The sequence below is a fragment of the Garra rufa genome, chromosome 8 (genome assembly GCF_049309525.1).
Source record: "Garra rufa chromosome 8, GarRuf1.0, whole genome shotgun sequence".
In the NCBI taxonomy this organism is placed as follows: domain Eukaryota; kingdom Metazoa; phylum Chordata; class Actinopteri; order Cypriniformes; family Cyprinidae; genus Garra; species Garra rufa.
In genome coordinates, this window is record NC_133368.1 from 14546797 (window position 1) to 14690975 (window position 144179).

Sequence of the window (144179 nt, forward strand, 5' to 3'; positions counted from 1 at the left end):
TTTATGAAGCTACGAGAATAATTTGTGTGCACAAAAAAAACCCGAAAAGAATGACTTTACTCAACAGTTGCCAGGGTGGCACTGAGAAGAGTTAATAAAGTCTTGAATAAAGTCTTTTTTTTATTATTATTATGGTTGAACCACTGATGTCACATGAACTATTTTGTCGATGTTCTTGGTACAGTACCTTTCTGGACCTTGAATGTGGTACCCTTGCTGTCTATGGAGGGCCAGAAAGCTCTCGGATTTTATCAAAAATATCTTAATTTGTGTTCTGAAGACGAACAAAGGTCTTAAGGGTTTGGAACGACATAAGTAACTAATGACAGAATTTTCATTTTTGGGTAAACTAACCCTTTAAGTGTTCAACATTTCTACTTGCATGCAACTTTGGACTTCTAAAGTCATTTTTGTAATGTCTTTTCAATATGTACTTATCTGCCACAGTATTGTAATGTCTTTTGGCAGCACATATTGGTAGAAAAATGTTTAGCAAAATGTTTTTTTTTAAATAGTCAACCAATCCAACTACCCATTTCTCTTGTTGTTTGTGTTCTTTAATATGAAATGACTTAACAGCACCATTATCTAAACCTGCTCACTGTTCAGCACAACTCAAGAACTGGTGAATAATTAGTTTCTGTCACTGTGGTGGTTTGTGTCCTTAGCAGTACCAGTGTAATGACTCTGAGATGAACGAGGTAATCTCAACATTAGTTCTACTTGTGTGTTGTCCTTTTAAGTGTCAAAGTCTTCATAATCCCTATTTAATAATTAGGATTTATCATCAGGACTCTACAGTATTTATACATCCCTGTATTTCCAGATTACTCTTGAAAATAGTTGTGTCCTGTGACTAACTAGCAAGTAGCTTGAGTAGTTTCAGGAGCAGGTTTTAGAAGTCGAGTTTCAGTGTATTCTTCTGATTGATTCAGATTTGCTTGTTGTTGTAGGGGTTCTTCGAGGATGAAGATGGTAAAGAATATGTATACAAGGAGCCCAAATTCACCCCGCTGTCTGAGATCTCACAAAGACTCCTTAAACTGTATTCAGACAAGTTTGGAGCTGAGAATGTCAAAATGATCCAGGATTCTGGCAAGGTGAGAAATGTACTGTTTTGTATAGCCAGAATTTTGACTGTCAGAACAATCTGATTTAGTCTGATTCACATTGCAACTTATTCAGGCCGATATACGCCCACTTACCCTTACAAAAATAAGTTTATTCAAGTGTGCTATTAAACTTAAAATATAATGCATATAAATTCATTACTTTCAAAAGCTAAGGGTTGGTATCCATTACCAAAAAGTCAAATCAAAACATGCTCAACACCCCAAAGCTTGACAGTCATTATTACCTGTTCATAACTTGTATAGTTTTATATATCTATGATTTTGATGGTGTTTTATGTCTGACAATTGTGTTAGATTACATGCGGAAGCACCTGTTGTTTCGGCTTCTTCTTCACTTGTGTTTTGGAAATACTGTATAGAAGATTTGTAATAGTGCCCCTAGCGCATAACAATGAAAACACAGATTATCAGAGCACATGTATAGCTCAAATATATTTAGACTAGTATGTCAAGTATACTTAAATGTAAACATTTTTTTTTTAAGTATATTTCTGAGAAGTATGTAAAGCAGACAAAGTATACGACAAAGTACACCTTCCTATTATTATACTATTATTATACTATTATACTTCCACACGTGAATAAACTTCTATTTCCTAAGGGTATAGTTGCAGTGTGTGTTATTCTAAAAGATTTTACAATTTGAGAGATATTAAGATATTAAGATTTCAAAATTTGCCATAACATCTAGATGTCCAGACATATTTAACAGTGTAGCTTAACTAGCACCACAACTATAACTGCATTTATTAAAGCTTCATTATTGTTTGGTGCAGATTAATCCAAAGGACCTGGACTCTAAGTATGCCTACATTCAAGTGACTCATGTCACCCCATTCCTGGAGGAGAAGGAGCTGCTAGAGAGAAAAACAGACTTTGAGAGGAGCCACAACATCCGTCGATTTGTCTTTGAGATGCCGTTCACCATTTCAGGCAAAAAACAAGGCGGCATAGAAGAACAGTGCAAACGCAGGACTATACTAACCAGTAAGTACACACACTTACACATTGCATACTGGCCATAGAGACAAGAGATAGAGATAAGTGACAGACACTTCCAGAGAGGTCCATGATAAAAATCTGATTATCAGCTGAATCTGATTGATTTTTGACAGTTGTCATAGAGCAGATTCACACTGTCTCTGTGTCTCTAATTTAAGGCTCAGCATACATGTCAACTTTTAGTAGACCACAGCTACTAAAAGAGCTTATAAATGGCAGAGACAAGAAACTCTAGATGCCATTCTGGCAGGATGTAAACATGCCAACGCTTGTTATGACGCCACAGCCACCAAAGGAGTTTCACTGCGCGGATTTCACTCAATATCCTGGGGGTTTTAAACTCCTTGTTGGGAAGAATCAGTGGTACGATATTTGGTTTAAGCCTATGCTTATATCCATCACCACCTATAGGCTCTTTCAGTAGTTCTGCTCATCGTATTAGCATTTTCTTTTCAGAATTGTGTTTGTGATAAAATAGCAACAGGTAGTTCCAGTATGAGACATCATTTACATTGTATACAGACATAGAAGTCTTAATACCCAGGGTTCCCTTTAAAAGCATCTCATAAAGTTGGTTGAGTAAATCTCCAAATTCGATCAGAGCTAGAGTCTAGACAGAAAATCAGCTTAAATATAATGTGATGTAATGTGTTAACTTCGACTCCCCTAAATAATAAGAACATTAAAAACTTTCTTCTTGATTAGAATTAATTTTCCTTTCATTCTCTTCCTCTCCCAGCCACGCACTGTTTCCCGTATGTGAAGAAACGAATTGCGGTGATGTATCAGCACCATGTGGACTTGAACCCCATTGAGGTGGCCATTGATGAGATGAGTAAGAAGGTGCTAGAGATCAGACAGCTGTGTTCCTGCAGTGATGTGGACATGATCCAACTACAACTCAAACTACAAGGCAGCATCAGTGTACAGGTACAAAAACACACATACACACACACACACACACAGAACAAACACATGACCTCATGCTCAGTAGTTTTATAATGTCATCTGTCACCTGTCTCTATAGGTAAATGCCGGCCCTCTTGCTTACGCCAGAGCTTTCCTTGATGACGCCAGCACTAAGAAATACCCAGACAACAAAGTCAAACAGCTAAAAGAAGTCTTCCGGTAAAACACACACTTCAGTCTCTGAGCAGTCCTTCATCTAAAACTATTTTAATATTTTAACATATATACAATACAATATAATATATAATATGTATAGTTAAGGTCAAAAGTTTACATACACCTTGCAGAATCTGCAAAATGTTAATTATCTTACCAAAATAAGAGGAATCATGCAAAATGAATGTTATTTTTTATTTAGTACTGACCTGAATAAGAGATTTCACATAAAAGACATTTACATATAGACCACAAGAGAAAATAATAGTTGAATTTATAAAAATGACCCCGATCAAAAGTTTACATACGCTTGATTTTTCAGTAGTGTTGTTACCTAAATTATCCTTTTTTATTTAGTAGTAGTTGTTCATGGGTCTTCTGTTTCAAACACTCAGTCACTTCTGTTTCCTTCTGATGCTTCAGAAGGAAAATGCATTAAGAGCTAGGGGTGAAAAACAGAATTTTTTTTTTACATTTTTATTATTTTACCTAAATATCATATTTTTTCATTTAGTACTGCCATTCAGAAGCTACAGAAGATACTTAAAGGATAACTATTGCCAAAATGCAACCTGGGCTGTTTTTTTTTTTTTTTTACTGTAAACGAGACAAACTTATACCTAAAAGCATAATTACGACAAACGAGCCGTTTTTGAGATTGACCGTGATTTAGTTTTGTGGTCAATGGCCGGTGAAAGGGAGTACTAGGGGCATAAATTTGAGCGCATCAAAATCGATATTTTTACAACACTAAGAAGGCTCGACACACCATGAAACTTTGCTCGAAGTATCGTCTGGGTCTCTACACATGAACTCCAGCATTGAGAACATTGTTTGTGTACACAGAGTTTACTAAAAAGAACGGTTTTTGAACAACTCACTTTCACTGTTTGGGTTTCCGCTCGCGGCCGTCTTGCCAGTCAAGAAGTGTCGATCTCCGAAAGCGAATGAATGGACTCCATAGGACGAAATATTAGGCTTATATGAGGCTCTTTTTACAACTAGAAGGCTAATATTGTTTTTCACTTGAGACAAAACAACGAATTAGCCGTGCATTTAAATGGAAATATGCTTTAGCAGCTATCCATCCTCGCATTCGGAGATCGACACCTCTTGACTGGCAAGACGGCCGCGAGCGGAAACCCAAACAGTGTAAGTGAGTTGTTCAAAACCTTTCTTTTTAGTAAACTCTGTGTACACAAACAATGTTCTCAATGCTGAAGTTCATGTGTAGAGACCCAGGCGATACTTTGAGCAAAGTTTCATGGTGTGTCGAGCCTTCTTAGTGTTGTAAAAATATCAATTTTGATGCGCTCAAAGTTATGCCCCTAGTACTCCCGTTCACCAGCCATTGACCACGAAACGAAATCACGGTCAATCTCAAAAACGGCTCGTTTGTCATAATTATGCTTTTAGATATAAGTTTGTCTCGTTAACAGTAAAAAAAAAACAGCCCAGGTTGCATTTTGGCAACAGTTATCCTTTAAATGTTTCCCAAAAGACAAAACAAGTTAAATTTGCCTTGATCTTCAAATTCAAAAAGTTTTTACTACATGGCTCTTAATGTATTGTGTTTCCTTCTGGAGCATAAATGAGCATTTGAACATTTTGTAATAGTTGCATGTGAGTCCCTCAGTTGTCCTCAGTGTGAAAAGATGAATCTTAAAATCATACAGTCATTGTTGGAAGGAGTTCAAATACACAAAAATGCTGAAAAACCACTGAATTTGTGGTACCTGAAGGATTTTTCTGTTCAGGACTCATGAACAACTCTGACTAAAAAAAAAAACAGCTGTGGATCATTCAGGTAACAACACAGCATTAAGAATCAAGTGTATGTAAACTTTTGAACAGATTCATTTTTATAAATTCAACTGTTATTTTCTCTTGCGGACTATATGTAAACATATTTTATGTGAAATATCTTATGCAGGTCAGTACTAAATAAACATAACATTCATTTTGTATAATCCCTATTATTTTGTTTAAAAAAATTAACATTTTGCAGATGCTGCAAGGTGTATGTAAACTTTTGACTTAAACCATATATGTAATATATAATGTTGAGCTCACGTCGAAGTGCTCAACAGTTCAGCGATTTAAAAATGGTGAAGGGTCCTATGATCCTATTTGTATTTATATCTAATATAGTGGAACAAAGTATGTGTCCTTACATTGACTGGTATTTAAATTGAAATCTGAAACTGTGTATTTGTGTGGTGTTTTGCAGGCAGTTTGTGGAGGCGTGTGGTCTTGGTTTAGGGGTTAATGAGCGTCTGATTAAAGAAGATCAGCAGGAGTATCATGACGAGATGAAGGCCAACTACAGAGATCTCACTAAAGAGCTGTCCGCCATTATGCATGAGCCTGTAAGACACACAAACACACTGACCTAAACAAGAATGTTCAGCCAAAATGAAAATCTTGTCATCATTCCCTCATCCTTATGTTGTTCCAAACCCCAATTTGCTCAGGTATTTTCTTCTGTTGAACACAAAAGAAGACAATTTGAAAAATGCTGGTAACCAAACAGTTGGCAAAAGCCATTGACTTCCATAGTATTTTTTTTTTTTTCAATTGTATGAAAGTCAATGGTTAACGTCAACTGTTTAGTTACCAACATGCTTCAAAATATCATCTTTTGTGTTCAACAGATGAAAAAACTCTGTTTGGAGCAACTTGATTGTTAGTAAATTTTGACCATTTTTGATTTTTGGATGAACTATCCCATTTAGTAACTTTCTGATACTTGCGTATAATGTATTTAAATGCTTTTTTAATCTCTCCATTGTCTTTTCCTCTTTTGCTTTCATGGTCAGGCTGAATGGTAAATTATTTAATATAAAGGAAACATTCTTAAAATCTGGAATCTACAGCCACAGAATCCCATGTCACTGCATGCTATATAAAGAATTTTAAATAATGCTTTCTGCTACCTACGAAACTCTCAGCTTCATTTAAAAGTTTTTTTTCTTATTAGCATAGATACATAAAGTTTCAAGCTTTGACTTGTATGAAAGCTACCTTTTAATGTTGTGAAATCATGAAGGAGGTCTCTTTGATGTCATTATACCATAGCTATTGTTACCTGATGCACTTTTGGTATTTAAAACATTTTATATATTATATATTTAAATAATTTCAAATAACATACAGTATTTATATTGTTAATAACAAACCATACATGGATCCTTAGAAAAAAATACATAACATTATATTGTCTGATAATATGGCTGATAACAGTTACTATGCAGGATTGGTCAGTTCTTTTTTTTTTTGTTTTGTCTTTTTAAATTCTGGCAGATTCCATGTGGATATTATACACACTGCAGTGTTGCATGTGATGATGATTTCTGATCATTCTTGCTCTTTTTTTTCCTCTCTGTTTCCATAGATCAGTCCAGTGGATGATGGGATGCGCAGTCCTCTTCCCGATTCGCTGCACATCTTCAATGCCATCAGCGGGACGCCCACAGCCGCCACTATCCAGGGCCTGCCAAACTCCTCGTCAGTGGTGTAAACCTGACCCCTGCGTTGACTTTATGACCTTATGACCTTTCACCTTTCATTTTGCACCTCCTCCTGCCCTACACCTCTCCCTGATGTCATGAAGAGGAAGTGGAGATCTGAGGAAAATTTGTCAAGAGGGTATCTGTATGTTTCTGCCTCATCCAGGGGATTTCACCTACTGTTTCCTGTGGAGACTTAATCAAAAACTGTATTTTATTTTTGGCCATTTTGCCAATTTTATTAATAGCCGTAGTAAAGAGAAAGCAGAGGGGAGAGGGAGAATAGGTCAGAAAATGATGCGAGCCAAATTCAATCATGTGCACCCCCCATGTACTGTATTCAACATGTGCTAACAGCTTATCTATGACTCTGACTGCAACGGCTTTGCATATTATAAATATCTGCATCCTCTCCTAATATATTTTGTATTTTTCACTTTGTCTTACTCAAATTTTCAGTTTTTGAATGACGGACTTAAGTCTATTTGCTCTGCTGGCTCGCTGTCTGAGAGACACATGACATCGAGTTTAAACCGCCATCAGCATCAGACTGATTTGAAGTTGTCATATGTGAGCCTGTGTCTATGAGTGTGTTTGTGCAGCATTCGTGTGAAGAGGTCAGCGCTTGCACTGCATGTGATACACTGGATGTGTAACGGAGCTTGTGCAGATTCAAATGCTAATGTTCAACATTATGCAATATATCATTTATCAAATATTTTTATACTGTGGGACGGCTGAATGTGATGTTGTTGTTTTTATCTGTATTTAACAGTCTCTGCTCTGCTGTATTTAAAATTATATTGTCCCTAATGCTTTGAATAAAATCTCACACAATTCTCAAGCACTCTATTTATTTTTTAACCATAGATTTTTAGCCTGCATCAATTATCATTTTGAATTATCAGGTCAAAAGTTTACATACCCCATGCAGAATCTACAAAATGTTAGTTATTTTACCAAAATACAGTAAGAGGGATCATACAAAATTCATGTTTTTTTTTTTCATTTAGCACTGCCCTGAATAAGATATTTCTCATGAAAGATGTTTACATATAGTCCACAAGAGAAAATAATAGTTGAATTTATAAAAATCAACCTGTTCAAAAGTTTACACCCCCCTGTGTTACTTGAATGATCCACAGCTGTTTTTTTTGTTTTGTTTTGGTTTTTTTTAGTGATAGATGTTCTTGTTTGTCCTGAACAGTTAAACTGCCTGCTGTTCTTCAGAAAATTCCTTGAGGTCCCACAAATTCTTTGGTTTTTCAGAATTTTTGTGTATTTGAACCCTTTCCAACAATGACTTTATGATTTTGAGATCCATCTTTTCACACTGAGGACAACTGAGGGACTCATATGCAACTATTTAAGATGGTACAATTGATCACTGATGCTCCAGAAGAAAAGACAATGCATTAAGAGTCAGGGGTGTACAGAATGAACAGAATGAAAACGTAAATTTTTCTTTTTTGTCTAAATGTGACCCTGGACCACAAAACCAGTCATAAGGTTAAATTTTACAAAACTGAGATGTATATATAATATGAAAGCTCAGTAAATAAGCTTTCTATTGATGTATGGTTTATTAGGATAGGACAATATTTGGCCGAGATACATCTATTTGAAAATCTGGAATCTGACGGTGCAAAAAAATCAAAATCCTGAGAAAATCACCTTTAAAGTTGTCCAAATTAGGATCTTAACAATGCATATTACTAATCAAAAATTACATTTTGATACATTTATAGTATGAATTTTACAAAAAATCTTCATGGAACATGATCTTTACTTAATTTCCTAATGATTTTTGACATAAAAGAAAAATCAATAATTTTGACTCATGCAATGTATTTTTGGCTATTGCTACAAACATTCCCCAGCAACTTAAGACTGGTTTTGTGGTCCAGGGTCACAAATATCATATGTATATATATATATATATATATATACAGTCAAGCCTGAAATTATTCATACCCCTGGCAAATTCTGACTTAAAGTTACTTTTATTCAGCCAGTGCTTTTTTTTTTTTTTTTTGACCAGAAATGACACAGGCTTCTCCCAAAAGATAATAAGATGATGTACAAAAGGCATCATTGTGGAAAAAATATTTCTCAGCTTTTATTTACATTTGAACAAAAAGCGGCATGTCAAAATTATTCATACCCTTTGCAAAGTTCTATACCATTCCAAATAGTCCAAGCTGTTCTAAAGCATCCTAATTACCCTGATTCATTGGGAACAGCTGTTTTAATCAACTCAGCAGGTGAAAAACAGAAGCTCTCTGCTGTTGGTTTGTGGACAGTCATGGCTAAGACAAAGGAGTTCACTGAGGACCTGCGGCTGCGCATTGTGGCTGCTCACAAGTCAGAAAAGGTCTATAAGACCATATCTAAATGTTTTGAAGTAGAGACCTGCGCGGGACGGATTTTTCCTTTCATGTTTTGTCCCGCTCCCGCCCACAAAAGCCCGCCGCATAAAAGTAACCTATATAGATTTTTTCAGTACATCGATTCAATTTACATGAAATAGTTCTGTAACATCTTGTAAGTTCCACTAGACCCCAGCATAAATGCTCTGGAAAAAATGTATTTAGGCTAAGCATCAACATTCACAAACCACTGTTATTCTTAACAAAAGAACAAACATGAGCTACTGCGTGCATCCACGGCAGAATGCAAACAAACAAAGCTCCTTTAAAGCTGACATCTCAGTGCATACGCGATCTCATAAAGCTCTTATAACACAATTGATATTATGCACAATTAACCTTTCATAAATGTCTACACTTTGTGTGTTGTAATTCATAAACACGCAATATTCAGCATTGTGCAAAACTTTTGAGCAGTGAGTGGATTTTAACTTGAACACCACTGATTGGCGATGAAATCAGCAGGTGGCTACATTGCTCATGCTGCAAACAAGTTTTAAATCGAAACTGCTTGTTCTCGCAATTACTTATCATGTTTATGTTGTTCTTGCTGCTTTTGTGCAATAGGTGAATACATTTTTTTTTGTTTTTAGATATTTTATGTTTAGATACCTCTATTTTGGGAGTCCCACAAATCATTTTATTTTCCTGTATCCCGCACACACACGAGTCCCTACCCGCGCCCGCACCCACACTTGCCCATCAAGTTTCGTCCGGCGCTGCACTCTGTTGCGTTGGGTCCTGCGTACTCCCCCAGGATTGCAGGTCTCTGTTTTGAAGTTCCAGTGGCTACAGTGCATTAAGTATTTTTTTTTAAAACATAATACATTCCACATTGTGAAAAATCTCAGAGGACGTGGTCGGAAGCCAAAAGTGACACCTGTGCTGGCCAGGAGGTTAGTGAGAGAGGTAAAAAAGAATCCAAGTGTAACAGAGTTATATTAATAGTGTGTCTCCACTTGCTGATAATAATAATAATATGCAAAATAATCACACAGAAAAATGACTGGATAAGAAAAGGTCTAACAGAGTTTCCAATTGGCTGGCTGGTTGTTTACGCTGTGTGCGTTCCCTGTTGCAACAGTCAGTTCATGTGTATAAGGCCAGCGGTAAGTTGTGTGCTTGGAAGCTCCGTAATACTGTCTTTCATTGTCAATAAAATCTGTGATGTATCATGAGCATATATGCAATATTAAGATAAGTAGAGTGAAAAAGACGTGTGTTTTATTTTAGTGTGCCAGCACGAGGAATGTTGAATATGCTGTAAGTTGTCAACGGACATTCTGTTACGCTGTTTTCTCAGGTACATGTTACATTGTGATTTTGGTGATAATGCATTAAGTCAACTATGTTTTATATTTTTGAATTTGTTTGATTTGACATCAGTCAGTTCATGTGTGTAAGGTCAGCGTGTGCCAGCACGAGGAATGTCGAATATGCTGGAAGTTGTCAACTCACTTTCTGTTACACTGTTTTCTCAGTAAATAAACGGCTGGGAGAAGAATTCCTGAATCAAGAGTTTTGTTGATGCATAACACAACGCAAGGGAGATACCAGTTACATTGGTGGGATGATCGGTCTTCTAAGCACCCGTGTCAGACGCGTGATGGCAAGTGAAACTCAGCGTTGGCGTAAGGTGGAAACTCGAACATCAGTGCTCAACGGACTTCGGAGGATCGTGCGAGGAGGACTTCGGTGGATCAGTGCGAGGTGGACTTCGGTGGATCGGCGCAAGGCGGACTTTGGAGGATCGGCGCGAGGCGGACATCGAAAGATCGACGCGGGCGGATAGGGTACATGCAGAGCACAGTTCAGAGTATCGACACGAGGCAGAGCTTGGAAGTGAAGAAGAGGTGGTTGCCTACACTACTACACGAGAATTTATGTAGTGAACTGAGTATATTCAATAGACTGACGCATTAAAACTGTAATTGTTAAAACCTATTATCTGAAATATTACTGGGTTTGGATACTTTTAGTGAGATCTGCAATTGAGAGGACATGGAGAAGTTTAAAACGCCAGGCCTGGGCAGAGGGAGAGGGGTGTATCAGACTGATGTAACATTTTCAGTCAGTAGGGGGCTTACTGGTTACCCTCTGACTTCCACACCGTGGGTAGCTTATCAAAATTGTGGAGAAAGCCGCACAATTGATCAGCCTGGGGTTAATGTGACTGACATAACTGCATTAGGGACTACCACTTTAGAGGGAGGTATTCCTGTAGATATGTTGGCCACTGTAGTGAAACAAATAGGACAATCCATCAGTGAGAATATTGTATCTTGTATCTGGAATCAAGAGTGTTGGGATGTGGGGAAGGATTTAGAGCCGAACACACTGGCAGTAGTGTGCCCTCTGAAATGCAAAACCTGAAGCTGGTGTTACAGTCTGATGTTAAAGAGCCAGTATACTATTGCGGGGACGGTTCTGATAAATGCATAATATATGAATGGGTGGAATTGATGTGAGTATACTTACATAAGAGTGAGTATAGCCAGGAATGTCAGGCTGAGGAGGTTTTAAGCCGATTGATGGGGAGGGCATGGGATGTTGTTAAAATAGCCCTACGCAACTATGCAAAAACTGACCTAAGTAATGGCCCTGGGCCTATTTTTGACCTAAAGTAACATTTTGGTGACACAATGTACTCTGCTATGCCCTTAGCTGATTTTTATGCTACCTTGCCCCTAAAAGGGGAGAGTCCATTTGACTATTGGATAAGGTTAAATAGGGCAATTGATATACCAGAGGACTGTTTAAAAAGACATGGGAAGAAACTTGATAATCCATCCAACATGTATTGGAAAGGGTTCCAAGTGGGACTACAAAACCCACTGAAAAACCTGTCTGACCGAGGCCCAAAAATAGAGGTGATGGACGGGGGTCATGTAAGGTATGTGGAGACTTTAACCATTCCACCTCTTACCACTGTCGAGCAAATGGGCTCTGTTTTGTCTGTTTTTCCCCGAATCACACACGTTTTGAGTGCCCAAATGTTGCTGCAGATGGGTGTGTCGGGGCCTCGCTGACAGCAGGCGCCCCTGGCCAGCAGGGAAAACTAAATGGCCCGCATGCAGTGGAGGGAGATGCAGGGCCCAATGAAACCTCCCGAGTATTTGATGTTGACTTAGAGTCACTGGGGGGCAGCCGTGGCCTAATGGTTAGAGAGTCGGACTTGTAACTTAAAGGTTGCAGGTTCGAGTCTCAGGTCCGGCACGGATTGTAGGTGGGGGGAGTGAATAACCAGCACTCTCTCCACCCTCAATACCCCGACTGAGGTGAGTCCCTTGAGCAAGGCACCGTACCCCCAACTGCTCCCCGGGCGCCGCAGCAATGGCTGCCCACTGCTCCGGGTGTGTGTTCACAGTGTGTGTGTGTGTGTGTTCACTACTGTGTGTGTGTGCACTTGGATGGGTTAAATGCAGAGCACAAATTCCTAGTATGGGTCACCATACTTGGCCTCACTTCACCTCCTTTCCTTCCTTTCCTGTACTCTACTGTGTGTGAGGAAATTGACCAAAATATGACTGTGATAGTTCAAAATACACAAAAACTATCAATGCATTATAGATTGTTTTACACTGATGTTTTGTTGGAAAACAGACTGACTGTTAAAGGTATGATTGATTGTGGCTCTATGGCTTGCACTGTAAGCCCTGTGGTTGTGTCTAAGTTACAGGATGCAGGTGTAGCCGTGACTGATTCGGTGACTCCTAATGTAGTCCTGTTTGGCTGTGGAGGGTCAAAAACAAAACCTGTCGGTATGTGTGACATAAACATAACTGTTTATGGGTGTACTGTTCAGGTTCCAACCTTAGTTGTTGATGACCAAGCTGATGACATCATTGTGGGCAGCAATATGATAAAACATCTAATTAAAGAGTTGAAAAATCGGAGAGAATTGATGGAAAAATGATGTCTAATGTGAATAAGAATTCTGAGAATGGCGAATTTATTCAGTTGCTGGATAATGTGGAGAGGTGGAAAGGAACAGTTGTTCCTGAAAAGGTTGGGACAGTTAAACTGAAGAATTCAGTAACACTTGAACCATTAAAGGAGCATTTGGTCTAGGCGAAACTCTCTAAGTAGTGCCATCGTTGCAGAGCCTTGTGGAGCTTGTTCTAGAGTAACAGTGGCAAGGTTGTGGGCCAATGGATGGGTGCCTGTTAAGGTAATTAATCCTTCATCTGTGCCCATTACTCTCAGATGTAATGCAAAATTGGCTGACATTTATCCATGTTTAGCATTGGAAGACTTTGATGATGCATGTGAGTGTGTCACAAATGGAGGGTTACTGTCAATCAGACAACATACCAACAATGTAGAGTTTCTTGACAATTCAAGTGCAGGCAGTTTGTCTGATATTAGTGTGTCTAGGGGAGACTGTGAGTTCCATGATAGGTTAGTGAACCTGGGACTTGCAGACATTGATTTGAGTTCCTGTCAGTTGTCTTCAGAATGGAAGGAAAAACTTGTTGATCTTCTTGAAAGCATGAATGTATTTTTTCTAAACACAAACTTGACTGCGGCAAAGCTGAGGGCTATGTGCATCGGATAAGACTGAGTGATGAGCATCCATTTAGGCTTCCATACAGACGGCTTCCACCTAATCAGTACGATAAGCTCAGGCAAGCTTTTGACGAAATGGAAGAAAGAGAACTTATCAGGAGATCCAGTAGTGAGTATGCTTCACCTCTTGTTATTGTTTGGAAGAGAAATGGAGATTTAAGACTTTGTACTGATTTTAGGTGGCTCAATGCTCAAACTATAAAGGATGCACATCCTCTGCCACATCAAGCCAATGCTTTAGCTGCGCTGGGTGGAAATGTTTTTTTTTTTTTTCTACTATGGATCTGACATTTGGCTATTACAATGTTGAAGTACATGAGGAAGACCGTAAATACACTGCTTTCACATCGCCTTTTGGGTTATATGAATATAACCGTCTTTCTCAGGGACTTTGTAATAGTCCAGTGACTTTTATGAGAATGATGCTCAGAAGCTTGGGAGATCAGAATTTCCTGAGCCTTCTCTGTTCTTTGATGATGTGCTTGTATTTGCTCCGGATGAGCAGTTGGGTTTAAAGAGATTGGAGATGGTTGTTGAGCGCCTAAAATCTCATAACTTAAAATTAGCTCCAAGGAAATGTCATTTTATGCAAAGGTCAGTTAATTTCCTTGGTCATGTCGTCAGTGAGGCTGGTGTGGCCTCAGACCCTGATAAAATCAAGGTGATTACTGAAATCACAGAGTCAGATCTTATGGATGACAAGACTGGTGCCCCATCCCAACAGAAGATACGTTCTTTTCTTGGGATGGTGGGATATTATCAGCAATTCATAGAACAGTGTTCAGTAATTGCAAAGCCTTTGTTTCAGTTAATTGTGGGCTCTAAGGGACAGAGAGGAAAAAAGAGTAAGAAGACTGTGTTGAAACGAACACTTACTGCAGGGGATTGGACTGATGATTGTAGGCAGTCATTTCGTCATCTTAAGCACGCTTTTATTGATTGTGTTTTATTGGCCCACCCAGATTTTAACAGGCAATTCTTAGTTTTGGTGGATGCTTCCAGTAGCGGTCTAGGTGCTGTACTTTCACAAGTACCAGAAAATGGGGAAACAGCATGGCCAGTTTGTTTTGCCAGTAAGTCACTTTCATTTGCCCAGTCAAAATATCCAGCCCATCGGCTAGAATTTTTTGCGTTAAAGTGTGCTGTATGTGACAAATTTAGTCACTGGCTGAGAGGTCACCCCTTCACAGTATGGACCGATAACAACCCACTGACATATATTCTGACAAAACCAAAACTGGATGCTTGTGAGCACAAGTGGGTTGCCAAGTTGGCGCCATATCAGTTTGATATTAGGTACATACCTGGTTCAAGGAACATTGTGGCAGATGCTCTTAGTAGAGAGCCATTTGTGAAACAGAGTGCTTTGCATCGCCTTACAAAGGGTACCTTATAACTCACTGTTGAAGGAGGCATCAGCAGTCCAAGGGGAACAAGTGCAGGAAGTTTTCAGATAGTCTGCACACCCCTTTGAGCCTGACACTGAGCCTAGTACTGAGTTAAAATGTGGCATGTTGGCAGTACATTTTCAAACACCTGTAAGAAGGACATCCGGTTCTTGGTCTGCAATGGAAGTGTCTGCGGTCATGGAGGCAAAAAGGTCTAATTTGGTTACCCCACATTGTGACCCTTTGTTACCTCAGTTGATTCATCTAGTTGTGCCTACAGATCAACCAAAACTGAAGAGCTTGTCCCACGAAGAGTTGGCAGAGAAGCAGCAGACCGACAGTATATTAGCTAGGGTGATTTCTTATGTTTCTTGTTGTCACTGATCATTTTACGAAGCTAGCACATGCTTTTCATTGCCCAAATCAGTCAGCCAAAGCTGTTGCTAAGCAGTTATGGAATAACTTCTTTTGTATATATGGCTTTCCCAAATACATTCACTCCGATCAGGGTGCAATTTTTGAAAGCGCATTAATTTATGAGCTGTTGTCTGTTGCAGGGGTGGAAAAGTCTCACATCACTCCTTATCACCCAATGGGTAATGGAGGTGTGGAGAGATTTAATAGGGCACTTGGAAACATGATTCGAGCGCTGCCCCCTGCAGCAAAGCAGAGGAGGCATTGAATGCTCAAATCACACTCAAAATTCAAGAGGTTCCAAAAAGGGGTCTGAAGTAGCGGAAGATGCCGTTGATGGGCAAGAAAGGATGGGGAATTTTGATGGTTCAAGTAACCATGTGATATTGGCTGAGTTGGAAGACTCTGTTAAACTTGCACATTCAACTGACAATGAATCTGATTTGGATGCGAGTTCAAATTTGACTGCATTTGACAGATTATCATCAGATGTTGACTGATGAAGTGATGTAGCAACTGTGGTGACAGTTCAATCTGACATTAATTTTGGAGGTTTGATAACTTCAGTTAGATCCAGAGCTGGAAGACTTATCAGACTGGTGGTAAGGCTTATAGAAACTATGCAAGTACAAAAGATAGACAATCGGGTTAATGCGCCTAATGTGGATCTAAGTGTGTAAGAAAAAAAGTATTAGTTTTGTTATTATGATTGTTTTTTTCCCTTTGCCTCCTTCTCTTTCTGTTTTTTTTTTTTTTGTTGTTTGTTTTTTGGTTGTTGTTTTTTTTTTTTTTTTTTTTTTTTTTTTTGGTTGTGAAGGTAGCTGGTCATTATACCAAGAGGTAATTTGGTGGAGTGCTTAAATGTTGATTGAGTGTACTAAACATGTAACAGGCATGTTGACCTATGAGTTTGGAGGGGCGTTGCTAACCTTTCCTTCCTCTAATTCTTCGTAAGGAGAGTCTATGAACTGGAATATTCATCAACATCCCTTCTATGGAGATGTGTATAGCATTCTATGCTTTTGATGTCTGTTTTTTTGTTTGTTTGTTTGTCTGTTTGTTTATTTATTCATATCTATTTCTGTTATGTATTCTAATTTTCTTTCTTGTACCTGAGTGTTATAGGTAGTGAGTGTAGTATGACATGATATTTTGGAGTTGTTTGTTAGCAAGTGGCGTTCAGAAGGGGAGAATGTAACAGAGTTATATTAATCGTGTGTCTCCACTTGCAGATAATAATAACAATATGCAAAATAATCACACAGAAAAATAACTGGATAAGAAAAGGTCTAACAGAGTTTCCTATTGGCTGGCTGGTTGTTTACGCTGTGTGCGTTCCCTGTTGCATCAGTCAGTTCGTGTGTGTAAGGCCAGCGGTAAGTTGTGTGCTTGGAAGCTCCGTAATACTGTCTTTCATTGTCTATAAAATGTGTGATGTATCATGAGCATATTTGCAATATTAAGAAAAGTAGAGTATAAAAGACGTGTGTTTTATTTTAGTGTGCCAGCACAAGGAATGTCGAATATGCTGGAAGTTGTCAACTCACTTTCTGTTACGCTGTTTTCTCAGTAAATAAACGGCTGGGAGAAGAATTCCTGAATCAAGAGCTTTATTTATGCATAACACAATGCAAGGGAGATAAAAGACCAGTTACACAAGGATCATTACCAAGGCCATTCTGATAACCCTGGCCTCTGCTGGTGGCAACATCTCAAGGCAGACAGTCCAACGGACACTGCACACCGCTGGGTTCCACGGACGCAGACCAAGGAGGACACCACTTCTCCAGATAAGGCACACGAAAGCCAACTTGGCCTTTGCAAATGCTTATCTGGACAAAGAAGAAGACTTCTGGTCTTCTGTTTTATGGTCAGATGAAAAATTGAATTGTTTGGCCACAATGATGAAGCCTTTAACCCTAAGAACACCATCCCCACTGTTAAACATGTTGGTGGTAACCTAATGTTTGGGGGAAGGGGGGGGGGGGGGGTGTTTTTCAGCCGGTGGACCAGGGAACCTAATCACAGTAAACAGCACCATGAAAAAGGAGCAATACATCAAAATTCTCAACAACATCAGACAGTCTGCATTGAAACTTGGCCTTGGGGACCAGTGGACATTTCAGCATGACAATGACCCAAAACACACAGCAAAAGTGGTGAAGAAATGGTTAGCAGACAAAAGCATTAACGTTTTGCAGTGGCCCAGCCAGAGTCCTGCCTTAAATCCAATTGAGAATCTGTGGAGGGAGCTAAAGATCAGGGTGATGGCAAGGAGACCCTCCAACCTGAAAGATTTGGAGCTCATCGGTAAAGATGAATGAGCAAAAATACCAGTGAAGACATGCAAAAAGATGGTCAGCAGTTATAGAAGTGTTTGATTGCTGTAATAGCCAATAAAGGCTTTTCTATTGTTAATTTAGAAGGGTATGAAGAATTTTGGACATGCCACTTTTTGTTCAAATGTAAATAAAAGATGAGTAATAATTTTTTTCCACAATGATGCCTCTTGTACGTCGTCTTATTATCTTTTGAGGGACGTCTGTGTCATTTTGAATATAAAAAATGCTGGTTGAATAAAAGTAACTTTAAGTCAGAATTTGCCAGGGGTATGAATAAATTCAGGCTTGACTGTATATATATGGATGTGACAAAAGACAAATTAGGTCCCTCAGTTGTCCCTCAGTAAATGTGAAAAGTTGTATCTCAAAAACATACAGTCATTGTTTGAAAGGGTTCAAATACACAAAAATGCTGGAAAAACCAAAGAATTTGTGGGACCTAAAGGATTTTTCTGAAGAACAGCAGGCAGTTGAACTGTTCAGAAGATCAAGGGACTCATGAACACCTATTTCTAAACAAAAAGTAGAATCAAGTGTATGTAAACTTTTGAACAGGGTCATTTTGCAGATTCTGCAAGGTGTATGTAAACTTTTGATCTCAACTGTATATTGTTTTATCTTGTCTTTTGTATGTTGTTTTGTCTTTTGTTTGTTTTGTGTGTTGTGTTTTGTCTTTTTGTTTCTGTTGGTGGTTTTACCTTTATCTTTAGTTTTGGACCCCTGAGTATTATTTATCAGTCTTGCTCTTGTTCATGTCATAAAGCAGACAGGACACAGTCCATGCTAATAAGACACACACCTTGGCTGCTCCTACTCAGACGTCCTGTCCTCTCCTGTCCTGGTCAGGTCTTTTCTCTCACAAGTATCCAGTCACGCATAAACACACTCCTGCTGCCAATATGCCTGGTGAGGACTTGTGTATGTTCATGCATTCTTTCAAAATTATTATTACTATTTGTGTATGTGAACTAATAATTGATAAATCTCACAGACGAAAAGATGGACGAGACTAGGAAAAAGAAGAAAAGGGTAAGATTCATGAAATTATTTTAGCTACATGTGTGTTATCCTGCAATGATTGAGGCATTTTAAATAACTTTTTATTTTGTCATGTCAGAATGTGACTGTGTGCATTAATATACTTTAGGAACAAAAGCTGTGTCAATCTGGCATGAATGTTTTTTGGAAAATTTTCTTAGGGTTAGTTTTCATTAGGGTTAGTCTGTAGTAATTTGAATTACCTTTTAGGTAATATTAATAAATGTATATAGTATTCCTCATTTAGACAGCTATTGTAAGTAAATGTTTGTCTGTGCTTATCGACTTATCAAAGTGATAATCTCAATAATTCTTGTAATGAATCGTTTTTATTATATTGTCTTTTTTATTTCTGGCTTTACATATTGTAGAGAGAAAGTGCAAAGAAATTTCAATATTGCATATAATATATGCTATTTTGGTATATACTCTGTAGTAGTTGTTCTATATACTACAGAACTGTTTATTTCATATTTTGTATACAGAACTATATATGTAAACACATACATATACTGTACACACACGTGTGTATGTGTGTTTTAGCATTGAGTAAATGTCTGTCATTGTCAGTGTTGGGGAAAGTTACTTTTAAAAGTAATGCATTACATTGAGTTACTTCTTTAAAAAGTAACTAATTGCATTACATTACTTTTGCGTTACTTTTTTAAAATCTGGTTGGGGCTTAATTGCTTGTTTGTTTTTAATATAAAAAGGTTTTTTTGGCAAATGTAAAAGCCTTTTCACACCAAAAGCCTCAGGCTTATAGAAAAGTAAATTTGTCTGTACAGTAGACCGTAAAAGAAAAGATGTCAACTCTTCAGCAATTAAAAAAAAAAAAAATGTTAGATTATCTTGAGTCATTTTTGCTTATTAGTATGGATGTATTGGATCATCAAAGGTCGGCAGTAAAGACATTGGTTAATAGAATGGGATTAAATACATAAAGGATATTTGTATTATTTAACATATTTAATTGCAGGTTTGAGTGAGATGAATTAATGCATGTTCACATTTATTCTAGAACTAAAATAACATCATATTCACAATTTCTCTCAACATGGGGACAGGAGAGCTTCTAATTAAAAATGAGGGGGGAAAGTAACTGGCGTTACTTATTCGAAAAAGTAACTCAGATATTTTCTTGTCTATTCAAAAATAATGCGTTACTTTACTAGTTACTTGGAAAAAGTAATAATTTTACTTAACTTGCGTTACTTGTAATGCATTATCCCCAACACTGGTCATTGTGTTAACAATTACTATGGAATATAATATGGGTTCTTCCTAGTGTTTGCAGCTTATAATGCATGCTTGTGTGTGTTGGTACAGACGGCTGAGTGTTGTGGATATCCAATCAGCATTTTCTTTATTGTGATCAATGAGTTCTGTGAGAGATTTTCCTACTATGGCATGCGAGGTAAGTGTCTGTGTGCGCGCATTTGTAAAACACTGCATTGACATAACTAGCACATGTGTGATGAAATACTGTAGCAACAAGTGTCAGTCATCAGAATCATAGTGGATTTGACAATATAATCTTACAATACGAAAGAGCAGATCAGTGTTTTCGATCACACAGTTGTGCAGTGACTGGGTACCAGGTTTTGTGGACCTTTGGATTTCGTACTCTGAAGATATGGGGTCATTTAGTAATTGCAGACTATGTGGAGAAATACACATCTGTGCATTCATCTCACAACAAGTTTAATGTGAATTAGAAAGAGTTCACACATACATGCCAAAATGTCTTCATGGAATCAGATTTATTTATAGCGGTAGTAGTATTTTAGTAGGAGAACATCTACAAGACAAACATGAAAATTCATGTGGGCATGTTTGAGAATTTTTTTTTTGTTCATATCTTTCTCTTGAATGTGATCATTTAATTATCTGATGGTTTGTGAAGCATTCAATTTTTAGTTTTTGCCCATATGGTTCATATTGTTTTGTGTGCATGTGTGTACATATAAATCAGCAATGTAATAACTGTATTACAGTGCCACCTAGGGCTTGCCACATGTTAGTTAATTTACCTGTGAAGGGCGTGTGAGACCATACTTCCATACTTATTTAAAACTACAAAAAAAAAAAAAAAGCATTCAGAAATCCTCTCTCTGTGTCTAGCTGTGTTGGTGCTGTATTTCCGATATTTTCTGCATTGGGATAATGACCTTGCGACCTCCATCTATCATGCCTTTGTGGCTCTTTGCTACTTGACCCCCATCTTGGGTGCCATCATTGCTGATTCCTGGCTCGGGAAGTTCAAGTAAGTTTTTTGTAGAGCTTTAAAGGGACAATGCCCCTGCTGATGAATCACATGCTGGCCAACACTTTGAGAGTGAAAGCAGTTTCTACGGACTGTTTCTGACCTGTGGCTGTGATGCTGATCATGTGCTTTCAGAACAATCATATACCTGTCCATAGTGTACGCCATTGGCCAGGTCATCATGGCAGTCAGCACTATTAATGATATTACAGATGCAAACAGAGACGGCAAACCGGATAACATGACCTTCCACATGTGAGTCAATCAACACACATGCACCACGGTTCCTCACCCACACAGAATAGAAATCAATTACAGAAGAAACTTATTTTGAAGTGTCCTTTTTAAAAGTATGTGTTAAGAAACATAGTCATGAAGGTTTACTCTCTTTAAGTGCACTTCAAAAGTTTACACACACGTTGTGGAATCTGCAAAATGTTAATTATTTTATTAAAATAAGAGGGGTCATACAAAATGCATGCAGTTTTTTTATTTAATACTAACCTGAATAAGATATTTCACATAAAATATGTTTACATATAGTCCACAAGAGAAAATAATAGTTGAATTTATAAAAATTACCCCGTTCAAAAGTTTACATACACTTGATTCCTAATAATGTGTTGTTACTTGAATGATCCACAGCTGCTTTTTTTTTTACTGATACAGAAGATTCAAACACTTCAGAAGTAAACACAATGCATTAAGAGTCAGGGGCTGAAAACTTTTTGAATTTGAAGATCAGGGAAAATTTTACTTATTTTGTCTTCTGGGGAACATGTAAGTATCATCTGTAGCTTCTGAAGTGCAGTACTAAATTAAAAGAAAAACGATATTTAGCAAAATAAGAAAAATGCACACATCTTCGTTGTTTTCAAAAGTTTTCACCCCTGGCTCTTAATCGTATCGTTTTTCCTTTTAAAGCATCAGTGAGCGGTTGAACCTTCTGTAATAGTCGCATATGAGTCCCTCAGTTGTCCTCAGTGGGAAAAGATTGATCTCAAAATCTTACAGTCATTGTTGGAAAGGGTTGAAATACACAGAAACTGTTCTGAACAAAGAAGCTGTGGATCATTCAGGTAACATCACAGTATTAATTATCAAGTGTATGGAAACTTTTGAACGGGGTAATTTTTATAAATCCAAGTATTATTTTCTCTTGTGGACTATAACATCTTTTATATGAAATATCTTATTCAGGTCAGTACTAAATAAAAAATAACATGCATTTTGTATGATCCCTCTTATTTTGGTAAAATAATTAACATTTTGCAGATTCTGCTAGGTGTATGTAAACTTATGACCTCTGTAAAACTATAAAGTGTCCCTCTTTCAGCGCTCTGTCCATGCTGGGCTTGGTCCTCATTGCTCTAGGCACTGGAGGTATTAAACCATGTGTGGCTGCATTTGGTGGTGATCAGTTTCAGGAGCATCAGGTATGATACATCCTAATCTCTCCTAAGCTTACGGCATCTATTTAGCCTTTCCGTCTAATGGTTTGCTGTGGTGTGTTGATCGTTACAGAGTCGCCAACTCAACACTTTCTTCTCAGTGTTTTATTTGTGCATCAATGCTGGAAGTCTTCTTTCCACACTCATTACACCTGTTCTTAGAGGTACACGCATAAACACACACATTTCTGCTGCCCGATTGTTTCTCCTTTTCCCTCCCTGACTAATGCCTCTCCTCCATGTGTGCAGCTCAGGAGTGTGGCATCCACACTAAGCAGCAGTGTTATCCTCTGGCTTTTGGTGTCCCGGCCGCTCTCATGGTCCTATCTCTAGGTAAGACTGAGTTCTCTTGACCTGTACAAACTGCAAACGCAAACTGATCTCTGTATGTGATTCAGATGTTTGTTGTGTGTTACAGTGGTGTTCATCGCTGGCAGTGGCATGTATGTCAAAACAGATCCAGAAGGAAACATTATGTGGTCCGTGTGTAAATGCATAGGGGTAAGTTGTACTTAGTGACCATAGATCCCGTTTAAAGGAATATTTTAAACAACAAATTTTTATTCTTTATGCTGATTATTAAAGCAATCTATATGATTTGTGCTGTATATTACAAGAAATATGATACCTTTGTGTGAGGAACACACCACAATTTAAGTCACTTTTCGCTGAAACTCATCCACTATTGCTGTAAAATCTCATTCACACTTGTGCTCAAATCCTGTGTTATTTTAGTAACATGCTATTGTATTTTTGTCAATATTTTGAATTCGATTTCTGTTTTAATGGTAATATTTTAAGGTAGTATTTTATTTTACCTTTATACAATACCAGTTTTTTTTTTACTTTACTTTTCTATTTTTTTTTTAAAGAAGTCTCTTCTGCTCACCAAGCCTGCATTTATTTGATCCAAATTACAGCAAAAGCCGTAATATTGTGATTGTGATCCATATAATCCCTATATAATCCTATAACTATTGCATTAAATCTAATAAAGTCTTTTCTTTCTGTAGTTTGCCATCAAAAACCGTTTCAGGCACAGAAGCAGCAACTATCCAAAGAGGGAGCACTGGATGGACTGGGCAGATGAGAGATATGATGTATGCCACAATCCTACCATCTCTGTATACACACATTTTCTTAACTTAGTTTATCTAAATAAGAATGTTACATATTTTTTATATATACTTAGTTATAAATATTATTACCCACATTTAGAAAACAATACATTTCTGCATTTCACAAAAAAGTACTTTATCTTTACTTTTGGGAACAAATTTGTTTATAAAACATGGTTAAGTAGGTACACACACACACACACACACACACACACACACACACACACACACACACACACACACACATTACACACACATCACATTTCTTTATTTCCTCGCTTTTCTGTAGAAACTTCTTATCGCTCAGATAAAAATGGTGTTGAAGGTGTTGTTCCTCTACATCCCTCTGCCCATGTTCTGGAGCCTGTTTGATCAAAAGGTAAGTATCTGCCATTTGTCCCCTGGTAACTCTCGTAGGGACTGTGATCTGTTGGGTGGGCTAGTGTTCTGTAACAGTTTGTGTCTGTTGACTCTGTTCAGGGCTCCCGCTGGACTCTGCAAGCCACCACTATGACTGGAGACTTTGTAAGTGCCTTGATTTCAGCTAATTGCTCTAAATGAAAGAGTTAATCAGCAGTGACTTGCTATATGTTTGTGTTATCAATCTGTCTATAGTCACTTTAAGATGTAAAATCTAGCAAAACTAGGACCAGTACACAGAGATTTATAAAATATCATTTGCGTCGTTATAATTTAAAATGTATGTTTGTTTTCTTTTAATTCTATGTAATTTTCTCTTTTCTGTAGGGAGCGATTATCCTGCAGCCAGACCAGATGCAGGTGTGTTTATTCTTGTTATGTTACCCTTTCCTATTATTATCAATGTTGAAAATGGTTGTGCTGCTTAATAGGATTGTGGGAACGATGATCCATTTTTTTCAAGATAGAAATTTAATGAAAATTTTAATTTAAGGCCTGGAAGTCCTGAAAGACAATCTATCTATAAAATAAGTGTTATAATTTCTTGTCAGAAAATTTACACAATTCAAAAAAGTGTAATTTTTTTTCTCGCTTACTTCAGTTAATGTCATAAAAGCTAGCGAGCTGGTCAGTAGTAGTACTGACAATGTCAATTACTCTTTTTCGAGTAGGATGTCTAAGCACAAGAAAGAATCTCTCCCCTATCCCATGACATGTGGGTATGCACTATCCAAAAACAATACTCACGAGCATTGACCGGTGTGTCTGGCGATTGTCCATGCCAGGATGGCTCTCTCCATTTTGGGGAGGCCGCAGGGAGGCAGAGGAAATCAGAAGTATCCCTCTGATGGCTACTGAGTTTGGTCGGGAGTTCGGCGGACGGGATGATGACTCGTTGGATGTGGGCAAAGAGTTCTCTGTCAACGCTTTTCAGGCAGGACCAATCCCAGCTTCCCCCTCGCTACTTGAGGCGGCGAGGGGTAGCGAGGCAGGTGGGGATCCCTTTGGGATCCCCCGAAGAGTGGCTGAGAAATTGTCTGGCCACAAATCCTGGCTCCAATGCAGTATAGTGGCATCACGGGTAACCCCACTCTTCCGACGGGCCCTTGCAGGTTCTTGCTTAAGCAGCTGGGCAGGATCTACTCTATGTCTTTACTGATGTATCAAGCCATCTACCTGGGAGAGCCGAGCGAGGCCGTGCTAGCAGGGAGGCTATGCAATGCGCTTATGGGGGAAGTGAGTTGCACAGCCGATTAAATTTTGTGTGCAACCTGTAGTGTGCTGGTGTTGTTGGGCCATGCCATAGCTAGGCTGCAGAAGAGGGAGGAATGTCGGAGGCAGCCGTGTTCTTCTTTCGTCACAGAAATGACCCAGCAAGAGAGCGGGTCTAGCTTTAAGTTTGTTTTCAATAAATCGATTTTGTGTTCAGCATACAATGCCTCATGTGTTGACTGGTCAGGAAAATCTAAATGATTTAGAAACATTAACCATGCAATCGGGCCATGTGCCGGCAGAGAGAGAAAGATGTGGTTATATGTCAAATCCGTTGTGAGTTTTGCCAACTCAGTTCAGGGGAGACCCTTGTCTAGGCAGTGGCTTTCACAATGGATTGCGGAGGCGATTTCTATTGCATACAAAAGCAGAGGTTCGCCCCTACCTATGGGGGTGCACGCACTCAACAAGAGGCGTCTATAGGTCGTGGGCATTATTTGAAGGAGTGCCTGTAGAGGACATTTGTGAGGCAGCTAATTGGGCATCACCGCACACATTTGTTCAGTTCTACCAACTGCATGTCACTGCGGCGACGGTGGCCCGGTCGGTGCTTACTGCAGGGGTTGCAAGCCAGGGCCCGTCACTCCTGTGAAACGCATGGGGTATGTGGCAGTGCTGGTCCCTTATGTTTGGTTCGGCAACTTTATGGGCCTTGATTATATGTTGCGTAGTCATGTGTTGTACCGAATGGGTCGACTGAATGTGAACGTTGAATTATGCATCTAACTATTGTTCCCAGAAGGAGGTATCGCACCTCTGTGCCTCCTCCAACGTTGTCATGTGTCATTGGCCTTTCAAGCTTGATTATAGATGTCTTCAGCAGATGGCACAATGAGCGCGATATCCCTTAGTCATGTGTTGTATCTCGTGTTTCCATCTTTCTGGGAACAGTAGGTATATGCATAACTCAACATTTCGAAGCGTATGCAAATCATTTGTGTCAAATCAGGACTTTGGTGTGCGTTCGACAATCATTTCAGTCAATTCGAGACTTCGGAGCGCATTTGGCGCATTTCAGAGAAGATTTGTTAATCTTTTTTTTCCAGATTTTTTTCTTAAAGAGTAGAAAACATCAAACAAGTAAAGCAGTGCAATTATGAAAACAAAACAAAGAAATAAAAAAAGTATACATATACAAATAAAGTAAATTAACTATAGTAAAAGTGTAGTATACTTTGTATTTCTTTAGTAGTAATTTTTTGCATGTGCGTCACTTTTTGTTTATTAGTATATTTTTATTTATCTGTTTTTTTAGAATTTGAAATATAACTTTTATAAGTAACATCTCTGTTTGAAGTCGTTGAAAAAAATAAACTGTGCTTGAAAAGTCCTGGAATTGTATTTTACAGTATCTGTGTGAAACCTGTATAAATGCCTTTACTGTCACTTTTGATCAATGATTAATTTTTTTCTTTTTAAAAAATAAAATCTTACTGAACTTACTGTACTGTAGTGTGAAACAAACCTGTATCTGACATAGTCAGAAATCCAACCCAACTTTGTTTCTTTTCCGTCAGACTGTGAACCCCATCCTGATCCTGACTATGGTGCCTATTATGGACCGGTTAATTTTCCCTCTCATCAAAAAGTGTGGCTTTGATTTCAGGTATGACTTACTGAATAATAGGAAGTGACTGATCTCTTGGCATAACTGCAGTCAGAGTAATGCTGATGTGTAAATGTGTTGTGTTGTGTGAATCTGCTTTCTGCTCCAGCCCTTTGAAGAGAATGACGGTTGGCATGCTGTTTGCTTCCATGGCATTTATTTCTGCTGCCCTGGTCCAGATTGAGATTGATGTGAGTGTAAAATTAATTATATTCATGTCACTAAAAAGAACAGATCTTCATCAACACATATTTTTTTTTACTCAGAAAACATTGCCAAATTTCCCGTCATCCTCAGAGAGCCAGCTTAAGGTGGTAAACATGTACAGCAGAACATTGAATGTGACCTTCTCACCTTCTCAAGAACAACTAATGATAAACTCATCTGGGGTAGAAAAAATATTCATACATCTAAACACACATGTTCAGCTATTTCAGCTATTATCAGAATATCACTGAGATGTTTTACCTTTGTTTCTGGTGTTTCTTTTTAGAGCAGTGGAGATTACTTGACGTTTGACCATGAGGACATCACAGTGTCTTTGGACACAAATCCTGTGACCACTCAAGCTTTCAGTTTAATCAAGGGGGGGCGCCAGACCCTGATCATCCCCTCTGACCCAACCTTTATGTATCTGGTAAGTGTCCACCAAGAAAACGTACTCAAAAACTAATTTATTAACTTTAATTAAGAAAAATGGAGGTTGCTGATGCAAAATACTGCACAGGAGACTAGAAATGCAAGCTCATGTTTCACATTTCACTGTGTTCCAATGTTCAAGTTTGGTGCGTGCTCAAAGTCTAGTGTTAGCACCCATTAACAACAAACATGCAACAACAAAAAAAGACAGTGGTGAAAAAAGACAAATTAAGAAAGCGTCTGATCATAAAGATGTGGAGATGTTTGCACCAGCCCTGCAATTTGACTTTCTATTGTGTTCTCGTCATTTCTTACACCTGACCTTGAAGGACTGAGTGAATAAATTAAATTTGCATTTAATAGCCGGCGCAAAATGTTACAAAACCCTTTGACCAGAATTTGTTCTAAATGACGTTCCATGTGTTCAAGCTCTGATTTATCTTGAAGTATATTGGTGTTTTTATTGATCAAAAGATCAAAGAGTCAAAGAGCCCACCCTAAAATCTCAGGTCTTCAATATATAAGAACACTTTTAATAAACAAGTTCTTGTGGCCTGTTAAAACATTACTGTAAAACACTGGAAAATATAACAGTGAAACTGACCTTTCTTTTTTTTCTTCAGCAAGAAGACATCAATTCCAAACCAGATGATGGAAAGAATGCTGTTAGGTAGGACTTTAAAACTGGTTAAACTGTTCCTAAAACCAAACTTTTCCTAAAGATTTCATGTCACACAGGTTTGTGAATGGCTGGACAGCAGATCTGAACATCACTGACTTGGATTCCATCGAACCATCAGCTACTACAAACTACACACTGGTTGCTCAGGGGAAGTGAGTCAGTTCTTCTTTTTCATTAATGTTTATTAAAATATTAAATAATAAAATAATAATTGCACATAATTAACATGTTATGTTTACAAAGATGTTACAGTTTTTCTCAATTGCTAAAACACTATAACCAGTCTTTTGAACTAAAATTTCAAAACTATAACGCCATTTCTCAAAAAGCACACCCATTTCCCTAAACATTAAACACTATTCCCTGCTTTGACACATGAGTTATATTTGGTGAACTGTTACTGCAAAACTCTACACACAAATCCCTACATTTCTCAGTGCTTACACCATGTGGTCATTTAGAAAGCACAAGCATTCAATATTGTTCACTCAAGTCTGCGAAGTTTGAGCTCAATTAGCACACAATTACCCAACTGGAAACACTAGGAGTCAAAATTTAGCACACACTAATCAGAATCTTCAATGGAGATAAAAGAGCCAAAGTCAGCTTACAGTGTTTCTCAGTCACTTTGGTGCATTTCTCAGATCAGAAATGAAATTGCCAAAACTACTTGTTCAACATCCACATCATCTAGTCTCTTGTGCACATCATAAAAAGCGCCTCTTTCTTCTGATCAAGTTGTGATTGCTTTGGCACATTCATACAACTGATTATATACATTTGTCTGCGGTTTCCTACATTATCAGTTGCTATTGTCATGTTGCTCAAAATGTATTATATATTTCTCTGTGCAAAAGTCTTACCCCTCAAAACATCAAGTCATTAGCTCATCGTATAAGTCATTACCTACTGTAAATGCAAAATTTTTGATCTAGTTGTCCTAAACTGTCAATCATATATTCTACACATTTCTATTAGACTTTTTGTAAATTTGCCATGAATTATTCAAGTGAATCTTGACTTTCACTAATGAAGAATAATATAGATCAACCAATGATAAAGCAGTTCTCTGAAAAAGCTCAAAGGTACATTTCATGAACCTTCAATTGGAAAGCATATATAGACAGAGGACAACGCAGGAGTTACAAATTCTGACAGTGGGCTTTCTCATTTTTATTTTCACCTTTGTGCCCATATTTCCTTTTCTTTTCTGTTTCACAATGACGTTGTAATGCATTTTTTTTTTTTGTCAGACCACTAGTACAAGTGTAACTTTGAATCCTATTCAGTCTTTTTCAATCAATATCCCACCTATAGTAATGTGTAATTTTGAAGAGGAAGAGTAGGAGGTGAAAGAGGAAGAGGAGGAGAAGAAGGAGAAGGATGATAACGACAACGACAACATGGAAGAGACAGGAAGGGCAAGGGAAAGAAGACAAGCAGTCTCATATATTTTAGTTGATGGGTGCCAGGGTTGGATTAGGCATGCAAGAGGATTTGACCCCTGCTGCCTGGCCAGGGCTAATTTAGCCTGTGATGCTGAAGAGGTTCTTTGGCCTGTTCCAGACCAAACACAGGATGTTGGGCAGAATAATTATTTTGTTGTTGTTTGCTGTTTTGTTCTGTTTTCTACAGTACATTACTGTAAAGTAAGAAATAAAACACTTGCAAATACATACATTTGTTGTGTTCATCATGTGAAAAGTTTTTTTTTATTGTTTTAGTAGTATTGTTTTGAATTTATCTCATCAGTGTGTAAAACTGTGTTGTAGTGTGAGTTTTTTTGAGGATTTGTGTGTCATGTCTGAGAGCAAAGTTTGGTTTTTCAGCAAGATTGAGTTGTTTTGAGTGGAGAGCTTCATTTTGACCTCAATATAGGAAGTTTGGGGAATTGAGTTAGGAGTTGTGGATTTGTGTTTAGAGTTTCGCAAATAAGAGGCATAATTTCAAGAAATGTGTTTAAGCAATTGAGAAAAACTGTAATTGCTTTTATCAAAGTTCAATTAGTGCTTTTTAAAGTCAACATGAAAACATTGACTCTTCTTACTAATGTCGTTTTTTTAACTCTTAGCCAGTGATGGGCAAGCTACTAGGAAAATGTAGTGAGCTAAGCTAGCAGTTACTCCTCATTAAATGAAGCTTAACTACACTAAAGCTACAGCCTTGGGTAATGTAGCAAGCTAAGCTACAGCATCATGGCAAATGTAGTTCACTACATTAAGCTATTTTTTAAATTTCATTTTTCTATTGAACCATCATCATACCAAGTAAATGCTCTCTCAGTGATCAATTTAAATTGTCAGTCATACAGGCATACAAGTTCAGTTTAATTGTTTATTCAACCACTCTTCCAAACCAACTTGGCAACAAAAATCAGTATTATGTACAGGGCTGGATTTATCTCATATTTTGGGGGGTTGAATTCTTTCTTGAAAAAAAATAAAATAAAATAAAAAATGGCACCAGTTTCAGAATATTAAACGAATAAAACAGGAAAAACATGAAATTCCACAACAAATCCTTTACCTTTAACCTTATTCAGAACAGAACAATGATGAAATAAATAAATTAATTAATTTGCCTAAACAATCCAAAACAAATTAAATGCGAAACTGAAAGTAAAGTTGGGCTTATGTAGACTACCTCTCTTGCCACAAATACAAATGATCCATTTCTGCAATGTATTTGAAGCAAAATTATTATGCATTGGGTAAGCTTTGTACTTCATGCACGTCGCCGGAAAATGTCATGATGAGCAAAAATGTGCAACAGGACCGGTGGTCACGCTGAACTGCATGTAATACACACTATTTACTAGTGTAACTTTTGGGTGACTGTGTTTTATCTTTCAAATGAACAGGCTGCAGTGATAGTGTGCGCATCAAACAGCTAAATAGCATATTCTGTCATTTTGTTCATAGTAAAGGCATAATTCGATACTGCAAAGTCCAAAGCAGTTTGAAGTATCACAAATATTAGCAAAGATTATTATAATTTGTTTGTTTTTGCTAAGAAAAAACTGAAACATTTTGCCTTTCGCCATGAATTTGACACCCGCTCCCACAGACCCACTCCCCATCTCGTACTTCTGAGGTTTGAGATCTTCCCAGAGAACTAGCCTGCTTCAAAGACTAAAATCAAGGCGCCCATCACTAGTTCTAATACTACGTTTTGCACTGCAGATTATACAGTTTTCTGTTGCTATGTGGGCGCTCAGTTTTTTTCTGACATTTAGCTAAAATATAAAGATTCAGCGCTTCACATAAGCAATTTAGTTGTGTCGACAACAAATGCTAGACTAAGACACTTTTCTCATCTCCTCGAATGCAAAAAAAACCATTAGCCTTTATAAATACAGTGCTGTATTATAAATACAGAACACATGTGTTTTTCAATCAACACTTCTTTATTTACCTCAAGTCTGCAAACACGCTGAGATGCTTCAGCAGCACTTCATTCACGAGAGAGGCGGGAGGAAGAATGAGGTTTGACTGACAGTTTAACGAGCCAGTGGAGTCACGAGGTTTAGTGGCGGTGACGCCGCTTACTGACCCAGGATCAGTGATCCGTAGCAGTTATATTTCCGATTTGAGCTTAAAGTATAGAAAAATATATAGCTTGTAGCTTTTGTTGACGCTACCATGCTACTTGATCAAAATAATAGTTTAGCTACTGAAAAGCTATTTGATTCAGAAAACACTACTTGTAGCGACGCTACTGCCCAACACTGCTCTTAGCATTCCTATTCATCTTAATAGCAATTGTTCGGCTGGAGCATGCAGCCCTGAAAATACACAATCTAAATGCTGCCATCTTTTCCAATTCCAGTTCTCCACCAGATTTACTTTGCTGCATGCAAGTTCAGGCTAACGCAAAAACTTGCGTACACGAGCTGAGACTTAACATGAGATTTGATCGTAGCCACCACTCACGTCCATATTGCAAAATTTTTGTTGTTCATTTCATAAATGAGGCCTGATGTGCCCAGCTTCAAACATCTCATTTCTGTGCTGCTAACACAACCCTGCTTGATGCTCAAACAATGCTACTGTTCCTAGTGTGAATGCACTAATTTGTTAACATGCATGCTGAAAAAAATGTGCACTGCTCATGTGCCACTCATGCTTGTGGTGTGAAAACAGCTTATAGTCATGGTGTCTGATGCTGTTGTGTTGGTTTCTCTTCTAAGGCGGAATTTCGTACTCACACATGGTGAGCAGTCGTGTGAGTTTTCCCGGACGTTCGGATTCGGTTCCTCATACACCTTCCTCATCCCCAGCACAGTGTTCTCCACTAATGTGTGTAGATTTTCAGAAATCTCTATATAGCCCTGATATTGTGTCTTCTGTTTTACATGTGCATGTGTGTTTCTGTGTGTGTGCAGTGTGAGTCTATAATAGAAATTGAGGACATCAAGGCCAACTCGGTCCACATGGCTCTGCAGATTCCTCAGTACTTCCTCATTACAACAGGAGAGGTCATGTTCTCAGTCACTGGCCTGCAGTTCTCATACTCACAGGTACAACAAAAGTACACTTCGCCAGTCATGTCACCAGCACTGAGGACATTACTCCAAAGAAAAAAACAGCTCCATTTATAAACTGTAATTATATTAATTTACTAATTACAGTGTTTGGACAGTCATTGCTCATTATTTTCTAAAACTGTTAACTAATGGACAGTAAAAGGATATATATCAAATGCTCTGTCAGTTCTTTAACATCAGTAGTAAAAAGGATAGACTTGGTCCTGGAGGACAACTGATTATAATGTTCTTGCTGTGCAAAAATAAATTGTCTAGTTGCTGCATAATGTTTCCAGTAACGTCCATAACTAGAATTATTGAACAAAATTATTGAACAGGAAAAAATGTAGGACAAGGACTTGGTTTAGTCCACAGTCCACGTTGTGTCTAGGTAGCTTGTGTGGTCCATGGATTACCCCTTTGGATCCACAGCCATCTAGATGCCATTTCAGCAGCACCTATCATGTTACTGATGGCTTTTTTCTTGTGCAGTCCCTTTATTCCAGAGAGCCAACAAACTCTTGGCAGCCAACCTTGATGGGGAGGCAACAGGTCTTCTATCTCCTGCTATGGCATTCACCTGCCAACTCATCATACTTGTCCCTCTTCCGTTCAAACAGCTCTTCTATTCAGTCTTCCCAGGGCACATTCAGTTCCAGTAGAACCAGCTCTGCCTTGATGATTCTGAAAAGATGACCATGTCAGGCCTAAGTGAGGTTGTGGCAAAGGTTTCTTGATTTGAGCTGCCTTCCCATATCAACCTGTAGCTACCAATCCCAAACTGTTGCCAAAAGTCCCCCAGCTGAGTTCCTGCTAAATGGTGGTTTTTCTTCCGCTTTTGAACACTGTACTGGCTGCTGATGCTTGCTGAGAGAGATCACAGGTGCTGATGGTTCCTGCGATGACCCTTAGCACCTGGTTGTGGCGCCACCGATTACATTCCTCTCTTAGGACTTTAGGGCAGCAGCTTAATATGTGCTCCAGGGATCCTCTTTTTTGTCATAGGAGGCATGCAGGGGTGTCTTTCAGGCCCCAGGAAAAGTGGTTGGTTGGACTGGGGAGGACATAGTAGACATCGTAGATTGGATAAGGAACTGGATCTGGTGTGGCTCCACTTTCCACAACTCAGTCCACTAGATCTTTTTGTCCATTATCTGTTCCCATCAAATCCACGCCCCTTGTTGTTGCATCCCCACCATCCTGCTGATGTGTCTTTCTTTCACCCCTGCTTAGATTTTCTTCTTGGATCTGTTGACACGTGTCCTTTCCCCGGGCCTTGTCATATCCATTCGGTATTCCCAGGGCACGGTCAATTCCAGTTGAACCACTTACCTTGTTAATTTTGAAAAAATGACCATGTCAAACCTAAGTGTGGTTGTGGCAGTGATTTCTAGAATTGAGCTGCCTTCCCAGTTCAACCTTTAGCTTCCAGAAGTCCCCCCACTGAGTTCCTGCTCTGTGGTGGCTCTCCAGCCTTGACCAAGGCAATTGGGTGCTATGCTGACTGCTGATGCATGCTGAGAGTGATCCCTGTGCTGATGGTTCCTGCGATGCCCCTTATCACCTAGTTGTGCATCTCCGATAACATCCCTCTCTCAGGACTTTAGAGCAGCAGCTTAAAATGTGCTCCAGGGATCCTCTTTTTGGCATGGCATGCAGGGGTGTCTTTCAAGCCCCATGCAGGAGAAGAGTTTGATTGGACTGGGGAGGACATCGTAGACTGATTGGAAAAGATGTGGCTCCACATTCCACAACTCTCTTTTTGATCTTTTTGTCCATTACCTGTTCCCATCGAGTCCACAGCCCTTGTTGTTGCATCCCTACCATCCCGCTGATGGGTCTTTTCTCCATCCCTGCTCCGATTTCTTTTTAGATCAGCTGACGCCTGTCCTATTCATTTCCCTGGGCCTTGTCATATTGAGGTTTATGGTTGCAGCCAAGCCCAAACACAGTGCTGCTGTTGTGCCTCCTGGGCCCTCCACTTCCTAACTGTCCTCACCTCTATGGTTTAAAGTCCATTCGGGCCCAACTAATGAGGTTTTGTATGTTCCATCTGCGGCTTGGTGTGGTCACTGTCAAATCATTAAGCCACAACACTGAAATGACCCTAAACTGCTTTATGTTACTTGAGATCTTCTCCTTAGGAATCCAAACACCCTCTGCATGTCTCCACTGCTGTGCCATTTTCACACTTCTCCTGATTACTTTGATCATTTTCAATAGTCACTGAAAGAGTTTGGGGCACCTCTTGTAGACCACATAGGGCAATCCACTTGGACCTGGTGCTGAGTTAGTCTGAGCTGCTTTGACAACCTTCTGATCCTAAGATTCTTGAGGTTAAATGCCACACTGGGTTCTGGTGGGGTTATCAAAGTTTTAAAATGGCTTTCCTGCAGGGCCAGTCATCAAAAGCCATACATTTTAACTTCAAAATCATAGATTTAACTTCAAAATCATAGAACACATTTTTTATTTTAATATTGTTAAAAAAAGTCAAAAATCAAGTCTTAATATTATTTGGTATTAATAGTATATTCTTCACTGGAATATTTAGTCATATGAAGTTAACAGAAGGGTTAATTTGACGTTTGATAGACTCATAAGATAATTCTCTGAACAATATCTGTAAATGCTTCGCTCTCAACAGCTGTATTTCCATGTCTTTAGGCTCCAAAGAATATGAAGTCAGTGCTGCAGGCTGGCTGGTTGTGCACTAACGCTGTTGGAAACATTATTGTACTGATTGTGGCAGAGCTGGGAAAGTTACCGAAACAGGTGCTCCATATGATCACATAACCTAATACACACTGGCTGTAGAAATATTCCCATACACACTGGGGACAACGTACATGACAGAACTTTCATTTTTACGTGAAACATTCCTTTCGTGACTTTCGTGTGTTTTCTCACACAGTGGGCAGAATATGTGCTGTTTGCATCACTGCTAGTGGCTGTAAGCATCATCTTCTCCTTCATGGCTTATTTCTACACATACATTGACCCAGCGGAGATTGAGGCCAAGATCAGGAAAGAGCAAGGGCTTGAGCCAGAGGAGAAGGGGAAAGAAAAACTAGAAATGGAAGAAAAAGATGAAGACAAGGAAAATTACGAGGTCAAGCAAACCAAGATATAAGATTTGTAAAGAATGGATAGTGTTTAATGCCAATAAGCTAATATGTCTCAATTAGTTCTGTATTTATTAAAAAAGGTATGAAAGACTGTGAACAGAAATGCTGATGATGTTATTTGCATCCATGGTTTAATTCAGTGTGTGGTTTGGCTGTACTGATAAGACTCCAGTGAGGAAACTATGACATGGATAATGAAAAATAAGATGTGTAAAAACCTTCTGTTATGATATCTGGTTTGATATAGTTCATGATGTAGGTGGACTCTGGTCATCAGTTGCATCTTGTGTGATTTTTTTAAAGCCAATAAACAATATTAGCTAAAAAAATATATGAAACACTGTATAGGGGCATTTCTAGCATTTCATGACTACAGATTCTCTTCAAACAAGTATCCCAATATGTTGATATCTTCTTTTTTTGGTATACTGTTATGGACATATTTGTAGAAAATGGAGTCTAGCTGCATTCAGTTCCTACAATTTTAGGTAAATATCTGTTTGTATTTTGGTGTGAGAAATTGTTTGGTGTGTGAATTGTGAGGAATAGAAAAACTGAATTGTTTTCAAAAATCTGTGATTTATTCACGTAATCTGACATTATTAGGTCTGATTCTAAACAGTAGATAGAAAACACACGACTTGACTGCTGAACATTTTTCAGCAAAATAGTTTCTCAGATTGGTACAGTATACAGCAGGGGTGTCCAAACATGTTCCTGAACATCCACTGTCCTGCTGAATTCAGCTGCAACCATAAACTCACTAGAATCTTCCAGCCAAGTCATCTTCAGTGTCAGACAAGAATTTATTATAAAAATTTTACTAGGGTGTAAGCTCAAGTCCCAACAAAAAGGGACTAGTAACATTATGTCAGGCATTCACCACAGCCACCTTCTCAAGCTACATCCCCGGAAGCACCGCCCACTGGTTCATGCTCTCCGAGTTCTGATTGCGCACACCTGAATCTAATCACCACTCCCCTATAAATACCTGGTTCCCTCAGTTCACTCTTGTTTGGTCGACCGATCATATCCCCTGTGTCATCCAGACCCAAAGACTTTCTCCACGGACTCCTGGTTTCCTGCTGTACTATAAGGGCTTTGTTACATGCTGATTCAAAGGATTGTTCAGATAAGATTACCTACTATCATTGCTCCTTGCATTCTGTTTACCATTCTGTGCTCAATAAACATACCATCAATACTTCTACGCACCTCTGTCTCTGGTTCCATCTGTGTGTGACACAGAATTCACCATGATGAGTAAATGTAAACCACTTTTGACTTCATTTTAAAACTTAGCTGTCTATAGGCAGCATTTTAAAGCATTCAGAATCAGAAAGTGCATTATGGATAAATTTACGAGAAAACAAACTTCTTTTTGCTAAATTCTAAAGCTAAATCACTTGAATCATTTATGAAGAAAGCAGTCTCACAATGCATTGCGGCAATCCAAAATGTATAATAAACTGGTACATAAAGGACAAAAATGGGAATCAAATTAAACCCATCCTGAATGAGCTTCGTGGGCTGACCTACAAATTGATATTATGACTAATAGAGAACTTTGGGAAAGCTAAGGTTCTTACAAGGGTTAAGATATTTTGAAAACCAACAAGATAACATTGCAGTCCCACTAGATCCAAGGGGTGTAAGGAATGAAAAATGGTCAAAAGTGCAACTACATTATAAATGTAATTACAGATATAATTGCATGCAGGTAAATATTAGTACAATGTAAAACACATGTATGCTTAAGGTCATTAAGGTTTCAAGGCTGATGTTCGGCAACTCGAACCTTCAGCTTCCTCCACAGATTTCCTATGGGATTAAGGTCTGGCGACTGGCTAGGCCACTCCAGGACCTTAATGTGCTTCTTCTTGAGCCACTCCTTTGTTGCATTGGCCATGTGTTTTGGGTCATTGACATACTTGAATACCCATCCATGACCCATTTCTAATGCCCTGGCTGAGGGTTCTCACCCAAAATTTTACTGTACATGGCCCCGTCCATCGTCCCTTTCCTCCTGTGTAGTTCTGGGATGATACCTTATCATTCCTATGATCATTGAAACTCTACGAGGTGAGATCTTGCATGAGCTACAGACCGAGGGAGATTGACAGTTATTTTGTGTTAATTCCATTTGCGAATAATCACAACAACTGTTGTCACCTTTTCACCAAGCTGCTTGGCGATGGTCTTGTATCCCATTCCAGCCTTGTGTAGGTCTACAATCTTGTCCCTGACATCCTTGTACAGCTCTTTGGTCTTGGCCATGGTGGAGAGTTTGGAATCTGACTGATTGATTGCTTCTGTGGACAGATGTCTCTTATACATGTAACAAACTGAGATTAGGAGCACTCCCTTTCAGAGAGTGCTCCTAATTTCAGCTCATTACCTGTATTAAAGACACCTGGAAGACAAAAATCGTGTTAATTGATAGGGGATCAAATATTTATTTCTCTTATCAAATTGCAAATCAATTTATAACTTAAATATGTTGCGTTTTTCTGGATTTTTTGTCATTCTTTCTCTCACTGTTTAAATAAACCTACCATTAAACTGATTAACTAACAATTTCTTTGTCAGTGGGCAAACGTACAAAATCAGAAGGGAATCAAATAATGCTTTCCTCACTGTACACCATAATCAGAATAATGAGAACTACCATTCTGTATTAGAGTTTAGCTTCAATCCCAATCAAACACATCTGAACCAGCTAGTCAAGGTGTTCAGGGCTTCTTAAAAAAATACAGTCAGTTGTGTTTGATTGTTGAAACTAAAGTCTTCAGGAAGGATCTCCAGGAGCAGGGTTGGAGACCCCTGGTATACAGTATGCTTTTGTAGAAGTCAATACAATAAATGTGATTTCAGCTTAAGGTTACAGCTGAATTCCCGATCAACGACTATGCCGAAAAAAACAGCATATGCTGGTTAGGTATATTTTGGTGCTGGGATGCTGGTTTTAGCTTGTTTATGCTGGTCGTTTGCTGGTTTATGCTGGTACTTTGCTGGTTTATGCTGGCTCTTTGCTGGTTTATTCTGGTCCTTTGCTGGTTTATGCTGGTCCTTGACCAGCAACATGACCAGCATTAACCAGCAAAGGACCAGCATTAACCAGCAAAAGACCAGCATTAACCAGCAAAGGACCAGCATAAACCAGCTAAAACCAGCATCCCAGCACCAAAACATACCTAACCAGCATATGATGTTTTTTTCAGCAGGGACCTACCAATTAACCTCAAGAGAAATCCAGCAGTAAATCTACCATACGCTTAAAATCTACATATATATTTGTATATATTGTTTTAGTAATACACTGTTTATACTCATTAGTTTTATAAATATATTTTATTCAAATATTCAGAAGTTTGGAATAAGGCTTTAAAAGTTTGTAGCTGACTTTGTGATTTATCTTAGAACTTGGTTTGGTTTATGGCTTAGAACAAGAGGTCTTCAACCTTGTTGACCTACTATCCTGAAGTGTTTAGCTACAACCCGGTAACACTTTACAATAAGTGTGCACACGTGCATTAATTCATGTTTAATTAATGCACAGATAATCATGAGTTAATGTATAATTAATGAAGATCTAAACAATTTATTAATGATTACTACATCAGCAACTAATGAACATTCTATATGATTCATAGATTAAGTAATCAATAAATTGTTATTAGTTAAATGTCTCATAATGTATTAATTCCCTAATAACCCATTTTATTAACTAATAGTGTAAATTAATGTATTAATTACCAAAATGGTTTCAAGTCATGTATTTCAACTTTTAATTAATCATTATCTATAACTATATTACTTAACAATTAGTTAATAGTTATGTGCCTCAATAAGTAAAGTCATAACATAATGATAGATTTGCAAATCATTAGCTAATGAGTAATTAAAGCAGACAACTGGAAGTTGAAGTACATAGCTTTGACCACTGTGGTAACTAACACATGAATTTACACTATTAGTTAATAAAATAAGTTATTAGGGAATTAATACATTATGGCACAATGAACTAATAACAATTTATTGATTACTTAATCTATGAATCATATAGAATGTTCATTAGTTGCTGATGTAGTAATCACTAATAAATTGTTTAGTTATTCATTAATTATACATTAACTTGTGATTATTTGTGCATTAATTAAGCATGAATTAATGCTTATTTGTGCACACGTATTGTAAAGTGTTACCTACAACCCTAATCAAACACACCTTAGATGGCCAGTCAGGCTCCTCAAGACTGCTTAGAAATTGCAGACAGGTGTTCTGAAGCTGGCTGGAAATAAACTTTCCAGGAGAGTGGGTGCCCATGCAGGAACAGGGTTGAAGACCTCTGGCTTTGGACATTAAATGAGCAAAAGACTTATATCTGTAAGGAGAAAATAAATGGGAAAATACATCTGAAATTCCAGCTGTTGAGGAAGTGGGCTAGCAGCCATACATTTTTCTGGGAACTGACTGAAAGTAAGTAGGGCTGAACATGGTTGTGTCACCGCCCCATTGCGCTGACATGATAAAGGGCCCCAATGGACTGATTAACACATGAGTGTGAACGGCATATTCAGTACGCAGCAGCCATAGTCATGGATACTAAAGGATCTTTAAAGGTACTGTGTATTTGTGTGTGAATGAGAGCTTTCTGGTAATTGATATTTGTAAACAACATGATCCAGAGGTATAGCAAACAGGGAATTTTTGAAAAGCAGATATCTGAGAAAAAAAAAAGAATTGTCTGAGGTTAATTTGTGATACAATTGCTTTGAAATTTTGTTTTACTAGCAGAAACTTTCTATAAGTAAATTAATGTAGTCAAATTTTGCCACTGTAAAAGTTTGTTATATCAGTAATTTCAGTAATAATAGTTTCAAGTGTTCCAACAGGGTCATATAACTTCTCATGGCCAAAGTGATATACTGTTACTGGAAAGCCTGCCAATTTGGTTATTGTAAATGATGTGTAAGAGATTAGATTAGCTGTATATCTCTTTTGATTCATCATATAGTGCCACTGTTAGTGTAAAGGATTTGAATGTGGTTACTGTAAATGCCATGTAAGAGATTAGATTAGCTGTATATCTCTTCTGATTCAGCAAAAACCTTAACATTTATAGAATGCTTGTCATTGCTAAATGACCTGTGCACATTTGCTAAATTGCAAAATGTGCTTGTCATTGCCTTGTTCTAAATGTTCTTTTTTGACAAAATAATAACTTAGCAGCTGACAAGGATATGTAAGTATATGTAAGACTAAATTAGGTTAGGTGCTAGTAGATTTTTGAAAAGATGCTTCAAAAATGCTTGAAACTCCAGTCAAGGTATTCCAGAATACAATAATGCCTTTGGGACTGCAGAACGCACCTGCCATGTACCAGCACCTCATGATAATTACAAGCCTTACATGGATAACTTTGTGATTTATTCTGATTATATGATGAACATTTATTTACTGTAGCAGTGCTTTCCTCTCTCACATTAAACTTTGTATAACTCGCTTAGTGCATTTCTTAATATCTAATATACATCAGGGAATTATTTTTCCATTAAAACATAGACAAAAATACCAAAGATTCCAAAAGATTCTTCTTCATCTGTATTGCCAAAGATGGGCATAAGGTGTGATGTAGATGAGAACTTCTGCTCAACATGTTGAGTTGACTAGCATTGCTATGTTTGCATAGCCAAGCCAACTTTATGTGAATAAAACATACTCATACTGTAATGTTTGTTTTACACTATTCGAGTTCTTAAGTTTTTTTTTTCTTTGGTTAGACATACAATTTACTATTTTCCTGTCCCTTGAAAAAGCTCAGCATTCCCATTCCATCATTAGTTTGCACATTTTCAAGCTAACAGCAATACTTCTAACTTGTTTTGCTTTTTTTATAGAATTTAATAAGTGACCCAGAGAAGCTGTTCACCAAGCTTGAGAGGATTGGGAGGGGATCGTTTGGACAGGTCTTTAAAGGCATCGACAATCGCACACAACAGGTGGTTGCTATAAAGATCATTGACCTGGACGAGGCTGAAGATGAGGTGGAAGACATCCAACATGAGATCACAGTCCTCAGCCAGTGCAACAGCCCCTTTATTACAAAATACTATGGCTCTTATCAGAAGGTGAGGCCATTGGACCACTTCCCTAAAGCAGTTTAGCATGCATCAGACAGCTTGAGGTATATTTTTAAGCTGAATTTAAGCTATATGACATTTAGCAGGCCCCCCTAAACAAGGGTACTCTTAATAGGCTGATCTTTAAAACCAAATGACTGGAGAGCAACTCACAGAGTGTTGGATAGGGTTAGGAAAGTGCCCCATATATCAGTGGTCCCACTGCCTGTAAATGCCTTTTTGTGATCTGGTAACAACCCAGTTCCTGAAGGACTACTGGTGCATTCAAATCATGCTGGATAGATTGTATTTACGAGTTGAACACACAAGAATGCCACCACAAAGTAATTTTTTACGAGTGGGAAACTCAAAATGTTTGTCCTGGGATTCAGAGTTTTAGAATTTCAGGCATATCAGTGTGAAAACGTGTCAGATGCAATGGACACAGCCTAAGATTATATAGATATGAAGTATCTGTATTAATGGTAAATTTAGTAAATTCTGACCAAAATGACTTGCACCTGACATCGTAATGACAACTTGTAAATAAGAATGTCTCAGGATGACTTGAACGCAGCATACCATCTTGCAGAGTTCAAACACCTGAAGCAGCTAATCAAGGTATTTAGAATAGTGAAGTCTAAAGGATGGTAGTTCTCCAGGAACACGGTGCACTACGCCTGCTTTACAGATAACTGAACAGATGTATGACATTTCAATAAAATTTTAAAATTTAGTTCTTGCAATTTAAATCACAACTTTGCTATTTGGTTTTAGAGATTTTAAGAAATTACTGCTCTTCGTTAGACAAAAAGACAATAGTGACCTGTTATAAGTCAGTCCAAACTTGAATTACTGTATATGACTCAACATCTTTTGCAGGACACAAAACTGTGGATTGTCATGGAATATTTAGGAGGGGGCTCGGCTCTAGATTTGGTAAGAATTTTAATTTCCTTAACTTTAATGACCAATACAGTCAATATTTATGACAAAAATAGAAAAACTAATGACAAGTTAAACGTGTGTAATTTAAATCATATTTCTGTTAAATGTTTTGCTATAACCCAAATAAAATACTCATAAAACAGCTAACTAAGATCTTCAGGAATACTTAACTACAAACAGGTGTGTTTGAGCAAAGTTGGAAGAAAAGTCTGCAGAAACAGGAATGAGCAACCTTGCTCTAGGTAAAATCATTTAGGCCAGTGCTTCTCAAACATGTCGTGGAGCCTCATAAATTGAAGTAGTGACCTTGTTACAATCTAAAACGAGGAATTAGTGTAGCTAGTCAAATGTTATGTGATTGTAGATGTGGTGCCCGCCAGGGGACACCTTCGGTTCACTTATGTTTGTAGTGGCCACGACATATAAACTCGTGGGAACATGATATTATGTTGTGGCCACGAGATATTAATTCGTGGGAACGTCATATTAACTCGTGGGAACGTGATATTATGTCGTGGCCACGACAAACATAAGTGAACCGAAGGTGTCCCCTGGCGGGCACCGTAGTTTTCCATACGTTTTGAGTTCCACACATCTAACAATTCTGTTCTTTGATCTACAGCTGGATTCTCAAGCTCTTGATGAATCCCATATTGCCACCATTCTCCGAGAGATCCTGAAGGGTCTGGACTATCTGCACTCTGAAAAGAAAATTCACAGAGATATTAAAGGTGCCTGTGTTACCTATACACAGTTTTCTGCTATTAAAGTCAACTAATGATCTCCAGCATTTCAAAATGGCACTTCTTTTCAGAAAGGTCAAATGAACATGGCTGATGTGTGTTTGTATGTTTCTCTAGCTGCTAATGTCCTGTTGTCAGAGCAAGGTGATGTGAAGCTAGCTGATTTTGGTGTGGCTGGACAGCTCACAGACACACAGATCAAGAGGAAGACGTTTGTGGGCACTCCATTTTGGATGGCACCAGAAGTTATTAAACAGTCAGAGTATGACTCAAAGGTCAGATCCATTTACCATGTACTTATTGCATGTACAAAATTTTTAATCACAGGCTGGCATGGGTGAGTGATTTTCAATCTTAAACCTCATTTGTAGCTTATTCTTGCCTAGAATCATCCCCTTATGTAAAAAGAGAGAAAAAAATAACTGTCTATTTACACTAAGTGCAAATAGGCTGCCTTGTTTTACACTATCTCCACCCACCAAGTCTCGTGTTTCACTTTTTTTGACACGGCCGATGCGAGTTCGAATCCCCCTTCTGGCTAACTTTTTTCTCTCTTTTTAAATCTCATATCATACCGGAAAGGCATTTATTTTCAATAAAAATGAAGGACATAATTGAAAAGTTAAAAATAAAGTATCGGTTAGGCTGATGATACACTGGGCAACTTTTTGAGCAATGTTGCCGGGCAACTTTGGCAAATGTTGCCGTCAATGGGCAACCAGGTGAGATACAGGGCCCACGATTGATCTAAATTATCCAGATAGAAATCTGTTACCCATTTTCAATGGGAAAGTGCCCAAACAATATTGCAAAAAAAAGTTGCCCGATAAAATTGCTCAAAAAGTTGCCCCATGTATCATCAGCATAAGGGTTAAGGTAGGTGTCCCAATAAGGCAGTACCATTTAATAAATTCTCTATAACTCAGTACTCAGTATGTAAGTACTGCTTACTGTAGAATTGGTCTCTTAGGTGTGTGTGTGTGTGTGTGTGTGTGTGTGTGTGTGTGTGTGTGTGTGTGTGTGTGTGTGTGTGTGTGTGTGTGTGTGTCTGTATCTGTGTTTTGCAGGTAGATATTTGGTCATTGGGCATAACTGCAATCGAGCTAGCAAAAGGAGAGCCACCCCACTCTAATCTTCACCCCATGAAGGTGTTATTTCTCATCCCTAAGGAAAAGTCACCCACACTGGAGGGAAGCTACAGCAAGGCTTTCAAAGAGTTTGTAAATGCCTGTCTCAATAAAGACCCCAACCTTGTAAGTTCTGCCTGAAGGATTAGCTGATTTGTTTATGATGTTTAATTCAATTCTGCTTGAAGGTCTGCCTCCGTGAGCTGGACTGATAATCCAGCCCTGGAGGTCAAACCTTAAACAAACTCACCTACCTATAATGTTATAGTATTTTTTTGTGTGTTATCCCTGCCAGAGGCTAACAGCTGAAGAGCTTTTAAAACACAAATTTATCATTCAGTATGCCAAGAACACATCATATTTGATGGATCTTACTAGCAAGCACATGATATGGAAATTGGCCCATGATTGGACCAGCTCAGATTCAGAATCGTAAGCAAAAAACAATCATTGGCACATTTAGTTATATTAATATTCTAAATATTTATTCACTGAGAAAATATTTTGTGTACATGTCTTCAGAGATGACGGTGAAGCGTCTGGAGAGTCTGTTGATGATGGCTGGATCTTCGGCACTGTAAAAGAAATTAAGCCCACAGTAAATCAGAATAGAGTCACAAAAAATAAGGAACTACACAAGGAGGTGAGGAATCAGATATTCCAGTGTCAAAATATCAAAACAGGTAAAAGACAGTATTAAGTACACTTATAAGAAAAAGATGTTTTTCTAACCCTAACCCTAAATGATGTTTCATTAACAAAGTTCGGGAGAATCGCGTCAGATACTTAGCGTAAACATCACAAGAGGAGCCCACTCAAGTCAATCAGCGCCATAGGTTTAAATACAGCTGACTCACCTCCATTCACTTGATGGTTTATCAGTAACCCTCCACCACCCCATCTCCTCACTCCGAGTTCTCACTACTCCTATTGGGGGGGGTACTCTGGGTTCGGGCCATCCCCGAGCTCGGAGCCCTTCACCGGACAGCACGCCAAACATGCATTTCCATTCTCCGGCTAATTGTATGTAAGCGCGAACTCGTGAATGATACGATGTTAGTGAATCATCCTTCCATCCATCCATTATTTTGCTGTTTATCCAGGAACAGGTTGCAGTAGCAGCAGGCTAAATATGGCTGCCAGTATGTACTTTTCCCTTCGCAGATCCTCGTGGAGGTCCCAAGATGTTTCCATGACCTCCACCATGGAGGTCTCTCCGGTCACTATTCCCAATTAGACATTTCTGGAACACCTACCCTGGGAGACATCTAGGAGGCATTCTGATCATATCAGCTAGCTTTCGGAGGAAATGCATTATGAATTAGTCCTTGACAGCACCTTGAGATCCTGTCCATGAATATCACAAAGAGGATTGGTGTTGATATTTTTCTACACCTGTAGTTTCTCTGCTAGGACACCTGTGTGAATTTGAGTGAAACTGACTTCATACATTTATTCAAAATCAACAAAACACCAGGGGCCAGTTGCACCAGCTGTGTGCTAGTTAAAACTTAGCCTAGTTGTGACGTAAAGGGACACTAAGTTACAACTTATGCACTACTAAATATTTTTGCGTTGCACCATTAACTTAGTTTAAAAATAACTCTATGTATAAACTAAATATTTATGGAAGCTTCTGGTCAGGAGTAACTGTTGGAATAAAATAGCAGACTGAGTGAACTGCATCAATATACTCTTCTTTTAACTAACAACCTTCAATCCTTCAGGCATATATAATGCTTCTGATATTTACACTCACATTCATATTAAGAGAGAGAACAATATGTGAATAAACGTACGTTTCTTTTTTAGCGCATCTTCAACACCCCATCTACATCGCAAATCTATGCACTTCGTGTTGCACAAGTCAGATGAAATAATAAATAAATTGCATTTCTTTTTCCAGTATTTATTGATCCTTATTTATTTCAGTTAGTCCCTGAATGTCATTTACATACGTGAACCTGGACAAAAAAGCTTACATATAGACTAATTTTTTAATGGAAACTTGTTTTTACCGTTAGCATATGTGAGGCAAAAGAAATTAGAATGAAGGATAACTTACAATTCATAGCATTTTAACAAGTTCTGCTCGCATATTTGAAGGTCACTATTGGATGATTTAGTGTAAATGTCATATTATGTGACTATGCATTACTTTACAGAGAACTTACAAACTACTTGCTAAGTCCTGCCTTACGAACAACTGGTGCAACCAAATAATGCATAGATTTAGTTACAAACTAGCTAGTAGTTACTAAGCCTCTAGTGTGGACTTAAATTTCCAATTTAAGTAAGAACTTATGAATGGCTGGTGCAACCCTGCTCAGTTGATAAAAACATATTAAGCAAAAACTATTAAGATAAAAAAATGAGTTAATAAAAATGAGATAATTTTATACAGCATTTGGTTTATATTGCATTTGCATGCAAATGTGGGAGAGTGGAAAAGCAAGCTCACACAAAGAAGTCTCACATTTTACTGGCCTCCAGAGTACAAGTTTGGTGAACTCTGACCTGCAAATTTATACCATGTATCACAAAACAGTTTGACCAAATAGATTATTAATATGTCATGGCATGACCTCGTAGCTATGACATGTATGCTTTGTGGTTTTGGTTTTGTCATGTGTGCCATCTTCTGACCTAGTTTTCCCTTGCATGTCTTATTCAGCTAAATTAATTAGCCCATTAGCCCTCATTTTGTTTAGTATTTATAGTCATATGTTTCCTGAGTTCATTTGCCATGATTGTGAAGTTTTGTGAAATGCATTTCCCTGTTTCCCTGAGAAAATATGTTTATGTGCTATTCATACAACACGTGGCAGTAGTTGAATTAAAACAACTAATTTTCTAGAGTAGATTGTATGGTTTTACAGGTTGAATTTATTATTACATGCTATGTATTGAATTTAAGTTTTTAAAGAGATGCTGCGTCATATCACAACCATTGTGATGTCTGAAGATATTTTGTATGTCTATTTTGTACATCAAAGTCTAGTGTGACTGCTGCTTAATGCAGTGATATTGAGGCATTTACTGTATATGTTAGACACATCTGTCTATCTCTCATTGTTCAGGTTCCAGACAGAACAAAGAAGCCTCCGTCTAATAGCAAAGAGTCCAAGTCCTCTGTTATGTCCCCACATTTTGCAGAGGTAAGAATTTAATTAATGAACTGATTAACTTTTTAACTTGTGTGAGTACCATATACAGTGCATTCAGAAAGTATTCAAACCCCCTTCACTTTTTTTCAGTTTTGTTATGTTGCAACTTAATACTATTTTTTTTAATTAGTTTTTCTCATTAATCTACACTCTGTACCTCATAATGACAAAATGAAACTAAATTTTAGAAATGTCTGTAAATTTATTAAAAAGAAAAAATGAAATATGAAATTTACATCAGAATCTTTGTAACAACATTTTAAATTTAGCTCAGGTGCCTTTCATTTTCCATGATTGTTGCTGAGCTTTTTTCTGTACCTGTATTGGAGTCCACCTGAGGTAAATTAAATTGAGTGGACATGATTTAGAAAGGCACACGCCTCTAAAGCCTCACAGCTGACAATGCATATCAGAGCAAGAACCAAGCCATGAGATCAAAGGAACTGCTTGTAGAGCTCAGAGACCGGATTGTATCGAAGCACAAATCTGGGAAGCACTGAATGTTCCCAAGAGCAGGCTTCTATAATTCTCAAATGGAAGAAGTTTGGCCCAAGCTGGGTTAATGGTGAAGGGCCTTGTCTAGACTAGTGACCAAGAACTTGATGGTCACTTTAGTTGAGCTCCATGATCATGTTTTTCAGCGGTAGGGACTGAGGGACTCATCAGAGTAGAAGAAAACTCAGTGTACCAAAAAAATTTGATAGCCTTAATAAAAACCTAGAACATCAGACTGGGCCAAAGGTTCACCTTCTAACATGACAATGACCCTAAGCACACAGCCAAGGCAACACAGGAGTGGCTTTGAGACAATGGTCTAGAGTGGCCCAGCAGAGCCCTGACTTGAATCCTATCAAACATCTATGGAGAGACCTGAAAATGGCTGTATACCAATGGTCCTCATCCAACCTGGCAGAGCATGAGAGGATTTGCAAAGAAGAATGGCAGAATATCCCACAATCCAGGTATGAAAAGCTTGTTGCATCATACCTAAAAAGACTTGAGGCTGTAATTGCAGCCAAAGGTGCTTCAACTAAGTACTGAGTATAAGGGTATGAACATATACCTTTACCTATACTTAGGTAAATGTGATATTTCAGTTTTTTCTTTTTAATAAATTTACAGACATGCCTAAATTTCTGTTTTCACTTGGTAATTATGAGGTATCAGCATTGTAGCATCAGGCTGCAACATAACAAAATTGAGGGGATCTGAATACTTTCTGAATGCACTGTCTGTGCTGATATTTACCTGTTTGCCTGAGTTGAACTTCACAGTTCAAATGATCAGGCAAATGAATATCAGTGCCTACTGAACTACAATGCTATATGTATTCAAAGTCTCAATGGAAGGGGCACACGCTTCTTGGCATTCAGCCTCAACCCCATCTCTTTCATATGTGCGAGGATGACTTCTCAATCCTGAAACACCTGCTGGTGAGATTGCGCTAATATCAGCCAGTATGTGATCTGTTTAATATGCAGATGCCCTGGAGTCTGAGAAGAGCCAAGGTGGCATCAACGCACTTGGTGAAAGTGTGGGGTGAGAGTGATATAACGAAAGGGAAGAACCTGATATTGCTATCCTTCACCCACAAAAGCAACCTCAGGAACTTCCTGTGTTGAGGAAGGATGGACACATGGAAGTATGCATTCTTCAGATCTATCATGATAAACTAGTCCTCAGACTTGATCTGAGGCAAGATCCATTTGATAGTGAGCTTCTTGAACTGATAGAGTGGTTAAAGAGATACAGAGCTATGATCAGACGCAACCTAAAGGTCTACTAAGGAAACCAGACTCTCAAGGCTGGCAGTGGTTTGCTTGGTGGCACGGACTACGATTGGGGAAAAATAGAAGGTTCCTGGAGAAAGGACATTCATGTCGCAACAGAATACACTTGTGCAGTTTTCAGTTTCTCACGCCTCTAGACCAGTTGCAATGTCTCACTAGTATGAGCCAAAAACATCTCCCGGTATGTGAGGCTGGCGGGCTCAGTACGCACACTTTCCTCATCATTACCAACTACATCCATGTCCTCGTTCTGACTGGATGACGCCAGCAACTTTTATTCTCTGAACCCAAAGGCTCCAAAGAGAGCTAGTCTGGATTCTACTGCTTGCGACAGAAGCAGAAAGAATCAGACCTTTTTCCAGCTTCTCTACAAGTTCCATCTGCGATCCCTGTGACTGGAAATTCTGCTATACCTCAGCAGCACCGAGACCTGAGCCATGAGGTGCAGTTGTCTGTCCTACTTCCATTGAGAATAATGACAGATGCGATCTGTTTTTTTCTATTGAAAATTGCTCACAATTAACGTGCTCCTCTCCCAAACACATACGCATAGGTCTTACAGGTCTTTGGGTGTCAAAAATCTTGAACAGGGAGACATGCACGTCCTAAAATGCTCAGTTGAACTCTTATCCATGTCCTCAATTGGTTTAGTATTTACAGTCCTATGTTTCCTGAGTTTATTTGTCCTGTCTAATGTCAAATGTGAAGTTCCCTTTGTTTTCATAAAATGTTTGAAAACTGTTAACAACTGTTCTCCTAGTTTATTCATAAATTAAAAGAACATGAATTGCATTTTCAGTATTAAAGAAAAATGGAGTAGGTTGTATTTTTTCACAGTTTAACAAAAAATCTTGTTTGTATGTCAAAGTCTAGTGTGACCGCTGCTTGATGAAGTGATATTCAGACATGTATACATCAGACTTACACATCTGTCTGTCAATCAATGTTTAGGTTACAGAGAGTGCAAAGAAGACTCAAGTGTGTAAAGGGTCCAAGTCTCAAGTCTCTATTATGGCTGCATGGTTTACAGAGGTAAGAATTTGATACTGATTCTTTTCAACTTGTGTGTGTACTATGTTCTGATGTTTATCTAGAGTTGAAATTTGCAGTTTAAATGATCAGGCAAATGAATATCAGTGCCTACTGAACTACAATGCTGTTTGAATTTAAAGTCTCAATCACAGGAGCACACTCTTCTTGGTGTTCAGTCTAAACCCCAGCTCTTTCATACAGTGCTGACACCATCTCGATACTGAATTGCCTACTGCTGAGACTGCATTAATATCAGCCAGTCTTCAAAGTAATTTTGTATGCGGATACCCTGTAGTCTGAGAAAAGTTAAGATAGCATCATCACACTTGGTGAAAGTGTGGGCTGAGAGTGATAGACTGAAGGGAAAAACCCAATATTGATATTTTGGTAACACTTTCTATGAAGCCCATATTTATAATACATTATAAGGATATTCTTAAGGCATTATAATTAATTTATAATGCATTATAAAAAACCTTATAATATGTTATATCATCTCATGAGTATTCATAAGAACAGTTTTAATGTATTATAATTTTTACTTATTTGTGGTTATAGCTTTTAAGAGTATGATTACCTCCTCCATAGTTATAATGTATTATAAGTCTCATATCTTGCCATGTTTCTCATGTCACTTTACTTAAAGCATACAAAGACCACTTATAAGTAATTATAATAATATTTCTCAAAGAGCCATATGATCAGGTTGAAAGGACCGATTCACTGGCCCGAAAACGAAGTTCCAGTGATCTTGCTGAAGGTTTACTGCATGTTCGGTCTTTTACAGCGCTTCAAGAGTTGCGTTTCAATTTTAGTCTAGCTCTGTTCTAATCTGACTCCAATTTTAAGTGATCATTAAATTTAGACTGTATTTCCAATCAAAAGGTTATCACAAATATCGATTATGAATTAAACTACTTGATTATTCTAGACATTCCATATTTTCAATTATTCGTTCGTTGGAGGACCTAATGTCTATAACAAAAGTCTCCTCACAATTTACTACTCATTGATTTCAGGACATATCATGATAACCAAATATAACATTTTATTTGTCAGGTAAAATCTATCATGCCAATTACACAATTAAACAATAAGAACCCAATTCAGTTTCAATTTAGATAAATACATAACCTCAATTACTCAAAGATGTATCTAAGAGTGGGAAAGGCATACCTGACTATCAGAGAGACACACTGCAGCATGAGAGAGACCTGGAGGTTTAGCTCCAGAGACCCTCGCATACATACAGTGTGGGGGTTTTGGCTACAAAAGATCCCAAAGTTGTGTTTCATCACTTGCCTTATATACCAGACCAGAACAAACAAATATTCCAATCAGTTGTAAACACAAAGACCTTTTGATGTGTCAGGAAGTCTCGCAACCCAGGGTCACACCTTCCCATCTGCCCCTAAAGGTAAAACACACCCAATAGCAGCAAACCCAATTCTATGGAAGTTTTCAATCTTTCTTACAGTATATGTGACTTCTATAAAACTGAGGCCATTTTACCAATCGCACAGAGACCATTAGAATGATTCCAAACATGAAGGGGAAAGACAATATATTCACAAAGATATACTATGTGGAACTTATAGTGACTTTCACCAAGAGCTTTTAGGGTGAGAGGTGTGAGAGTGAGGGGTGAAGAGAGGGGGGTTGTTTGGTCTTCTTTGAAGATCCCTTAGTTTTGTTGTTTTGTTGCATGCCATCTGTTCGTACTGTATTTTAAATCCATGAGGAGACAATTTCACTCCTTACAAGGTATTAGATGAGATATGACACATTTGTATTATCAGTTTGATTATTTTGATAGTACCCTTTAGACAGCTTTTGATAAGTAACTCTGCAACTGCATGTCAGCTAGCAGTAATTATTATTAGTAGTATGCTAAATATATGCTAACACTGTATTTTGATGGTTCCCCAAAGACAAACTGATTATAAGTAACTTTGCAAGTATGTGAACCTTCTACCTAGCCTAACCTTAACCTAAGTCTACTAATACTCTAAGGAGTTGGAAAGTGTAAGCTTGTAGTCAATAGACTAAGGCGACCATCAAAATAAAAGATAATGTAAAAAATAAATGTAATATGATATAGTCCATCATAAATTAGGTAGATTAAATATGCGTCCATTGTGTGTTAATAATAAATAATCATAATTTTAAAACTTATAACCTCAAATACACAAGTATTATAATGTATTATAATTGTTGTTATGAATATTCATGAAATGATATAACATATTATAAGGTTTATTATAATGCATTATGCATTCATTATAATGCCTTAGAAATACCCTCATAATGTATTATAAATAGGGGCTTCATAGAAAGTGTTACCGATATTTTTTTCAATGAAAGCAAATCTCAGGATTTTCCTGTGTTGAGAAAGGATGCACCCTTCAAATCTATCATGACAAACCAGCCCTTGGATCTGATCTGAGGTACAATCTGTTTGATAGTGAGCATCTTGAACCGAAAGACTTTGATAGCTTGGATCAACAGATGCAGATCTATGATCGGACACATCCCACCCATCCTTCTTTGGAGAGATGAAGTATCAGCTGTAGAACCCAGACACTTGCAGGAGAGAAGGAACGTCTTTCTCAAGACACTGTCTACTTCTTTTTTCCATTACCAGAAGCTCAGGATTCTGTAGCTTCTTTCTACAGTCCAAACTAATTTTGTATCTCTAGTTTGTATGTCAAAGTCTAGTTTGACAGCTGCTTAATAAAGTGATATTTAGACATGTATACATCAGACTTACACATCTGCCTGTCAATCAATGTTTAGGTTGGAGACAGTGCAAAGAAGCCTCCATTCAATGGCAAAGAGTCCAAGTCTAAAGTCTCTACTATGCCCACACTGTTTGTAGAGGTAAGAATTGGATTATAATTACCTTTTCAGCTTGTACCAATAATAGAGTTAAGAAATCTCACAATACAAAGGGGGATCTTATCAAAGGAAACCCGACCTGACCAGTACATTTTTGACAAAAACTGCCAAAAAGATAGCCTGAAAGAGACTTACACATCTGCCTGTCTCTCATTGTTTAGGTTGGAGACAGTGAAAAGAAGCCTCCAATCAATAGCAAAGAGTCCAAGTCTCAAGTCCCTATTATGCCCACACAGTTTTCAGAGGTAAGAATTTGATTCTGTTGAAATTTTCAACATGTGTGCTGATAAGCACTTGGTGTTCTGATCTGTACCTGATCTGAGGTACAATCTGTTTGATAGTGAGCATCTTGAACTGAAAGACTTTCATAGAGGTGACAGCATCTCAATGCCAAATCACCTGCTAATAATATCAGCCAGTCTTCAAAGTAATGCACTATGCAGATTCCTTGGAGTATGAGAAGAGCCAAGGGCAGGGTGAGAGTGATGGACTGAAGGGAAGAACATGATTTTGGTATGCTTCGCCCACGAAAGCAACCCTCAGGATCTTTCTGTGTTGAAGAAGAATGGACATGTGGAAGAGAAGGAGACCATAGAACTCCCAGAGGTGAGGGGAGACCAGAGGACTCATAGGCTACTGAGTTGGCATCCACGATCCACCGGCTTATGGAAGGCTTAGCAGCAGGGCGGCCTCTCCTCAGAGGGCCGTAACAGACCAAAAGTTGGTCAGCCTTCCTCCACAGGGCAGTTCTGTGGATACAATTAAGCTTCTGCTGGTCAGGCTCCCGAAAAGGGAGGAGGATGGAAAGCCTGCAGTACAACAGGATGAGGTGCAACCTTGGGGACCTTAGGAAGGTATCCCGCCTTGGGATACAGAAACGTTTTGGCCATTCCAGGCGCAAATTTGATAAAGGAAGGAGCCACTGAGAGGGCTTGAAGGTCCTCAACCCTCTGAAGAGACGTGATGGTCAAGAGAAAGGCAGTCTTAATAGTGAGAAGGCAATCAGAGATCTCTTCTAAGGGTTCAATGGGAGGATTACACAAACTTACACCCCCTCAGGGGCCACACCCATAGTTTCCACAGCTCCTGGCGGGGGTGAACGATGTCACCTCCTGCCTGTGAGAGGAGATCCGTCCTGCCCGGAATCTCCCAGGGGCAGCCGTCTAGGAGGGAAATCAGGTCCGAGAACCATCCTCGACCCGGCCAGTACGGGGCAACTAACACAAGTTGGACCCCGTCCTGGCGCACTCTCGCCAGAATTCCCGGAAGCAGAGCGATCGGGGGGAAAGCGTACAGACGTAGCCTCGGCCACATCTGTACCATGGCATCCAGCCCCAGGGGAGCTGGATGACTCAGAGAGAACCAGAGGGGACATTGCTCATTCTCCTGAGTTGCGAAGAGGTCAACCTGTGCCTGGCCAAAAACTCTCCAGATCTGCTTCACTACTGCAGGGTGAAGCATCCATTCCCCCGGGCCTCGGCCCCTGCCTCAACAGGAAGTCTGCTCCCAAGTTGAGATGCCCAGGGATGTGAACTGCTCTGTTTCCCTTGGGACCACATATGTATCTGGTGCGCCAGCTTGTACAAGGGGCGCGAATGCAGACCTCCTTGGTGGTTGATGTAAGAGACCACCGCTGTGTTGTCGGTGCGCACCAACACATGGCAATCTCTTAGGTCCGGAAGAAAGTTTCTCAAAGCCTGAGACACGGCCAACATCTCCAGGCAATTGATGTGCCAACTGAGATAATGGCCCCTCCACAGACCACGGGCCGAGCAGCCACTCATGACCGCTCCCCAGCCGGTGAGGGATGCATCTGTCGCAAGCTTGACACAGCGACAAGGAGCTCCCAGCACGGGGCCATGAGTTAGAAACCAAGGTTTCCTCCACATGTCTAAGGCACGAAAGCATCGCCGTGTGACCTTGATCATGCGAAGTGGGTTTCCCCTCAGGGAGAACCCCTTGGTTTTGAGCCACCACTGAAAGGGTCTCATGTACAGCAGGCCAAAAGGAATTATGTTGGACGCAGCTGCCATCAGACCCAGCAGTTTCTGGAACCGCTTGACAGTGAGTGACCGGCCTTCTCTTACTCTCATGACTTCGGTGAGGATTGATTTGACACGAGAGGGAGACAAATGTGCCCACATCGTGGAGGAATCCCACACCACGCCAAGATAAGTGGTCCTCTGTAATGGAGAAAGCACACTTTTCTTGGCGTTTAGTCTTAACCCCAGCACTTTCATGTGTGACAGAACAACATCTCGATGTTGAACCGCGATCTGATTGGACTGGGCCAAAATCAGCCAGTCGTCGATATAGTTGAGTATGCGGATGCCCTGGAGTCTCAGAGGAGCCAGTGCTGCATCCACACACTTCGTAAAAGTGCGGGGTGAGAGTGCAAGGCCGAAAGGAAGAACCCGATATTGGTATGCTTTGCCCCTGAATGCAAACCTCAGGAACTTCCTGTGTTCGGGAAGTATGGAGACATGAAAATAGGCGTCCTTTAGATCTATTGTCACAAACCAGTCCTCGGACCTGATTTGAGACACGACCTGCTTGACAGTCAGCATTCTGAATCTTAGCCGCATGACTGTACGGTTCAGCAAGCGTAGATCTAAAATGGGCCTCAGGCCCCCATCCTTCTTGGGAACAATGAAGAACTAGCTGTAGAACCCAGACTCTCGCTCGTGAGGAGGGACCACCTCGATGGCCTCCTTCCTCAGGATAGTATTCACTTCTTGTTCCATAACCAGAGCCTGCTCGGGACCCACAAGAGTGGGAAAAACTCAGCTGAAGCGAGGAAGAGGGGCACCGAATTGAATATGGTAGCCCTTTTCTACAGTCTGCAGGACCCATTGAGACACATTTGGCAGAAGTTTCCACGCTCCCAGAAAGTCTACTAAGGGAATCAGCCTCTCGAGGCTGACCTCTGGCGTTACAGGAACAGTTAACTCGGGGTCCTAAAGCGGCGGACCGGCAGGAAAACACCAAGTTAGCTGTTCAAGGGACCTTCGTGAAGGTCGCGAGCTCCTTGGCACCGCTACGATGTCGGGTGGTAGCTGAGTGATATGCTGGTTGGGGACCGCTGCGCCCTGAAACACCAGGTGTAGCAGGGTTGGCAAAGCGATCCCCTGAGGACACTGAGGAGAGACGGGCACCGTATGATGAGGTGTTAACCGCTCTTCCCCAGAGGGGACTGTCCTCATTCACCCTGGGTCGCAACCGTCAGGGCTTTTTGGCCGAACTCTTCTTAGACTGCAAGACCACCCTCAGGTCAGTCTTGGGCTTAGAAGAGCCCGGCCTAGAGCATCAATGTGGCCCGCGGTCCCTACCACTGGGGGGAGCACGCAAGGTGACGCTCTGCTTCTGGGCCTCCCTGTATGAGGAGCTAGCATGCCGCGAACCCCTGAGCTGGAGCACGGCAAGGGAGGAAAGCCTGACCTGCTTGCCCAACAGAGCCAAAGTTGTCTTAAGCGGCCTGGAGGGCAAGGTCGGAGCCTTCAGAGACGATGCCGCATCAGGGGACAGATAGCTCGCAAGCGTCTGTTCCACCTGGGGCATCGCCTTGTACGGATGCTCTGACAGCCCCGCTATGTTAGTGTAATGGGCGGCAGACGGGCTGTAGAGACACGAGGAGAAAGGTTTTCCCCACAACCTCGACACCATCTGCCAGTCCAGTTTTGAAGCGGCAACGGCATGAGTGACCACCTCCAGCAGCCCCTCATACTGGGGAGAATGCACATGCTTTTGAGCTTCCTGGTCGGTGACGTCATCAAGCTGGTGACGTCTCGCGATTCCATTGGGCTGATTGCACACATGATTCAGAGTGTGCTGCCCTCCAGAGTACAAGTTTGGTGAACTCTGAAAGAGATCTGCAAATTTATACCATGTATCACAAAACAGTTTGACCAATAGATTATTAATATGTCATGGCATGACCTCGTAGCTATGACATGTATGCTTTGTGGTTTTGGTTTTGTTGTGTGCCATCTTCTGACCTAGTTTTCCCTTGCATGTCTTATTCAGCTAAATTAATTAGCCCATTAGCCCTCATTTTGTTTAGTATTTATAGTCATATGTTTCCTGAGTTCATTTGTCATGATTGTGAAGTTTTGTGAAATGCATTTCCCTGTTTCCCTGGAAAAAATGATTTATGTGCTATTCATACAACACGTGGCAGTAGTTGAATTAAAAGAGCTAATTTTCTAGAGCAGATTGTATGGTTTTACAGGTTGAATTTATTATTACATGCTATGTATTGATGCTCTCATGTGAACTGCCAAAATACAGACAGCATGTTACATGTCCCACAAGAGACAGTAATATATTGGACCACTGTTACACTACAATAAGGAATGCATATCCCTCGGGCAGCTTTGGGACTCTCTGATCACTTCCTGGTTCATCTTATACCAACCTACAGGCAAAAACTTAAATCTGCTAAACCTGTTGCAAAGTCTGTAAAGAGATGGACCAACGAAACAGAGCAGGTTTTACAGGCATGTTTTGAATGTACTGATTGGAGTGTTTTTGAAGCTGCTGCCACTGATCTGGATGAGCACACTGAGACTGTAACTTCATATATCAGGTTTTGTGAAGATATGTGCATTCCTACCAGGACTTGTTTAACTTACAACAATGACAAACCGTGGTTCACTACAAAACTGAGACAGCTACATCATTCCAAAGATGATGCTTATAGGAAAGGGGACAACGTCTTGTATAAGGCCAAAAACACACTGGAAAAGATCAAAGTGGCAAAGAGAAATTATCCAGAAAAAATAAGGAACCAATTTCATTCCAGTGACTCTTCATCAGTGTGGAAAAGTCTAAAAGACATCATCAATTACCTGACACCATCCCCCAGCACTGTGGAGAATCAACAACTGGCAGACGATCTGAATGAGTTCTATAGTAGGTTTGAAGAAACACCATTTACACCTCCAACAACACCTCTCTTCCCCACTCCTGCAACTCACATTCAAATCAGTGAAGATGAGGTGCGCCAGGTCTTCAAAAAGAACAAAAGAAGAAAGTCACCAGGCCCTGACGGTGTGACAGCAGCCTGTCTGAAATCCTGTGCTGATCAGCTGGCCCAATACAGATAGTCTTCAATACAGATCTGGCCATTAAAATGCATCTATTTTCACGTGGCAGCCTGCAATTCGGCACGCGTGATCACGGATCTACCTGCAGGCGCTTTTTCAGATTTTTTTTAAACGTTGTTGTGCTTCATATAATATCCACCAGGTGGCGCAAGGAACAACATTCTGTAGCCAAACACCATGGCCAGCTCTAGGGGGCGTTGGTCACAAATACAATTGTTAACAATAGTTCAATGATTCCATCTTGACTGAAGGTATGGTTCAAACAAACAGCAAAAAGCTATTCATAAGCAGGTGCAGTTGTATTGTTCTTTTCTTTTTATTTTCCTGATGAACTTTTATTAGACTGCATTGGAAATAAAAATGTTAATTACGGTTATTTTATTTTTCCCAACCGTCAATCGACGTCGTTAAGTTATTATTAACCGACAAGATTACATTAAATTACAATTCAATTTGAACTGATACTTGGCTGTGACACATTAAAAACAGCTAAATTTGTTTTCAGGGATTAATTATATACAAGCAAGAAGCAGCATAAACATCAGAATGTCAAGCACATCACGCGCAGAGCTTGTGCACAGAGAAAAACCTAATAAAACTATATATAATGATAAATAAAATAGGCCCATATGCGAAATATATTTTTCTGAATGAATAATAAATTAACAAAACGAAAGAAAATAAAATTAACAAGTAGCAGCCTATATGCAGAATGTCAGGCAATTTTAGTGACGTGCTCTTAAACAAGCATCTTGTTTCCATTTTTTTTTCCCCAAATAGGCCTACACATCTGTTTTTTTTTATTGTGATTGTACACACATAAAAGAAATATGTAAAATAGCAGTGTTTTGAACAATGCCTAATTCTTGAACGAGTATTCACAGCTGTATCCACTATAATAAAGGGGGAAAAATCAAGTGATAATGCCGGCGGCGCAGGCAGTTAAATAACTCGACAACTTTCATCTTCAGAACAAAATACATCATTCATTTCAACATTTTAAAGCAACATCAAATTAAGATATGCATGTCTGAGAGGTAGTTCGTCTTTTTCTTTTTCTAATATATACAATTTTAGATACACTGACAATTGATTTGAGTAGAGAGGAGAAATTTAAACTATAGTTTTTATAGAGTTATTTTTATTTTATTTTATTATTATTATTATTATTATTATTTTGTATTATTTTGATTTGTTTTTGAGATTTTGGTGCTGTACATCATGATGGCACACTGCCCATGCCCTTTTTTTTTCTAAAAAAAAATAATTGAAGGAAAAGTGACTGTTTACAGTTAAACCGAAGTTCTTCTGGCTGTAGTGGAGCATCAGGGTGGACACACTGGAATGTAACAATGTCAAAAGTTGTTTAAAAATGTCTAATCATTGGTTAAAGTGTAAAATGAATGTAAAATTCTGGTTACTTGAATAAATAAGCTTTTTTGGCATTGTTGTTGTTGAGAATCTGCTGTTATCAAAAACATAAAATAATGATGAAAATAATAAAAAGTTGTTTCGTTGTAAAGTCGTTGCCGTATTGATGTGTACAAAGATGTAGCAATATGAGATCCTAATAGTCTATTTTGAGAATAAAGGCATAACAAATTTAATTAAATTAACAACTGCAGAGCATTGTATTTTAATTGTATGTGATTCATAAAATACTGAGCAACAAATGAGTAACACAGCGCAGATATTCCTTGCATTTTGGACTTTGAACCCTGGCAATACTTTAGGGCTTTCACAACCCTTCAGATTACAACATCTAACCTCACAATTGTTTGTGAGAGGGGGTCGTTCGTGTCACTTTTAAACTTGCCATTTCACCTTTCACCTTCCCCCATGAATATGAATGAAGGTGAGAAGAGCGGGCTTGGCTCCAGGGGGAGTTTAAAACCAGATGCATTTCAAAAATAGGTTGTGATGATTTGAGAAGGCAAACAGATCAAACAGACTATGATCACTCTTACTGTTCATTAAAAAAATAAAAATAAAAAAACTTATATTTAACAATCAAAAATGCTCCAAACGTTTATCTAAATAAAAAAAATTAAAAAACTCTGTCATGGTCATACAGACAGAAGCTGAACATAATTCAAAACTGTAAAGTATTTGCAGAATAAAGAAAACATGAAGGATGCCGCTTAATATTTGCCTTCCTTTCCGTGAACTTTGGAGCTTATCCTTCATTCCATTTGTTTTCTTTGTTTTGTAATCTTTATATTATTTTCGTGAAATATATTTTTTCTCTTTTATACCATTTTATTGATTGATTCGTTGTAAAATAATGCTTACATTGTCCTTGTCCTTGAAATATGCTATAGGAAAGCGGATCAGAGCTCTGGAATATACTAGCCTATATTAAATAAGGATTTTGCCTTATTCTATGATGTGAAACCACATCTGATCACAAAAGAAAGTTATTTCAAACACTCGACTGATGTTATTAAAATGTTCTCTTTAGACAGCAGGTTTGTAAACAGACTTAAACCCATGCAAAAATCCATGCACGCGTTCTATTGAGGTAAATTTGAACGATTTTATGACTGATTTTTCCATGCGTTCGACACAAATGCCGCACTGTACAGCTCAGGTGCGTCACCGCAGTTATGTAGACAGAAGGTGCTGCGGCTTGAAGTTGCGTTGCGCACACTGATCGGTGTATGGTCGCAAGAACGATTTGAAAGCTTGCAGAACCGTCTGCGTTCTATAGCTCTGGTTTTAAACACAGATCTTTCTACGCAGCGCCGCTTCAATTCGAACGCACCTAAAAACCCAAATGACAGCCTTGCGACCGCGGGGCCCTCCCCTTAAGACGGGGCCCTAGGAGACCGCCTGTATCGCCTGTTAGACGGGCCGGCACTGTTTGTCGTGGCCAAGAGATATAAACTTGTGGGAACGTCATATTATGTCGTGGCCACGAGATCATTTTGTCGAGGTAACGACATCCTTATGTCGTGGCCAAGTCTTCTTATGTTGAGGAAACAACATGCATTTCTCGTGGCCACGAGTTTAATGCATAAACAAACTTGCATGATCATAGTAACCCAGGATTATCAGAGATAGTTTTATTAATATTTTATTTTGAGTTAAGAAATTATTATATTAATTGTTATAGAAATTAATACAATATTAAATTATATAGGCGATGCTGTATATGCAAATGCTGTCTGTGCGCGATGTAGACAGCATTCACAAGTTTATCATGAATAAATATTACATAAAGTACTTCAAATTAAATAGCCCTACAAGAAACATTTTATGCATCCCACAGTCTTGTCCATTAACTGACCTTTTTTTCCGTAATATTTGTATTATTCGTTTATATTCGTTATTTTTTTATATATTATTGAATGTAAATGATACTGTAAAGCAGGGGTGCCCAATACGTCGATCGCGATCTACCGGTCGATCGTAAAGGTGGTGTTGGTAGATCGCACGGCATTAACAATTAGACGTCAAATTAAGTAGACGATCAGCCAATGTATTCTTCATGGCCGATTCTGATTGCCAATGTTTTACAAGCAAACGGGCTGATTCTGAAAGCCTTTTTTATATATTTATTTTATGCCTTAAGCAAGGGACACAAATAAATGAAAATATGAGTACGTGAACAAGATTTTTATTTTCTCTATTATAGATACAGCCATTTATATTAGAGGCAACCACTGCATTTTTAAAGAATCAGTAGTATAAATAACAAAAAATAACCGACACAGTTCTTTCTTAATCGTGTAGACAATAAATGCAGCCATAACCGGGGTATTAAAATTTATTTTGAATGCGCGTGCGCGTTTTACTTTTAGTTTCTTTTTACGGTCGCGCGAAACGAAGGAAAAACGTCTGGTTCCTAATTCAGCGCAGCGCAGTGTTTGTGTCAGGGAGTGATTGACGGCTAAAATCTTAAATATGCATTAAAGGAAATAATGTAAAGCTGAAGTTTAAATGTTATGTAATGTTGGAGAGAACGGCGAACCTGTCGCTGTATCAGCTTACAGCAGTCTGTGCAGTAGTTAGACTAAGGAACGTTTTGTAAAGAAATGAAACCAAGTCGCACCACAACAATTTCTTGCACTCGCACAAATGCTCCCAAATATAATTTGAGGTCGCGCAGATTAAATTTTGTAGCATATGCGACCAAAACGGTCGCAATTTCGAGCCCTGAATATGGGTTCATGTAGTTATGCAAGCTACACATTCATATAAAGAATTCTCAATATATTCATAAATAAATATATGTTTTGCATTTTTATAGTAGGTAGATCATTTTGACTTCGTCATTTTATAAGTAGCTCACAAGCCAAAAAAGTGTGGGCACCCCTGCTGTAAAGGTTCTATGACTGGGGTTTTTACTGGAATGCAGTTTAAAGGTTAAATTTAACATATATTGTATTTTATTTAGTCTAATTAATAGACAAATCATTGAAGAATGAATTATTCACGTAGTTTCATAAGGAAATAATTTATCGTCACACAGTAAAATAGGCCTACATTCCTTCTATTAACTGATAGTTTTTTTCGTATTTGTATTAATATTATTGTCATTATCATTATTATTACTAGTACTATTATTATTATTATTATTAGCCTATTATTATTGTATATATTTTTATTTTCGTTTATATTCATTTTCCCTCCTTAATTTTGCTCTCTTTACTTAACGTTCATGTAAATGATACTGTAAATGCTTGACATATGCTATATGACTGATTTTTACTGGAATGTAGTTTAAAGGTTGAATTGAACATATATTTTATTTTGTTTCATCTAATTCTAATTAATGGACTAGACTATAAATACTAAACGGTTTTACTGAGGAATGAATCATTCACGTAGTTTCATTTGAAAATTAAAACATGCTCATTTATCGTCACACACGGGTGTAAATACAATCAAAAAGTCAAAACTTTATTGGCATAATTGTCAGGCGTTAAAAAATATATATAGCCCTAACCAGTTATTAAAATAATAATAGCCTATAATAAAAACAATAAATTATAAGTGATTTAGAGCCATCTATTTTTTATTTATTGTGAATCGCTTAACCTAAATAACTTTCTGTATCTGCTATTTGCCATATATTTTGCAAATATTGTAAACGACAATTATGCCAATAAAGTTTTGACTTTATGATTGTATTTATGCCCGTGTGTGACCATAAACGATTTACAAATGGAACTACGAATATAAACGAATAATACAATTATTTGTATAATACAATTATTATGGAAAAAAGAGGATCAGTTAATGGATAAGACTGTGGGATGCGTAAAATGTTTCTGGCAGGGCTATTTAATTTGAAGTACATTATGTAATATTTATTCATGATAAACTTTTGAATGCTGTCTACATCGCACACAGACAGCATTCGCATATACAGCATTGCCTATTGTTAATATAATAACTTAATATTGTATTAATTTCTATAACAATTAATATAATCATTTCTTAACTCAAAATAAAATATTAATAAACCTATCTCTGATAATCCTGGGTTACTATGGTCATGCAGGTTTGTTCATGCATTAAACTCGTGGCCACGAGAAATGCATGTTGTTTCCTCAATATAAGAAGTCGTGGACAGGAGAAATGGATCTCGTTCCCTCATCAATACATCTCGTGGCCACGAGAAAGTGAACATAAGTGAACCGAAGGTGTCCCCTCCAGGTCACCGTGCAAAGGAGTCTTTTAGCCAGCAGCGATGTTTGCTGCCGCTTCAGTTCAGTGCATTACATGACTGCCCCCTACTGATCATGTCTTTCCTGTGTCAAAGTATTTTCTGTGATCCCTCAGAATACACCGGCGTCACGCGAGACCACTTTACTTCCCGCGCGCTTAAATGGCCAGATCTGTAGGTCTTTGGAGTTGTGTGAAGTCCCCGCCACATTCAAACGATCAACAACTATCCCCATACCGAAGAAACCCAAAATAAAAGGACTTAACGACTACAGACCTGTGGCGCATCACTGGACCCCTACTGGACCCCCTGCAGTTTGCTTATCGAGCAAACAAGTCTGTAGATGATGCAGTGAACATGGGTCTACATTTCATCCTGCAACATCTGGATAAATCAGGGATTTATGTGAGGATCCTGTTTGTGGATTCCAGTTCAGCCTTCAACACTATCATCCCAATCCTGCTCCTGCCCAAACTAACTCAGCTCTCTGTGCCCACCTTGGTCTGTCAGTGGATCACCAGCTTCCTGACAGACAGGCAGCAGCTAGTGAGGCTTGGAACATTCTCATCTAGCACCCGTACTATCAGTACTGGCGCCCCTCAGGGTTGTGTCCTCTCCCCACTGCTCTTCTCCCTGTACACTAGTGACTGTACCTCTAAAGACCCCTCTGTCAAGCTCCTGAAGTTTGCAGATGACACCACACTTATCGGCCTCATTCGGGACAGTAACGAGTCTGCTTTCAGACAGGAGGTAAAAGAGCAGGCTGTCTGGTGCAATCATAGCAACCTGGAGCTGAACACGCCCAAAACTGTGGAGATGATCATGGACTTTAGGAGGAACCCCTTGCTCTCCCCCCACTCACCATCATGAACAGCACTGTAAACACAGTGGAGTCATTCAGGTTCATTGGCAACATCATCTCTCAGGACCTGAAGTGGGACATTCACAGACTCCTTTGCAAAAAAGGCCCAGCAGAGGCTGTACCTTCTCCGCCAGCTGAGGAAGCTCAGCCTGCCACAGGAACTGCTAAAACAGTTTTACTCTGCCATCATTGAATCCATCCTATGCACTTCAATTACCATCTGGTTCAGCTCAGCTACCAATTCTGATCTCAGAAGACTACGTCGGATTATCCAGAGTACGCAAAATGGCTGGCAAAATAACTCTGGACCCCTCACATCCAGCATACTTGCTTTTTGAACTTTTACCATCTGTACGGTGCTACAGAGCACTGAGCACCAGAACTACCAGACACAGAAACAGTTTGTTTCCTCAGGCAATCCATCTCATGAACACTTGATCATGGAACATACAACACTATTATACACTCATCATATTTATATACTCAGATTAGATTAGATTAGATTTAACTTTATTGTCATTACACATGTACAAGTACAAGGCAACGAAATGCAGTTTAGGTCTAACCAGGAGTGCAATAAGCAGCAAGTGCAGGATAAAGGTATAAGTTATAAGTGCACTTATAGGGAATATGTACAGGGAGAAACTATGGATAATATTTACAGATGAAGTACTGTGAGCATAATTTACAGATGATAATTAACTACAATTAGAATGTACAAATAGATGAACACAATATACAGGTTGCTATTAACTATAATATAAATTGCAGGTAGATACGAACATAATATGCAGGTTACTGTTTACTGAAGCAGGAATTTACAAATTGACATGTATAGATATAGATTTATCACAAATTTACAGTATGTATATGTGCAATGGAAATGTGCATTTACAAATGGGTATGTACAGCGTAGTGCAATGAATATTAAGTAGTGCAATGGTAGTGGGGAGTGTGTGGGGGTGGGGGCCAAGGGTCAGTGGGGGTCAGAGTTCAATAAGGAGACAGCTCTGGGAAAGAAGCTGTTCCTCAGTCTGCTAGTTCTTGTCCTGTGGCATCTGAAACGCCTGCCAGAAGGCAGGAGAGAAAACAGTTTGTGTGCGGGATGAGAGGAATCCTTAAGAATACTGCGTGCTCGACGCAGACAGTGCTTCTTCTGAATGTCCTCAATGGATGGAAGTGGAGTCCCTATGATGCGTTGGGCAGTTTTCACCACCCGCTGCAGTGCCTTACACTCCGCAACAGAGCAGCTTCCGTACCAGACTGTGACACAGTTCGTAAGGATGCTTTCTATTGTGCAGCGATAGAAGTTCACCAGGATAGCTGAGGACAGCTGGTTCTTCTTAAGTGTTCTCAAGAAGAACAGGCGCTGGTGAGCCTTCTTGACCAGGCTGGAGGTGTTGGTGGTCCAGGATAGATCCTCCGAAATGTGGATCCCCAGGAACTTAAAGGATGAAATAGGCTCAACAGCCATCCCGTTGATGTGGATGGGTTCGTGTGAACCTCTTCTTCCCTTCCTGAAGTCCACAATGAGCTCCTTGGTCTTGGTGGTGTTAAGGAGCAGATTATTGTCTGTGCACCACGTGGCCAGGTGCTGCATCTCCTCCCTGTAGGCAGTATCATCGTTGTTGCTGATGAGACCGATCACTGTAGTGTCGTCTGCGAACTTGATGATGGTGTTAGATCCATACACAGGCCTGCAGTCGTGGGTGAAAAGGGAGTAGAGGAAGGGGCTCAGCACACAGCCTTGTGGTACACCAGTGTTGAGCGTGACAGTAGTGGAGCAGATGTGGCCTGACCTAACATGCTGAGGTCTGTTGGTTAGAAAGTCCATAATCCAGTTACAGAGTGAAGTGTTAATGTCCAGGTCTCTAAGTTTGGTAATTAACTTAGATGGTCTGACAGTGTTGAATGCTGAGCTGAAATCAACAAACAGCATTCGTGCATAAGTGTTTGTATTGTCCAGGTGTGTGAGTACAGAGTGCAGCGCTATGGAGACTGCATCATCTGTGCTCCTATTGCCACGGTAGGCAAACTGGTGTGGGTCCAGTGTGGATTGGAGAGAGTTCTTGAGGTGTGAGAGGACCAGCCGCTCAAAGCACTTCATAATGATGGGTGTGAGTGCTACAGGGCGGTAGTCATTCAGGCATGTTGGGTTGGAGTGTTTCGGCACTGGCACAATGGAGGTGGATTTAAGACATGTGGGTACAGTTGCTTGGGCAAGGGACATGTTAAAAATGTCTGTGAATACCCCAGCGAGCTGCTCCGCACATGCCCTCAGTACGCGGCCAGGAATACCGTCTGGTCCAGCAGCCTTGCGCGCGTTGATCCGGCTCAGTGCAGTGTGTACGTCAGAGGAGTTTAGTGTGATGGGTGAGTGGTCGGTTGACAAAGTGAACTTGGTGGCAGTCTCTTTATTGTCTTTCTCAAAGCGAGCATAAAAGTCATTAAGCTCATCCAGGAAGAAGACATTAGTGGCTGTGGGGGTGGAGCCTGAATGCCCTGCCACATGCGTCGAGGGTCAGAGTTAGAAAAGTGCTCCTCTAGCTTAAGTTTGTAGCAGTGCTTGGCCTTTTTGATGCCCCTCTTCAGATTAGCCCTGGAAGTGCTGTAGGCCTGTGCATCACCTGATCTGAAGGCAGTGTTGCGTGCTTTCAACAGGAGACGCACCTCCTTGTTCATCCATGGCTTCTGATTTGGGTATGTGGTGATCTGTTTCTGGGTTGTAACACTGTCTATGGTGGTGTTGATGTAATCCAGAACAGAGGAAGTGTATCTGTCAATGTCCATGTGAGAGCCACAGGTGGCCTGAGAAGCAAACATACTCCAGTCAGTGTGTAGAAACCTGTCCTGGAGTGTGAAGTCTACCCCCGCTGGCCACACTTTGATGGTCTTCACTGATGGCTTCACACGGTTGATGAGGGGTGAGTATTTGAGGGTGAGGAACAAAGAAAGGTGGTCAGATTGTCCCAAGTGGGGGAGGGGGGTCACAGTATAAGCTTCAGCCATGTTTGTGTATACATGGTCTAAAGTTTTATTTCCTCTGGTGTGACAGAAAATGTTTTGGTGAAATTTGGGGAGTACTGTCTTTAAGTTTGAGTGATTAAAATCCCCCGCAACAATAAATGCAGCCTCCGGGTGAGCAGTTTGTTGTTTACTGATGGCCGCATGAAGTTCGTTCATAGCAAGCTTGGCATCAGCATCAGGAGGAATGTAAGCAGCAGTTATTATGGTGGAGGTGAATTACCGCGGCAGATAAAACGGTCTACACTTAACCATGAGAAACTCTAGGTTAGCTGAGCAGTGTCTCCCAATAACAACAGAGTTTGTGCACCAAGCTTTGTTAACATAAATGCACAATCCTCCGCCTCTGGTCTTACCGGAGTCATCTGCCGTTCTGTCTGCCCGGAATGTTTGGTGCTCAGTTAGAGCAATAGCACTGTCCGATATATCGCTGTTTAGCCATGTTTCAGTGAAGATCATGACATTGCAGTTCCAAAGTCTCTTGCTGTGTTTGATGCGGAGTCGAATCTCGTCCATTTTGTTCACCAGCGACCATACATTAGCGAGGAAAATGCTGGGTAAAGAGAGCCGGTGTGGTGTTAGCTTTAGCTTAGCTCTTAGTCCTCCGCGCTTCCCCCGTCTTTGTTTACGGTCGCGTCGCCGCCTACGAGCACTTCCACCCGGCCGGGTAGAGTGCGCAGCTTCGGGTGTCCTAGCGATCTCAGGGACGAGTCGAATATTACTGATAAAACTATAACAAATTCCTAGTATGTGTAAACATATCTGGCAATAAAGCTTATTCTGATTAAGTTTTTAAAGAGATGCTGCGTCATATCACAACCATTGTGATGTCTGAAGATATTTTGTATGTCTATTTTGTATGTCAAAGTCTAGTGTGACTGCTGCTTAATGCAGTGATATTGAGGCATTTACTGTATACTGTATGTTAGACACATCTGTCTATCTCTCACTGTTCAGGTTCCAGACAGAGCAAAGAAGCCTCCGTCTAATAGCAAAGAGTCCTCTGTTATGTCCCCACATTTTGCAGAGGTAAGAATTTGATTAATGAACTGATTACCTTTTTACTTGTGTGACTACCATATACAGTGCATTCAGAAAGTATTCAAACCCCCTTCACTTTTTTCCAGTTTTGTTATGTTGCTACTTAATACTACAATTTTTTTTATTATTTTTTCTCATTAATCTACACTCTGTACCTCATTATGACAAAATAAAACTGAATTTTAGAAATGTCTGTAAATTTATTAAAAAGAAAAAAAAAGAAATATCACATTTACATTATAATCTTTGCAATAAAATTTTTAATTTAGCTCAGGTGCCTTTTTTCTGTACCTTTATTGGAGTCCATCTGAGGTAAATTAAATTGATTGGACTTTATTTGGAAAGGCACACACCTCTAAGACCTCACAGCTGACTATGCATATCAGAGCAAAAAAACAAGCCATGAGATCAAAGAAACTGCTTGCAGACCTCAGAGCCCAGATTGTATCGAAGCACAAATATGGAAAGCACTGAATGTTCCCATGAGCAGAGTGGCTTCTATAATTCTCAAATGGAAGAAGTTTGGCACAACCAGGACTGATGGTGAAGGGCCTTGTCTAGACTAGTGACCTAGAACTTGATGGTCACTCTAGTTGAGCTCCATGATCATGCATGCAGATGGGAGAAACCTACAGAAGGACAAACATCACTGCAACACTCCACCGATCTGGGGTTTATGACGGTGTGCCCAAACTCAATCCTTTCCTCATTGAAGACACATAAAAACACAATTGGAATTTGCAAAACAGTAACTAAAGGACCCTCAGACTCTGAGAAACAAGATTCTCTGGTCTTATGAACCTCAATTCTAAGCATCATGTTTGAAGGAAACCAGCTCTGCTCATCCCCTGCAGAGCAAAATCACAAAAGTAAATGCTGTGGGGCTGTTTTTCAGTGGTAGGGACTGAGGGACTCATCAGAGTAGAAGAAAACTCAGTGTACCAAAAAATTTTGATAGCCTTAATGAAAACCTAGAACATTAGACTGGGCCAAAGGTTTACCTTCCAACACGACAATGACCCTAAGCACACAGCCAAGGCAACACAGGAAGTGGCTTTGAGACAATGGTCTAGAGTGGTCCAGCAGAGCCCTGACTTGAACCCTATCAAACATCTATGGAGAGACGTGAAAAGATGTGAGGCTGTAATTGCTGCTAAAGGTGCTTCAACTAAGTACTGATTAAAGGGTATGAATGCTTAGGTAAATGTGATATTTCAGTTTTTTTTTTCTTTTTAATAAATTTACAAACATGCCTAAATTTCTGTTTTCACTTGGTCATTACTAGGTATCAGCATTTTAGCATCAGGCTGCAACATAACAAAATTGAGGGGATCTGAATACTTTCTGAATGCACTGTATGTGCTGATGTTTACCTTTTTACCTGAGTCGAACACAGTTCAAATGAATATCAGTGCCTACTGAACTACAATGCTATATGTATTCAAAGTCTCAATCAAAGGGGCACATGCTTCTTGGCATTCAGCTTCAACCCCAGCTCTTTCATATGGGCAAGGATGACTTCTCAATCCTGAAACACCTGCTGGTGAGATTGCGCTAATATCAGCCAGTATGTGATCTGTTTAATATGCAGATGCCCTGGAGTCTGAGAAGAGCCAAGGTGGCATCAACACACTTGCTGAAAGTGTGGGGTGAGAGTGATATAACGAAAGGAAAGAACCTGATATATCATTTTCCCACAAAAGCAACCTCAGGAACATCCTGTGTTGAGGAAGGATGGACACATGGAAGTATGCATTCTTCAGATCTATCATGATAAACCAGTCCTCAGACCTGATCTGAGGCAAGATCCATTTGATAGTGAGCTTCTTGAACTGAAAGCATTTGATAGTGTGGTTAAACAGATACAAAGCTATGGAAGCGGTTTGCTTAGTGGCACGGACTACGATTGGGGAAAAATAGAAGGCTCCTGGAGAAAGGACGCAACAGAATACACTTGCGCAGTCTTCAGTTTCTCACACCTCTAGACCAGTTGCAATATCTTAGTAGCATGAGCCATAACCTCCAACATCTCCCCGTATGTGAGGCTGGCGGGCTCAGTACGCACACTTTCCTCATCATTACCAACTATATCCATGTCCTCGTTCTGACTGGATGACGCCAGCAACTTTTATTCTCTGAACCTAACGGCTCCAAAGAGAGCTCGTCGGGATTCCGCTGTTTGCGCAAGCTTGTGACAGAAGCAGAAAGAATCAAACCTTTTTCCTTTTTCAAACCTTCTCTACAAACTCCATCTGCGATCCCAATGACTGGAAATTCTGCTATACCTCAGCAGCAATGAGACCTGAGCCTTGAGGTGCAGTTGTCTGTCCTACTTCCATTGAGAAATAGGACAGATGCAATCTGTGTTTTTCTATTGAAAATTGCTAACAATGAATATGCTCCTCTCCCAAACACATACACAGGTCTTACATGTCTTTGGGTGTCAAAAATCTTGAACAGGGAGACATGCACTTCCTAAAATGCTCAGTTGAACTGTTATCCATGACCTCATTTGGTTTAGTATTTACAGTCCTATGTTTCCTGAGTTCATTTGTCCTGTCTAATGTGAAGTTTTGTGAAGTGCGTTTCCCTGTGTTTTCATAAAATGTTTGGATTAAAAACTTAATTTTTGTTTGTATGCAAAAGTCTAGTGTAATTCAGACATGTATACATCAGACTTACACATCTGTCTGTCTCTCTTTGTTTAGGTTACAGACAGTGCAAAGAAGACTCAAGTGTGCAAAGGGTCCAAGTCTCAAGTCTCTATTATGGCTGCATGGTTTACAGAGGTAAGAATTTGATACTGATTCTTTTCAACTTGTGTGTGTACTGTGCTGATGTTTATCTAGAGTTGAAGTTTGCAGTTTAAATGATCAGGCAAATGAATATCAAAACTACAATGCTACTGAACTACAATGCTGTTTGAATTTAAAGTTTTAATCACAGGAACACACTCTTCTTGGTGTTCAGTCTAAACCCCAGCTCTTTCATACAGCGCTGATGCCATCTCAATACTGAATTGCCTACTGCTGAGACTGCATCAATATCAGCCAATCTTCAAAGTGATTTTGTATGCAGATGCCCTGTAGTCTGAGAAGAGTTAAGATAGCATCAACACACTTGGTGAAAGTGTGGGCTCAGAGTGATAGACTGAAGGGAAAAAAACAATATTGATATTTTTTTCAATGAAAGCAAACCTTAGGATTTTCCTGTGTTGACAAAGGATGCATCCTTCAGATCTATCATGACAAACCAGCCCTCAGACCTGATCTGAGGTGCAATCTGTTTGATAGTGAGCATCTTGAACCGAAAGACTTTGATAGCTTGGATCAACAGATGCAGATCTATGATCGGACACAACCCTCCCATTCTTCTTTGGAGAGATGAAGTATCAGCTGTAGAACCCAGACACTTGCAGGAGAGGAGGAACGCATTCTTTGGGCTTTTTTCTCAAGACACTGTATACTTCTTGTTCCATTACCAGAAGCTCAGGGCCCACTAGTATGGGTACAACCCCATTGAAACAAGGCTGGCAAGATCTAAACAGGATTCTGTAGCTTCGTTCTACAGTCCAAACTAATTTAGTATCTCTAGTTTGTATGTCAAAGTCTAGTGACAGCTGCTTAATAAAGTGGTTTTAGACATGTATACATCAGGATTACACATCTGCCTGTCAATCAATGTTTAGGTTGGAGACAGTGAAAAGAAGCCTCCATTCAATGGCAAAGAGTCTAAAGTCTCTACTATGCCCACACAGTTTGTAGAGGTAAGAATTGGATTATGATTAACTTTTCAACTTGTACAAATAATAGAGTTAAGAAATCTCACAATACAAAGGGGGATCGTATCAAAGGGAACCCGACCTGACCAGTACATTTTTGACAAAAACTGCCAAAAAAGATAGCCTTAAAGAGACTTACACATCTGCCTGTCTCTCATTGTTTAGGTTGGAGATGGTGAAAAGAAGCCTCCAATCAATAGCAAAGAGTCCAAGTCTCAAGTCTCTATTATGCCCACACAGTTTTCAGAGGTAAGAATTTGATTCTGTTGAAATTTTCAACTTGTGTGCTGATAAGCACTTAGTGTTCTGATCTGTACCTGATCTGAGGTACAATCCGTTTGATAGTGAGCATCTTGAACTGAAAGACTTTCATAGAGTTGACAATGCCAAATCACCTGCTAATAATATCAGCCAGTCTTTAAAATAATTCACTATGCAGATTCCTTGGAGTCTGAGAAGAGCCAAGGGCAGGGTGAGAGTGATGGACTAAAGGGAAGAACATGATTTTGGTATCCTTCGTCCCCGAAAACAAACCTCAGGATCTTTCTGTGTTGAGGAAAATGGACATGTGGAAGAGAAGGAGACCAGAAAGCAATAACTATTAAGATTAAGAAAAATTAGTTAGTGCAGAGATAATTTTATACGGCATTTGGTTTATTTGCATGCAAATGTGGGAGAGTGGAAATGCAAGCTCACACAAAGAAGTCTCACATTTTGCTGCCCTCCAGAGTACAAGTTTGGTGAACTCTGACCTGCAAATTTATACCATGTATCACAAAACAGTTTGACCAATAGATTATTAATATGTCATGGCATGACCTCGTAGCTACAGTATGACATGTATGCTTTGTGGTTTTGGTTTTGTCGTGTGCATCGTGTCGTGTATCTTCTGACCTAGTTTTCCCTTGCATGTCTTATTCAGCTAAATTAATTAGCCCATTAGCCCTCATTTTGTTAAGTATTTAGTCATATGTTTCCTGAGTTCATTTGCCATGATTTTGAAGTTTTGTGAAATGCATTTCCCTGTTTCCCTCAGAAAAATGTTTTATGTGCGATTCATACAACACGTGGCAGTAGTTGAATTAAAAGAGCAAATTTTCTAGAGTAGATTTTATGGTTTTACAGGTTGAATTTATTATTACATGCTATGTATTGATGCTCTCACATGAACTGCCAAAATACAGACAGCATGTTACATGTCCCACAAGAGACAGTAATATATTGGACCACTGTTACACTACAATAAGGAATGCATATCCCTCGGGCAGCTTTGGGACTCTCTGATCACTTCCTGGTTCATCTTATACCAACCTACAGGCAAAAACTTAAATCTGCTAAACCTGTAGCAAAGTCTGTAAAGAGATGGACCAACGAAACAGAGCAGGTTTTACAGGCATGTTTTGAATGTACTGATTGGAGTGTTTTTGAAGCTGCTGCCACTGATCTGGATGAGCACACTGAGACTGTAACTTCATATATCAGGTTTTGTGAAGATATGTGCATTCCTACCAGGACTCGTTTAACTTACAACAATGACAAACCGTGGTTCACTACAAAACTGAGACAGCTACATCATTCCAAAGATGATGCTTATAGGAAAGGGGACAAAGTCTTGTATAAACAGGCCAAATACACACTGGAAAAGGATATCAAAGTGGCAAAGAGAAATTATCCATCACCAATTATCAGACACCATCCCCCAGCACTGTGGAGAATCAACAACTGGCATACAATCTGAATGAGTTCTATTGTAGGTTTGAAGAAACACCATTTACACCTCCAACAACACCTCTCTTCCCCACTCCTGCAACTCACATTCAAATCAGTGAAGATGAGGTGCGCCATGTCTTCAACAAGAACAAAAGAAGAAAGTCACCAGGCCCTGACAGTGTGACAGCAGCCTGTCTGAAATCCTGTGCTGATCAGCTGGCCCCCATCTTCTCACATATCTTCAATAGGTCTTTGGAGTTGTGTGAAGTCCGCGGCACATTCAAACGATCAATAACTATCCCCATACCGAAGAAACCCAAAATAAAAGGACTTAACGACTACAGACCTGTGGCGCATCACTGGACCCCCTGTAGTTTGCTTATTGAGCAAACAAGTCTGTAGATGATGCAGTGAACATGGGTCTACATTTCATCCTGCAACATCTGGATAAATCAGGGACTTATGTGAGGATCCTGTTTGTGGATTTCAGTTCAGCCTTCAACACTATCATCCCAATCCTCCTCCTGCCCAAACTAACTCAGCTCACCAGTCTTCCTGACAGACAGGCAGCAGCTAGTGAGGCTTGGAACATTCTCATCCAGCACCCGTACTATCAGTACTGGCGCCCCTCAGGGTTGTGTCCTCTCCCCACTGCTCATCTCCCTGTATACTATTAACTGTACCTCTAAAGACCCCTCTGTCAAGCTCCTGAAGTTTGCAGATGACACCACACTTATCGGCCTCATTCAGGACGGTGACGAATCTGCTTACAGACAGGAGGTAAAAGAGCTGGCTGTCTGGTGCAATCATAGCAACCTGGAGCTGAACACGCCCAAAATTGTGGAGATGATCATGGACTTTAGAAGGAACCCCCTGCTCTCCCCCCACTCACCATTGTAGTGTCTGCCTAATATCAGTGATAACAGTTAGGCCGTATGCCTTAGAGACCCTCTTGGCCTTTTGACATTTGCATATAAATTAAAGAGATAGCTTGTCCCTCTACATTTATATGGGTGTTAAAGGAACACTCCACTTTTTTCTGAAATAGGCTCATTTTCCAACTCCCCCCGAGTGAATAAGTTGTTTTTTACCGTTTTGAAATCCATTCAGCCGTTCTCCTGTTCTGGCGATATCACTTTTAGCATAGCTTAGCATAGATCATTGAATCCTATTAGACCAATAGCATCGCGTTCAAAAATGACCAACGAGTTTCCATATTTGTCCTATTTAAAACTTGACTCTTCTGTAGTTATATCGTGTACTAAGACCGGTGGAAATGCAAAGCTTCAATTTTCTAGGCTGATAATATTAGGAACTACACTCCCATTCCGGCGTAATAGTCAAGGAAGTTTGCTGCTGTAATAAGGCTGAAGCAGGAGCAGTAATACCACGCAGCACATGTGCAAATGCTAAACTAGCTGGGAACTCATTTCTGATAATACTCCGCCTACTGTATTCTGTCTTGTATACTTGTATATTGTTCTTTTTATAATCTCTGTTGTCATGTCACTGTCATTCTGTAGCACTGTGGAGCTTACTACAACAAATTCCTAGTATGTGTAAACATCTGGCAATAAAGCTCATTCTGATTCTGATTACAGTTTTTTTTCAATCGCTAACAAGCGCTTACCCATACTTCAAATACTTTTTCTAAACTTTTAACACTCGCACCTACAAAACACAATTGGCCAAATGGATAATTTTCTTCTCAAAAATACATTTTGTTAAATATATACTAAATCTTCATTTCAAAGCAGAACACATCTTTCTCTGCACACACTAACTTTACCAAAACACTGGAAATCTGACTCAAAATGAAATTATTCTGTCAAAGAATATCACTTGTTTTCACTTCACAAGGTACATGCAGTCAATCAAAGTACACCAGGTTTCAAAATACTGGCTATTGAGGACATTACAAAAACTGCATAGACTTTTATGTTTCAGTTTTACAGGTATTTGCATGCAAAATATGCAATACACCGCTTTGACACTAAATTTCTTGGTTGGGAAATGTAAGTCCACATGTACAGTAATGTGCACATTCAAAAGCATTCCAGTAAAAAGCAAATACGTTTCTTTTTCTGTTTATTATAGGAGGTACAGTAGAAACACGGTATGATAGAACAGAAAAAGTTTTACAGTATAAAAATAACAACAGCAAAAAGCCCAGATAAAAAAAAAAGGGGGGGGGGGGGTCTAAAAAAAAAGCACAAAATTACTGTATCTAATCTCTGCGATCTTCAGGGTTAGGCCACATGTTTCCAAACAGGGTTGGGGCCATTCATGAATTGAATTGAGAATGAATGGTAAATTCCAATTCACTTCCTGGAATGGAATTGGATTTGGAATTGGAATGTCAGGAAACTGAATTGAAATCAAATAAATTGCATTAAATTCCACTTGAGTTGCTAGTTTATAGTACATTAAATATTGTAAATCACATAAACAACAAACATATAAAAGAAATAGTACTGTACAAAGTACTGTATGTTTAGTATGTTAAGCGTGATCATTTCACATGCCAAATTTCAGGAAATGATGATAATTCGATGCAATAAAAAGTGAATGAAATACATGAACATGACTAATTTTTTTGTGAGTTGAGACATATATGTGACCATGGACCACAAAACCAGTCATAAGTGTATTTTTTTCAAAATCTAGTAAATAAGCTTTTCATTGATGTATGGTTTGTTACAGGACAATGTTTGTCTGTGATACAACTATTTGAAAACCTGGAAGCTGAGGGTGCAAAACAATCTAAATATTGAGAAAATCGCCTTTAAAGTTGTCCAAATGAAGTTTTCAGCAATGCATATTACTAGTTTATGGTATATTTATGGTAGGAAATTTTAAAAAAAATATCTTCATGGAACATGATCTTTACTTAATATCCTAATGATTTTTGGCATAAAAGAAAAATATATAATTTTGACCCATGCAATGTATTTTTGGCTATTGCTACAAATATTCCTGTGCTACTTAAGACTGGTTTTGTGGACCAGGGTCACATTTATTATTACAGTGGCCTCTAGCAGCCAATGCTGTGAAGCAGTTTTGAGAAAGAAACGGAACATAAAAGACCATTTTAATGTTCAGAAGATAAAAAATATTTTCCTTGGACCTATTCATTTTGATTAGAAATTGTTGTGTATTAAATTGTCAAACCTAAAAATTTTCTTCTTTCTGTTAAACACAATAATAAAGAACAGCTGTTATATTAAACTCTGAGTGGTCACTATTGAAACTATATGTGGCCTCTGATGTATTGTATTGTTAGATTGTAGACAACAGGCTTTACTGCAGAGTATAGTGTTTTGCGGTGCTCAATTTCCTACACCTTCTACCTTATTTTGTTTATTCTCAGGTTAGGTAAAGATAGTCGAATCTGCCCTATCGTATAAGTAATTTTCATACTCACACCATAGGCTTCAGAAGACTCCTCCGTGGTCTGTTCAGTTCAAGTCTATCAATCAGAGTCTTTTGGCAGGCAGGCTTCTTGGTTATAATAAAGTATAATTTTATTGTCTATAGGTTATATATTTTACATACAAATACTACTATATAAAATAAAGAAATAAAAAAGAAAATAAATTGCTATCTTAGTCGTTCGAAGGCTTCAATGGCAGGTCGTCATGTCAGGTCGTCTGGCACCGGAGAAGCTGTTGCAGAACCAGCATCTGATGCCCTCTTCGTACTTCAGTCTTTTATACCCAGCAGGTGCATTCCAATGTCCTTTTTGGAAATCCCCTAAGAAAGTACCTATATAACCTCTCTGCATCTTCGCATTCTTTCTTCTCCGGATTCTTCTCCTCTGCTTCACTCTACGCCTGTCTACTACAGAACACTCGACGGTAACATTTGAATTCCTCTTGGTCATTCTTTTTAGCAAAGCTCTTTCTAATACATGTTTGTTTCCTATCTATGTTCTTGCTAGTACATGTTATAAACCTTTTCTTAATAAATGCTTTAAAACAACAAGTATGGTGTTTTACTTAATAAACTACTTTCAATAAAACGTATACAATACAAATGTGTGGTGTCTTTCTTAATAAACAACTTTCAATAAAACGTATACAATACAAATGTGTGGTGTCTTTCTTAATAAACAACTTTCAATAAAACGTATACAATACAAATGTTGTATAGAAGAAAAGGACATACTTGCAACAGGAAAATTGCATATTTCATTAACACCCCAGTCTTGCAAGTTTGTCCTGCATCTTGAAACCCATGTATGGCCTGTAACATTTTTTATTCTTGACACATTTGCTTAGTCTAGTATACACTTGTCTTGACTCCGTAACAACGTTCATTTGGAATATGTTCATATATTGATCCACCCAGGGTCATTTGTTCTTAGGCCATATAATTTTACTTTCTATAATTTTTCCACTCACAATATCACCAGTTGGCCAAATTTTGATGTTTTGTTTTATTATTGCCCAAATTTTTGTCTCATCAATTTCCCATCAGTAATTTCATGATAACATGTTCCAATCAATTGTCCCTTAGAGTCTTCACAAATAAACGTGCGGCTCCTTCCATTAATCAGACATGTTTTACAAATGTCAACCAATGGAATTCTGGATCTAGGTATAAATACCGTCCCAGTGGCCGTCTACGTCATTTTGAAGCTCTGTCGAGACGTTTGTGTCTAGGGTGGCTGTTCTTTCATCTCCAGCAACTCCCTCAATGTTTTCATTTATGAAATAAAACACTTCATCAAATTTCACTACTCTGTTAACATCATTAGTGTACTTGCCATGCAACTCATACGCTAAAAGCAAGTCATCATTTAGCCAACTTTTGTGAGCACTTAAGTCATTGTACCAGTATCTGGCCCCTGGGTGGAGCAACTTCAGTTTACTCTTGCATTGTTTAAATACATCTGTACTCAGGCATGTGATCAACTCGTGTGATCTTACACAGTATTCCATTGTTACACCATCATCATTAAACCAGGCTATCACTTTACATCTTTTAAAGCAATTTTTACACAGATCTCCCATAAAAAAATCTAGTTTTCTGAATAAATAACATCTGATGATAACACATGCATTCATCTTCTCTAACAGCAATACAGTAGTTCGGATTTCGTGACAACAGTTGACCTTGCAGTTCTTTTAAACTCCTATAAAATATATTACAATTCAAAGTATCGCTATGCATACTTTACTTATTTCTTTTATTCTTAGTTACAATGTTCAGTTGTTGCTAATGAACAGCATTATTCTTTCTTAGACAGAATAAATATATAATTACCATTTGGTCGAAATGATCAAGTCGTTCAAAGACAGACTCTGCAGTCATCATTCTGCTATGTGCCATATATTCTCTTCGTGTTGGCAAATTAAGTCTTGGTGTGTCCTTAAGTCTTGAAGTGTTCTGTCTTTATGTTACTAGACGTATGAGGTCTTTTAGGATCTAGGTTTGACAACACCCACTTTATCAGGTGCATGAATAGTTGAATGTAAATTAGTGTCGGGGTTATTTTACACCCTTTTTACACTTTTTCATTATCCTTCAGATTCTGAAACAAATCATTCTTATCAGTTTTCTCCAAAATGATTAAAACCAACAGTCCAATTATTGTGATTAATATCACATGAAAATTACTCATGATCCACTTCAAATTTCTAAAGGTACTTTTTGACATTCCTCAGAAATAAAAAAGTTCCTTTTTCTTCGTATTTGTATTTTTTATTTTTAGAGACCTTACTCTCTTCAATTCCCCTTCTGTACCTTTAGTTTTCTCTGGGTTACTACTTTCTTTAAAATAATGTTTTTTAGCCACTATGAAATATATGAAATGTGGGCTAGCATCTGCATATATCGCCTTATCAGTGTTAATGGTCTTGGATAGCAACCTACTAATTCCCTGATTCATATTATTTCTGTTACTATCTTTTGTTTGCCCATCACACAATTCCAGTTTCTTTTATATCATAACAATATCTCACCATCCAAAAGAGTTTCAGATGAACTAATCCTTTGTTATGTCCAAATCACCTCTGAAACTTCTTATCAATTTAGAAGCCATATTTGGCTCATCTTCTTTCCTATAGGATTCTGGAATCTCTTCAGGAATTACCCATGTATTTATTTGTTTATCGTTCTCAACTCTTATTCAAACTATAGGTATTGGATATTCCTTCCCTAACTTCTTGTTATCATACTGTACTCTAGCTCGATAATTTCCTACTGTGGATCATTTTATTGGATCCTTAATTTTAATTGGAATTATCTTTCCATACTCACTCATTGCTACTTCTTGCAGCAAATCAAACAGCCTAAACTGTATTATCATCTGATCAGTCATCGTGTTATTCTTCGTTATCAGATTTCTCCACAACAGTGGTTGCTTTAACATTGTTTAAATTTTTACTCCTTGACTTTTAACTCCATCTCCATCTGAGAATATTATCCAATAACTGCCTTTGACTTTTGCCCTTATTCCTGCTCTGTGACTATAACTCTCCATACCTCTGCACTGCCCTGCCCATATACAGCTGATCTAATATATCTCTCTGACCGTGCAAGCTTGGTTTTTAAATTTCTTATTTAATATTTCTAGTACTTTAAAATGCTACATCCCATGTAATTTCCAATCAATATCTAGTCTTGGTTCCTTTATTAAAACTATTGTCAGGGCACTCTTACCAGTATTTATCTATTATAATACTGATTTGATAAAAGGTTCTTTTCTCTTTTAAAATGCTTAATTTGTCCTAGAGCTATTTCAACTTCCCTAATAGATTGGCCATACCCTCCTAGACCGGGAAATGGATTTCTTAACCTTTGCTCTCAAACTTTCATATAATGTATATATTTTCGTTTGCAAACAGCTCTTTACACTCTAATGTTTTTCATTTATCTTTTCTTGTTGTTATTCATCTAAGGGTAACATTTTATGATGTTCTATGTTAAATCCTTCTTTTTCTGACTTTCAAGTGAAATCTTTGTTTATCACTAAGGTTGTCAATTTCATAGTCTGGATAAGTGGTACCTTATCCCTGTATCTCTTGATCTATTACAGTCACATTCCTATCGCTTTTTCTCAAACTACAAATTACTACTATAAGTATAGCTAGTTATCATTGTTACCACAAAGTTTAGTTTGCTTAAGCAGACCTTTTTCCCTTTTCACACTATTCTGCTATATTTCCCTCTGCTCGTCCATTTTGTTTCAGTTCCCGTTATTTTGTATCATACAACAGAAAATGGAGTGCTCTGGAATCTCCCTTAGTCGTTAATCATTCGTTTCCTCACATTCCAGCACTTGCTTCTGGATCTAAAGCTTCAACTCTGAAGTTGTTTTGTGTGTTAGAAGACTTTTCTCTATTGACTGGGCTTTCTTCCCCTTCTAAAAGTCTGATCAACACTCAAAACATTCTATTATTTGTTCCCCTTCTTTGGGGGTTATTTCCAATTCATTATTTAATTGATGAATTGTATACTTACGGTGCCAGACGACCAGACCACTGCCGGTAAATATTCGTTGTTCACTCATTGCCTCTTTTTCTTGCTCTGCCATTTACTCAGACTCTAGTTTAGTGTTGAATTCTATTCTTCATTTTTCACTAAACATAGTTTCTCTTAACTTTGGTCCATCCAGAGACATACTATTATTGCTTCCTTAACTTACTAATTTCTGTCTTTCACATTTGTACACTAGAGTAAAGCTGCTCTGTTTCTTTTTATGCATTTCACTGCATTTACATTGCACTCTAGAAACAGGGTTATTTTTCTTTCTCTTGGATTTCTTTTCCAAGAATTTACTTAGTTAAAATTAATTTTTTTTTTTTTTTTTCAAAATCCATTTTCAGATGGCTCTATTGTTTGATTGCTATCCTACTCTTCTCACTATCTTATCCATTTTTATTGTTAAACTTCTAAAAAGGATAAACTGACTTCTTATTGTCTAACTTTATTATTATTATTAGACATTATCTCTAACTTGACACTTTATTGTTTTTCTTTCTTTGATTTTCTAAGTCACTGTAATACAAGGCTTCGTCCATATATTCATTCCATCTCACATAATTTTGATTTGATCTATAATAAGTATAATTATATACTTCACTTGCATACTGCGATTTCATTTAATTCAGGAGTACAGCATAAAGCTTTATATACAACTATATGTTTCTCTGAAAGTCAATCTTCTTACTCCCTTTGAATGAACTAAGTAGCGTAATTACATTTACACGGTTGAGGTCTAAACCAACTAGTTGTCTATTCTTCTAATGCTCTTATAATCACATTTGCAGATGCCTCTTTTAAGGATTTTGCCCAAATCCGACTTGAAAATTCATCTACTGCTATCAGCATGAATTTATTTCCTGACCTTGATTTAGGATTTAAAGGTCCAGCTATATCTAATGACCATTCTTGACTAACTCTTTCTGGTGTAATTTTACCATAGTCATTTCTTATAGCTTCATTGTATCTTTTTTGCATACAATTTTTACATTTTAGTCCTATTTGTCTATATTTTTCTTCTAATTGGCAATAGTTATATAATTGTCAGATAAAACTTTGCCTATTTAGGTTTATACTGGGATTTTTCATGTATTTTTCATGTATATGTATTTTCTAAACAGTATTATTCTTGTTTTCTCTGACTACAATTATTCTTCTTAATTTTGCTAACATGTCTACTTCGCAGTTTCCTTGAGCTACTTCTGTGTCATCTAAGGAATGTATAGTTTGATGAATAACTATCGGATCTAACTCTCTTATTAGATCATAAATTTCCTTCTAGTTCACTATGTTCAACAGGTTTTCCACTAAATTTTCTCTATATGTCTACGTTCTCATTTATTCTTGTTTTAACATATTTGCTATCTTTTATAAGAATAACCTAAGCTTTTATTAGCTTATTTTAATCTTACACAAGCTTTTAATAAAGCTATTATCTCTGCAATTTGAGTTATTCCGAGGACACAGCTCTCGTCTCTTAACTCTTCTCCTTTCTTTACTTGTATGATAAATGTCCAATGAGCTATATTAGCGTCCACGAGATTTTTTTGACCTATCTGTGTACACTGTTATTCCTTTAAACACGTTTACTTTCATTTTCTGACATTTTTCTCTACCTCTATTTTATTTTATAGTTTGAACCTAACCAATCACTGTCATCTCAAATTCTGGGCTTTCGGATCTTTTATTTTTCATTAAATGTCCCGTTATTGCTTCATCTATGTTAATTAATATCTTCTGTCCTTGTGCTAGATCTTAACATTCTGCATATCTCTTACTAATTGCTGCTAGTTTCTTCTTGATAGGTAAAAATTTTTCTCTGGATTTTTCCAGCTTTCACATCTTTTACAAATTAGTATTTGTAATTACTTCTTTCATTTTTTGTTATTAAATAATAACCAGTTAAATCGCAATCTAAATTTACCTTTTAAGCCTTCTTATAATTTTATCCTTTCTTCTTTGACCTAAACTTAGAATTGTGTCTTTTAAGTCTTGTAGCATTTTCTCTGCTTTTTCAGCCCAACCTAATTTACTACCTTTCATTGTAGCATATTGGTTAAGCTTTTTACTAAGCTTAAGAACTATATCCCTTACATAATTCATAAGTCCCATCATTTGTTGTACTTTTTTAACCCTTTCTAAAGTTTTTAGATTTGTACTTCACTTTTTTATTCTTTGTGTAATTTCTCTATTCTCTGCTGATATCCAAAATCCTAAAAATTCACCCTTATCTGTCATTACTTTCTTAATGTTCGGTTTCAATCCTGCCTCCGCTTGGCGATTCACCACTTTCTTTACAGTTTTTACAAGTTTTTCCATTGTTATCAATGATTAATATATCACCACCATAAATCTCTAATTGCTTTAGTATTTCCTTATGAATAGTTTAGTAACTTCATTACGGTTTACATATTACTAAGTTTTTTGCAATTGTTTAAAAACATAATGTGTATTACTTAAAGTAAAAACAGTTTTTTTTTTTTTTTTTCTGTTAATGGAATAGACCAAAAGCCATTCGCTAAATCTAGCTTTAGTTAGAAATCTTCCATTTATAACCTTTTAACTGTGTCTCTAGCATTACTTACATAACGTCTATCTGGTTTCATTACTTTGTTTAATGCTTTACAATTTGTAACTAGTACGTTTTGTCTAGTTTTGGTACTAATTGTATTGGACTGTTTGTTATCACAGACTTAACTTCTTGAAGAACTCCCTGTTCTACTAGCTCTTCTATTGTTCGATTTAATTCTTCTTTGGCCATTTTAATTTATTGGATATTGCCGTTGAGGCTTATGTATTACACCTATTATTTCATGTGCATATTTATCACTTACTTTTCCACACTCATTTTTATATTTTCTATACGGAGCTTTTCTCATGAATTGTATTAGTTCATTTTTCGCTTCTTCTGATCCTATCATTTTGTTTCATATTCTATTTACTGTGTTCGATATCTACATTTTTTAATCTCAGGACCTTTTTTAGATTTCTAGCAGCTAATAAGTTTTCTATACCTTTTAACATCTTAATGCCGAATTTATCTCCTATTTGTTTCTTTTCTATATTTCTATTATAAGCTTGAATTAAAATACTATCTGTAAATTGTATTGGCTCTGTTATAGTGGTCACATCTGCTCCTGTATCCAAAAATACTCTCCTCCTAAATCAACAAATAAATGTTCTTTATATTCTATTACTCTCTGGTCACAAATGTTCCGCTTTAACAGGCCAAGTGTCCTTCGTTGTGGTACTAAATTATTTTTTTTTCTATTACTCCTGTTTCGTACCCTACATTTGACTGCTTATCTTTCTAGACTACTGTTGTTGTTCTGTCTAAGATGAGAAATCTACTACCTGAACACACATTAAATTTGATTTTTCTTCTAGAGTAATTTTTCTCTATCTATTTTCTGGAATATAACTTGATTTTTCCAAGATTACTTCCTATATAATTTTTTCCTATTCTTGTATTTTTTTTCTCCCTGATTTTCATACTCTGTTTTTTTTTTTTTATCTCTAGTACCTCTGTTTGTTTGTTTTTTTTCTCTCTCTGTCTAATTTGAAAATGAGTATTACAGTAATGTGTATATGTTTTCCCTTCACTCACTTTTGTATTCTGCTTTTTCAACAGATTAACTTTTTGTTGTTTTTGCCTAAGCATATTTTGGGATTCATCTTTTCACTATTCTTACATGGTGATAACTCAGATCAATTTAGCTAGTCTCTCCTCTATTTATTTCTTAGTTACAGTATTCTAAAATTGCTATTAACTTATATCCGCCTGGAATATTTCATCCTACATCTCTTAATAACCTTACTTTATCTATCATAGGTATCTCTTCTTCTATCGATAACCATACACTTAACTCTGGAACTTGATCTTTGGACGCGTTTATTAACATTTCCTTCCATTGCGTATATTTGTCCTCTGTCACGGTTAAATTCCTCACCCTCTCTATAACTGTTGCTGAAATTGCATGACCTACATGTATGGACTAAAGCGAGTTATAGCTCCGCAACCTAAATTTGCATTCTCTGCCGCTTTTATAATCCGATCTGTATAAGCATTATGATTTTCTCCTGCCTTTTTAGATCCTATTTGCTTTCTAACTGCCTCCGTTAACTGAAGTTCTAATAACTTTGCCTGTATATCATTTTGCTCCTCTCTACTCTGTGTTGGAGTTGTAAATTCTAATCGCTTCGCTGGAGTCTCCCACATTCCGATTTCTAGTTTTGCTATAGCCTGCCGACCCCGCACAGTATTCAACTCCCTCCTTATTTGCTTTAGTTCTACGTTTAAACTTTTTATCTCTTTTCCATCTCTCTAATTATTTTCTGTTAAATTCAAACCCTTTTGGCATATAATTTGTTTTACCTATTTTTGACCATTCATTCTACCTCACTTATCTTAGTGGCCTAAGGTGACTGGCTTGCTGTTCGCATTTGCCTGTAAGTTAAATTATTTTCAGGAACAATCTTCCTAACCCATTTTTCTCTTAAATCTCTTCCTCTCTTATTGCTAGTGGGATCTTTATACTTAGTTACTTTAATTTCTATTTCTGGTCATTCACTTTAAATTTGTTTGGTCACTCTTCTTAATTGCAATCCACCTCCTTTTTTTTTCTAATGTAGTCTTTTATCTTATCATATTTCTAACTCTATTTCACTACTTTTACTTTCTTTAGTTAGTGTTGACTAATAAGAGTCTTTTTCTTTTCTTCTTTACTACTCATTTCTATTTCTTACTGGTTTTTCGGAGCTCCCTTCTATCTCTCTGTGGCAGAAACTGCCGTTCAGTGGTTTTTATTACTCCCTTTCTCTCATTGTAAGTTTGTTTTTAGTTTTCTCTATTCTTGTTGTTCATTAACAGGCTTATTTTATCCAATGCCTTTCTAGTCTACTTATTTTTTCTAGTTAGCATTCCTTTATCACTGCTATTCCAAAATGTCTAAACTGTCCTATCCTTATTAAGGTTAAATGTATTATTTTAACCTCTCTACTGATTGCAATTTCAATCAAGGACTACATTATTGTTTTATCTTTTAATTTTGAGTATTTTATAGTACGCAACTTCGCCATGCAGTCTGTCATTACGGCATGCACTACAAAATTCCAGTAAGGCGATCCAGTCGTAATTCTAAAGGATCCTGGACTCTGCATACCTAACTATTTTTGTGTATTTTCTATCTCTCTTTACGCCTGTTCTTCTAGCAGTCTAGAAACGGCACTTATCTGTACGGGTTCTTTTTCAATAACCACAATTCCTCCTCTAGTTTCTTCTATTAAACCATCATACATTATAAATTCAATTTTGCCAATTTTTAATCCCTGTTTATTCAGTCTAATTGCCGATCCTGGCTCTGGCATTATTAAGCTCTCTCTATTACTATTCTCATCCTCTTGTTTTCCTGAACGATTTTCTTCTTCAGTTTTTAAGCTAACTGTTTCTTTATCTTCTTTTTTACTACTCTCCATTTTTACCTGCTTTCTTAGCACTGTATTATACTCTATTATTACTATGTTATTTCCTATTGAATAAAAATTCAATATAATTAAAACTGAGAATCACTATCTCATTTTTCTTAAACTTTACAGTTTTTAATGTCTCTGGATGGTTACCAAATTATCCCAAATCGTTTTTTCTTCTTTAAACCAACATTCTCTTCTTTTACGGCACTACTCTAACATACGCGTATTTAAGAATCTTTCGTCCTACATACTTGTATGTTTCGGGGCTTCACCATCATTTAGTGGAGCGTCCCCCACTTGACAGTTTTATAACCCCTTCTAAGTTTCACAAAAACTTAGCTAATCTCAGGAAGCGCTTTCCCTTCAGAGATTTTTAGTTTTGTGCGCGCACACAACCCTTTCTGGGTCGTATAAATAACTCGTTTAGAATTATTTTTAGTTTTCGAGTTTCCTATAGGTTTTCCCTACCTATTAAACTCTATATTTTCGTGCCTAAATCGTATTAGCTGAGTTGAGCAAGTGATCATTGATCCTGGCCAGAAATCAATGGTCAATATGCCCCCCCCAACACGTTGGGCGCCATGTTTTGCGGTGCTCAATTTCCTACACCTTCTACCTTATTTTGTTTATTCTCAGGTTAGGTAAAGATAGTCGAATCTGCCCTATCGTATAAGTAATTTTCATACTCACACCATAGGCTTCAGAAGACTCCTCCGTGGTCTGTTCAGTTCAAGTCTATCAATCAGAGTCTTTTGGCAGGCAGGCTTCTTGGTTATAATAAAGTATAATTTTATTGTCTATAGGTTATATATTTTACATACAAATACTACTATATAAAATAAAGAAATAAAAAAGAAAATAAATTGCTATCTTAGTCGTTCGAAGGCTTCAATGGCAGGTCGTCATGTCAGGTCGTCTGGCACCGGAGAAGCTGTTGCAGAACCAGCATCTGATGCCCTCTTCGTACTTCAGTCTTTTATACCCAGCAGGTGCATTCCAATGTCCTTTTTGGAAATCCCCTAAGAAAGTACCTATATAACCTCTCTGCATCTTCGCATTCTTTCTTCTCCGGATTCTTCTCCTCTGCTTCACTCTACGCCTGTCTACTACAGAACACTCGACGGTAACATTTGAATTCCTCTTGGTCATTCTTTTTAGCAAAGCTCTTTCTAATACATGTTTGTTTCCTATCTATGTTCTTGCTAGTACATGTTATAAACCTTTTCTTAATAAATGCTTTAAAACAACAAGTATGGTGTTTTACTTAATAAACTACTTTCAATAAAACGTATACAATACAAATGTGTGGTGTCTTTCTTAATAAACAACTTTCAATAAAACGTATACAATACAAATGTGTGGTGTCTTTCTTAATAAACAACTTTCAATAAAACGTATACAATACAAATGTTGTATAGAAGAAAAGGACATACTTGCAACAGGAAAATTGCATATTTCATTAACAATAGAAATAAAACAAACATATTAAGGAAGGAATATTATTTCACTATTTTAAATATTTTAAATATCAATTTAAGGCAATTTGTGACCCCTTTTAAGAGCCACAGAAGTAAAATGAACAGTATGAGTAGGATTTGACAGTGTACGGTAGAATATTAAGGCATAAAATGGCATGATTTATAATTCAGATACAGCTTCACACAAAAACAAAAAATCTTATACAATGGAATTTCAGCCTTTATACCATTAAAAGGGATAAATCGAGTTTATCATTTATTAAAAACATAAATATTACTGTCTAATTTGTTTAGATTTTTAGAAGGCACATTAACTTCTTTCACATATGTGACCCTGGACCACAAAACCAGTCATAAGGTTAAATTTGACAAAACTGAGATTTATACATCATATGAAAGCTCAATGAATAAGCTTTCTATTGATGTATGGTTTGTTAGGATAGGACAATATTTGACTGAGATACATCTATTTGAAATCAGAAATCTGAGGATGCAAAAAAATCAAAAAGACTGAGAAAATCACCTTTAAAGTTGTCCAAATTAGGTTCTTAACAATGCATATTACAAATCAAAAATTACATTTTAACATGTTTACAGTAGGAATTTTACAAAAAATCTTCATGGAACATGATCTTCACTTAATTTCTTAATGATTTTTGGCATAAAAGAAAAATCTAAAATTTTGACCCATTCAATGTATTTTTGGCTATTGCTACAAATATACCCCAGCGACTTAAGACTGGTTTTGTGGTCCAGGGTCACATATTACAACTCCGTGTTTGCTGCATAACAACGTAGGTCGATAATTGCAATAATTTGACCATAAAGAGCTGAAAAAATGTGGAAAAGAAAAATTCATTCTCTGTCACGAGGGGGCGCTTTAAGAGCGCTGAAATATTAAGGTTTCCCTAGTAATGGCTGTACACAAATCAGCATTAACGCTGTTTTATCAGGCAATAAATTAAAAAGACACCGACACGTTTCTGAGGACAATCGGTTCCCCTCAGATACATTCATATAAAGACATCCGTGCCGCGTTTTGACTTTGAAACGTGCAGCGTTCATATTTATTCAATGACATCATTGCCTTTTGAAGTTTAATCCAGCTCTATCACGATTCTCGTCTTTCCGTCCCCAAATGTACGACCTCCTAAATTATAAATAAGTATTTTCTTATACTATTTAACATATTTAAAACTTTTTATGGCCTTAAATTTGATACCACTAAATTGAGGAGGATTTTTAGGACCTGCAGGTGCCCTCTCCTTTATGATAGCCCGTCGGGCAGCTGGTGAAACATTCTGGTAGACCGACTGGAAAACACAATAGCCCCAGGACGTCGGGCTAGCGATTTTGCTAGCCCTGCATTACATGGAAAAAAATAAAAAATAAAAATAAATAAAACCAGACCCAAGGTGCCCATGACGTCCCTTTCTCCACCCAAATGCAAGAACGATTCGCAAAATGAAAATGCACTTTTGTTTACATGACGACATAAACATTATCGGCAGCTATTTCAGAGCCGACTACATGTGCACAAACAAGTAAAAAGTATAAATGCTCGTGCATGATCTTTCTTCACGTCATTCTTATAATAATAAGTAAATTTAAAGCTGGTGAAAACACCACTTACCAGCAGCCACCAACGTATATCTGGGTAGGGGGGCGGGGACCTTTGACAGAAGGGCACTTTGGGCATCGGAGCAAAAGGAGCACCCTCCGCCACCCCCCCCCCCCCCCCCCCTGCACATCCCTCTTCCTTAAGCAGGTCGGCCTGGTAAGCTTTGTGTGAATGCAAGCACCAGCCTGACCTGCAGCCGTGTACCCCTTGCCCAACAAGCCGGAAGTTGTTTTGAGAGGCTTGGAGGGCAAGGATGGAGACTTCAAAGACGATGCCAGGCCGGGAGACAGATAACTGGCTAGTGTCTGTTCAACCCGCAGCATCGCCTTGTAGCCACGCTCGTCCAACCCCCCTACATTACCGTAGTAATCAGAGGAGGGGATGAACAGGCGGACTGAAAATCCGCTCCCAAGCAGACCACACACAGACTGTGTGTATCCCCGCCAACAATGAAGCGTTGGCAGGGAGGAACACACCGTCTGTGTGGTCGCTCAACTGCTGAGACTTTCCCCCTTTCTTGGTTGACATAATCACTCAAATAAAAGTTGTGCAAACTGGCACAGGGATTATGCAACAGACAGACAAATATAGAGCACTTCGCTGAATGACAAAAGCTGACGCCGGCTTCAACGCACGTGCTTTTATACTTTCTGGTTGCTTACGTTACCCCGCCTGTGACGTCACTCCCGTCATCTGATTGGTTGCAGACTACGTTCAGAGCGTGTTTCGCCAATGGCGTTCCCCATAGTGTTCGACGCAGCTCGAAGTTCCCGGAAGGGAACCAGTCCTCATACCTGATCTGAGGCAAGATCTATTTGATAGTGAGCTTCTTGAACTGAAAGCATTTGATAGTGTGGTTAAACAGATCCAGAGCTATGATCAGACGCAACCAAAAGGTCTACTAAGGAAACCAGCCTCTCAAGGCTGGCAGCGGTTTGCTTGGTGGCACAGACTACGATTGGGGAAAAATAGAAGGCTCCTGGAGAAAGGACGCAACAGAAAACCACTTGCGCAGTCTTCAGTTTCTCACGCCTCTAGACCAGTTGCAATCTCTTGCATGAGCCATAACCTCCAACATGTCCTCGTATGTGAGGCTGGCGGGCTCAGTACGCACACTTTCCTCATCATTACCAACTACATCCATGTCCTAATACATGGATGTACCGACTGGATGACGCTAGCAACTTTTATTCTCTGAACCCAAAGGCTCCAAAGAGAGCTCGTCTGGATTCCGCTGTTTGCGCAAGCTTGGGACAGAAGCAGAAAGAATCAAACCTTTTTCCAGCTTCTTTACAAGCTCCATCTGCGATTCTCATGACTGGAAATTCTGCTATACCTCAGCAGCACCGAGACCTGAGCCATGAGGTGCAGTTGTCTGTCCTACTTCGATCTGTGTTTTTCAATTGAAAATTGCTCACAATGAATATGCCCCTCTCCCAAACACGTCTTACAGGTCTTTGGGTGTCAAAAATCTTGAACAGGAAGACATGCACTTCCTAAAATGTTCAGTTGAACTCTTATCCATGTCCTTATTTTCTGTTCTCCTAGTTTATTTATCTTTGTGTGCTTTATATTCAAACATGTGGCAATACCTAAATTAAAAGAACATGAATTGCATTTTTAGTATTAAAGAAAAATGGAGTAGGTTGTATTTTTTCACAGTTTAAGTTTCTAAAAAGACACAGCAGAGCTTGACGTCATATCACAACCGCTGCAGTGTTCACAGAAATCTTGTATTTCTTGTTTGTTTTTGTGTGAAAGACTGAAGGGAAAAACCCAATATTGATAACTTTCAATGAAAGCAAACCTCAGGATTTTCCTGTGTTGAGAAAGGATGCATCCTTCAGATCTATCATGAGTGTGATAGACTGAAAGGAAAAACCCAATATCGTTAACTTTTTTTCAATGAAAGCAAACCTCAGGATTTTCCTGTGTTGAGAAAGGATGCATCCTTCAGATCTATCATGACAAACCAGCACTTTGGACCTGATCTGAGGTAGAATCTGTTTGATAGTGAGCATCTTGAACCAAAAGACTTGGATCAACAGATGCAGATCTATGATCGGACACAACCCTCCCATCCTTCTTTGGAGAGATGATGTATCAGCTGTAACGTTTCTACTATGCCCAATAAATACACGTAGCCCCAACACAAACAAAATCCATCCATGTAACGAAATAAAATTGAGTTGGACTAACTCAATTACATCAAACATAGTTTAATAAAAAGAAGTCCATTAACTTACTGAAACTGATTTACATTTGTTCAACTCTGTGTAAATTAATTTATTGGAAAGGAATTTTGTTCCCATTTTATCCCCCATTAATACACACACAAGCTGAACCTGAATAAAGTGCTTTTATTTAAAAACTATAAAACCTTTAATACATCAAAGTAGAAACCCATAACAGTAATCTTCAATTCCATAGCATCAACATCAGATACAACTAAATATTTATATACACAAATACAAAACGGCATATTTTTAAAATAACAATTTGATGTAGGTAATCTTGCATTAAATGCTACGGAAATAGCTTTGTAGTCCTCCAAAGCCTCAAAGACATTGAGAGAGAGGAGGAACCAGTATCAGTGATTACAGTATCAGAGGTTACAGTTCAAAGTTCCTTAAATCACAGCCCCTGTGCTGCCTCTGTGTAGCTTAGTCACCTTGTTTTAAAACGTCACAACAAAGAAAATGTCCATGCATTCACTGATTGTTTTTGGCTTGAAAATGACAAAAGAAAAAAAAAAACGCCAAAAGTTCAACGTTTTGTCTCCTGGTATTCAGATCTTATGCAAACATCTTGATTTTCAGCTGCTGGATCTTTGTATTCAGCTTGTGTCCATCCAAATTCACTATGATCTTCTGGATGAACTCAAAGGTGTACTTGAGGTTATCTGAAAAGCTTAGATCAAGGGCATAAATGAGCCCAAACAGCAATATGAACCCCATGATGACACTGCCTACATTGTTCAGGACTTTATTGCCTTCGATGACAATTCTGACATCCTCTGGCTCCCCATCTCTTCGGATCATGTAAATCCCCATGACTGTGCTTTAGATGCCCCTCTCTGCATCCTCAGGATACACTCCCCTCTGGTGTTGATGTCATCACACTAGAGAAGTAGCAACAAATCAACACAGAATTTGTAAAAATGTGAGTGCACAGAAAAGAGAACAGAGGATTGTACCTGCAAGTTGTCCTTCCACTAAAATGAGCAGCTATGGACAAGAAAGCCTTACAATAACCACCCCAATACAGCGAAAGGATGTTTCATGCATTTCTACTAACCATTTCTACTAGCAATAACTACCCCTAATATGCCCATGAGTCTGTCTAAAATGTTGCAACAACAAATACCTGCTAGCTAGTTCCAAACTGCATTCTTTGCACTGCCACATACATTGACCTAAAAAGTAGATTAAAGACAATTGGCATATATTATATTAAACAAATGATAACAATACAGATCATCTTGTGCCAGCGCTGAGCAAGAAGCCTTACCAACTTACCATCACTAGGAGGTTGCCACAGAAGGAAGTCGGTAAAAAGCTGATCAAACTGCAAAGATGAAATAAATATATTAGAAGCTTACCAACAAGTAAAAATTGCATTTGTGCACCAGACATGAAAAATTATGAAAACATTAACGTTTAGAATGGTTTAGCAATTTTATTATGCCAAATGAATTTTACAGTGTTATTTTAATGTTTAAAATGTCAAATAAATGTAAATAGTATCATTTGACTTTACAAATGACAAGGGGTTTGAAAACATAGTTCCAACCCGCGGCTAAAGAAAAAGACTCAAAGCCATAACATTACCCATTTGGCAAACAGACATTGATTCAACGCTGAATTTAGGTTATAAGAATTGTATTGACAGTCGTCAATCAAATCTCATCGTTGAATCAACATTCACTAGGCCTACTTGATCGTAACATTTGACCGTTATTATGCTTAAAAAAATAAACATCGGTTCAGCGTTGATATGATATTGATTCGTTAGCTGAATACAGTCTGACGTTGATTCAAAATCACCCCGATGAGCAAACATTTTTGAATCAACGTCGGAACGTTATGATAAAAACGTTGATTCTATGTCAGTCTGCTATCTGGGTAGTCAACGCGACCACAGAAATTCAGAACAATTCAGTGACCAAAACAACATTCTCCTGTTTGCCTGATGAGGGGCTGGCTAGCTCACGTTAGGTAACTTTAGCCGCCAACTCAACTTTACTGAAAACCAAGCCAAAGTCGCATCTCTTAACTTTATCACGTCTGTTGCACACAGTCGATATTATGGAATGTAACATGCATTATTTCACTGTGAGGCACATTCGAAACTAGAACAATAAGTGAATACTCACCAAAGAACGGACTTTCGCATGTAGACAGGTGTGTCATCGACCCGGTTACAGCCACAGGTGATAATGGTGGATGCAGCATAACGTGATCCCCTTATTGAACTTAATTATATTGGATCAATAAAGTTTATAGGTGAAACTATTAATACATTTTATGTTAGATCAATTAAATGTAAATGCATATTTTAAAAATAGATATATTTCAACAATCCAAACATTATTTATTTGTGTCACATCTAAGAAGGGTCTGAATCATTTTTTTGAGTGCATTATAGAGTAAAAGTACAATTTTACATGTTTTGTTTTGCCAATTTACCCATACAAACAATTTTAAACCATTGGAGCAATTTTTTTTTTTCCTTTTTTTTTTTTTTTTTTTACCGCTGCCGCACACACCAGAAGTGAGCATGCGCACAGAGAAAGAGAGAGGCACGATTCAGACTGCGCGATTCACACTGTGTTGATTCCCCTTTAACTTCTCTTTGAATGGAAACATACATACAAAGTTCTGTTTAAATACCAGTTTTGGTATTCTGGTAAACACAGTCAGTTTTGTCTTCAGGGAACCGAAACAGCTGAGAAAGAGAGAAGAATTACAGGTCCTTCTCAAAAAATTTGCATATTGTGATAAAGTTCATTATTTTCTGTAATGTACTAATAAACATTAGACTTTCATATATTTTAGATTCATTACACACAACTGAAGTAGTTCAAGCCTTTTATTGTTTTAATATTGATGATTTTGGCATACAGCTCATGAAAACCCAAAATTCCTATCTCAAAAAATTAGCATATCATGAAAAGGTTCTCTAAACGAGCTATTAACCTAATCATCTGAATCAACTAATTAACTCTAAACACCTGCAAAAGATTCCTGAGGCTTTTAAAAACTCCCAGCCTGGTTCATTACTCAAAACCGCAATCATGGGTAAGACTGCCGACCTGATTGCTGTCCAGAAGGCCATCATTGACACCCTCAAGCAAGAGGGTAAGACACAGAAAAAAATTTCTGAACGAATAGGCTGTTCCCAGAGTGCTGTATCAAGGCACCTCAGTGGGAAGTCTGTGGGAAGGAAAAAGTGTGGCAGAAAACGCTGCACAACGAGAAGAGGTGACCGGACCCTGAGGAAGATTGTGGAGAAGGACCGATTCCAGACCTTGGGGGACCTGCGGAAGCAGTGGACTGAGTCTGGAGTAGAAACATCCAGGGCCACCGTGTACAGGCGCCAGGTCAAGCCACTTTTGAACCAGAAACAGCGGCAGAAGCGCCTGACCTGGGCTACAGAGAAGCAGCACTGGACTGTTGCTCAGTGGTCCAAAGTACTTTTTTCGGATGAAAGCAAATTTTGCATGTCATTCGGAAATCAAGGTGCCAGAGTCTGGAGGAAGACTGGGGAGAGGGAAATGCCAAAATGCCTGAAGTCCAGTGTCAAGTACCCACAGTCAGTGATGGTCTGGGGTGCCATGTCAGCTGCTGGTGTTGGTCCACTGTGTTTTATCAAGGGCAGGGTCAATGCAGCTAGCTATCAGGAGATTTTGGAGCACTTCATGCTTCCATCTGCTGAAAAGCTTTATGGAGATGAAGATTTCATTTTTCAGCACGACCTGGCACCTGCTCACAGTGCCAAAACCACTGGTAAATGGTTTACTGACCATGGTATTACTGTGCTCAATTGGCCTGCCAACTCTCCTGACCTGAACCCCATAGAGAATCTGTGGGATATTGTGAAGAGATAGTTGAGAGACGCAAGACCCAACACTCTGGATGAGCTTAAGGCCGCTATCAAAGCATCCTGGGCCTCCATAACACCTCAGCAGTGCCACAGGCTGATTGCCTCCATGCCACGCCGCATTGAAGCAGTCATTTCTGCAAAAGGATTCCCGACCAAGTATTGAGTGCATAACTGAACATAATTATTTGAAGGTTGGCTTTTTTTGTATTAAAAACACTTTTCTTTTATTGGTCGGATGAAATATGCTAATTTTTTGAGATAGGAATTTTGGGTTTTCATGAGCTGTATGCCAAAATCATCAATATTAAAACAATAAAAGGCTTGAACTACTTCAGTTGTGTGTAATGAATCTAAAATATATGAAAGTCTAATGTTTATCAGTACATTACAGAAAATAATGAACTTCATCACAATATGCTAATTTTTTGAAAAGGACCTGTAAGTATGTGCATTAGGCCTTAAAGAGACAGCATCCTATAAATACCCCCAGTGAGAAGCACTTGTTATTTTACATATAATTATTAAATTTCTGCACCTGAATACTAGTGTTATTGATTTTATTAGTAACTTTATGTTGTATTCATCTACACTTGTCATTTGTGTAACTGTTCTTGTTTAGTTTTTGCTGTGGATTAGAAGTACTTAAAGTAAGCATTCAGTAATTAATAAAAAAACTAACTTTTTTGTTTTGTTCGCTTTTTGCTGATCCGAAAAATGATCGGATCCGTGACTTAAAATCCATGATATGATCCGAACTGTGAGTTTTGAGATCCGTTGCACCACTAGACCTGACCAATAAATTTTTCTCAAAAACTACTAAAAAAATAGCCTGAAAGAGACTTACACATCTGCCTGTCTCTCATTGTTTAGGTTGGAGACAGTGAAAAGAAGTCCAACTCTCAAGTCTCTATTATGCCCACAAAGTTTTCAGAGGTAAGAATTTGATTCTGTTGAACTTTTCAACTTTCAACTTTTCTTGGTGTTCTGATCTGTACCTGATCTGAGGTACAATCTGTTTGATAGTGAGCATCTTGAACTGAAAGACTTTTATAGAGATGACAACATCTCAATGCCGAATCGCCTGCTAATAATATCAGCCAGTCTTCAAAGTAATTAGTAAATAAGAGTCTGAGAAGAGCCAAGTGCAGGGTGAGAGTGATGGACTGAAGGGAAGAACATGATTTTGGTATGATTCGCCCCCGAAAGCAAACTTCAGGATCTTTCTGTGTTGAGGAAGCATGGACATGTGGAAGAGAAGGAGACCATAGAATGTGTCTATGGTCTCCTTGTTTCATTACCAGAGCCTGCTCAGGGCTTAGGTTGGAGACAGTGAAAAGCAAAAAGCAAAGCATTCATTAGCAAAGAGTCCAAGTCTCAAGTATCTTTTATGCCCACACAGTTTGTAGAGGTAAGAATTTGATTCTGATTAACCTTTCAACTTGTGACAACTCTAGCGCCTCCATTGGAGGGACTGAGGATTCCCACTACTCCTTGCCTTGGTGCTTCTGATCACCTGGTGAGAAGGCACCAAAAACAGTGGCAAACAAACACTAATTGAGAGGGCAGCCAATGATGGCCGGATAGCTTGGAGGAAATGGGGAACACAAGCAGTCGAAATAATTAAGGCGAGCCATCCATTAGGCCAAGCTTGGAACACAACTGTCCTCAGACACCACAATTCCTGAAGGTAATGGACTGGCTACTTGAAACCCCAGCAGTGGAGACAGCTCAAGCAGGCAAAAAGTTAACCTTGGGGAGGCTGCCTACCTAAATTCCTGAAGTGGGAAGGAAGCCCAGTCCTGCTAACAAAAATATAGGTAGAAAAGCTCATAATACAAAGAAAACTGGCCTCAACATTTTGACAACTCCCAAATAGGGAGCCCAAAAAAACAGAGACTCAACCTATAGGCATAAGTGAACTGTTTACTTCAAATTTCTAAGATAGTCAGCACCAATAACCTCGTGGACAGCTTGCTGACATATAATGCCACTCAGCTTCAGGCGTCATGAGTCCTGTCTCATGGACCTTTTCTGATCTCATCCCCTTGTCTTTCTCCCATTTCACTTCTCGTCAACACTTAACTATCCTACCATAAAGGCAAAAATACAGGGCAGATATCTGTCCCATATCAGAGGTGCAGAAGTCTGTAACATAACATAAATTAGATATTCAACATTGCAGGAAAATAGAGTAGATTGTATGTTTTACAGTTTAGAATTATTATTGTTATTATATGCTATGTGTTGAATTACATTTTTGAAAAAGACGCTGCAGAGCCTGACGTCATATCTCAACCGTTGCCGTGTCCAAACAAATTGTGTGTCTAGTTTTTATGTCAAAGTCTAGTGTTACCACTGCTTAATGAAGTGATATTCAGACATGTATATATCAGACTTACACTTCTGACTGTCTCTCATTGTTTAGGTTCCAGACAGTGCAAAGAAGACTCCATTCAATAGCAAAGAGCCCAAGTCTAAAGTTTCTATTATTACCGCACAGTTTGCAGAGGTAGGAATTGGATTATGATTAACATTTCAACTTGTGTATATACTATACACGTGCTGATATATTATCAGTTGAACTTCACAGTGCGGGGTGAGAGTGATAGACTGAAGGGAAGAACCCAAAACTGTTGTGCTTCTCCCCCTTATTCTTCTATTACCAAAGCCTGGTCTATCCTAGATCTAGATAGCTACCATCCTTTGACAAGGCTGCTATAGGTGGGCTGCCTACTTAAAACCCTCTAAAACGGGGAGGCAGAAACAACACTGCTAAGAACCAGACCATCAGTAGGCGGTTTGTGACTAGCAGAAAACCCACCAAAAATCATCATTAGCTCAGTATCAAGGCCAGGGCCAGATGTAGACAGCAGCCTGGCTGCGCTTTTTGAGGTCCCCTTGACTCTCCTTAGCATCATGCATCGTACATACTCTACTCCTGGAAGGGGGTAATGGAAGAGTGGCCACACTTGACTTTTGATTCAATCTGCAGTTCTCGGGTCAACACGGATCAGTTTCCTTTGGGGTTTTGGGAGATGATGTAGTTCAACAAGGGATGTACTTCTTAAAGGCTGCAGACTGCACCCTTGCCTCCTTTAACCTTATGACCACCACCTCAATCGATGTGCCCAGAAGGCAAGAACAGAGCAAGAAAGTTCTTCTCTTTCTTCCCGATGAACGGTAGATTTTACCATAGATGATGATTTATAGCCACCATAGCTGTGGTTTACTTAGTTACGTGGAAAGTAAGATCTATGGTGTGGCACAGCTCCACCACAGACTCTGGGTCAAACCTTTACCCTCATCTAGATCAAGCAGGTTTGCCTGGTAGGTTTGTAACACAACCATAGTGTGCTGCCACATACGCCTTTCCCTTCAGCTGTGAAATTCTTAGAAATGGTCTGAATAGCAAGACAGCCTTCAAAGATGATGTCTCACCTTGGGAGAGATAGCCGGCAAATATCTCCTTTACAGGTTGCATTCTCACATATCCATGTTCAGTTAGACTTTCAACATCAGCATAATCTGTGTTCTAAAAGAAGTTAAACTGAGCTGAATACCGTCTTGACCACAATCTCTCAAGCCCTGAATGAAGATTGGGGAGAAACAGAAGGCTAATGGGAAATGGTGGGGGGATGATGGGCAGAAACGGAAAGCTACTGGAGGAATGATGGTCATGGTCCAACGAAAAAAACCAGTTGTCAAACCAGTAGCATGGGCCATAACCTCCAACATCTCCCTGTATGCTGGGCTGGTAGGCTGGGATGATCCAGTATTCACACTTTCCTTGTCATCACCATCTACATGCATGCCCTTGTCCAAATTGGATGACACCAGTAACTTACTATCCTCCAAGCCAGCAGGCTCCACAGATAGCTTGTACATATTCTGCAGCTCATGCAAGCTTGAGACAGAAGAAGCAGAAAGATCAAATCCTTTTTCCAACTTTCTTTTGGGTGTCAAAAATGGACACAGGGAAGTGGAGTAGATTTTTACAGTTCGGAATTATTATTAAATGATGAATATAAGTTTTTAAAAAGATGCTTCAGAGTCTGACGTCATATCACAACAGTTGCAGTGTCCAAAGAAATTTTGTATGCCTATTTGTCAAATCTATTGTGACCACTGCTTAATGAAGTAATATTCAGACATGTATAGATCAGAACTACACATTTGCCTGTCTCTTATTGTTTAGGTTCAAGACAGTGCAAAGAAGCCTTTGTTTAGTAGAAAAGAGTCCAAGTCTCAAGCCTCTATTATGTCCCCACTGTTTGCAGAGGTAAGAATTTAATTCTGATGAACTTTTCAAGTTGTGTGCAGAATATATATGTGCTGATGTTTATCTAGGATTCAACTTCGCCCTTCAAATGATTAAACAAATGAGTAAATGAAAATGAGCCCATCATTTACTCAACCTCTAGGCATCCTAGGTGTATATGACTTCTTTTTTCTTTCGGACAAATCCAATCGGAGTTACAATAAAAATTATTCAGCCATGGGGTAGCCGTGGCCTAATGGTTAGAGAGCTGGACTTGTAACCCAAAGGTTGCGGGTTAGAGTCTCAGGTCCAGCAGGGTTTGTAGGTGGGGTGAGTGAATAACCCTATGTGAGTGAGTGGGGTGAGTGATAACGCCATCTGCTGTTTTGCAAGAGGAAGTTGCTCCATTGCATTTGTGAGAAAATATGGACACATTTGTGAGAAAATCTGGACACATTTGTGAGAAAATCTGTCTGCACACGTGTGAGAAAGTCAAGTTTTCCTCACAATATATATATATATATATATATATATATATATATATATATATATTTGCAACACACAATGCATATATTTGTTATACCTCTGCATTTTCTCTCAAATTGACTTGTGTTTGTGCGTAGTACTTTTTGTTTGTTTGAAAGTGTTTTTTTTTGTCTTTGCAAAGCAGATTGTGTTTGTTTGCAAAATGCTCTATTTGTTTGTTTAATTTTGGCACATAAATAACTCCATAGTCACCATACTTGGCCTCACTTCACCTCCTTTCCTCTTTCCCCTTTTCCTCTTTGCCCTTATTCTGGCATTTCCAAGCTTTAGAAGTGCATTAGTGTTTCTCTTCATCAGTCCAAAACAAGTCCAATAAAAGTGCATCCATCGATAATAAAAATTGTCTCACATGTCTCCTGGGGGTAAATACAGGCCTCCTGTAGCAAATCAATGAATTTTTGTAAGAAACATATCCATATTTAAAACGTAAGAATCACTTTAATCTAGTTTGTGCTGGCTGGTCATACACGGAAACGGTTCTGGGCTGATTCACTTTATTGGACTTGTTTTGGACTGATGAAGAGAAACACTTATTTATGAAATCCTAAAGTTTGGAAATGGCAGAATAATATTTAATATAACTCTAACTTGATTCGTCTGAAAGAAGGAAGTCATATACACCTACGATGCATGGAGGGTAAGTAAATAATGGGCTAATTTTTATTTTTGGGTGAACTAACCCTTTAACTAACAATGCTGTATTCAAAGTCTTAATCGCAGGATGGGTGTTTTTGTTCTTCTGTCAGCTGAAACAGAAGCAAAGTGTTAAGCCAGCGGTGTTGGAGGAGCTAAAGCAGGCCATGCTGCTGGCTGAAGAGACATGTCCTGGGTTTACTGACTCGATGGTGATGGGGGTGGTTCAGAGATTAAAAAGGTATTCACAGCACCCTGCCTGCACTGTCCAATACATGTGATCTTGTAAGAATCTGATGTGTCTAGAATCTAATCTCCCTAACAGGTTTTTGCCTCAACACTGACTGACTCTGCATAAAGATTCCTTCAACTTTGGGCATGTGTATTATGTATTTTCTGCTGTTTTATAATTGTGGGATTGTAATTAAGCCATTTACATTCTCAGGTATTTGTTGTCTGTACATAAGTGTAAAATGTTCAAGACTCGATTTTAAGTTCTCTGCTTTTTTCTTTATACATGTTTCCTCTTGGCTCTATTTTTCAGAAATGTATTGTCTTTTATCACTGTCATGCTGAGGATTCACAATTTGATCTGTTTGTCAAGTCCAGCAATGTAAATTCTATCATGAATCTTATGTCCTGTCTGGAGAAATGTCAAATGTGTTTGTCAGATGGAGACAAAACTGAGGATATTGCTTTTGGATCTTCATCGTGTGTCACAAAAATTGGAAATCAACTAAGTTGCCTGTTTTTAACACTGTAGAGTTATGAACACAGGCCTTAATATTTGATTCTGACTACTTATTTGATTAGCAGATAAATTATGCTGTAAAAGGAAGCTTCTTTCATCTCCTAATCCATTGCCAAATTAAACCAGTTCCTCTCAAAGATTATTTAGAAATAATCCATGCACTTATTACATCCCGGCTTGACTACTGCAATTCATTATATATAGGTCTATCTAACAGTTTGTCTAATGAAAGTACTTTTCAATTTAACCTTTTAATGAGCAAATAATTACTCTGAACTTGTAATGAGTGTGACTGCCCCTAATTAATAATAATGTTACTTTGATCTTGATTAGAATTGATTGGAATATATTCTGTTATTTGTGTGAAGAAGCAGATTGCAGTGATGCATCAGCACCATGTGGATTTGAACCCGTTGAGGTAGCCATTAATAAGATGAGCAAAAATATGCTGGAGATACAGCTGTGTTCCTGTAGTTGTGGTTGAGATAGCATGTCAAGGACCTGTTTAACTGCTGGTGTAGAGAGTAATGTGCCGCAATGTGATTGGATATTGTTGGAAGAACATAATTAAATGTCCAGAAACATCAGGTCTATTAAACATCAAGTCTATTAAACTGTTCCTTGTGACAGCTTCCTTGTATTCAGCTTAAATAAGTGTCTGATAAGAGTAATTATATTATCACTTACATTGTCCCAGTGATATAACTATTAACACAAGAAAGATTAGTCGTTAGAGCAGTAAAATATATGTCAAAGATGGTTGAAGACCAGACCAATGTTGTAAATCCAGGTTTCAAAGATACACTTAAGGGCTTAAACTATGATGAAATCAGCAACAAATTAGCACAGCTAACAGCTTAAGCAGGCCAGGCCTTAAAGGGTACCTCACTAGTCAAACTCCGCTCTATAGTACTAAATTTGACTGTCCAGTTAACCAGAGCTATAGATCAGGGGTCACTAAACTTGACAAGGATAAGAGGATCCAGGAGCTAAAGTGTCAGCTGGCTGATCTGCAGAATCTTCTTCCAGACTCTTTGCTTTAAGTCACTATGAATCACCCAGAGAGTATTATGAACACATACGCAGAATGTATTTTGCTGGTGTAGACTTTCCTAGAGCAGAAGAGGATGCGATGTTTAAGAGCTCGATTGTGAGCAATTTGCCTCTTACCATTAGGAAATCCTTTTTACAGCTAGATATTGATAACATGACTTCAGCTTACAGCTTGGAACATGGGTCTAGAAGTGATAAGATAGATAAGACAGGGATTCAGATACTTGTGTGTTTGAACATGACAGTGAGCCACCCCTGGAGCTAGAAGGTTCAGAGCTTCCCCAAAGTGGACCTGCCTGGACCAGCTGCTCTTCTGAACCAAAGTACCAGACTGAACCACTGAACGATGAGCAAGAGTGGAACTAAGCGCTGAACCAAAACATTGGTGTTGAGTCAGAGATGCAACAGCAGTTTAATGGGTTGAATGTCTCTCAGCTAGAAATGACACATCAGAGACTATGGCTATCTTGCTGATTATTCACATGTTTTTACAGACGGGGGCTACCCCGTCTGTGTAAATTCAGATTGAGGTACTCACTTTACAGCCACAGTAATGACTAAACTGTAGAAAATGCTGGATGTCTGGGTGAAATGCCAAATTTCCACTACCAACCTAAGTCATCAGGACAAGTATAGAGGGCAGCATTGTAGGGATGCTGAGGAGGTACATTTAAACTAATGGCAAGGGCTGGGTTATAAAACTGCCCCAGGTCTTAATGGCAATTAGGTCCACACCTCATAACTTTACAGGTGTAACACCGTTTGAAATGATGACAGGATGGCAGATGACACTCCCTCGGCATCTTCTCTACCACCCTGAAGGTCTCAGTATAGCCAGTGCATACACTGCCCACCAGTATGTGTCAGACCTGAGGGCTCACCTCAGACATTCGCGGACATTTGCATGGGTGCAAGAACAAGAACAAGAGCATATTCTTGCAAGTGTTAATGCTATCACACACAGGCAGTTCATAGATGCAGCATATCTATGTTGACAAAGCATGTAGAAGGTTTGAAAAGAGAAATGCCTGAGATACAAGAGAAATTTAATATTCAGCAGAAGCAGCTGCAGCAAGTGGGCAGAACACTAGAGGGCACGATCCTTGCTATAAATCAACATAAAACCCTTTCAAATGATACCATCCGCAGTATAGGCATGACAGTGGATGTTATACAATATAACTATGTCCACCGCTAAACGGTTCAAATACTTATGCAAGATTTCCAGAGAGAATTTAAATCTGTTATTGACAATTTGGCACCAAGCAAGATCCCTTCATACTTGGCACCAGTTGAGCTTACGAATATCTTGAGGTAGACATTGCATGGAACCACATAAACACTGCAGATGCAGATACTTTCCAGAGGCTAAAGAAATTGGTTTTCTATTAAACCTCCTGATGATCAAAACATATACAGGTTGCAATCAGTGTTAAAGTCAAGGCTCAAGATATAAACGTAAAAATTGAGACACCTGCACTCATAACTTACAAAGATGAAAATCCTGACTTGTATCTGGTACCTAACCTACATCTGTGTACCATTATTAAATACATTCACTGGCTCTGTCCCAGTAAACTTTTGTTAGAGACTCCTTTGAAGGTCTATGTGGCATTGAAAGGTTAACCAAGGATGACAAATGCAATGCTGTTGTGACACACAGGGAGAATTTAACTACCACCTGAGAGAGCAGAAAATAAGTGGCTGGTTAACACATCTGTGAGTGAAGCTATAATTACATATATGTGACCCTGGACTATAAAACCAGTCATAAGGGTCAATTTTGGAAACTGAGGTTTATACATCATCTGAAAGCTGAATTGGTTTGTTAGGATAGGACTATATTTGGCAAAAATACAACTATCTGAAAATCTAATAAAAAAAAATCTAAATATTGAGAAAATTGTCTTTAAAGTTACCCAAATGAAGTTCTTAGCTTTGCATATTAATAATCGACACCTAGTGAAACTCAAGTAACGACTACATAGAAGTAGTAGTATAGTTTTCCTTCAGACTAACCAAGCCTTCATTCTGTAATGACCATTCACCAGCCCAAAGATGGAATCCAGCAGTGTAGGTGAAGTGTATGAAGTGTAAATTGTGTATAATTTTTATGGCGCTTCTGTAAAAAAAAAACAAAAAACACTTAAATAATTCAAATTTAGTTTCCAATTAAAATTCTAACTCCATGCATTTTTTTAATCTTACTACGGTTTTTAAGGAATTACTCAAATTCCGTTATATTTTTGATTAACAGCTGATCCAAAATTAGTTGTGGTTCAAGAACACACTCAATTTTGGTTGCACAACTGATCAGCATGAGATACAAAACTATTTAAGTTATCAATATTAAAATCATTTTAAAGAGTCAGCATACTTGACAATATTGACACAGAAATTGTGTGAGAAGTTCTGCTTACAGATGCCTCCTTGAATGTTTACACAATTCTCTTTAAATACCAAAGTCAAAACAAAGCAATAATAAATTAAAAATGTGTCCATTTGTGGATTTTGTGAATGGAAAAACTGTCTATGACTGGCTGCTTGATTTTAATAGAGAGGGCCTACAAGGAATTTCATGTGGGCATATTTGAGAAAAAAAATTGTTTCAGATCATGTAAAATTTTCCTTTGAATGTGGTATTTTATGTATATATGATAGTTTTTGTTTTTGAGGGGAAAATTTATTTTAGTTTTTTACATACGGTTCATGTTGTGTTTTGTGCACACGTGTAAATATAATTTAGCAATGTAATTATTATGGTGCCATCTAGTGATTGGCATCTGTTATTGCATTTCCCTATGAAGAGGATGTTATTTGAGATGATTGTCATTGAAAAAAATCGATTCATAAATAAAGCCAGTGCTCTTTTCTTAAATTCTAAAAGTACAATATGTTTTCGTGGGTTAGCCTTTAACAATTAGAATTCTAAACATCTACAGGTGCTGGTCATATAATTAGAATATCTTCAAAAAGTTGATTTATTTCACTAAATCCTTTCAAGAAGTGAAACTTGTATAATGTATAGGCTACATTCATTCCACACAGACTGATATATTTCAAGTGTTTATTTCTTTTAATTTTGATGATTATAACTGACAACTAATGAAAACCCCAATTCAGTATCTCAGAAAATTAGAATATTACTTAAGACCAATACAAAGAAAGGATTTTTAGAAATCTTGGCCAACTGAAAAGTATGAACATGAAAAGTATGAGCATGTACAGCACTCAATACTTGCTGTGATAGTGGCCTTCAGCTCTTCTGCATGGTTGGGTCTGGCATATCGCATCTTCCTCTTCACAAAACCCCATAGATTTTCTACGGGGTTAAGGTCAGGCGAGTTTGCTGGCCAATTAAGAACAGGGATAACATGGTCCTTAAACCAGGTACTGGTAGCTTTGGCACTGTGTGCAGGTGCCAAGTCCTGTTGGAAAATGAAATCTGCATCTCCATAAAGTTGGTCAGCAGTAGGAAGCATGAAGTGCTCTTAAACGTTCTGGTATACAGCTGCGTTGATCTTGGCCCTCAGAAAACACAGTGGACCAACACCAGCAGATGACATGGCACCCCAAACCATCACTGACTGTGGAAACTTTACACTGGACCTCAAGCAACGTGGATTCTGTGCCTTTCCTCTCTTCCTCCAGACTCTGGGACCCTGATTTCCAAAGGAAATGCAAAATTTACTTTCATGAGAGAACATAACTTTGGACCACTCAGCAGCAGTCCAGTGACTCCAGTCCTTTTTGTCTTTAGCCCAGGCGAAACACTTGAAGAGTGAGCCTGTCTCTGGTCTGTGAGTGTGTGCTGTCATGACTGTGATGCTGATTGTGTTTGTGTGCTTTCAGAACAATAATATACCTGTCTAAAGTGTCTGGCCCTTGAGGTCAACTTTCCTGCAGAGTTTAGCATCAACCCTAATCAAACACACCTGAACAAGGTAATCTAGCTCTTCGGGACTGCTATAAAGTTACAGGCAGGTGAGTATGATAAAATTTTGAGGGCCAGAGTTCAGAACCTCTGGTGTATGCCATTGGCCAGGTCACCATGGCCATCAGCACTATTCATGATATAACAGATGCAAACAGAGATGGCACACCAGATAACTTCACCTTTCACATGCTAATAAGCTGTTCCAAACCACTGAAACAAACTCCAAAATACTTTCGTTTTGACCAGAATTGGTTCTGATTGAAGTCTCATGTGTTCACTTTTTGATTTTGCTTGAAGTATATGAGGGATTTTATTGGCCCAAGTCAAAAGAGCCCACCCCAAAATCTCAGGTCTTCAGTATAAGTCTATGGGATCTTATTTCTATTTCTCAAAAGAAAGATTTATTCACAAATCTGGCATTATTAGTTCTTATTCTAAACAGTGGATAGAAAACACACAACTTGATTACTGAAAAAATATCAGCAAAAATGTATACAGCAGGGGTGTCCAACCCTGTTTGAAGGCCACTGACCTGCAGTATTTAGCTCTAACCCGAATGTGTGTAATGAATCTAAAATATATGAAACACTTTCGAAGCATCATGGGCCTCCATAACACCTCAGCAGTGCCACAGGCTGATTGCCTCCATGCCACGCCGCATTGAAGCAGTCATTTCTGCAAAAGGGTTCCCGACCAAGTATTGAGTGCATAACTGAACATAATTATTTGAAGGTTGACTTTTTTTTGTATTAAAAACACTTTTCTTTTATTGGTCGGATGAAATATGCTAATTTTTTGAGATAGGAATTTTGGGTTTTCATGAGCTGTATGCCAAAATCATCAATATTAAAACAATAAAAGGCTTGAACTACTTCAGTTGTGTGTAATGAATCTAAAATATATGAAAGTCTAATGTTTATAAGTACATTACAGAAAATAATGAACTTTATCACAATATGCTAATTTTTTGAGAAGGACCTGTAATGACTAAACAGCTGATGCATGAGATAATGCAAGTAATTTTCTTGCAATGATTAACTTATCACAATACCTGCACTTCAACAGATCACAACGGTCGGTTCTGAAAGCTACACAGATATACAGCAGGGGTCTCCAACATGCTTCTAGAGAGCTACTTCTCTGCAGTGTTTAGTTCTAACCCCAAACAAACACACCTGATTAAATACATAAATAAATGTGTGCTAATTAAAATGTTGAGTGCTACTTCATAATTACAAGTAGGTATATTTGACTGGGGTTAAAACTGAAGTCTTCGGGAAGTCTTCGTCTTTCCAGAAGCATGTTTGGAGACCCCTATGCATACAGTATGGCTTTATTGACAATCACAAGCCAATTGATTTATATACATTTTCATTCAAATCTTGAAAAGTTTGCAGTATTAAAAAATGCTTTAAATGTTTATAAATTAATTTGTGATTTATCTTAGAACTGGTTGGTTTGGTTTATATTGAAATCCCTAAAGATAAAATAAATTGGAAAAATATTTCAAAAGCCCAGCTGTTGGGAAAGTGGGCTAGCAGCCATACAACTCTTTGGTAACTGACTAAAGGTAAGTATGGCTGCTGGTAGTGAAGTTAGTAAAGCCAGCAGAGATGCACAGTCTATGTGAGTCCTAAACTTCAGTACAGTGATTGAGTTGTCACAAGGCATTTCTCCGCAAATAAATAGGAGTGTAATGTAACCTTGACGTTGGGGCTCAAATTTACCCTACTTTTATAAAGCATGCCCTTCTAATAACTGTGTGACCAGTATAACCAACAATTCACCAAGCTTCACAAAGGACGGAAGATTGCTTGATCACTGTGGTAATACAGACTTGGAACAATATGAGGGTGAGCAATTAATGTGATTATAGTGATACTCTTGACAGAAATCACTTTTTGCATCAGACTCATCTTTCCCAGGGGTTTTAGAGCAGGTTGTTTATTGTTCAGTTTTATGGAGCTAATTGTATTTAGCCTGTATTCAGAAACATTAAAAGAGGCATTCTACTCTTTGACCCCGTCGTAGAGAGCGGCCGTGTTACCGCCCTGTTACACCCACATGATAAAGAGTCCTGATGGACTGACTAACACATGAGTGTGAACAGCATATTCAGGAAGCAGCAGCCATAGTCATGGACATTAGAGGATCAAAGGTACTGTGTTTGTATGTGAATGAGAGTTTTTTGGTTTTTGTTATTTGTTGACAGCATGGTCCTGATGTCTGACAAATAGGAAAAATTTGAAAAGCAGATGTGTGAAGAAATTTCAAAGGTGTGAAGTTAATTTTATGAAAAAATGGAAAAAATTACTTTACCAGCAGAAACGTTTTATAAGTAAATAAATTTCATTGAGTTTTGCCACTGTAAAAGTTTGTAATTTTAGTAGAATTTTTTCCCAGGGTCACATAACATCTGATGACCAAAGTGCCGCTGCTAGTGGAAAGTCTGTGACTGTGGATATTGTAAATGACGTATAAGAGATTAGATTAGCTGTGTGCCTGTTCTGATTTAGCATAGACATCTTTAACATTTATAGAGTCGTAATGTGCTTGTCATTGCTTTGTGTTTAAAGTTCCTTATTGTCAAAACATTACCTTAGCAACCGTTGCCTCCATTAACAAGGATATGTAAGGATATGCAAGACAACATCAGGTTAGGTAAAATGTTTTTGAAAAGTTTGATAATTTGAGCCTCAAAAATTAGCCTTAAAAGTGAAACTCCAGTTAAGGTATTCCAGTATGCAATGATACCTTTGGGACTGCAGAATGCACCTGCCACGTTCCAATGAGAATTGGAAGTCATACTTGGATGGCATTGTGATTTATTCTGATTCTATGAACATCTGGTAACTATAAATCTCATGTTAAACTTTGTATAATTGGCTGAGCACATTTGTAAGCATCTAATAGATGTTTTTGAGAATCATGACAGCCATTAAAACAAACAAAACAAAATTCAGACATATCAATGAATTTTTTATCAGGTGTATCTAGAGATGGGCATAGGATGTGATGCAGATGTAAACTTGTGCTCAAGTGGAGCAGGCTGAACTGACTATCATTTCTACGAAAGGAATAATGTCCATTACCTGACCCCAACACAAGGAAATTTATTCTGGGATAACAACCAACTGGATGTACATTATCCCATTTATTACACAGCTATTTACCACATGAGTAAATAATTAGAAACAAAATTCAAAATAAATGCAAAACTTCTACAAGAACAAAGAACTTCAAAGTTACAATTTATAATTTGCTATGTTCCACTGTTCAAAGTTTAGTATTTCTGATACCATAAATCATTTGAATGTTTTTAAACTACAACTAACTACAATACTTCTCATTAGTTTTCCTTTCTTTTGTAGAATTTAAAATTTGACCCGGAGAAGCTGTTCACCAAGCTTGAGAGGATTGGGAAGGGATCGTTTGGAGAGGTCTTTAAAGGCATTGACAATCGCACACAAGAGGTGGTTGCTATAAAGATCATTGACCTGGAAGAGGCTGAAGATGAGGTGGAAGACATCCAACAGGAGATCACAGTCCTCAGCCAGTGCGAAAGCCCCTTTATCACTAAATACTATGGGTCTTACCTGAAGGTGAGGCTACTGCACCACTTTCCTAAAACAGTTTAGTGTGTATCAGGCAGCTTGTGGTGATTTAGGCAGGATTAAGCTGTAAACTATATGATATTTGGGGATAGCATGGGTCTAAACTTTTTTATGCTGAAGGGTGATGTTCAGTGCTTCTCATATGTTGTTTAAACAATAAGATGCACTTACACTTGGCCTAATCTCTGGTGGTTTAAGTATTGAGTGTGTCTTGGAGGACTTTTGCATTAGTCTTTGCATGATTGGAAGTGACCAAGTGTAAATACCTTAATATGAATATGAAGTGAAAGTGAAGTGACGTGTGGATTTGTGCTCTGCATTTAACCCATCCAAGTGCACACACACACACACACACACACACACACACACACACACACACACACACACACACACACTCCATGAATGCACACCCGGAGCAGTGGGCAGCCATATTGCTGCGGTGCCTGGGGAGCACTAAGGGTCTCACCTCAGTTGTGGTATTGAGGGTGGAAGAGAGTGCTGATTATCCCACCCCAAAAATACTTGAGACTCGAAACTGCAACCTTTGGGTTACACGTCAGACTCTCTAACTATTAGGCCACTACTGCCCAAAACTGATAAGGCCTTTTGTGGATTAGTATTGTTCTATATAGGCAAACTTCACCATAAAATAACTGATGAGCTCCAACAAAGGGTTGGTTAAGTTTGTAAGAGTATCCCATATGTTGGTGCTCCCACTGCTTCTTAACGCCTTTTTGTGATCTGATACTCTTTACAGGGTAGCTAACCTTGCTCCTGAAGGGCTACTATCTTGCAGAGTTCAACTCCAACCCTAGTAAAACACCTAACCCAGCTAATCTAGGTGTTTAGGATAACTTGAAAATAACAGGCAGGTGTGTTGGAGCAGGGATGTTTGTAGGAAGGTAGTCCTCCAGGAGCAGAGTTGACCACCCCAGCTCTACAGCTAATGGGAATATCTGGACAGATAAGTGACATTCCAAGAAAATTTAGGAATTTAGCTCTGGAATATTAAATCACAGGTATGGTTTAGCCATGCTTATTAGACAACAAGACAATAGTGACCTGTAATAAGTCAGTGCAAACTGAAATTATATGACTTAACATGTCTTGCAGGACACAAAACTGTGGATCATCATGGAATATTTAGGAGGAGGTTCGGCTCTGGATTTGGTAAGGATTTTGATTTCTTAAACTTTATTGACCAATGTAGTCTATATTTCTTGGAACTAGGTATTGTAAAACAACAGCCACAAAAAAAAAACATATTTCTACAAGTTGTTGTTAAACAATGTAAATGTTGGTAATCATGAACCAACTATTTAAGATCTTCAGGAACACTTGATAACTACAGGTATGTTGGTAGCAGAATTGAAGTCTGAAGAAACAGGAATGAGAAACCCTGCTTGAGGAAGGCCACAAATAATTTACGCCAGTGCTTCTCAAACATATCCTGGATCCCCAGGAATGATGTGGTGACCTTGTTACAATACAAAATGAGGAATTTGTGTAGCTATAGTCACATAGTATATAATTATACTTGTGTTTTTTTTTTTGTTTTTTTTTTTTTGAGAGAGAGAGTTTTGGAGTTCTATACATGTTTGTTAAGGTCCTTTAACAAGTCTGTTCTTTGATCTACAGCTGGGTCCTGGAGCTCTTGATGAATATCATATTGCCACCATTCTCCGTGAGATCCTGAAGGGTCTGGATTACCTGCACTCTGAAAAGAAAATTCACAGAGATATTAAAGGTGCCTGTGTTACCTACATAGTTTTCTTCTATTGAAGTCAATAAATGACCTTCAGCAATTCAAGAAGGCACTTCTGTTTAGAAAGCTCAAATCAACATGGCTTATATGTGTTTGTGTGTTTCTCTAGCTGCTAATGTCCTGTTGTCAGAGCAAGGGGATGTGAAGCTAGCTGATTTTGGTGTGGCGGGACAGCTCACAGATACACAGATCAAGAGGAACACGTTTGTGGGCACTCCGTTCTGGATGGCACCAGAGGTCATTAAACAGTCAGAGTATGACTCAAAGGTCAGATCCATCAGATCCGCAGAGCAGGATTAAGTGCCGCTGTTTTAGCACATAATCATTCAGTTACTTGTGTTTTGTAGGCGGATATCTGGTCATTGGGCATAACTGCAATTGAGCTAGCAATAGGAGAGCCGCCCCACTCTGATCTTCACCCCATGAAGGTGTTATTTCTCATCCCAAAGGAAAACTCACCCACACTGGACGGAAGCTACAACAAAGCTCTCAAAGAGTTTGTAGATGCCTGTCTCAATAAAGACCCCAACTTCGTAAGTGTCTTCTGGAGGTTTTAAGGGATTAGCTGGTTCGAAGTGTGTTTGATTAGGACTGGTGCTAATTTCTGCTGGAAGGTGGGCCTTGGGAGCAGAATTGGACACCCCTAATTAAGCAGGGTTTCTCAAATCCTGCCCTTGAGGTCAAACCCTTAACAAACTCACTTACCTATAATGTTCTAGTAACTCAGAAAATCTTGATTAGCTTTGCTCAGGTGCCTTTGTTTAAGGTTGGAGCTAAGGTCTGCGGAGCAATGGCCTACCAGGCTGGATTTGAGTAACTCTGTGATCTAGTCATTTGATTTCTGCATGTATAGCAGGGGTGGACTGCTTTGAACCTTAAATTACTCCTTGTGGCCAGAGCAGCCCACCCCTGATTTATAGTCATGTATAATGAAACGAAATAATGTTTTTTTTTTTTTGTTTTTTTGTCTCTTCTAGAGGCCAACAGCTAAAGAGCTATTAAAACACAAATTTATCATTCGATATGCCAAGAAGCCATCATTCCTGATGGATCTTATCGACAAGTACAAGATATGGAAAGAAAAACAAGCCTGTGATGACTCCAGCTCGGATTCAGAGTCGTAAGCACAAAACCAACATTGACACATTTAGTTACATTAGTATTAGAATTATGTATTCACTGAGAAAATATTGTGCGTACATGTCTTCAGGGATGACGGTGAAGCATCTGGAGAGTCTGCGGATGATGACTGGATCTTCGGCACTGTCATAGGAAATAAGCCCACAGAGAAACAGAATGGAGTCATAAAAAAAGAAGAAGAACACAAAGAGGTAAGGAATCAGATATACCAGTGTCTAGAAATATCACAGCAGATGGTGTTTTTTGAAAGACAGAATTAGGTACACTTACAGTGCATCCGGAAAGTATTCACAGCGCTTCACTTTTTTGTTACATTACTCCATATTTTGTTACATTACAGCCTTATTCCAAAATGGATTAAATTAATTATTTTCCTCCAAATTCTATAAACAATACAACCATTACGACAATGTGAAAGAAGTTTGTTTGAAATCTTTGCAAATTTATTAAAAATAAAAAATGAAATGAAGGCACAGATGTGGAGAAGGGTACCAAACAATTTCTGCAGCATTGAAGGTCGCAATGAGCACAGTGGCCTCCATCATCCATAAATGAAAGAAGTTTGGAACCACCAGGACTTTTCCTATAGCGGGATTATCAGCCAAACTGCCAAAGCAATCTGGGTAGAAGGGCTTTAGTCAAGGAGGTGGCCAAGAACTCGATGGTCAATCTGATAGAGCTCCAGCGTTTCTCTGTGGAGAGAGGAGAAACTTCCAGAAGAACAACCATCTCTGCAGCACTCCATCAATCTGGCCTATATGGTAGAGGAGCCAAACGGAAGCCACTCCTCAGTAAAAGGCACATGACAGATTGCATGGAGTTTGCCAAAAGGCTCCTGCAGGACTCTCAGACCATGAGAAACAATATTCTCTGGTCTAATGAAATAAAGTTTGAACTCTTTGACCTGAATGCCAAGCTTCATGTCTGGAGGAAACCAGACACCACTCATCACCTGGCTAATACCATCCCTACAGTGAAACATGGTGGTGGCAGCATCATGCTGTGGGGATGTTTTTCAGTGGCAGGAACTGGGAGACTAGTCATGATCGATGGAAAATAAATGCAGCACTGTACAGAGATATCCTTGATGAAAACCTGCTCCAGAGTGCTCTGGACCTCAGATTGGGGCAATGGTTTCAATAGGACAATGACCCTAAGCACACAGCCAACATAACAAAGAGTAGCTATGGGACAACTCTGTGAATGTCCTTGAGTGGCCCAACAAGAGCTCAGACTTGAACCTGATTAAACATCTCTAAAGATAGATCTGAATATGGCTGTACACAGACACTCCCCATCCATCCTAAGAGTACTTGAGAGGTACTGCAAAGAATAATGGGAGAAACTGCCCAAACATAGGTGTGCCAAGTTTGTAGCATCATACTCATAAAGACTTGAGGCTGTAATTGGTGCCAAAGGTGCTTCAACAAAGTATTGAGCAAAGGCTATGTTTACTTAAGTACATGTGATTTTTTTTTTTTTTTTCAAATAAATTGGCAAAGATTTCAAACAAACTTTTCACATTGTCATTATGGGGTATTGTTTGTAGAATTTTGAGGGAAATAATGAATTTAATTCATTTTGGAATAAGGCTGTAACATAACAAAATGTGGAAAAAGTGAAGCGCTAAGAATACTTTCCAGATACATTGTAGCAAGAAAAATATGTTTGTTGGGCTTGGAATGATAAACAAAAAAAGTGTTTTTTAGATGTTAGTGGATCATGCTTCATCCATCTATTCTATTGCTGCTTATCCAGGACCGGGTTGCAGAAGCAACAGGCTAAATACAGTCGCCAATATATCCTTCTTCCACAGCTCCTCCTAGGTGAAACCAAGGCATTTCCAGGCCTTCCAGCATGGAGGTCTCCCTAAGCTCTATTCACAATTGGACATACCTGGAACACCTTCAATGGGATCCATCCTACCACATCAACTGTTTTTTGGAGAAGTAGTAGTCTAAGATGTCAAAGCTTCTTGGCATCTCTGAGGTTTAGCCCAGACACCCTGTAGAGAAATCTCATTTTATCTCCTTGTAGCCACAATCTCATTCTTTCGGTCATTACCCACATTTCTTGGGAACATTCAAGGGTCAGAACCTAGATATACTGGCAAATCAAGAGCTTCACCTTCAACAACATCTGCATCACTGCTGCACTAAACTGATCCACCTATCGAACCCATGCTTTGTCTTGCCTTTGGGAGCAAATTACTCCCTACCCAAAGTAAGAAATCCACCCTTTTGCACCTGAGAACCACAGCCTTAGCGTTGGAGATGCTGCGTCACAGATCACAGCTGAACAAGGCCATCAGGACAACATAAACCACAAACAGCAGCGATGCCACCTTAAGGCCCTCCAAACTGGACACTCTCCAGTCCCTGTCTGCACCTTGAGATCCTTTCAATGACTATAACAAGGGACTGGTGGAGTCCAACAGTTGCTGGGAACACAGTGGATCATGTTGATAGTTACTGTATTTGTCTACACCTGTGGTTCCTTTGATATAACACCTTGTGAATTTGAGTGGAACTGACTTCATACATCCACTAAAAATCACAAAAACACCACCTGATTAAAAAACATCGAGCACAAATGAAGAAATATTAGTGCTAAGAAAAGTTTATGCTGCATTAATGTAATGATATTCAGACATGCATACATCAGACTTACACATCAGACTGCCTCTCACTATTTAGGTCAGAGATGGTGCAAAGATGCCTCCGTCCAAGAGCAAAGAGACCTCTATTATCTCCCCACTGTTTGCGGAGGTAAGAATTTGATTCTGATTAACCTTCAGAATTGTGTATTATGAATGTGCTGATATTTATCTAAAATTTCCTTTTGCAGTTCACACAGATGAATATCAGTGCATACTGAATTGTAATCAAAGTGTCAGTCACAGGATGGATGTGTTTGTTTTTCTGTCAGCTGAAGCAGAAGCAAGGTGTTAAGCCAGCAGCATTAGAAGAGCTGAAGAAGGCCATGCTCCTGGCAGAAGAGATTTGTCCTGGGATCACTGACTTAATGGTGACGGGAGTTGTAAAGAAGTTAAAGAGGTATTTACAGCACCCTGTCTGCACTGCCCAATACATGTGAGCTGGTGAGAGTCTGATGTGTGTTTTCTGCCTAACAGGTTTTCATCTAAACACTAACTGACCCTCAGTGCCTCTCCATGAAGACTGTTATGTATTTTATGCTGTTTTTTTATAGTGGGATTGTAAATAAGCCATTTACAAACTCAGATACTTGCTGTCTGTACAGAAGTGTAAAATGTGGACTAGACTTGTTTAAGCATCCCATGGAATCATTTGATGACTTAAGCTTTCCTCAATAATTCCTGAAAGAGAAAGACTGTAAATTTTAAATTTATCTTCATTTTTTTTGTCAGCTTAGCATATAGATGCCTCAGAGATATGAACTAAAAATTGTGATCTCAAGGGGTCCATGTGTATCAGCTGTTTGACTATTACACTGTAATGCTGCAATATTTCAATTAATATTGTTTTCCTGCTAGCATTGCTCTTAGATTTTGTACTTCTTAGATTTAAGACTGTACTATTAAAGGGGTCATCGGATGCAAAACTCACTTTTACATGTTGTTTGAACATTAATGTGTGTTGGCAGTTTGTGTACACAACCACCCTACAATGATAAAAATCCACCAGTGGTATTTTTTTAATCTTTAAAAGTAAAATCCCCTTTTTAAAATCGGGTCATTCTCAGCTTCTTGTCGGTGTGATGACACAGACAGATGCCACTCCCACGATAGTAGATTGACACGAGAGCCTTACTTTAGACCCGACTCTGATCGCTATTGTGTCGAGGGGAAGACAAGAATGTCTCTGATTTAGCGATTGAGGTGTTCTGTTGTTGGATCATTTACTCCCGACATCTGAGTTGCTGAAGACGCAGAGGATTAACGTTACTTTCGTTTTTGAAAGGAAAGCACCGATCCCGATCTACATGTCTCTGTGTTCGTGCGAATCCTTTGTGATGCAGCTTCACCCACAGCAGAAGTGAGTATAAGGATTTTTATGCATATTTGCAAATGGCCTTTCTTAATAATGTGCTAGTTAGCAAGTTTCGTAGCTAAACGCGGCTAAAATAAACATTACGGCTGATCATCCCATGGCAGAGAGCGGCGGAGAGAGCAGAGCTCATTATTATTTAAAGTAACATGCAACAGAATACCTCGCTCTAAAAAGGGCTGATTTTGACAAGGTAAAAGAGTGTTTTACACTACCATTGAGAAATATTAACCAAAGTATGTTATAGACTTCTCATTAAGACGCTAAAGAATCATATCAACTTGTGGATATTGGGAATCTGATGACCCCTTTAAAAACACTGCTTTTTTTAGCTCTTAACATTTGTATTCATTTAAATAGTCATTTCTTTTGTTCAGTATCTGTATAAAGCTTATTTCTATGCTGTGTCTGGTCTTGGCTTAGACCTTTTTTAATCTTTTTTTTTTTTTTTTTTTTCTATACGAACATTTAAAGGGTTAGTTCATCCAAAAATGAAAATTAGCCCATTATTTACTCACCCTCAAGGCATCCTAGGTGCATATGACTTCCTTCTTTCAGACAAATGCAATCAGAGATATATTAAAAATTGTTCTGGCTCCTTCAAGCTTTACAATGTTTATTTACAGTCATACACGGATGCAGCTCTGGGCAAAGACGTGAATGTCGGCGAATGCAGACGCACAGCGATCAAACAAAATGGTCACAAAAAAAAAAAAAAAAAAAAAAAGTAGAAAATGAAGATTTGTAAAGACAAATTGAAGATTCTGATATAAGCCAAGAGGACACTGGTTTTCCTTTGCTAAAGTCAAGAAACTTTGCTTCCTTTGCTCCTGTGAATAAACATCGGTTTTTATGAGACTCACAGGCACATGCGCAACACTGATGTCCTACATCATCTGCCCAGAGCTGCTTCCATGTACAACTGTTAGCACAAGCTAGATTAAAGTGTTAATTACGTTTTATCTTTTTCTTACAAAAATGCATTGATTCGCTACAGTAGGCCTTTATTCGCCCCCGGAGCTGTGTGATGCCTTTTATTGGACTTGTTTTGGACTGATGAAGAGAAACACCCAACCATTGCATTATAACGCTTGAAGGAGCCACAACTTTTAATATAACTCTAATGGGCTAATTTTTATCTTTGGGTGAACTAACCCTGTAACTCATGTTAATTATTGTACAGCAAACATACTGAATTCTAAAAGTAATTTCTAAATCACTAGTGTGTCATTGATTGGTAAACAAAGTTCCAAACTCATTCCACTGGGTGAGACAATGTTGCCAAAAGAACAGGAGGGAGTGTTTCAGTATCAAAAAAACAATTATATGAATAATTTAGCTATAAATCATTGTTTTGTTCTTCCTGTATCTCCAATGATTCAGATTTACAGCACCTCTGATTGCACCTGGATGATAACATTTTAATTTGTTACGTAACTGAAGAGCCTATGGGATTACAGGACTATAAATCTGTGCTAAAGTTCAAATCAGACTAATGTACAACTCTCAAGTTTGTAACCGGCTTGTCCACAAGGCAAATAAGTGTGCAATAGTTATACCAATCCAAACAACTGTAACAATCCAACAAATTCACACAATTTTAATTCTTACATCCAAAAACAAGATCAAAATTTGTCACTCTATATACAGATATTACATACAATGTTTATACACATATTACATAATTTGTACACGAGAAAAATATACATAAAAATGTAAACTTTTGTATACAAAAAAATACCTTAGACAAATTAAAGACCAATAACAAAAGGTGACTAGATTATCCTATGAGTTTTAAAAACAGTTCTACAGTACATTCAGTGAGTATAGGAATCAGTCAGCCATCTTAACGCAGAGTGCAAGCGACTTTTGTCAGGGGGTTTCTCTGTGCAGCAGACCTGCAGTCATTCGCACAGGACACACAGTAGTAACACAGTAAAAACGTGGACTGCACACAACATTTCAGCTCGTTAGAGGAACAAAAAGGCTTCTGCCACAACTGATGAACATTGGTGGGAAGAATAAACAAAGACGACTCTTGTTCACAAGTGACTGAAATGTAATTTCGAACCTGTGGAACACAGTGCAGCTGATCACAGGACATTTAAGAGTGATGACCAAGAAAACCAACAATGTTTTGTCACTACAAACGACAAGGGTGCCTCAAAATGAAGTAATGCCTGTGATCATTCTGGCACAAAAGATCTCTTTCATGAAACAGAGCAGAACGAATGCGTGCAAATCATAAAACCATTATTACGTAAACTGCTGCATTTAATACAATGTCACAACTTGTACGAGACCAATTCAATGCAACCATTTGTAACGGTTTTACAAACATGTAATGCGAAAATTGTGTAACAGCTGTTTTATGAACTCTATCCAATGCGGCAGTTTATGCAAGAACAAACAAATCTTTTCTAAAACTGTTCTTGCGTAAACCGTCACTGGTTTTTAGAAATTATTAAACGCACTTACATAAGAATGGTTTCTCAAGTGATTTAGTTTCATTCTCCTGGTTTTTCATGAATGAGACCCAATATTCTTATCTGACTAGCGTTTAAAAGAAGTGTGCATAAGGGTCAAAGTTTAACGTCTTTCAGCGACCACTGGCTGTTATTTTTTAATAGCTATCAAAAATACTGTTGCACATGATCACAGTCTCTTCGTCCAAATAAATGACACACATACACAACATCGATCAATAAAAAAACCCACAAGAATTTTGATAGCTATTAAAACTACCAAACATTATGCCACTAAATGCATCAGTTCCACCAAGTATGACTAGCTTTTGTTTAAAATTTCATTTTTATCTTTCGCCACTCAATTCAACCGATAAAACCCAATCTAGAGGTTTCCATTCTATATATTTAATACTTAATATATAAGATAATCGTTCAGTGTCTAAAATCTACCAAAAACCTTGGTTTTACTGTCATAGCTTCAAAAGAGAAAACAGGAAGGGAACGTTGGTCCCACGTGGCGTAAGGCTGACTGACGGTGGCTAAAAATGGCGGAGTTTGAACCTGACACTTCTGTGGAAGTCTGGAGAAAAACCATCAGGTTGCACAAACCATTCTCCATAGAAATTGCACCAAATGTCCACAAAACAAATGCAGGGTCCTTTCAGTTGACATCAACTTTCCCGCCACCATCTCCATCTGCCAGCTCAACTGCACTCTCAAACCTTGTATTACAAAGACCAAACGAGGTCCTAAACTGATTAAGCACCATGAAGAAGAACAAACCCATATATTTGGCAAAATATAACCTCAAAGTGTCATTGTTCCGTTTACTCTTCGCTGAACAAGTTCCATGTCAGTGTTTCTACAAGATTGGCAAAGTCTAGGTTGAGATCTTTGCCGTTCATCAAACAGTTAAGCCATGAATGAAACCGTTTATGCAGAATGAGATCCAGCTGTTTGTCACTGAGAGCAGAGGCTGCTGGGAGTGAGCCACACCTGAAGATTGGCATGAGAGACTCTGCTGAGGAGATTATTGCTTTACTTAACCTTGTGATGTGAGCTGTCCTGGTCCACTGAGCATGTGCAAAAACCCATGAATGAAACATACTGTTCGGTCATACAGATTTGTGTCCTGATTACAAGTCGTATGGTGGATTCCACATGGAGCTTAGACCCGATCCTGTTATATAGAGACAGATTGCTGAATGATAGGAGTGTTAATGGCTGTGCTGGAGTTCAGTCTGGGCTACTGTCTGACATCAGGCTGAAAATTGCCACCATGACAGTGTTAGTGTGCTCATTTATGGTTTGTTTTAATACTTGGTTAGCATCTTGGGTGATTTGATTACACTTTCAGAGAGGCCAGATCACATTACACTAACGGATCCTGGACCACCTTCTCATCTAATGCTTAATCAATGGGCTGACCTTAAAGAAAAGTTGCACCAAGATTTTCTTCTCTATTGTAACATTCACTACCAGTCTAAAGTTTTGGAACAGTAAGATTTTTTAATGTTTTCTGATTTTTAAAGTCTCTTCTGCTCACCAAGCCTGTGTTTATTTGATCCAAAGTACAGCAAAAACAGTAACATTTTGAAATATTTGTACCATTTAAAATAAGTTTTCTCTTTGAATATATTTTAGAGTGTAACTTTAACTTTAGTGTAGCTTCATTCACATGATCCTTCAAAAGTCATTATAATATTTTGATTTGCATTTCATAATTATGTTAAAATCAACAGAGTAGAATTTTTTCAGGTTTTTTTAAAAATTCAAAGCTGAATTTTTAGCTTCATTATTCCAGTCACATGATCCTTCAGAAATCCTTATAATATTCTGATTTGCAAAATGTATCATGTTGACAACAGCTCAGTAGAATTTTTTTCAGGTTGTTTTGATGAATAGAAAGTTGAGAAGAACAGCATTTATCTGAAATAGAAATCTTTTGTGAAACATTTTGTAACAAATGTCTTTATTAAAAGCATCCTTGCTAAATAAAAGTATTAATTTCTATAGTTTCTTTCCTAAAAAAGATACAAAAATATATACTGAAGCTTCTGAATGATATAGTGTATAATGCTAGAAAAGCTTTTTATTTCAGATAAATGCTGGTTTTGGATCGTTCTATTCATCAAAAGAATACTGGAAAATGTACTCAACTGTTTTGAATATTGCTAAATAATAATAATAATTACAGCAAAAGTAACAATACTGGAAATTTAGCTTTGATCACAGGAATAAATTACATTTTAAAATATATTCAAATACAAACAGTTATTTTAAACTGTAATTTTTTTTTTTTTAATTTCCTGTTTTTGCTGTACTTCGGATTAAATAAACGCAAGCTTGGTGAGCAAAAGAGACTTCTTTAAAAACATTACTGTTCAAAAACTTTTGACTTGTCTCAATTGAGGAAAAACATGTAGGGCAAAATTTTATTTTGCCAATCAGAAATTAATTGCATCAACAGGTTGCTCAAAAAATAAAGCACGGCCTTGCATAAAATCTGTTATATGTTGCAGCATTCAAGTTTAAATTTGAGGACATGAATGTGCCAATCTTTTTGGGCTTCACCAACATGAAGTGACATAATATTTGCCCTCTACCTCCCCTAAACAAAAATCATCATAAGCCGGTTAACGCCATGTGTAAATAATAATTCCTCAGCTGACCACTTGTGATCAGATTACCCAAGACTGACGCTAATACCAAATACAAACAAGAGTATTGCCCTGCTCTTTCTCCAGCCAACACACACACAGGACACAAGCCGACCAACAACCTACTAAATTCTCATTTGAGGAATACTTATACTAATGGAATAAGTAATATGAAAGATTATGATTCACTAGCCTTAATACAACAGACAATCACCCCTTTTCCACTGACACAGTGCTGGTGCCTGGCACCATTTTGCAAGTTTCCACTGAAAAAAAGACTTGTTTATAATGTAAAAATATATGTTGCACACAACTTCAGTTGACATTTCTATTTTTAATCATGCTGCAAAGCTTCTCCAGCAACATTATTGTCCCTGTCCATCTGATATAGTGATTTATTTACAAATAGCATTTGTTTGAATCATGATTGTTTGTATGATAGTTAAATAAAAATTGGTATAAACTAAGAAAGTAATTCACATGAGCAGGTAATGTAGTAATATTGTCAGTTAGAGCATCGAGCATCGTTTGGCTCTCAAGAAAATGGGTTGGCTCTTAGACAGCTCTATAGATCCCCCAACTGAGCACCGGCTCTAGCACCATTTAGTGGAAAAGGAGTATATGAGGGCAGAACATAACTCTTGGATCACTAAAACAACTAACAGAGAATGTGGACACTGCTGACAGACCAAGCAGAGATGCGTGTACAGAAAGACTCAAATCTCCTGCTGATCTATGGTGCCAGAAACAGGATATAGAGTTAGTTCACCTAAAAGAGAAACCCTTAAACCAGAGGTCTTAAACTCACTTCCTGGAGGTCCAAAGCTCTACACAGTTTCGCTCCAACCCAAATCAAACACACCTGATCCAACTAATAAAAGTCTTTAGGATTACTACAAGCTATTAAACAGGTGTGAGTTGAAGCTGGTTGGAACTAAACTCTGCAGAGCTGTAGACCTCCAGGAATTGAGTTTGAGACCACTGCCTTAAACTCACACTTTCTTCTCAAGAACATAGGAGATGTTTTCAAGAATGTTCACACTGCTCTTATGTGTTTCAAGTGAATGGAGAATGAAAGCACCATAAAAGAGGTATGATTTGTGCACTATATTCCAAGTCTTCTGAAGACATGATAGCTTTGTTAGAAACTGAAATTTAAGTAAATAAAGGCCTGTTCACACAGATTTGATTTTCTGTTAAGACCAATGGGAAAAAAGGCAGATAGGCTGAATGAAAATGCAAATTCGCTCCATGACAGTAGGTGGCGCTTAAAAAAAAAAAAAAAAAAGTACAGCATACACAAAGGCAGCTGACACGTCCTGACACTCAGATAACTTTCTATTTTTGACACCCACTTGTCATGGAGAAGTCAAACAGTATTTTTATGTTTTCAAACAGACGTTCAGACTTTTGTAAAGTTGTTCAAAACTGTACAGATAATTTACTCACTCCCTTGTCATCCAAGATGTTCATGTCTTTCTTTCTTCGGTCATATTTTAAGGATTTCTCTCCATATAGTGGACTTCTATGGTGCCCGAGAGTTTGTACTTCCAAAATGCAGTTTAAATGCAGCTTTAAACAATCCCAAATTGGGCTTTAAACAATCCCATCCAAGGAAGAAGGGTATTATCTAGCAAGAACGAAAAAAAAAAAAATAATAATAATTATAATTGCAATTTATATACATTTTAACCGTAAACAATCGTCTTGGTCTAGCTCTGCTGAACTGTGTGCTCTCCTACATCACTGCAGAAGCACCGACCCAGTGTTTACAAAGTAAACACCCGAAGAAGGTCAAACGCCCCTTACAAAAATAGGTAAAAAAAAAGCGATGCAAGATGATTTTGAAGTTAAGGGAGAAAATGATATGGGAGTTTTTCGAAATACCCCAACTGTCATAAACATGAATGCACACAGTTTAGCAGAGCTAGACCAAGATGACCGCTTGCAGTTAAAAAGTATATTAATTGTAATTTTCTTTAGACAAAAAACAATTGTTTCACTAGGTAAGACCGTTCTTCCTCACCTGGGATCATTTACATTACAGCCCTTTGAAGCTGCATTTAAACTGCATTTTGGAAGTTCAAACACACAGGCAATTTAGAAGTCTACTATACGGAGAACATTCCTGAAATGTTTTCCTCAAAAAGGGAACCAGTTCTGAATTCTTCCATTCTGGTATCATAGTCACTTACCAAAATAGTCTGTTTGTGCATCATCACATACTAGTTTTGTGTAGCAGCAATGGCTTTTTGTGATCAAAAGTGCAAATAATTGGTTAGCCAGTTTCCTTTGTATGAAAGAAATTAAAATGTTTACTGATCACTTATCTTGAACAGGCCTTTACTTACTCAAAAGTCATGTGTAAAAAGGCAAATATGCCAAACAAAGACATTGCCAAACCATCCTGGTCATTACATCATAACTGATTGTGATACACCAGTTTAATTGTGCAGACATTTAGAGTGCTTTTTCAAAGCTTGACAACCCTTGTCTACAATTTTTTAAAAGAGCAGAAAGTGAACATTGTTCAAAACTTCCCCTTTCTTGTTCAATGGACAAAAGAAAGTCATGAGGGTGAATAAATGATGACAGTTTTCATTTTTGCGTGAACTATCCCTTTTAAAATGTGAGATGGGGTGGTCTCTCTAACCAGACTCAGTTGCTCTGAGGGAACGGGGGAGTGGCAGCGGTGGCACTAGTGATGGTAATGCCTGTAGGTGGCGCTGTCGAGCTATGGCTGGGCTGCAAGTCTTTGGGGATCCCACTGTGGGAAGCCAGTTGGTGGCCGAAGGCTGCGCTAAACTGTGGGAGCTGTAGTTTAGGTTGGGTGGGGGTGAGAAGGTCCCGTGAAGATGGCGAGGATGAAGGTGAGGTGAGGCCAGTCAGGCCCGACTGGGGTAGAGCAGAGAGAGCAGCGGTAGGCTGCAAGATTGTGGAGTGGGACGTGGAGGGCGGGGTGGACAGAGCGGTGGAGAGCAGGTGAGTTTCAGCAGTGAGGAGGTTACCAAACTGTGCCGGGTCTGTGAGCGAGAGAGGGAGGTTATTCCAGGAGGTGCGCGGAGGCCCTGGCGCTCCACTCAAAGGCACCTCCAGCAAGAGAGGCGGGTCGGTTTGATAAGAGGCACCATGTGGGGGTGAGATGTGATCCCTGTAGGGCGATGGCACATGCTCGCTGCTGTAATGACTACCTGGTGGGGACGAGTGCGATTTGGGAGCTCGGGAAAACGTTCGTTCTGTCAACCCACCGTTGGGACTTGTAGAGGGTGCACTGGTGCTGCTCTGAGTTGGCTGGGGAGAAGGGGACGTTGAGAAATGATGGCCTGTCGGGGCATGGAGGAGGTTTCCCTCCAGTTCTAGATTGGGAAAAGTCTCAGAGGTCATTCGGCCATTCAGAAGGTCTCCGATGCCAGTCGCTGTGACCCCTGATCCCGAGAACACGGCCATGGTTCGGTGGTCTACTCCGTCCGCTGGGGTCAGTTCACCCATTGAGGACAAACACACCAGGGAGTCAGGATACGACCCCATGGCCTGCAGAGCTCTGACCAGCTCTTCTGCCTCCTCTGTGGTGGGCAACAACTCTCCATTCTTACCTGGATCCACAAAGACAATTCAGACAAAGTGCAAACCAACAAACTAACAAGAAAATTTATACAACTTGAGTGGTGATTGTTAAGTGCTAGTATGTGTGATTCCTTGCTGGCCCAAGTCAAAAGAAGCTACTCTGTATAATCAGATGTGAACGTACCCTCAAAAAGGTCGAAATCCTGAAGATCATCGGGAAGTCTGGGCAGCACGTCAGAGAAATCTTCCTGATTGAGCTCAAGATCATTGGGAATGTCAGGCATTTCATTTGTGATGTCATCAGGAAGCTCGTCTGCGCTTAGTTCAGGGGTCGACGGACTCCTGCTGTAGAGACAGGCAGAGTAAATGTAAGCGGAGAGGAAAACACTGAATTTAGTTGAATAAAGTCAGAAACATACTCTATGAAGTGCATGAATATGAATGCTTAGCCAGCATATTACAAGTGCAGATCTTCTTGTGTTGTTGCTGTGGTGGTAACAAACCTTGGTGCTCAAGGAGTTGAGTTTCCTTCGTGTCTGTTATTAAACTGGATGAGTTATTATTCAGGTAGCCAGGTACCGACAGATTGTCTTACATTAACTAACTTCCTCAGCAAGATACGGTTGCGCTTTCATGACAGTAGCTGTCTTGCTCAATTGGATGTTACAGTATCCTTGCAACAACAGGCACAGGGTTCGTACAGATTCTGTAAAACTAAATTCCAGAACTTTCATGGACTTTTCAAGCACTACTTATTTAATTTGTAAGAACTCAAATCAGAGATCTCACTTATCAAACAATGTATTCACTTTCAAATTCTAAAAAAGATAAATAAATAACTAATAATACACTAATAAAATGGCAAAATAAAGTGAAGCACATGCAAAGTATTACTACTAGTATTGCAAAGTATAATCCTGATCTGAAACAACTGATTTGTAATGCGCGATCCAACTGGAGCGCTTCTTAGTGAATCATTTTGTGATGCAATGGTTTAACTGATTCAGAGTTTCGAAAAGCTCCGTTTCACCCATCAATATGTGCTTTTTAATATCATTAGAAGCGATGTCCAAACTCAAATTAATGGCTCTTTTAATTTGATCTGGTTTTTGCTAGTGAATCACTTGAAATGAATGATCGAAGTTACGAGGTTTTAATCAATCGGAGCGGTTCAGTGTAAATGACTCACTCAACTGATTTGGTTCTTCTGTTTGGCTTTTCGCCATGTTTACATGACATTGTCAGTGCTACTACTGGCTTAGCTCGCTAGTTTTATGACACTTACTGAAATAAGCAAAAAAAACTATGATGTTTTTTCAATTGCGTCAATTTAGTGTGGAAAAAATATGTGCTTATTGAAAAAAAAAAAAATCCTTATTTCATAGATACATTGCGTTTATATAATTCAAGCACTTTTCAATTACCTCTTCAGAAATATTGCTATTTTCAAGGGTTTTCCAAGTCTTAAAGGTTGTATCAACGATTCTGGGCTGAAAAATAAAGTGTCAAATTCAGCTGACCTTTCTTCATGATCCGCTCGCTGTCTAACCCATAAATTGGCTGTAAAAAAAAAAACACGTCTCTGTGGTCAGCCTAGGGTCCGAGATATGCCAAAAAAACAATCGGTGCTACCAACGATTCCACAGAAAAACAAACAGTGTTCCAACCAATCACCGTCAGAGGGTTGGTGTTGTGGATTTTCGTACTGGTGCAGGGATGTGAGGGAGGCAGAGTGAAAGTCCACAAAACCAACCCCTGTGACGGTGATTGGTTGGAACACTGTTTGTTTTTCTGAGGAATCATTGGTAGCACCGATTGTTTTTTTTGGCATATCTCGGACCCTAGGCTGACCACAGAGATACGTTTTTTTACAGCCAATTTATGGGGCAGGCAGAGAAAGGTCAGCTGAATTTGACACTTTATGTTTCAGGCTTGAAATCGCTGATACAACCTTTAAATTTCAAAGTCAAATTCAAGTACTTCAAGCACTTTAAGCACCTTGTACAAACCCTGCTGGCAATACAGCATGTATGTGTCAGTTTTGCTAGTATTCAAGACCAGACTAGACCATATCATCATGGTTTTGTCATGGACTAGAGACTAAACTCCCAGACTTCACTACAACACATTTTGTGGTCCATGATAACTAGTGCATATGATCCATTTACCATAAAGTCCTGTTCCTGGAGAACTACCTACCTGCAGAGTTCAGTTCCAACCCTGCACCAACACACCTGTCTGTAATTAGTTGGTTCAATTGTGTTTGACCAGAATAGGCCTTAAACTTTTTAAGAAGGTATATCTGCAGGACTAGAACTGGGTACCTCTTATTTACATGATCTTAATAATTCAGAACATCTTCTGGTCTCAATTTTGACTTGAACTCAACCTACTTTGGTCTTGGACTCAAATGAGCTAGTCTTGACTACAACATTGGTATTTGCGACATATAAAAACACATTCTGAATTATTTGTGAAGCAAGACTGTGATGCATTTGAAAGCGGGATAGGCACCTGACATGGGTGTGATGAGCGGGCAGTGAAAGGGAGGGCATTAGCAAATTGCCCTGTGGCACAGCAGGGGGAATGGGCTTCTGCGGTCTGCGTGGACCTCGCCTTCTCTTCTTTTTGTGTTTCTTCGTCAGCGCAGGCGGCTTGGTCTTCTTACGTGGACGCCGCTGCTGCTGCTGACTGCGTCTGTTGCCATCTCCTCGCAGGAAATTATCCTGACACACACATTTACGTACAACTTACAACCAACTCTGTACTGTGTAAACACATTCCTTTTAAGGTCAAAAAAAGTTGTGTGGTTTCTCACCATTTTCTTGGCATGTTCATCACAAAGAGGTGTCTGGTGAGTGATGTCAAAAACAGGAACAGAGCACTGTTGTCCATCAGCGAACCGTGCCGTGCAACTGGAGAACAGCTGCTGAGAGCGATTCAACAGGATATCTGCATCAACATGCTGTCAAGAATATAACACACCAGCATCTGACAACAGCACATAGGTGTGACTTGTTACTTGGCCATTGTTCACACTAACAGTTCATCACTTCACATCAGTTTCTTTTTACTTGTAACATGCATGTGTTAAAGGATACGTTGAAAACAATGCCGTGAAAATGGCAAAGCTACACTGTTGCAGCTTTGACCCTTCGTGGATCCCGTACATATTGTCCTTTCATACTTGTGTGGTACTGCAGACCTTGAACTGAAAACAATACAATCATTTATACAAACATATTAAAAATACCCACCCACCCACACAATGCACACAATCCCTGTAAACAAGTAAAACACTGTTCATGTTCAACACACCAGTTTGAGGTCTGTGAGGTCTTGCTGAGTTTCTGAATGAGCTGTGCAGTGCAATCGGGGTCTTTGCTTGCAGCATGGAGCAGAGCTTTCCGGAAGGCGTATCGGTATCTGCTGTGACGGGTGGCTGCCCTGTCCTGTCGGCACAGGTGTTTATACCTCTCCTGCAGGTATGTACATAACTGTGCCAGACGTGCCCGCCGGGAAAGCGGCTTTTCATTGGAGGAGCTGACACACACAGACAAAAGAAATCAGTCTGGGTAATAACAAGCTTGTTTGTCTCTAAAACATTTTGATCTATAGTCATGAAGTAACTTAAGTGCAAATGTCTAACAAGTTGTGAGGAGCAGGTGAGAAATTAATTTCTTACCTTTGACGAGAGCTTCTTTCTTGAAGTCTCCAGGCCTGAGGCAATAAAGGAACAAGCTCCTCTGTATCTTCATCATCTGTACTGTCCTCAGACCAGTCTAGCCCTATTGAAACACACATGCATATACATGCAGATACCAAAGTTATATACAGGGGTGGCCAAAATTATTATAACACTAGAATTTTCACCAGCTAAAAATGGTTTTAAGTCAGTCATTTCTATCTTTTGATGTAGTGTGTCAGTAGGAAATATCAGTTTACATTTACAAACACTCATTTTGCTATTAATTGTTAAAATTCAGTGAGATTTTTGTTTGCACAAGGAGTCTGACAATAACCAGATCATTTAGTCTGTCTGGAATGACATGAAGAAACTCAGAAAGACTAAATCCAGAAGAACTGTGGCAACGCCTAAAAGATGGTTTAAGAGACCTACCTGCAAAGCTACCTAGGGCAAATGCTGCTTTAAACTGCTAAAACTTTTAAAAGGATGGTCACACCAAATGCTGATTTAATTTAGTTAATAGAAGTTAATTGATAAAGAAAATCAATTTAAGACATTATTTTTTGACAGCATCCTCATTTTACAGAATTTTTACACAAGTGCCTAAAACTTTTAACAGTACTGCAGCTTTGCAGGTAGGTCTCATGCAGCATCTTGGAGACAATTGTTCTGGATTTAGTCTGTCTCAGTTTGTTCTGTTTCTTCATGTCATTCCAGACAGACTGAATGATGGTGAGATCAGATCTCTGTGTGGAGCACTGGCTGTTGTCAGACTCCTTGTGCAAACAAAATTCTCTCTGGATTATTACAATTAATGGCAAAATGAATGTATGAAAATGTAAACCAATATTTTCTACTGACACATTACAGCAAAAGATAAAAATAACTGACTTAAAACCTTTTTCAGCTAGTGAAAATACTAGCATTCTTATAATCTCACTTTTAAGAATATTAGGGCTGCCGATTGAACGCGGTCACCTAATAATTTATGGGAAAAAAAAACACATTAAAATTTTACTTTTTGCAATTAACAAACCTGCCCAAAACTTTCAAGAATTTTTGGCAAGTTTCAGAAAATTTTTGCACCTTTGGAACCCTAATTTTTAGTTGGTTAATGTAACAAGTTTTCATACCAAGATGTGGGAACAGGTCTCCGTGTTCTTTCTGTCTCTGAGCATAGAGCTGCACAAGGTGCTGCAGCCTGAGCAAGCAGACAGGGGGTGCTGTAAAGGCAGTGGGGCGCATGGCCACGGCACGGGGCTGTGGGCAGTCCTGGGCAGCAGGTGGGCGAGGGGATGCAGCAGAGGCAGGTCTCCGGCTAACAGGCTGGTTCTGCACCCCAGCAGACGGCAGCAGACCGGATAAAACAGAAGGCCCAGTCTGACGTGGAGCTGGCTTGCATAGCAGAGTCTGCACTGCCCCATGTTGGGCGTAAGCGGGCCGATCTGTGTGTTGAGGGGGCTGGACAAGCCTCGACGAGGGTTGAGGCGGAGGTGGAGCCGGTGGCGGAGGTGGTTGTGGTAGGTGTGGGGAGGCTGGAAGTGTGCAGGGTTCAGTGACGCCGCTAAAGTGCTCGATGACGTCCGTCTGACGGTGCTCTGGGTCCCGGGCGGTCACCCTTAGGCCAATCACTGGCCTGCTCGGCAGCTTCCTCTTGCTGGAGGTCTTCAGCATCACACTTTCCTCTCCATCCGTGTCCTCCTCGTAGAAGGCAAAGGGGTCGAGGAGATCAGAGTCCGAGAGAGGCATTGGGGTCAGACGGGAGCAGGGCGGGGACGGAGGGAGGCCGTCCAGCCCGTTAGTGTCTCTCAGAGCCAGAGAGGGAACGGTGATGTTCAAAGCGACAGACTCCACGTGAGCGCGGGAACGAACCTCCTCCAGAGCATCCTGCTTCTTCTTACGCTCCTTCTTCGGGATGAAGCCAAGCACCTGTAGGTGGCTGTTACAGTATCTGCCAAAGCGAACAAACAAGGTTTGACTCAAATCACACACTGTAGCACATTTTAATCATGAACTGAGAAATTCTGTCAAATGCCTCCACTGGCGAAGGTAAAAAAAAAAACCAAGGTAAACAGCTAGGGAAAAACTGCATGTTTATATTAGATCTGTTTGGCAGCAGCAAAATATACATTAAATAAATAAATAAATGCACTGCTCTCATCTGCTCTGAGGCTGGGACTCTAAATAGTGTTCTGTGCTCGTCTTTGCAGCCAAAGACAGAACAGTTAGCAAGATTTGCTTGAACTTAGCATTAGAACTGGTACACCGTTGCTGCGAAAACTTAATTCGTGGGTGGAAACGTGCAGATTAAGGGGCGGTAATATTACAATAAGGTCCATTTACTATGTCACTAAGGGGGCGAAATCTAAGCAGCTTATTTTTTCACATGCTTGCAGAGAAAGGTTTACCAAAACAAAGTTACTGGGTTGTTCTTTTCATGTTTTCTGGGTTGGTAGATGCACTGGGGTTTATAGCACTTAAGGCCTTTCCACACTGAGCGAAAAGGGAAACTAATATCACATGCGATGGCGTGGTGGAATAAAACAACAGATTCCTATGGATGATTCCGCATTCCGACATTCCGAAAAAGCAAATGTTTTTTTTAACAACCAGTCCGACGAATCTTTTCAGTTTCACAAAGTGAAAACACGGGCGTCCAGTAAGATTTGAGCATTACATCACATGCCCAGAGCAGCTGCTGTTGCACAAAAAGGACGAGAGTGGTGGCGCTGTTTTGAAAAGCAGTGTAAACAAACACAGAAGAGGAGTATTACAAGAGAGAAGAGGACGCGCTCTTGTTATCATTGCATCTAAGAACAGATGGTTATTCGCACATGTTCTTAATATAATTTCTATTAATTCTCCACTGAATTATGTGCCACCTAGTGTGCAGGTGTAAATTAGCAGAAGGTGAACATTCGGTTCGCGCTCTGTGTGAAAGCACCATTTGTCAACAATTCGCCTTGCGTTTTCGCATCGTGCTCAGTGTGGAAAGGCCTTAACATGTGGAAAAACTAAAGTTTTTTACGATAGGTCCTCTTTAAAACATGCAGTGCAGTGCAGTGATTTTACCACAGATGATGGGGTAAAATGGCAATATGATACTTTTAAAAATCTGAAAAAGCACTGGTTGTTAAATCCCAATCCTAAACACTCAACTAAAGGCGTGTTCACACTTTTAGTTCGGTTCATTTGGAAAATGATACATTTGGTCGTGGTTCGTTTAGCGCTCACACTGGCATTTTTGACAGCGAACCTAAAAATACCAAACCTACAGGCATAGTGATATGTTCACAACCTAATTGGTCGGGCTGAGTGATGTAAATTTCGTGACGGAACTCACCGAACACTCCAAACAAAAGGAAAAGGTGCACTTTAAGTCGAATACACCTAATACTGTCTGCTTGACTTAAAGCGCTCATTGTTGCATCTTGTCATTACTTCCTGTTTTTGGTTTGTTTAGAAGTATTTTGTCCGTGTCGCGTTCTTATTTTATTCAAACCGCACCAGATCTTTTTAGCGGTCTCGGTCCGCTTGTTTGGTGTGCACCAGGGTTCGGACGGCAGCGTTCACACTTACTCAAATGAACCGCACTAACAGAGCAATCCTTTTATTCCAACCAAACATGACAAGTGTGAACACACCCTAAGAGTTTACTCACAAACCATGAGTAATCTGCTGGTTTCCTTCTCATCTTACCTTCGCTCTTCTGCTTTGGGGATTGGGTTGGTGCATCGCTGACTGTTGTACTTGGCCACATATTCGCACTGTTTAAACGGCGCAGTTTTGTCCTCCAGAACATGACGAATGCAGAAGGCGTATCCGTTCAATCTGCGCTGCTTGCAGAGTTTTGGGCTGTAGGAGCACAGCGGCTTATTATCCACCTCTGAGAAATGGATGTGTTTACCTTCGTACATCACGTGACTCTGGTCCCTGAGAACATCAGCTGATCGGAGAAAGAAAAGAGTGTGAATTACACCACATTAATTAAACTTATATATATATATATATATTAGGCCTGCAGCGACGCGTCGATGACGTCGACGACTCGGTTCTAAAAAAACGTCGACGTCAAATCCAGTAGTCGACACATCATGCCCACTCACCAGACGCATGTGGGCGACCAAAACAAAGCAGCATGGATAACGAAACTACGTCCACTTCTCAGGTTAAGCAGCTTGCACTCCCAAGCAATACATGTCATCACAAACAGGGCTCGACATTCACGCTTGTCCGCGACAAGTGGATTTTGTGAATGGGCAAGTGAAGGAGAATTTTACTTGTCCGACCGGACAAGTAACCTGATACATCAATAACAAACAATAACTAGCGTAGCACCGAAACTTTGGTGAGAATGATTCTGACTGTATTACTTACAGTGTAAACGGTGACTGAAAACGGACAGTATCAAGTATCAAGCTCGTGCAGCCTATATGACTCACTGAAATTTTAAAACTAATAGGCGCAACAGCATACACAAAGAAACAAACATACTGCGGTAGAAAAAAAAGATAAATATTGTATAACATATTATATAGGTAAGCAACATTATGATTGCAAACGTGGCATTGATTTTATACAACAGTAGTTCAATAAACTAGTATTTAATATTAACTAATATTAACTGACTTTCATTTTTAGACAAATCACTGACTGTTTTTGTTAACGAAATAAGCAGCAAAACAGTCGCAAATCTGACAAACACACAGTGGTGTTTCAATACTGAATGATTTAGCATTTAATTTAATGAATCGGGAGAGTCAGTGAACGAACTGGTTGAATCCATCTATGGTTGAATCCGTGACTCACTCATTAAGACAGTGACTTACTGCCACCTATTGGTGGTTCGGTTTCATATTTAAAAGTAATGCATTTTTTCAACATTTTAGATTTATATGTTAAAAAAAGTACAACATTAATCTTATAACATTATTTATATATTTGCAATTTTACTGTGTAAATGCATTTTTTGGAACCACTTATCTTCATTAAACAGTCTAAGTAAATACATTTAAATAGCATTTTCGATGCAGACTGGGTTTTTCCTGTGCAGTGGAAAGACGGAGTTTGTTGATACTGTTTTAATCTGAATGGTAACCATACAGAGTCTAGTTATTCTAATTTAATGTATTGATAACATTTCAGAATTCAATATAAATGATGACACATTTAGTAAGGTTAGGAAAATAAAGTTAAAAAGTGTCCTAGAATCAATTTAAGGCAAATATCACAAATATTCTGATTAAAGTAAGACCTTATAGAGCAGTGATGAGACTATTGCTTCAGAAAAGATTAATTTACAGCAAAAAAAGGCTCTTTTTTGACTTGGACAAGTACATTTTTTACTCGGACAAGTGAATGTCTGATTTACTTGTCCCAAGGACAAGCACATGTCAAAGCTTAATGTCAAGCCCTGTCATCAGAAAACAACTCACCGTCCTACCTCAAAGGTGTGGGAATATTTTAAACACAGCCAGAAACGTAACGGTATAGTCATATGCAGTCTTTGCAAGATGGAGCTAGCATACCGCACCAGCACGACTTCCATGTGGGAGCATCTTTTAGGAGGAAACTGCTAACTATGTGAAAAGAAAAAAAAAAAAAAAAGATAAATCATCTAATTAGTCATGAGAATAGTCGACTATTCGAAAATAATCGCCCGAATAATCGTTTTAAAAATAATCGTTTACCCCCAGCCCTAGTATATATATATATATATATATATATATATATATATATATATATATATATATATATATAGCTTGCAAATGCAAAACTTATATTACACAAAGCCCATAAATATTATGTAATATCCGTTATATTATGTATTGCATGCTTTAATCATGACTCGGCAATAAAACACTGACAATATTTAGTAGCCCTTGTGTAATGGTTTAATATTTGAACTAAATGCAACCCAGAGTCTCAGCTAGTTGATGTGGTCATAGGTTAACTACAAGGATCTCAACACAAAGATAGAGACTAGTGTAACCAAAACAAACAAGCATGTGACAGAACCATAAAAGTGATTAATATTACATCCTCAGTTTGGTTTTGACATAACTGTATTATGATTGAGAGGATGGTTCAGGTTGTGACAAACACTGTTAGAAATTATGTATCTTTGGGATGATCAATGAAAAATAATTATACTATGCAAGTATAATTTAGTGTATATAATATATGTTATATTAAATACCCTGAATTGTTAGTTTAAAATGTATGTATCAGATTATATACGTGATAAATAAAGCTAACTGACAAAGAAAACCACGGAAATACTATGGTGCAAGTCTAAAAAAAGAACTTTTTGATTTCATTGTGACACTGATTTAAATAACTAAAACGCTTCCGCAGATATTATAACTACACTGATCTTCAACCTTATACTTTACAAATGATCAGTTTTGTTAAATAAACATCACTGTCATCAAATCGATACGCTAAATAACTCCTAAACCATTATATTCCGGTCAGTGTTTGGACACTTTTGCTCCCGTTTAAGCAAAGCTATATTATCTTCAGTTTAAAATTGTGTTTGAGCTTCTAGCTGTCAAAATCAGACATTATTTTGATATTTAACTCGTTAGCTACAATGCTAAAAACAAACCCAGGAAACACAAACACTGACGTGATACTGCGCTAATTTCGTATTTAAAAAGATAAAAATAGAAATGTAAGCTCATGCATGTGCGAATTATGTTATTAGATTTTATTAAATACGTGAAGTTTGTCCATATTAATCGCTGTAAATGTGGCTTTAAACAATGGCGGTTGCGGCCCGTTAAATCAGGCCGAAAGAGCGGGTCGCTGCAGCCGATTAAGCAATAATAGTGGTTTAATTTTTAAACGCCTTTGCAAAATAATGTCTTTAAAATTAATACAATTATTGCAGCTTCAATATAATTAGAATTAGTGTCCGCAACATGCTACGGTTTGCTGAAAATCCATTCTAAGTCAATGTAAACATTGGCCTACTGTAGCTGCCAAGCCTCGGTGTTCGAGTAGCGCGGTGAAGGGGTCAGAGCGCTCATGAGTCGGTCAGAGCTGAAATCGAGGCCGCTTACCTGCAGTGGGTTCAGCCTTTACGGGGTCTCACTCCGGACAGACTGTATAAACGCCACAGATCATCAACTGCACCGAATATTCATCGGAATTCCTTATGCTACGGAATATTATTCCCTGTTGAGGTGGCGAACCGTTAAAGCGATGACTAATGTACTTTCAATATTATGTTATCTTCTGCTCTCATTGAACAGATCTGCGGGGGTTTAGACAGAGTTCAGCGCTCGGCAGACTCACAGCACCACTACCGGCGCTGCGGGGACATGACAACTGCTCCACTACCATGATGTACAACTACAACTACAACTACAGTACAACACCACACAACAATCACACTACCGTGATGATCTACTATAAAAAACTAAAATCATTAGGCTACTATTAAAATAATTTTCTGTAATTGAAATAAAGTGTAAAAAAATAACCCAATTTTAATATATATTTAATATGTTTTAAGTAAAACTTCAGCAAAAACAAATAAATAAATAAATAAGTTTAAGTTAAATTACTAAAACTAGGCCTACCAACACCAAACAACTTTATTTCCTAAAATAAACTGAAATAAAATAAATTAAAGCTAAACAGAATTATAATAATTATTAATAGTAGTAGTATTGACAAACGCACATAACACAATTACTAAAACATAAATAAAAATAAAAATAAAAAAACCTAAATAATATCATATAATATACTGTGAGCCTTCATGCAACACCATCAGAGTTAGAAACATCATAACCTGGTTTATTAGGTGTATTTATGCAGTAATCTCTTAATACATCCCAGGGATTGATTTTTAGGCAGATTTCAGGTTTTCCTATTTGTTAAATAAAGGTCACATAATAACTTTACCAATTACAACTGACTTGGAATCTTTTAATCAGGACTTTTTTATCAGGACATTTATTTGTAGATTATATTGTTTTACCCTCATATCAGACCTAGACGTTCAATGGTAAAAAAAAAAAAGTGATCATAAAAATATTTTTTATTACAGTTTATAATAAATTATGACCATAAAACACTTCAAAACATTTTTTTTTTCAAACATTACAACAATTGTAATGTCATTTCTACCACAACAATGTTGCCCCTGAACATTTTTGCCAAATAGAAAACGGGCAATAAAATAGTTGAGATAAAATATGGGAAAAATAAAATAAAATAAAATTAAATAAAATTAAATTAAATTAAATTAAATTAAATTAAATTAAATTAAATTAAATTAAATTAAATTAAATTAAATTAAATTAAATTAAATTAAATTAAATTAAATTAAAATACCAGTCAAAAGTTTTTGAAGAGTAAGATTTTTTTTCTGGTTTTGCTGATAATTAAATAATTATTTATTATTATTATTATTATTATTATTATTATTATTATTATTATTATTATACTATTATACACTATACCATTCAAAAGCTTGGAGTCAGTATAATTTTTTTTAGAAATAATTTATAGAAATTCATACTTTTACTTAGCAAAGGTAGCTTTAAACTGATCAAAAGTGATATTTATAATGTTACAAAAGATTTATAGTTCAGATAAATACGGTTCTCCTGAACTTTCTATTCATCAAAGAAAAGCTGTTTTCAACATAATAATAATAATAATAATAATAATAATAATAATAATAATAATAATAATAATAATAATAATAATACTACATGTTTTTATGAGCAGCAAATCAGCATATTAGACTGATTTCTGAAGGATCATGAGACTGGAGTAATAATGCTTAAAATCCAGCTTTGAAATCACAGGAATAAATTACATTTTAAAATATATTCAAATTGAAAGCAGTAATTTTAGTAAAAATATTTCAAAACTTTACTGTTTTTTCTGTACTTTGGATCAAATAAATGCAGGCTTGGTGAGCAGAAAACATTGAAACATTAAAAAGCTTTTGACTGGTAGTGAAAATAAAGAAATGAACAACATGTAAACAGAATATTTTTGGTGTGCATAATCAGATGTAACTTTCTGTAACTTTGTTAAATTATCCTTGTGTGTATTTTGGATATACAGTATAAAATGCCAGCTATGAAATTAACCATAGCAAGACAAACAGGTTAACTATTTTCATTTGAGATGGGGTTAAATTATCCATGACTTTCACACATACGAAAAGAGAGCTCCTTTTCGCGGACAATTTGTTAAGGGGGAAACTAAGCCTCATTCTGCATTTAGATTTACACACTAGAGGGCGACAGAGAGAAATACACGAAAGCGTGAATACAGAATGAGTGAGTAAATATAACATTTAGCACTTTCCATAACATGTATCTTTTTTTTAGAATAATGATAAAAGCACTTTTCACCATATGGAGGCACAGTTTGAACAAATAAATCAGCAGAGGATGAGAAACATGTGATTCCAAATCTAGAATGCCTAGATTCTGAGTGACGTTTGTGCAAAACCCATTGCCATGAAACTAGGCCAGTGTTAGTAGCTGCCAAGACATTGCAGTGTGGTTTCTAAGGTGTTTTGGATGGTAATAGCAAGTTGTTTTTGTTAGGGAAATGCTAGATCTCGGTTGGGAGTGTGCTGGGTAGCCTACACAGTCTCAAATCACACACTTCCTTATTAAAAGTCCCTTGACAGTTTTCTTGTTACATTTGTGTGGGAAGTCAAAATTGATGAAAATGCTGCTGGGAAAGTGTACCACACCTCTCATTATGATGAACTTTTTCCTAATTAAACTTTTAGAATCAAAACATTTTTGAGAAGTGTCGTTCATCGGTGGATGATGAAGGCGTCCCAGGACAGACTGCCCCCACCAGGAAGAGCAATTTGGGTGGATTATTTCTCATGGCCTCTTTCCCTGGATTATAGCCCAAAATGCAGATCTGTTGACTGACCTCCTTGATCATAACTATTAGTTGTTCCACATTTAGTGGAACAAGGATGAATTTATTAAACCTTGAAAAGATTTCATAGTTTTACCTTTGTGAACTATGCAAGTTTATTAGTAGTAAAAGATTTGGGCATGTTTGACTGAATACACTGGTGTGAAAAAGTGTTGGTCCCCTTCCTGATTTGTAATTTTTTTGCATGTTTGTCACACTTTAATGTTTCAGATCATCAAACAAATTTAAATATTAATCAAAGATAACACAAGTAAACACAACATGCAGTTTTTGAAAGAAGTTTTTCATTATGAAGGGAAAACAAAATCCAAACCCACATGGCCCTGTGTGAAAAAGTGTTTGCCCCCTAAACTTAATAATTGGTTGGGCCACCCTTAGCAGCAACAACTGCAATCAAGCGTTTGCGATAACTTGCAACGAGTCTGTTACAGCGCTGTGCAGGAATTTTGGCCCACTCATCTTGGCAGAATTGTTGTAATTCAGCCACATTGGAGGGTTTTCTAACATGAACCGCCTTTTTAAGGTCATGCCACAGCATCTCAATAGGATTCAGGTCAGGACTTTGACTAGGCCACTCCAAAGTCTTCATTTTGTTTTTCTTCAGCCATTCAGAGGTGGATTTACTGGTGTGTTTTGGATCATTGTCCTGCTGCAGAACCCAAGTTCGCTTTAGCTTGAGGTCACGAACAGATGGCCGGACATTGGTGGACAGCAGAATTCATGGTAACATTCATCACAGCAAGTCTTTCATGTCCAGAAGCGGCAAAACAGCCCCAGACCATCACACTACCACCACCATATTTTACTGTTGGTATGATCTTCTTTTTCTGAAATTCTGTGTTACTTTTACGGCAGACGTAAATGGACACACCTTCCAAAAAGATTAACTTTTTTCTCGTCAGTCCACAGAGTATTTTCCCAAAAGTCTTGGGGATCATCAAGATGTTTTCTGGTAAAACTGAGACGAGCCTTTATGTTCTTTTTGCTCAGCAGCGGTTTTTGGAACTCTGCCATGCAGGCCATTTTTGCTCAGTCTCTTTCTTATGGTGGAGTCATGAACACTGACCTTAACTGAGGCAAGAGAGGTCTGCAGTTCTTTAGATGTTGTTGTGGGGTCTTTTGTGTGGGGCAAACACTTTTTCACACAGGGCTTTGGATTTGGATTTGGATTTTGGAACCCAAACAGGGTTTGGATTTTGTTTTCCCTTCATAAAAAAAGCCTTCATTGAAAATTCTGTCATTAATTACTCACCCTCATGTCGTTCCAAACTCGCAAGACTTTTGTTTATCTTCAGAACACAAATGACAGTTTTTCTCAATTGCTAAAACACTATAGCCAGGCATTTGAACTAAATTATCACAACCATAACACCATTTGTAAACAAGCACACCCATTTTGCTAAACTATAAACACTACTCCCCTGCTTTAACATATGAGTCAGATTTGGCGAACTGTTACTGCAAAACTCTACACGCAAATCCCTGCATTTCTCTGTGCTTACACCATATGGTCATTCAGAAAGCACTAGCATTCAATATTGTTCACTCAACCCTGCTGAAAAAACCAGCATATGCTGTTTTTTTTTAGCAGGGAAGTCTGCAAAGTTTGAGCTCAGTTAGCACACAATTACCCAAGTGGAAACAGGAAAAAAGATATATAAACACACACTCAAAACACATACACATCTAAGAAATCACATCTAAGTTTTGTGAATATGTATACAGTTTTTCTCAATTGCTAAAACACTAAACCCTAATGTCTGAACCAAATGCTCAGTTGCCTGAACCCATTGATTGAATCAATCACTCTTTTGGCAAAACCATAAGCACTTTTCACCTGTTTAGACACAACTTGCCAACACATTTTCATTGTGATGCACCCGTGCTGCATAATGGTGAGCACAGGTGACAAAAGTCAAACACAATTAAAGCACAGGTTTCACCACTTGAACACAACAACTCAAAACTGATCACACTTGTGGCTAATGATGTGAGGGAACATATACAGTAAGCCAGTTCAGAGAGCACTGGTTTGTGAGGCCTGAGAGGAAGAGTTCGTGTGAGAGGTGGTCGAGGTGGTCAGCGAAGACAAAGAACAGTAATATCTGATGAAATCCAAACATCAGTAGATTCACTGTGTCCACCATAATCCGAAGATTTAGAGAAGAAAACAAGGAAATTACCATTTTTTGACATTACTGTATAGTCAAACAATTATTTTCTCACATTCACTTGCATTGATGATTTTTCAATCTAGAGGTCCAGTGTGGTTTTATGGATGGGCGGGACTTACCAGCTCTATAGTATGTCATACAGTAATTGCTGTCAACATTTACATACTGTACTATAATGTCAAAAAATGGTAATTACCTATTCTCTTCTCTAAATCTTCGGATTTTGGTGGACACAGTGAATCTACTGATGTTATTTTTACATGGGCTTACTGTTCACAAGTGGCAAACGCATAGGATTTCTGTTTGTTTTTACAAGTGCTACGTGTAAATGCACAAGATTCCTGTTTTGTCTTTTTGTACAAGTGCTAAATGCACAGGTTTTCTTTGTTTTGCAACATGCATTTAGCCTACAGTGAACAATAAACATTTATTTCTCCAGCTTCATGTCCTGAGCATTGCGTTTTCTATTTTTCTACGTAGTGTTTAGTGGCTGTTCAGTAGTGTTTTTAATTTTGATTGACTCGGGGCACAATTTGACAACATAGTTCAGTTTTGAGCACAGATTGAACTGTTTTGAGGTGAAAGTTTGGTTTTGCAAGAAGAGTCTGAGATTTTGTGAATGTAGCTTGAAAATTGGGTTTTGTGTTCACAGTTTAGAGAAAAGGAGAGCAGCTTTCAAGAAATGTGTCTTAGCAATTGAGAAAAACTGTAAAAAAAAAAATA

At 38.5% G+C, this 144179-nt stretch overlaps 5 protein-coding genes across 7 annotated transcripts in view; 4 read left to right on the forward strand and 1 right to left on the reverse strand.

Annotated features, from left to right (window-relative positions):
• LOC141340434 (dedicator of cytokinesis protein 9) overlaps positions 1-7613 on the forward strand; it is a 143725-nt gene extending 136112 nt beyond the window's left edge. The window contains exons 48-54 of one of the 2 annotated variants that reach the window (XM_073845393.1): positions 669-701; positions 954-1100; positions 1910-2120; positions 2875-3065; positions 3163-3263; positions 5491-5629; positions 6655-7613. In XM_073845393.1, the coding sequence (XP_073701494.1) occupies positions 669-701; positions 954-1100; positions 1910-2120; positions 2875-3065; positions 3163-3263; positions 5491-5629; positions 6655-6780 (948 nt within the window). In that variant the 3' untranslated portion in view covers positions 6781-7613. The remainder of the gene's footprint in view (positions 1-668; positions 702-953; positions 1101-1909; positions 2121-2874; positions 3066-3162; positions 3264-5490; positions 5630-6654) is intronic. The other variant, XM_073845394.1, reaches the window with a different exon arrangement.
• Positions 7614-18901: 11288 nt separating this feature from the next.
• On the forward strand, positions 18902-36061 carry slc15a1a (solute carrier family 15 member 1a). Its single transcript, XM_073845286.1, has 22 exons — positions 18902-18940; positions 20279-20366; positions 21074-21215; positions 21351-21470; positions 22552-22651; positions 22740-22830; positions 22916-22999; positions 23085-23167; positions 23680-23766; positions 24074-24163; positions 24265-24309; positions 24532-24564; positions 26994-27082; positions 27192-27273; positions 27349-27471; positions 27576-27719; positions 28345-28391; positions 28460-28555; positions 32593-32701; positions 32788-32922; positions 35596-35703; positions 35843-36061. Exons 1-22 carry the CDS (start codon positions 18911-18913, stop codon positions 36059-36061), a joined length of 2145 nt encoding a protein of 714 aa, XP_073701387.1. The 5' UTR covers positions 18902-18910.
• A 4593-nt stretch (positions 36062-40654) lies between these two features.
• Positions 40655-102959, forward strand: stk24a (serine/threonine kinase 24a (STE20 homolog, yeast)). The gene is made up of 10 exons (XM_073845024.1): positions 40655-40678; positions 41957-42187; positions 43061-43117; positions 43749-43857; positions 43987-44144; positions 44937-45122; positions 45292-45428; positions 45519-45639; positions 48077-48154; positions 102792-102959. Exons 1-10 carry the CDS (start codon positions 40655-40657, stop codon positions 102957-102959), a joined length of 1269 nt encoding a protein of 422 aa, XP_073701125.1.
• Positions 102960-110453: 7494 nt separating this feature from the next.
• On the forward strand, positions 110454-118524 carry LOC141340280 (serine/threonine-protein kinase 24-like). Of its 2 annotated transcripts, XM_073845202.1 has the most exons (11): positions 110454-110577; positions 111791-112021; positions 113147-113203; positions 113672-113780; positions 113908-114065; positions 114146-114331; positions 114776-114918; positions 115009-115129; positions 117635-117706; positions 117867-117994; positions 118072-118524. In XM_073845202.1, exons 1-11 carry the CDS (start codon positions 110557-110559, stop codon positions 118088-118090), a joined length of 1245 nt encoding a protein of 414 aa, XP_073701303.1. In that variant the 5' UTR covers positions 110454-110556; the 3' UTR covers positions 118091-118524. The 2 variants fall into 2 exon arrangements, with proteins under 2 accessions (XP_073701303.1, XP_073701304.1); XM_073845203.1 differs by lacking the exons at positions 117635-117706; positions 117867-117994; positions 118072-118524 and adding an exon at positions 116755-117619.
• A 7269-nt stretch (positions 118525-125793) lies between these two features.
• On the reverse strand, positions 125794-135263 carry ino80da (INO80 complex subunit Da). The gene is made up of 9 exons (XM_073845201.1): positions 135046-135263; positions 132480-133297; positions 131344-131446; positions 130977-131201; positions 130760-130869; positions 130477-130610; positions 130173-130384; positions 127843-128000; positions 125794-127687 (listed from the first exon to the last, which is right to left on the reverse strand). The coding sequence occupies exons 1-9, from the start codon at positions 135261-135263 to the stop codon at positions 126753-126755; spliced, it is 2913 nt and encodes a 970-aa protein (XP_073701302.1). The 3' UTR covers positions 125794-126752.
• Between the last annotated feature and the right edge of the window lie 8916 nt (positions 135264-144179).

Bases quoted from the DNA above. Each gene is read 5' to 3' on its own strand.
- slc15a1a (XM_073845286.1), top strand. From the start codon at position 18,911: ATGGACGAGACTAGGAAAAAGAAGAAAAGG. The intron at 23,000-23,084 runs GTAAGACTGAGT...TGTGTGTTACAG, and splicing joins TCTCATGGTCCTATCTCTAG to TGGTGTTCATCGCTGGCAGT. The intron at 32,702-32,787 runs GTGTGTAGATTT...GTGTGTGTGCAG, and splicing joins GCACAGTGTTCTCCACTAAT to TGTGAGTCTATAATAGAAAT.
- stk24a (XM_073845024.1), top strand. From the start codon at position 40,655: ATGGATACTAAAGGATCTTTAAAG. The intron at 42,188-43,060 runs GTGAGGCCATTG...CATCTTTTGCAG, and splicing joins ACTATGGCTCTTATCAGAAG to GACACAAAACTGTGGATTGT. The intron at 45,640-48,076 runs GTGAGGAATCAG...CTCATTGTTCAG, and splicing joins ATAAGGAACTACACAAGGAG to GTTCCAGACAGAACAAAGAA.
- LOC141340280 (XM_073845202.1), top strand. From the start codon at position 110,557: ATGGACATTAGAGGATCAAAG. The intron at 110,578-111,790 runs GTACTGTGTTTG...TTTCTTTTGTAG, and splicing joins TGGACATTAGAGGATCAAAG to AATTTAAAATTTGACCCGGA. The intron at 113,204-113,671 runs GTAAGGATTTTG...TTTGATCTACAG, and splicing joins GAGGTTCGGCTCTGGATTTG to CTGGGTCCTGGAGCTCTTGA.
- ino80da (XM_073845201.1), bottom strand. From the start codon at position 135,263: ATGTACGAAGGTAAACACATCCATTTCTCAGAGGTGGATAATAAGCCG. The intron at 133,298-135,045 runs GTAAGATGAGAA...TCGCTTTGGCAG, and splicing joins CCCAAAGCAGAAGAGCGAAG to ATACTGTAACAGCCACCTAC. The intron at 130,870-130,976 runs GTGTGTTGAACA...TATTGTTTTCAG, and splicing joins ACCTCACAGACCTCAAACTG to TTCAAGGTCTGCAGTACCAC.